We start from the raw sequence: 140,526 nt of genomic DNA on the forward strand, positions 1-140,526 counted from the left end.
CCCTACTAAACTAGTGGTTCTCAAATATTTTCTGCCATACCCTCTCCTTAATTAAAACATTGTTAAGAAGCTGACAATATGTATTAATGTATCTGTCAATCAAATTGCTCCAATGTAATTCCAAGGCTATTAAATATCTTCATTACTTAACGCAGGGGTCGGCAACCAAAAATGTTGAAAGAGCCATATTGGACCAAAAATACAAAAAACAAATCCGTCTGGAGCCGCAAAAAATGAAAAGCCAAATATAAGTCTTATAATGAAGGCAACACATGACGTAAGTGTCTATATTAGCTATAATAGCCTACTACCAAAATGACTATGTGCTGCAGGCTGAAGCAAATGTTCGTTGACAGAATGTTGAAATGTAATATTTATTCTACACATTTTTTTCAACTTTAAAAACCATTAGTAAATCAGAGGGTAATTAGAAGGTGAGATAACTTCTGGAAATTACTTTCTTTTAATGGCCAAAAGGTACAGATGTTTGGAACAACACGGCACACACACAACTATCTGAAATGCAGCCAATATTACATACAGATAATGTGCCATGAGACATGCAAAACTAAATGATATTCAAAGGGATACAAGTAAAGAAAATTAAATGAGCTCAAATATACCTATAAACGAGGCATAATGATGCAATATGTACATACAGCTAGCCTAAATATGTCCGGTTAGCACTTTAAGTCAATAACATCAAAGCGCACCTTTGTGCATTCACTCACAGCATAAAACTTTTGGTGGACAAAAGACAAAGAAGGAGTGGAAGATTTTCATATAATCAAAATATATTTTTCCCCATCTTTTTCCATTTTTAATCCTTTTTCAAAAATTCTCCAGGGAGACACTAGGGCGGCGCTAAAGAGCCGCATGCTACTCGAGAGCCGTGAGTTGATGATCCCCGAAATCCTGGTCAGCCTGTTGATTAATTCAAGCACTGCTGTCACCTTGGGGGAGTCTTGCATATTGTTCAAGTATGATTAAATACAGGCACTCTCCCTGCCTCTCATGCCCCCAAGTAATTACCATGCCAAACATTACTAATATTTATGTTTTCATATATTTTAACTGACTAAAATACTGTCTTCCACTTTACTACTGCAACGTCTTCACGACTTGCTACTCTGTATTATTGTGAATTGCTTCTTTTATCCATATTCATTGAAATATAATCTTCCTCATTACTTTCATGTTTTTTTTTTTATTATATTAAGTTCAATATGTCTGACTTTTTTTTCTTTATTTTTTGTTTGTTTGTGTGTTTTATTTGAAGTGGAGAGATAATGATCCACTATAAAAATTGGAGAAAAAAAAAATCAAGAGCATTGTCATTTTTATCAATGTTGATGCTCAAAGCATAAATGCTATCGTTTGCATTTGTTCAGCTTACTCTCTTTATTGCTTTAGCTGACCCTTTGTTTTGGAGACTGCGGTGCAAATCTTTTCAAGTCCACAATAACAGGACACAGGACATGCAGGAAAGATGACAAGTGTGTCAAAACATACTTTTTCAAATGTTGGCGGTATCATTAAAGCAAAGGTTGCTGAAAAATACCCAAAACATGTGAGTCCATACAAGGGAGGAGAAACCCAAGCTATGTACCAAATGTGAAATGTGTATGTAGAAGATCCTCCATATTTGACTGGATGATATAGAACAGGGGTTCCAAACTCATTTTAGATCGGGGGCCACATGGATAAATATCATGGCCCGATAACTTAGAAATAGAGTCAACTTCAGATTGTTTTAAAAAAATGTGTCGTTTTTGTTTTTTACACTTACCTGTTGCGGTTAATTGTATTCTATCTTTATTTGTCGTTATTTATAGTTTCGGAATAAATTATGTGATAATGTTCATCAGTCATTGGTGTTAATTTTCAATCTGTCAAGATAAAAAAAAAATCTCAAAATCAAATTACAGGAAGTTATTTAGGTTGTTTGCTAATTTTCCTCGACTGGTGCACTAACATCATGTGGTTTATTTTTTTTAACATATGTAGCATCATCTAAAAAGATACAAATAATTGCTATTGCGACATCTAGTGCACACATTTAGAATTTAGTTTATTTTATAAAAAACTTTTTGGCCCCTTTTTAGACTTTCCGAATGCATCCTGCGGGCTAGATTAAACCTGTTTGTGAGCCTAATACGGCTCACAGGCCTTACGTTTGACACCCCTGATATAGAAGATATATTTTCTAACATCCTTTATAGTGAGTCTAATTTGAGTTTGTTCAAATAATCTGCAGACAGGATAATGGCCCTGAAGGAGGTATCTCTGCACTGTATAAAGCAGATCTGAATAGCTGTCATCATACTCTTTGAGGTCCACATGAAAGTAAGGACAAATGCATACTTTTCATTTTAGAAGGTAATGTCTAACCCAGAACAAAAATATGCATAGAAAGTCACCCAGAGCAAATATAATGGAAAATACACAGACATGAATATACACATATCAGCCCTTTTTATTAATGGCGCGTGAAGTGTTTGTGAAACAGAGGTAATTAGTCTTGCCTACTTTTATTCCCGCTTTGCTACTAATATGGTACATGATAAATTATCATAATAGCTGACACAATGTCCTGAATCCAAATATAGTGGCCATCATGTGTTCATACCTTTAAAAACAGTTTTAGAAAAGCCAACTGAAAAACCCTACTTTTTAGCCTTTGCTTTGAACTTTTATGAAGGCAAGTCCAACTGTGCCTTTGGAGATGGAGACTTTGAGATCTCCCAGATTGCTTTAACATAACATTCCATGCACAAAACATTTCTATGAGTCAGCTTTTAGCTCAGATAATTTAATCCTTGGAATCCTCGTGCACTAAGAGAGTTTGCATAAACGTTTTTAATGTTTTCGTCGCTCTGGCGCCCTCATCAGTAAGATTAAAACATAGCACCATTTCGAGCACTTGCTGTGTGTTTTCTGACAAGTATTTCTGCAAATTAGAGTAAAAAAAAAAAAGTGCATGAACAGCACTGAGCTTGATTATCCAGAATTAACTGAATATATGCTACAATTTATATGTGTCCCTCATTTATCGCTGTTGATTGGTTCCCAACATGACCGCTATAAATAATATAATTATAAATCAAACATGTTTGAAACATACTAAATATACTTAGTTTTTTTTGTTGTTTTTACATTAAATAACACACTTTTGTCACCTTTTAGTCATTTTAATTCCAATTTAGTAATGATGCCTGAGGCTGAGCCAATCAGTGCCCACAATACTCAACATCATGCTCTGATTGGTTTGGTCTCCTCTCGTGGTCAATTATATTATTGTATTGATATTATTAGTTTATTTAGTAATGTTTTTGCTTGAAAATGCTTAATTTATTATGAACACTTTTCAATATAAAAAACCCCAAACCAGTGAAGTTGGCCCATTGTGTAAATGTTAAATAAAAACAGAATACAATGATTTGCAAAGCCTTTTTAACCTATATTCAATTTAATAGACTGCAAAGACAAGATACTTAACGTTTAAACTGTAAAACTAAATTTTTTGCCAATATTAGCTCATTTGGAATTTGATGCCTGCACCATGTTTCAAAAAAGCTGGCACAAGTGGCAAAAAAGACTGAGAAAGTTGAGGAATGCTCATCAAACACTTATTTGGAACATCCCACAAGTGAACAGGCTAATGGGGAACAGGTGGGTGCCATGATTGGGTATAAAAGCAGCTTCCATGAAATACTCAGTCATTCAAAAACAAGGACAGGGCGAGGGTCACCACTTTGTGAACAAATGCGTGAGCAAATTGTCCAACAGTTTAAGAACATTTCTCAATGAGCTATTGCAAAGAATTTAGGGATTTCACCATCTGCGGTCCGTTATAACAAATGTTTTGCTGCCATTAAATTCTAAGTTAATGATTATTTGCAAAAAAAAAGTTTCTCAGTTCGAACATTAAATATCTTGTCTTTGCAGTCTATTCAATTTAATACAAGTTGAAAAGGATTTGCATATAACGTGCCAACTTCACTGGTTTTGGGTTTTGTACGTATCCCCCCAAAAATCTGCGACCTTGTGAAGGAGCAATAATTGAAGCGCGATGTGGGATGACTGGAAAAGGAAAATCCCCAAAATAGACAGTGGAGATGTTCATCGTAATTAAAACGGCCTGTAATCCATCCATCTATCCATTTCCCTCCGCTTATTCCTTTTGGGGTCGCTGGTGCCTACCTCAGCTACAATCGGGCGGAAGGCGGTGTACACCCTGGACAAGTCGCCATCTCATCGCAGGGCCAACACAGATAGACAGACAACATTCACACTCACATTCACACATTAGGGGCCATTTACCATATTTTTCGGACAATAAGTCGCAGTTTTTTTCATAGTTTGGTGCGACTTATACTCAGGAGTGACTTTTTTGTGAAATTATTAACACATTACCGTAAAATATCAAATATTATTTAGCTCATTCACATTAGAGATTAGACGTATAAGATTTCATGGGATTTAGCGATTAGGAGAGACAGATTGTTTGGTAAACGTATAGCATGTTCTATATGTTATGGTTATTTGAATGACTCTTACCATAATATGTTACGTAAACATAGCAGGCACGTTCTCAGTTGGTTATTTATGCGTCATATAACGTACACTTATTCAGCCTGTTGTTCACTATTCCTTATTCATTTTAAATTGCCTTTCAAATGTCTATTCTTGGTGTTGGGTTTTATCAAATAAATTTCCCCAAAAAATGCGACTTATACTCCAGTGCGACTTATATATATGCTTTTTTCCTTCTTTATTATGCATTTTCGGCAGGTGCGACTTATACTCCGAAAAATACGGTAGTGTTGCCAATCAACCTATCATTGTAATAAATATTTTTTAGTCAAAAGTGTGTGAATGTGAGTGTGAATGTTGTCTGTCTATCTGTGTTGGCCCTGCGATGAGGTGGCGACTTGTCCAGGGTGTACCCTGCCTTCCGCCCGATTGTAGCTGAGATAGGCACCAGCGCCCCCCGCGACCCCGAAAGGGAATAAGCGGTAGAAAATGGATGGATGGATGGAAAAAAAAAGAATAATTTCTGATCCAAGTGCAAATAAATAAATATAGGAAATAACAATTCATAAAACATGCATTTAGAAAAGATTGGCTTTTTTCTTCATGTCGTTACGTTTCCAAAGTGGAAGTCTGTCAAATTCTTGTTTCGCCATGCCAAAGATTTCAAAGAAGGAGTCAGGAGACAGGTGACGCTGAAAAGAAATACCAGAAAAAAGCAATAAGCATACAGTATATTGGATAAATTAGGGGTACCGTATTTCCTTGAATTGCCGCAGGGCATAAAGTATGCGCCTGCCTTCATTTACTGCCGGGTCAAACTCGCTTCCCAAAATAATTAGCGCATGCTTAGTATTACCGCCTGGTCAAACGCGTGACGTCACGAGTGACACTTCCCCTGTCATCATTTTCAAAATGGAAGAGGCTGATTTCAATACTGGTAATTTGAAATCGCAGAAAGGGAAGAAGATTAAGAGCTATTCAGTAGGATTTAAGGTCCAAGCTTACATCACACTCAATTTTTTACTGCATACCTTTGGTAAGTGCCGGAGTGAGAAGAGGTTTTAAAATAATTAGCGCATGTTTACTTTTACCGCATGCCTTCGGTAAGCACAGAAGTGAGAAGAGGTTTTAAATTAATTAACGCCCTGGCGGCAATTCAAGGAAATACGGTATGTCATTTTACCTCAAGTCTTGTTCTGTCAACCTCTCTTGGAAGCTTCACACGCCCCCTGCTGGTAACCGTGAGCATCTCATATGGATACACCTTAACAAACCAAAATACTGTGTTAAAGCCCATACATGTACTGTATATTTGATGCATGCATGGTTAGTAATTGCAAAAAAAAAAAGGCTCCTGGATTAGAGAAAAATACTTGCTTTTGGCTCCAGCAAGTTAGGCAATGACACTCCTCTGTCTATTCGTGCAAATGGATGTGGGCTCTCATGGAGCAGCTACAGACACAAGCAAGCAGGGTTAATGCTAACATTGCACGAGCAACACAGTCATTAACAGTGTAGAATGCACGCTTAAGCCGGATGCAGTCAGAATATGCATTCATACTGAATGGAGCACACTGATCCTCTCACATACCTTGAAATCTACAGGAAAAAGAGAATACAAAACACTTACTTGCAAGGTCATTAAAGTCAGGAATATAATTATTTCAAAATAGAAAATAAAGGCATTATCATGCATACCCCTAAATGTGTCACCGCTGCTTGCTGATTGTGGCTGAACACAAGGAAATGTTGATGTCATTTTGGTAAATCCTGTAAATTAACGCTTCGAGAGGACATTCACTTACCGGATTGAGGCCATTGCAGCCATATCCAGGCAAAGAGGATGTATGGGAGGAATTTGGATCTGTGTCAAAGTCAGATTGCAGATAGATTAATTCAGAGTTACATTTGCAAAATACAGAATTCATATGTATTGCTGACATTTTAAAAATGTTCATTTGTTTGTTTAGATTCCCCATTAAAGTTAAAGTACCAATGATTGTCATACACACACTTGGTGTGGTGAAATTTGTCCTCTGCATTTGACCCGTCCCCTTGATCGCCCCCTGGGAAGTGAGGGAAGCAGTGGGCAGCAGCGGTGCCGCGCCCGGGAATCATTTATAGTGATTTAACCCCCAATTCCAACCCTTGATGCTGAGTGCCAAGCAGGGAGGCAATGGGTCCCATTTTTTTATAGTCTTTGGTCTGAACTCACAACCTAGCTTCTGCATTACCATCTGCTAAGTCTTCCTGGGGTCCAACATTTCAAAAATTGATACATGTACACTAATAGACACACTCATACATGAAAAATACAACACAATGACAGTCTTTATGCTCGTATGGATCACACAATGGCCATGAAAATATATTTGCACGTAATCCAGTTAGAAAATAAAAATAAAACAAAAGAACAAGAACATTATTTAAATTTTTAAGTAGATATATAAAGTCGTAATCTTTTACAAAAAGTTACGACATTTTTTCCCATAAGAAATTGAGGAAGCAAATTCCAACCTGCCATTGCTCTCCAGTGCAACTCTCCTGCAATAAAATTGTGCGAAAGAGTTATTAAAAAGCGACTTTCTGTCGACTGACGCATGGAATGTTGATTCATATTTATTTTTAAAAATGGCAGTTTGCTGCAGAGCCTTATTGGCTTTTTTGTTGTAATGGTTTTCCATAACAACATTAACTGGTCCTACACTTTACAGTTAACCAAGCCAGCCAATTAATTTGCATAACACTCGTCCTAAGTGGGCAACACTAGCAGTAACTTGCACTTTGCTTAAATTCATTTCTGTGGTATATGACCAAATAACAGAACAATAGTATAAAAGTGACAAAACTAAAGATTCATCTTTTGAATTTTCATGACACTCTTGGGTATGCATTTTTGGAGTGCTTTATTAGTTCTATACATTTCAGCAACATGGCATTTATTATTTCGACTGTTCCAATTTAACATATTGCCAACATTGACAACAAAGAGCTTTACCTCAGAAACCTGTTCAATGACAGAACCTTACTCTTTAATCTTCAACTCAAGTGAGCCAAGTTAAATGACATGACTTAAATAAATAAAATCCTGTGCATTTAAAATCAAAATTTTTATAAAAACTGCAGCTAAACTCCAACATGCGTGTGTACTTTCTTACTATAAACCAAGCACAGCAATTGTAAAGGATTTACAAAACTTTATAAGACTGTCAGTAACGAGAGGGTGAAAGGTTGTCAAACGTTCAGTCATTTCCGCAAATAAAATTTGATAAGTTCATGCCGGAAAAACATGAATAATGCCGCAGATTTGTGTCAGAAAATTAATTATTGGAGTACCTTGCTGTTTGTAAATTGGAGGCCTTTTGTACATGTCGAAACCTTGATCTGCAGACAGAAAACAACATGGAATAAGCAATAATTACATATTGCATCTTTTGGGGGAAAATACAAAAGTAATATAAAAAAATAAAGATTCAAATATTGACCAGTTTATTATTACTGACCACTTGATAATACCAGTTGTAGATGAAGCAAAATCTCTTATTTAATGGCCATATGTATGTTTTAAAATATAAATCAACTGTGTACAAAATGTACATATTAGGATAAAAGAAAATTGCAGGGATAAAAACAGGATTTCCCTAACTTCCTTACAAGAACCAAAAGGTATCAAAATTGACCTAAATACAAGACAGTAATTTTCCCTATAAAATCTCTCAAAAACTGGGTTGTCCTTTATGATGCTAATGTTTACCATAGGGGCAGAGTCAACAAACAACTGTCAAGAATTAAATGAAATTGACAGTTGACAGGCAAAACATGAGTGGTGCTTAGGGCCCCACGATCTGTAAGGGGCCCCGTTTTACATAAAGAAAAGCATTTAAAATGTCGATTAATGAATGACAGGGCAATTCATATAAAATGTTACTGCAAACATGTTCCTAGCCCCTTCCTGCTTCACCATTGATAAGAATTAGGGCTGTCAAGCGATAATGCGTTATCCATAATTTCCTTTAATGGCGCAAATTTTTTTGATGCGCGATTAAAGTGCACGTGTCCTGTCTGACCCTGGGTCTATTCTGTAGTGTGGGAAACTGTATCTGCGCTCAGTTACTGTTGAGCCATGAGCGGGGTAAAAATAAAAAGCAGAAATGGACAAAGAAAAGGGTACATTTTGGAAAGCCCAGGTCCAAAGCCATGGCAAATGAGCCATAACCATTATCACGACAGCAAATGCCAGCAGGAGCGCTTTCATTCAGAGAGGTGGAGATTCACTTTTGCTTTTAGATTACAATTTACTGCATTGATAACATAAAATATATATTCTTACTGTAACCTCTTTAACAAAATGGAATACAAGCTCAGCAGAAATGTAAGATGGAAGGCAGGAAGTCGAGAGGCATTTTCTATTTCTGTCTGTCGTCAAAACATTTCAAAACACTGTTTCTCAAACCAGTCATACACTTCCGGCCTTAAAATAAAAGCGCTATGCGTCACATCGGGGTCTAACAACACTAAACAAAATGAAAAATTTCTTACATTACAATCATGCTTTGAATGTCAAATATGTTTTGTAATACAATAGAATAGAAAGTACATTATTTTTTATTTTTTTTTATGTCCATCCATCCATCCATTTTCTACCACTTGTCCCTCTCAGGGTGGCATGGGGGTGCTGGAGCCTATCCCAGCAGCAGTTGGGCAGAAGGTGAAGTACACCCTGGACAAGTCGCCACCTCATCATAATCTGTGATATTTCTACCTACATAAATGCTAACACATCAATTGAGAAATATGGGGGTGGGAGGATTTTTTTGGCAGGCCGAAATATTGTCTATATTATTTTATAACATGTCCTGGTTGATAATCTCAAAATAAAAGAATGTTTAGCAGGCTGGATATTACACTTTCTTAAGAAATTGTCATGCAATGATTATGAATACCATTAACTTGTACAAAATGGAATGTACAGAATATCAGAAGCATTTATTCAGGTACAAATATTCTAGATAACATCACCAGACATCTTCTAAAAACAAACCATGATTGTAGCAATCCATGGAAGTGTAACTCCTCACCTCTGAATGCAAGTGCTCCTACAGCAGGAGTTTAAATTCTGTTGGGGATACACCAACACATTGCAGGTATTTGTTTTATTGTCAATAAAAGCGTTATGTCAATTTTGTGTTGGTCTATTTAAAAGAGCATGTTTAATAAACACATTTTTAACTCATAGTTTTAAAAATTTGAATATTATCCGTGGTATAGCTCGGTTGGTAGAGCGGCCGTGCCAGCAACATGAGGGTTGCATGTTCGATCCCCGCTTCTGCCATCCTAGTCACTGCTGTTGTGTCCTTGGGCAAGACACTTTACCCACCTGCTCCAGGGGCACCCACACTGGTTTAAATGTAAAAATTAAATATTGGGTTTCACTATGTAATGCGCTTTGAGTTACTTTGAGAAAAGCGCAATATAAATATAATTCACTTCACTTCACATCAATCCAGGATTAATTTCAAGTTAACTATGAACAATATATGGTTAATCATGATACAATTTTAATCTTTTGACAGTCGTAGTAAGAATAAAACGGCACCATTCTCTAGTGGTTTACAGTTTTAGCGCTGGGCTGGTATTTTTGACATTCATGGATCGAATATTATGTTCAATTAGTTATTTTACACTAAAAACATACATTTCTGAACAATGTATTTTGAATGTATTTGGTGGTACAAAACATGCATCAAATTAAACTCAAGTTTGACTAAAAAAAAAGTATAAAAGTTGTTTGACAAATAAAAAAGTGTGAACATTTTCTGTAATGGGGGACTTCAAAATACAATTCTCCTTAGAGTCTGACCCTCAGTTTGGGAAAGATTGAAGTAGAAAGGTGAAAAAAGGGGATAGCAGAGGCTTGCCTGCCTTACCTTTGTTGTCAGGGTGATGGGAAGAGAGGGAGAGCAAGGTGTCGTTGACAGAAAATAAAGGGCCTATTTGTTATTCCAGGAAAAAAGTGAAGGGAGGTAGTGGAGTATGTAGAAGAGAAGGCGGTAAAATAGAGAACAGTTGAGTCACAGGTGAGCAGAGGGGACAGTACGGACCAAAAGAACCTTGGCTCTTCTTACCGGGCCGGTGGAAGTGCTGAGGGGATCTGGTGGGCGTGTAGCTGTGATGACTGTACGACTGAACACCGAACGATCCGTGACTTGCCGACTTGGGAATGCTTTTTCTCATCTCAAAGCTCTCCTTGACAAATACAAAGAGGTAACAAATGAAAGATGAGCCCACAGATTATTCTTGGAACACACAGACCACCCTAAATATATTTACCTCTGTGGTCTCTGATACATTTGCTGGAGACTAGAAAGAAAAGATCGCCGATTAGGATATTTTCAAAAGGGTTCATCTTGTAACACTTTTTGTTTCGAATTAACTCATCAGTTTTCTCCTTATCGCTGTGACAACTTTGGTTCTTTTGCAGCAATATACTTGATACATTTTCTTTTCCATTTTTAGTGCCCCTGAATGACTTTTCCACATTGAACAACATTACCTGTGCAGAGCTCTGTCTGTCCTGAGGCTGTGTGGTGCCTTTGCTGTCCGAGCTGAGGACGTCACTCTTATAGGACATCATATCAGGATGCTCTATGTCATAAATAGCCTTGACTCTGGGAATTGCTGCTAAGTCTCTGTAATCAATGATCTCATCATCTACTTTAGCCTGGGAGTGGGACAGCGAGGGGTGGGGGAAGGAGAGAGAGGAAGGGAGAGGATGAGGACAAAGGAGGATTGAGAAGAGGAGCAGAATTATGGGTTACGTCAGGTGAAAGGTCAAAGGCTGGTACTGCACTAAAATCCCACAATGCCAGGTTGGTCAATGGGGGTTTAGGTGAGGTGAAAGCTCATTCAATGACAGACACTGTACAACCGTTTTTATGGCTCAAAACACAATTTTGTTTGTGGTCCCATTTCAGTCTTTTTTAATACTTGTGTAAACACACTAGTGACTATAGGGCTGAATGCAGAATAATGAGTATTGTAATATGTATTTCTGGTCTTGTCATCCTCGTCCGGACCGAAGGGTGACACGGCAGAGTGGCTGGATCAAAAGAGACATCGGAGAAGCTGTACTGAACTAAAAGTTGCTTTATTACAAGCCAGCGTCCTTATGGGTCAAAATGAGGCACTCCTAACTTGGATTTTGATTGATTGATTGATACTTTTATTAGTAGATTGCACAGTTCAGTACATATTCCGTACAATTGACCACTAAATGGTAACACCCGAATAAGTTTTTCAACTTGTTTAAGTCGGGGTCCACGTTAATCAATTCATGGTAGGAGAAGCCAAACCATAAGTTTTATATTCTTCCTTTCTGCGTCTGGGTGTGTGCTAACTCAGGACAGCCCACCCTGACCATAAAGGAGATGTTCTTGTGTAAGTCTCTGGGAAAAACAACCGATTTAGGTCATATCTTGGACTCTGGCATTAAGCTAAACATGTAGTCTCTTCTCACGGATAGGGCCATCACCAATGTTTATTGCCTTTTCTTCCGCAGGATCTAATCCAATCCACACACAAATGTCAATACTAAAAGGTCCGTATGTTGTTTTGTGCCCAAACTGAAATACCTACCATTTAAATGGTGATTTGCTTTGTCAAAGATGAATATAAACATTAACCATATGCAGAACCTAATATGAGTTAATTGAATCACTTCAATTGCAATAGAGTCGTCTTCGCCACATTGCGCTTCCAGGTCTGAGGCTTGTAAAAGTGACTATTAGTGTTGTGTTGTTCGCGAACGATTCGTTCGAACGAACTAATCTTCTGAGTGAACGTACTGAACTGAATCATTTCATGAACTGATTCGTTCCTTTCTCATTCAGTTGAGCTCCGCCGCGACCATGCCGGTATGAGTGCAACCTGCGCGAATCACGTGAATCACGTTCGCGAACGTACTGACACAGGGAACTGACTGTGTCGCGAAGGATGACGTCACATTGAGGATCTCGTTCAGTCAGTGTCGTTCATTGGGTGCTGAGGGCTTGTGTCTTTCACGAACTGACACACAGCGAGATCTGCCGCTGGGGAAGCTGTTACTGACTGACTCATGATTCGCCGACCTGCACACATTTCTTTATTCTATTTTTCATATCGTGTTTATTATATACCGCTTTTAGAGTGATCATAATTGTTTAAAAAAATAAAAATAACCCACATTGGATGTGATATAAAGAGTGATTTTTATTACATTTTTAATACATGTATGTTTTGTTTGAAACATTACATGTTAAAATAATAAAATGTGGGGGCAGCATAGCTCGGTTGGTAGAGTGGCCGTGCCAGCAACTTGAGGGTTGCAGGTTCGATTCCCGCTTGTGCCATCCTAGTCACTGCCGTTGTGTCCTTGGGCAAGACACTTTACCCACCTGCTCCCAGTGCCACCCACACTGGTTTAAATGTAACTTAGATATTGGGTGTCACTATGTAAAGCGTTTTGAGTCACTTGAGAAAAGCGCTATATAAATATAATTCACTTCACTTCACTAATGTGAAAAAAGAAAACTTAAATTTTAGAATCGTTTTTTCTAGCTTGTCAAATGCACTATGATTTGTTAAAATAAATGTAATGTAATAATGTAGAAAATAATTGCATTTCAAACACATCTAAGTATATATTTCAATTTTGTTCTCGAGTCAAATGTTAAAATGTAAAAAATAATAATACCATTTGTAAATTCGTATGTATTTTTTACCACTTTTTTATTTTTATTTTATTTTCAGATCCATTTTAAAATGTCATGGACACCTCATGGAGAGGACACAAAAAAAAGAAGCTAAAAAAAAGAAAATAATATTTGTAGCAAATTTTAAAATAAATTGTTATTTTGTCAGATTCACACAAACCGAGATCTGCCGCTGGGGAAGCTGTTACTGACTGACTCATGATTCGCCGACCTGCACACAGAACTGCTGCTGCAGAAGTGATTCGGTGAACGAATCGATTTAAGAAACTGATTCTAGTGATTCAGTACAGTCAAAAGAACTGCCGATCCCATCACTAGTGACTCTGTGGGTGATATTTCATGTCTAGAGAGGTTTACTAATTCTAAAACTATATTTAAAAGATTTAAAAAAAAATGTTTATGCTCTAGCTCTAAAAATATTCCATTAACAAATAATTTGTACTCTGTGGAAATGTATTTACCACAGCCAGCAAACCAATTAACAGCGATAAACAGAGGTTTACTGTGAATCAAGGGTCTTCAGGGAAGGAGCAGGGAGCCCCTTTTAAAATTGTGATTGTGTTTTAAATTTGAACTTGTCCTAAAGATAGCTTGTTATTGTGCAATATTATACTAAGATACTCAAACAATACAGAATAATGCTGCAAAGAGCTCACTGACAACTGGCGTGTTAATTGCTGGCTGGAGACTAGCACTTTAATCATTTGCTGGCAACTGGTGCAAAAATTTCTGGTTACCAACTAGCACGCTAATCACTAGCTGGCAACCACACGCTAATTGCTAGCTGATAACTAGCAAACAAATTGTTAGCTGGCAATTAGATCACGAATCACTGGCTATCTTAAATGCTAACATGAATACAATAATATGATTATTCATGCTTTGGACTGGACTCTCGCGGTTGTGTTGGATCCACTATGGATTGAACTTTCACAGTATCATGTTAGACCCGCTCGACATCCATTGCTTTCGGTCCTCTAGAGGGGAAGGGGTTGCCCACATATGTGGTCCTCTCCAAGCTTCTCATAGTCATCATTGTCACCGACGTTCCACTGGGTGTGAGTTTTCCTTGCCCTTATGTGGGCCTACCGAGGATGTCGTAGTGGTTTGTGTTATGGTTTGTGCAGCCCTTTGAGACACTAGCGATTTAGGGCTATATAAGTAAACATTGATTGATTGATGTTTTTACAGTGGTTAGGGTGGCCGTGCCACTGTCAATTCTAAAAACACTACCAAGTATTGGGTTAGAGAAATTGCAGCGGGAATATTAAAAAATATATTTTAAAACATTTCCTTCGCCGGGTGGCGGGGCTCTCCCTTAGAAATAGGATGAGAAGCTCTGCCATCCGGGAGGAGCTCAAAGTAAAGCCGCTGCTCCTCCACATCGAGAAGAGCCAGATGAGGTGGTTCGGGCATCTGGTCAGGATGCTACCCGAACACCTTCCTAGGGAAGTGTTTAGGGCACGTCCAACCGGTAGGAGGCCACGGGGAAGACCCAGGACACATTGGGAAGACTATGTCTCCCGGCTGGCCTGGGAACACTTCAGGATCCCACGGGAAGAGCTGGTCGAAGTGGCTGGGGAGAGGAAGGTCTGGGCTTCCCTGCTTAGGCTGCTGCCCCCGCGACCCGACCTTGGATAAGCGGAAGAATATGGATGGATGGATATTTTAAAAAGTCTAATCAACCAAAGAATTCACTGACCCCTTGTTAAAGACCTCTGCTGTACATTAAGATTGACAACCAGAAGTAGATTTGGCTGTAAGAGCCTCAGTGTGTGCATAAAAGACACAAAAGCATCCATCCATCCATTTTCTACCGCTTGTTCCCTTTTGGGGTCACGGGGGGCGCTGACGCCTATCTCAGCTACAATCGGGCGAAAGGCGCGGTACACCCTGGACAAGTCGCCACCTCATCACAGGGCCAACACAGATAGACAGAGAACATTCACACTCACATTCACACACTAGGGCCAATTTTAGTGTTGCCAATCAACCTATCCCCAGGTGCATGTCTTTGGAAGTGGGAGGAAGCCGGAGTACCCGGAGGGAACCCACGCAGTCACGGGGAGAACATGCAAACCCCACACAGAAAGATCCCGAGCCTGGAATTGAACCCCAGACTACTCAGGAACTTCGTATTGTGAGGCAGACGCACGAACCCCTCTCCCACCGTGAAGCCGACACAAAAGCAGTTCATGTAAAATAGGTTATAGTTCCAAGAGGGACTAAACTGCAGTGAAGCCAATTCAAAACTGCTATAGTGTTTCGGCAAAACTTAAGGAAGTAAAATAAACACTAAAAATGGGCAAAAACTATGAAAAAACTAATGTTTTTTGGACTTAATATATTAAGGGAAATGGTTCAGCTACAATATAAACTTAACTAGTACTGTTGTTTTGGAAATAAGGCCATAAATCTATCATGACGGCTTTCAAAGCGGTGTTAAATTAGCAATTATCTCTACAGGCTTATGAATGATAAAATTCTATACCAAACTAAAATGATTACAAAGGACATGTTGACGCATCGCTGAATAAAAGTTTAGCAGAAACAAAATGTAACCATGAAGCAATTCAGTCCATTATTATGAACAAAGAACAGGCAACACATGTAGAGCACGACGACCATCGTGATGATCAGCGAAAGAAGTGACCAGTCGCCATCACCATGGTTGTAGCGCTACTGTTTATGCCAGGCACTGGCCCTGACAATATCAGCTGATATATTGCCTTGAAGGTCTGATTCAAATAACGTCATGTGACTTACACATATGTTGCGACTGGGGCTTCCAGGTATACAGGAGTCTGGTCTGGAGCAGGAGCTTTCAGATGATGATAGAGTTGACTGAGGAAGAAAATAAATGTTTAACATTAGATGTCTTCTTTGATGAACAGCATCATTGCACACAACAATGAGGTCCTCATGCCAGAAATGTTATTGTGATCACAGCCAAGCATGCTGCAATGCTATAGGCGCACACACTAATGATATCCAAAACAAGCGCTTAATTCAAAATGATGCCATTAAGATAATTAGGCTGAGGAAAGAATTATGTGGTCGTAGAAAATTAAACAGAAAGATTCAGTATTGGATCTCATTGGATAATAAAGGTGTACATAATGCTAATGAATGTATATACTATAAACAGCATGTAGAAATATGCTGATAATGCACATTCACACTTAAACATTAAATCAGGATGAGACCACTTTGATACAGTCTGTACATCAGGAATATTTAACCAAATTGTTTTGGGGGCCACACTTCGTAAAAGCTAAGGACCCTTCAGTATTAGTCTTATTTTGTATATTCCGGAGAACCACCATCCTCTACAATAGACATTTGATTTTTGTCTATTGTATTTGTCAGACTTACAGGAGCGCTATGTTGTTTTTAAGGATTTTCTGCAAAAAAGTTAGTCAAAGATCATCTCTGACAGCACTCCAGTGTCTTTAAGGATCTGCTGCAAAATTGTGAGTCTCCCAAGTTTTTTGAACTGAACTCCCGGGCCACAAGTTGAATTACCCCAATGATGAAAAAAAAAAGAGGACCTAAAACAGAACCACGAGAAACACTCAAGTTGAACATATGACTACTGACTGCATCTGAAGTAAACAAGCTACAGCAACATCTTAGTTACATAAGTCATATTACCAAAAAAATGTGTAACTGCCAAAAAGAGTGGACTTAAAGGGGTGCCTTGAGGAACACCTCAGTTATGTAAATCACAAGTTAAGGACCCCAGTAGTCTGGGTTTGCTTACAAGGTTAAAATGTCAATGCAAGGATCTGCCAATATATTTACAGTTATCCAAGTTCCTCCATACAACAGGAGCAGTCTCGCGTTTTAGGAATTTGCTTAAAGATTGTGTCTCCCAAGTTTTGAACTGAACTCGCCAGTCGGTATGATGTCATTCCAGGGCCTTTTGAAAAGCTCTGTCGTGCATTAAAGATGCTCAAATCAATCAAATATTGCTCAATATACTAAGCTATTGGGACAAAATATCAACATTGTAGCTTTGTGTTTCGATGACAAAGCAATTTAATGTCATATTTAATCTTTTAGTAATTTACTTTTTAGAACGTCCCGAGGACCAATAAAAAAATGACCTGCCAGCCAAAAATGCCTCTTGGTCATACTTTGGACTTCCTTGCCTAAGCCCAGTCCTTCTCAACTAGTAGGGCAGGACCCAATGGGAGGGTGCAGTGTGATGCCAGGGGCCATGTATCATGCTTCAAAACCCTGCAACATGCTCATTGTAGCCATTAATCCTGAATTCCTCTTTTTTATTCATAAAAAAATCAGCACAAATAGTTGTATTATTTTATATTGTGCTGCTGATTTAATGTTGCTGATCAATTGAATTCATTATTGTTTGAGGTTTTGTTTTATTTTATTCTTCAGCGTAAAATGGTTTAAGTCTGTCAAAAAAATGTATAGATTAAATAAGGATTACTTTTTTTTAAATTTTAGGCAAATTGATCCACTTTAAATCTTTTCTGTTACAGACTAAAAAACAATGTAAATAAAGTTATTTTTTTGTTGTAAATTAACCTATATTTCTTTCATCTTTTTTGCTTTGCAGAGGTGTACATATATTAATTTTATAGCCAAATGGTACTATTTATAGTCACAGTGGAGCGTTGGGGATGTGCATGACATCTTTTGTTCTTCTTCGGTGGTGCGTAGGAAAAATAATTGAGAAGCACAGCCTAAATGTATGTGAACTATAACATATGCATTTGATCATGTGACTGTTGAATGAGAGCATATGGGAGATAACTCATCCAGGGCAACTTAGTGTTAAAATGACAATGCTTCTGGATCTCAAACTGTGAGATTACAAACAGCACACATTCGCCCAACAGCATTAACCTTAAGTTCACTCGGGGGGTAAAAGAAATCAAGACAAGGTGCTTTGGCTCTTCTAACCTAAGAGGAAGTAAATTAGACTGCATCAGTGCCCATGTTAGAAGATAAAGATACTTCAATTAGTTTGCACTTACCCTGTAATTGTCATTATTTCTGCTTCTTTCTCTGCAGTGTGGGTGCCACACTGTCGATCCTGTTCAAAATAACAATTTGATGAACTTTACAGACTAAAGTGTTGCATTTATAGCAAATTAAATCGACATATTACCTTGCAGATACAGTTCTTCTCCCTCTGTGAAGGTTTTATCACATCGGCTGCATCTTGCACATTCCGGGTGATAGTGTTTGTCCCCTGCCTTTCAAAAAAAATAATAATAATAATTTTACAAAACACAGTCACTATGCGGACAGATAAGAATGACAATCAATACCCGATAACATTGTTTATGTTCAATAATGCATTTATCGATACAGTACATTTCTTCTCTCACCTCCAGGACTTTGCCCGTTATAAACTTCTGACACGCTTCACATTGCACGCCGAACTGAAGCTGGTAGTCTCTCTCACAATATGGGACACCATCCCTGAAAAACACAACATGCAGCATGAATATGTTACAAATTCAGTTAAACATTGGGCACACCTACACATTTTAAATAATGTACAGGAGTTGTATCAAAAATACAGCATTTTCCAAACTAACAAGAAATGTATGGTATTACTAGTGTACATACATACATTTGCAACTAACAAAACAAGCATATTTTAATAAGACCTTTAAAAAATGGCTGCTTGAGAGTCAAAATTGTAATCATAGTTTATAGGCTGTTGGCATAAATGTTAAAAATATGTATTGTACAATTGTTTTATGTAGTTGTGTAATTTGCAAGGTGATTTTGTGGCAGCGAGTGTCCACAACACTTTTTGCACTTAAACTTTGGAATTTTACATTTTGATATTGTTAATCTGTGTACTATGTTTTGAGTGTCATTGTCTAAATTTCACCATCAACTTGAGGGACTGGAGATGGAAACTAGCCATTGGCTATAATCTGTCAAAAGTGTCATTGTCTAAATTTTAACATCAATTTGAGGGACTGGAGATGGAAACTAGCCATTGGCTATAATCTGTCAAAATGTCATTATTATGTATTCCCCCCTTTTAAATAAACACAATCTTATAGAGAATTACAATATATCCCATCAGGCATTCTTCAGTTATGTCACTATGTTGTTGACCCAAATATAAGACGACCCTCAACATCCCCTCTCTGTTGTATAAGTGGATCAACCTTAGTATTGCCACTATATCACTGGTGTATGTGAGTGACAGGAAAAAAATCAGAAAAGCCCTGACTTGCTTGGGGAGTGCTGCTTTGCATGTACCGGTATAAACAATCTCCCCAGCATTCGTAAAATGCCTGAATTCATGGTGGCGTTTTTAGAAAGTTAGGGATATAGCTGCGCTGTATTGAAACATATTTTTTTTCAATAAAATTGAATAAAGTTGTGATTTTATGAATGTGTTATCAATGTTTTAAGTATTTCTTGTAACCCAAAACTCAAAAAGCACAGGATTTCAACAAAAAAAAGATGTATGGATTTTGTAGTGGTAGACACCAGATGGCAGTAAAATCACATACTGAGAGCTAATTGTCAAATTACTGTACTGATAAGTAAAACATTTATCGATTAGTTTTAATTACAGCAGTGTTTCTCAATTATTTTCTGTTAAAACATTGTTTTTTAGTGCAATGTTTTTCAACCACTGTGCCGTGTCACACTAGTGTGCCGTTAGATATTGTCTGGTGTGCCGTGGGAAAGGATGCAACTTCACCTAATTGGTCCAAATAAATATTTTTTTTGCAAATGATTAATTATAATCTGTGAATACTGGGCCGTTCCTTAGTGTCCGTGCTGTGTAGAACTTGGCTGTAGAACTGTGATCCCAATATGCAGACCACAGCGTTCAGGTAAAAAAAAGTATGTAACGCTTAAGCCAAAAATGAAGAAAAGGAAAAGGCAATAAAGCATAGGGATGGATATGTAAAATGAAAGTAAAACTGAACAGGTAACAAAGTAAACAGAAACAGAATGCTGGACGACAGCAAACACTTGCAACGTGTGGAGCAGAGACGGACGGCGTCCACAAAGTACATTCGTGCATGACATGGCAATCAACAATGTCCCCACAAAGAAGAATAGCAACAACTTCAATAGCCTTGCTTGCTAATGCAAAGCAGGTGCGAGGAATAGCGCTCAAAGGAAGACATAAAATTGCTACAGGAAAACACCAAAATAACAGCACAAGACAAGAACTAAACACTACACACAGGAAAACACCAACAAACTCAAAATAAGGCACGAGGAGGACCTGGTGGAGTTTCATTTTTTAACGTTTTCGGCTGGTGTTGTGGCTCCGGATTTTTAATGAAAAAATGTGCCTTGTCTCAAAAAAGGTTGAAAAACACTGTTTCAGTCTATAACAGTGAAGGTTTAAACTGCAATAATTTGCCTGAAATAAAACAAAAAAGCAATCCTTATTTTCACTTTAAACATTTTTTTGCAGAGTTGAACTATTTAATACTATTTTTTTTATTTTTATACATAAGTTCAATAAATAATAAATTCAGAAGCACAATATATAAACACTTTAACCTACAAAAAATGACAAACAATTTGTGCTGATTTTTTTTTTTTGTTTGATCAAAATGAGGGAGTCAGTATTAATGGCTATGATGAGCATGTTTTGTGGTGCACAGCTTTTGAAGTTGGGTTTGAAGCATGATACTGATAAGGCATGCTCCCCAAGGTCACACGCACCCCTCCTGGCATCCGCATGGCGGCCTGCCTGCCCCGCTATTTGAGAAAAACTGAATTACGGGAAGAAACACCACCAAACGCTTCCTTACCGTCCGCTGTCAGCTCTGTTTTCCAGAAGTGCAGACATTCTCTGTGTATGTTTTACGCTTAAAAAGTGTTTGACAATCTTGAACACTGGACTTGTTTCTCAGAGAGTATTCAGGTCATGATAGTGTGAACTGTCTTGTATTGATATCAATATAATTATTATAAATTGGTATAAAAAAGGGACACATTATTGTATTTACTTGCTGATGTATTCTCCACTGAGCATTCTTTGGCAGATGTTGCACTTGAAGCAGCCAAGGTGCCACTGGCTCCCCAACGCCAACAAAGCCTGGCCGTTCTTGATGTCTCGGCCGCAGCCGTTGCAGTCTGACAATGGACAAAAATATGTTATTTTTGTCATGTCTTGTGTGTAATACGGTTATTGTGGACTTTTTGAATAAAATAAATTATTAAAATACCACAAATGATTTCAATAAAAATCAAATAAACGGACTGCAAATATTGAATTAGCTAAAAAGAAGCAAACAAGGATTCCGAAGCTTCCGCACACAGTGTTCAAAGAAAATATTAATGTGCAAATGTAGATGTGAAAGTGACTTTTTCTTGTCTCGTTCAGTCTTACAGAATTGCCTCTTTAATCCCTGCGGCATTGTATGTACAGTTCCAAGTGAGTCAAGGTCAAACTGAGGTAAGTCTGTAATAAGTCACTATTTTGACATGTTGCCCAGCTTAGAGCATGGGTGTGTGTCAACACAACTAAATATAGTCAAGGAGGGGTGACTTCACGCAAAAATATCAACATGTTTGTGTTCCAGGAAAAAGAGATTATGCCAGATGTGGACTTCAATTTCAATCTAAGCAGAGCATGAACAAAATAATTCAAAAACAAAAAAGGGCAGCCGGCTTTGGTATCACTGCATAATCCTTCTGATACGGATTGAAATATCAATTCATTTTAGAAGGATATTAAATTTGTTATAATACCAACTTCTTGAATTTATGTGACAACATGTGCACAAATACAGTTCAATGTCTGTTCACAATGTTCCCTAAAGGGTGAAAGTAGCTCATGTGACATTACATCCATCCACCCATTTTCTACTGCTTATTCCCTTTTGGGGTCGCGGGGGGCACTGGCGCCTATCTAAGCTGCAATCGGGCGGAAGGCGGGGTACACCCTGGACAAGTCGCCACCTCATCGCAGGGCTAACACGGATAGACATTCACATTCACATTCACACTACATATTTTTGTTTATTAAACTCATACTCTAAAGCAACTTTGTATGAAAAATAATTAGGATAAGCGTCCCGGGTGCCGCTGGGATAGGTTCCAGCACCCCGACGACGACGAGAGGAACAAGCGGTAGAAAAATGGATGGAAGGTTTTGAATTTATAAAAATAAAAAATAAAAAAGATATTACTGATGTTATTATGCAACTCATAAGTGACCTAACTAGAGACTGTAAGAGAATGGTTCTATTTAGAATTCATTATGTGTTACAGGAAGTGAACATATGTGTAGGTGTAAATAAGCTTGGTTTTTCTTACTCCTTTTAGGACAGGTTGTAAACGGAAATGAAAGTATTTGAAATATGTGATGTATCATATCATGCTAAAATCGTATGCATGTTCAAAATAAACTTCCACCAAAATTTTAATACATAGATTTATTTTGCTAAAAAAAAGGACATAAAAACTGGCATATGTAATGATTTAAAACTTTTTTTTTAAATAAATGAATACAAAAAAATAGTGTGTTATAGGTGACAAAATATAATATTAGTTATTAGTATTAAAACTTCAGCTTTTTCTCAGTACATAACATCTTTTTTTTCTTTTTTCTAAACTTTTTACTGTTTTATTTTTTTTCGAGTTGCGGGCCACAAATGGCCACTGGGCCGCACTTTTGACAGTCCTCAAATGTGGGATTTTTAATTATGCAGATGTAAAACATATGTCACCACGGCGACAGCATGACTTGTAAGCATTGCCTTTACAACTGTATTACCAATTGCATTGTAAATGCTACCTGCTTAGAATTGAGAAAAAAATCCAAATAATCGCCCTCTGCTGGCTCATATCAACACTTTTTGAGAGAAAAAAATTCTATTAAAATGTACTTACTGTTAGAATATCTGACTCCAGTAGGGGGAGGCGACAAAGGGCTAACACACCGTTGGCAGATGCAATCTTTCCCACTGAAGGTGACACAATCACCAGCCGGAAATGGTTTTCTGTACGGTGAAAGTACACAATTATAAAAACTTCGACTAGGGTACACTGTATTTATATATACTGTATGTAATTTGTGTATTTATTTTTACTTGCAAATGGTGCACACAAAGCAAGCCGGGTGGTACGTCTTGCCCAAGACGGAAACCACCTCTCCCTCCACAAATCCCCCGCAGCTGTTGCAGAGGGTGCCATGAAGTCTCTGGTAGTCCAGCGGACAGAGAGAGTCTCCGTTCTTCAAGAAGAAGCCGGAGCGCGCCAAGTCGCAGCCACACACTGCACAAATACACATGGAGTGTAACAACAAAGGAATTTGGATCTCCTGGAAACTTTGAAGCCAATAAGCCTCGAATATCAGAATGTTTTGCCTCACTTGAACACAAAGCACACTCCTTCTGTTATATGATAGCACCAAACCCAGTTTTGTCCATCTGAACCCTGCCACAACGAATCCAAATGCCAAGGACAGTTATGTGTTCGTCTATTTCCATCCAGAAAAAACTTGGCATGTGTGTAACCGTTATTTGCAAACATTTCCAAAGCTATTGTTAAAATACGGCAATTAAAGCTCAAGAAATATTTGGTAGTCAAGATTTTACGGCCCACTGAGAAAATCCGCTGTATTATTTGCTCATTCCTCTTTAATTTTAATCTTAATTTTCTTCACCACAAAAGCACACAATTTCAATGATGCACTTTCCTCTTTGTTGATTAAAATCCTGGGAGCATTCATGAGGCATTCCATTTTCTGAAAGTACATATTTATGTTTTTTTATCTTGTGAGGTAAACACAGCGCAAGGGCAACAACACTAGAAGCCTGTCAGGGTTAATTAGGTGAGGACAATGGCCTGCTGGCTAAACATGAGTCGCATGAAGCAGTAACTCCTGTGCATCGTTGTCTGGTAACCGCGAGGGAGGAGGGGAGGGGACGGACATTTTTGCAGTACATGGAATGGCAGCAGTGCATGCTCACTTTAAAGCCACAATATGTAGTAATATTACCGTATATAACAGCTTCAAAACCAATTAGGATGATGCATAAGTTCTAAAAAAGAGGTATACTCTATGATCAAAGTTATTGAAGTGAAGTGAAGTGAATTATATTTATATAGCGCTTTTCTCTAGTGACTCAAAGCACTTTACATAGTGACACCCAATATCTAAGTTACATTTAAACCAGTGTGTGTGGCACTGGGAGCAGGTGGGTAAAGTGTCTTGCCCAAGGACACAACGGCAGTGACTAGGATGGCGGAAGCGGGAATCGAACCTGCAACTCTCAGGTTGCTGGCACGGACACTCTACCAACCGAGCTATACCGCCCCATTGCTCACTCATTTATTGATCTGCAACATTGGTGGACCATCTGAACACATCTCATGTTATTTAGCAAAATGTTGTACATTAAAACAGTTTTTTACGCATGTTCATTCGTCAGCATAGTTTCTACAATTCAAATAACCATCATAATAATTAGTATCATTAATAAATTATTATTTTTTATGAATTAGTATAAATAATGTTTGTTATAATTATTTTTTACTATATAAAGCATACCACTATACTGGTCAATTATAATCATAACAATTATTAATCATTTAAACAATATTAATATCAGTAAATAATTGTGATCATTTGTTTTTGTTTCAAGTTGTAGAATATAATCAAACAAACGGATCAAAGAAAAGTATGTACATATTTATTGTGAAATAAAATTACAAAAATATTTTCCTATAGCATTAGTTTGGTGTTATAACGATAATTACTATAGTTATTGCAAATAATTATAATATAATATCAATTACAATTATAATATAATGTAACATGTAATGGTTATTTTTGTTACATTATACGATCAGCAACTAAATTAACACAAATTATTACAAGTAGTATACATCAAAACAATTAACAAAATACAATAATATTAATATTAATAAACAATTTAAGTTATTTGTTTTATATTTTAAATAGCATAAAATAATCAAACAAATTATTATTATAGTAAAACAAAATTACACTTTATGACAATAAATTGCACTTTACTGTAAAGGGTGACCTGGGACATTTAAAATGATTTAATGCTATTGTTCATGTTACAATGGCTTCTACTTCTTACTTCAACTTACAAGCTTCATTATCATATTGCCCCAAATCTAAAACAATGTCTTATATTCATTGTCTCGAAATAGAAATTCAACTTCAACAGTTGAATGTGTGTGTGTGGGTTTCTTCCTGAAACCCACACACACAAAAGGGTTAATTTTATATTCGGTGTCATCTTATATTGGGGCCAATACAGCATAGAGCAGTGGTTCTCAACCTTTTTTCAGTGATGTACCCCCTGTGAACATTTTTTTAATTCAAGTACCCCCTAATCAGAGCAAAGCCTTTTTGGTTGAAAAAAAGAGATAAAGAAGTAAAATACAGCACTATGTCATCAGTTTCTGATTTATTAAATTGTATAACAGTGCAAAATATTGCTCATGTGTAGTGGTCTTTCTTGAAATATTTGCAAAAAAAAGATGTAAAAATAACTAAAAACTTGTTGAAAACTAAACAAGTGATTCAATTATGAATAAAGATTTCTACACATATAAGTAATCATCAACTTAAAGTGCCCTCTTTGGGGATTGTAATAGAGATCCATCTGGATTCATCAACTTATTTCTAAACATTTCTTCACAAAAAAATACATCTTTAACATCAATATTTATGGAACATGTCCACAAAAAATCTAGCTGTCAACACTGAATATTGCATTGTTGTATTTTTTTTCACAATTTATGAACTTACATCACATTTGTTAAAGTATTATTCAATAAATATATTTATAAAGGATCTTTCAATTGTTGCTATTTTTAGAATATTTTTTGAAACTCTCACGTACCCCTTGGCATACCTTCAAGTACCCCCATTTGAGAACCACTGGCATAGGGCATAGTGTACTATTTACAACCGCTCACAAGTTTTGGGAAGTATATTATGAAAGGTATTCTGACCCTTGCAGGTGAAGCATCTGATGTGGAAGTGACTTGACTGGACTCGCAGCACCTCCCCTTTGCAGACCTCCCCACATTTCATGCATCTGATGACCTTCTTGACTGCAGGGGTATGAGGCTGACGATCGCTCCGGGTGTGAAGCACTGCGGTGGAGGGTGGAACACACTGTAAGTCATGAATCATTCTCTTATCACCATGTCATTATAAAAACTGCTGAGATCCCAGTTATCTGTAAACAAGACACTGATGGATATTCCTGAGCGTGATGTGTGTTCCCAGCAGAGAGTTAGCGCCTCGCTACAGGTCAAGGGCCCGGACCCCTGAGAGGGAAACGTTATGTCACAATGCAGCACGTGGTCCAGGCACATTCTTCTTCATCTATCTCTGTCATGCTAACTGGCAGCCAAAGAGAGTGGACGCTTGTACAATCTAATCACGGGCAACTGGACGGGCCGCGCCTGTGATTGGAAGAGGAGACGCGGGGAAAGAATGTGACACACTGACAATGTGTCCCACTGTGTGTGTGGACCGCTTTTTGAAAAAGGTCCTACTTTCTCGTGTACTGTATGATAACAAAAACTTTTATTTCAGCAGGCATTTTCTTCCTGTTGGACGCATCAGTGCTTACAAAAAATTTGCGTGACTAAGCCTCGTGAAAGCTAATGAAATTGAGGCAAGAACCATCGGTATGTGGCCCCAAATCTGCCCCGCAACAGGGTAGATTTGTCACCATGGTAACAGGCATGTGCATAGAAACAAACAAGATTACCAAACTACGGTAGTCTTTCCAAAGGTTGAATGAAGTCTTTGAAGATATCCTTGGAAGAGAGGCACTGGTCATCGTAATCTTTATGATTATTACCTTAGGCTTTCAACACACTTTGCTTTGGATCTGAGAGGAAACTCATAACATTTTGGTGAAAATCTGGATAAATGTGCAATGTGTTCAATTATTCAAAAGTTCCTAAACGATCACAGCCCTTTAAAATGGTCATAATAGAAATGTACGTATGTATTTTGTTAACATGTTGCAGTGAATTACTATAGACAAATTTATGAAAAAAAAAAATGATTCGAGGATCTTACAAATGTTTATCATTATACGTGTGAGCCAGCAGGCAGCAGACAATGACTTCTCCCCAAATGATCCATCCATCCATCCATTTTCTACCGCTTATTCCCTTTCGGGGTCGCGGGGGGCGCTGGCGCCTATCTCAGCTACAATCGGGCGGAAGGCGGGGTAAATGAGTCAGAGCTTTTTTTTTTTTTTTTCACTTTTGTTTGACTTTTATTCCTGCCACTCACACACCAAAGAATGCATTTCCCCACAAAAATAGTATGCGTTAGACCAGGGGTCACCAAAGCGGTGCCCGCAGGCACCAGGTCGCCCATAAGGACCAGATGAGTCGCCCGCTGGCCTGTTCTAAAAATAGCTCAAATACCAGCACTTACCAGTGAGCTGCCTCTATTTTTTAAATTCTATGTATTTGCTAGCAAGCTGGTCTCGCTTTGCTCAACATTTTTAATTCTAAGAGAGATCTGAAATAGAATTTGAAAATCCAAGAAAATATTTTAAAGACTTGGTCTTCACTTGTTAAAATAAACTAATTTATTTTTTTACTTTGCTTCTTATAACTTTCAGAAAGACAATTTTAGAGAAAAAATACAACCTTAAAAATGATTTTAGGATTTCTAAACACGTATACCTTTTTACCTTTTAAATTGCTTCCTCTTCTTTCCTGACAATTTAAATCAATGTTCAAGTTATATCTTTTATTATTATTGTAAAGAATAATAAATACATTTTAATTTAATTCTTCATTTTAGCTTCTGTTTTTTTGACGAAGAATGTTTGTGAAATATTTCTTCAAACTTATAATTAAAATTTTAAAAAAATATTCTGGCAAATCTAGAAAATCTTTAGAATCAAATTTAAATCTTATTTCAAAGTCTTTTGAATTTCTTTTAAAATTTTTGTTCTGGAAAATCTAGAAGAAATAATAATTTGTCTTTGTTAGAAATATAGCTTGGTCCAATTTGTTATATTCTAACAAAGTGCAGATAGGATTTTAACCTATTTAAAACATTTCATCAAAATTCTAAAATTAATCTTAATCAGGAAAAATTACTAATGATGTTAAATAAATTATTTTTTTTATTTTTTCAAAAAGATTTGAATTAGCTAGTTTTTCTCTTCATTTTTTTGGGTTGAATTTTGAATTTTAAAGAGTTGAAATTGAAGATAAACCATGTTTCAAAATTAAATGTTCATTTTTTTTGTGTTTTTTCCTCTTTTAAACCGTTCAATTAAGTGTTTTTTTCATCATTTATCCTCTACAAAAAACCTTCCGTAAAAGGAAAAAAAATGTTCGACGGAATGACAGACAGAATCACCCATTTTTTTATATATATATAGATATATTTATTAAAGGTAAATTGAGTAAATTGGCTATTTCTGGCAATTTATTTAAGTGTGTATCAAACTGGTATACCCTTCGCATTAATCAGTACCCAAGAAGTAGCTCTTGATTTCAAAAAGGTTGATGACCCCTGCGTTAGACGAATCGTCATACTTGGGGTGGGGAGATATATGCATGCACCCCAGCCTCAAACGAGTCAGAGCTTTTCTTCTTGCCACTCACAAACACCCCAGTAAATGCATTTTACCACGAAAATAGTATACGAGAGACAGATCGTCTTATACTTGGGGTGGAGAATACTTCTCCCCAAACTAGTCAAAGCTTTTCTTCCAGTCATTCACACACACCAGTGACTTTGAGACCCACTCAAAAAAGCAGCTCAAATGTTAACAAGTTAGCAAGTTACACACTCAAAGAGATAACATGCTAATTTTAATATAAAAGTGACCAATAAGGCAGTGCAAGATAAAACTTAGATGCAGCTAAGAAGTATACTTTGCTAAAATACCAAAATCATAATTTAAAAAAAAATCCTGAAAATGTTTTTACTTTTGTTTTAACAATATTTTACATTCAGGGTTGTTTTATATTCCAAAATATATGGAACATTAGTGGGTTTGATATTTTTATGCCTTCAATAAAAGTTCCTCTAAGCTGTATTTGTTTTTAGAATTAGCATTGATGGTAGGATGTAATACTCTCGAATACGCCACAGGTCACCCAACCTTTTGCTTTAAAGTGTATTTAAGAAAATATGGGACACATGTTTGCACAAAGAATAAATAACATAGACACAAGATTACCGGTCTTTCCAGATATTGAAGCTGATCTGCTGTCAAGTATTAGCAAACGTTGATTTTAGAATGACGGCAAATGGACAGAAACCTGAGATGAGCCCTTAATCGTGCATTTGCACGCATAAGCACTTCATTCAGTACATGAGAATCTATATGAAGTAATTTGAAGAAATTATTTAAAAATTATTCTAAGAAAAGGAGGAAAGAAGGGAGGCGGTTATGAGTCACAAAATGATAGTGTTTTTGTGAGGCAAGATGGGAGTACGGAATAACACACAGGAGATTTTTGTGGAATTTATCAGGAAGGCATGTGGAAGGAGGAGGTAGTTTTGGCGGAATGAGAGCATTTTTCCCCTACTTATCACTGCGAGTGAAAGTAGCCTCACTCTGACTAAGTAGTTAAGTCACAAAAGAACATTCATGTGTGCCTTCCCGCGCTCAGGAAACAGAATAATGGAAGGGTTTTTGTTTTGGGTTTTCTTCAATGCAAATGTGAAATTGCTGCTCTATGTTTAACTCTGACAGCTGAGCTTGCACTTTTACACACTTGGCAAACACAGTGTGTATTTTCATGCTTTTGTGTTGATCATTTCTTGGATTTTCTCTCTTAAAAATACTGGATGATACATTTTGGAGTGGAGAACGATAAATTGCTTTTACTCCTTTTTTCCCCTTACTTCCGTAAACGTTGCAGAATTGCATACATCTGGAAATTCCATTTTAGTAGTCCTAGCCTAAATAAATTATTTTTTTTAACAGAATATGACCTAAACTGCATTTTAATAGTTTCTTTACATATGGCAACACCTATAAATGACCCTAAAAGGGAAAATGAAACTTCAGCGAAGCTATGACAACTTGAGAAATATGAAAAAACAAGCCCATTGGACATTACTACAGGAAACAATACACTTAATGTGTCAATAAATGCTAGCAGTTTTCAAGTTTGACACAACTTCTCATTCAACAGCATGAGAACATGTGTCCAAACTTTTGACTGGTACTGTATGTAGGAGCTACACAAAGACAATCACCCACAAAAACACCCACACACACAGGAGAGGGGGGTCTACCTTTCTGTTTCATGCTGGTGCTGTCTCGGTCTTTTGGAGAGGCCAGGATTAAAAGTGCAGTGTATCAGAGCGAGGAGAAGAACAAACTCAACTCCTGCTTCATGATAAAAAGGGGCGGCCCAAACAGGCAGAGGGCAGGAGTGTGTGCGTATACATGCATGAGTGTTCTAAATGAGGACTGTGGGTACAACCAAAACATGACATCATCCACTGACTAGTAACTATGTGTCCTTTTCTTCAGCTTTGCACAAACAGAAATAAATATATTTTACAGATAAAATAAGCTATTTTTTCAAACATTTGAACTCTGTCATGTACCGTAGCTAAAAAGGTAATCAAAATAATAAACCAATCTCAGTATGATGGCGTTCAGCTTTTGTACACTATTGCAAAGTACAACCAAAATAATAAAACTACTGCTAAAATTTAAGAAATGTAAGCATTGTTAGATTAAATATTTAATGTTTTTGCATGCCAAAGTAAATTTACAATACAAAAACACTAGTCCTATATTCAAATGTGAGGTCTTTTTCCTGTTTATTTGTATATGACATGTGTTTAATCTTTGTTCTAGTTGTTGATTCTGGCTTTTGGTGTGACCCCAAAAAGCAGAGACAGCAAGGGGACGTGCAGGAAAAAGGTCATTTTAGTAGGCGTAAAGCAGGAAGACACCGGCTTGGCTGCTGCTGTAGATCAAGTACTTAGGCAAGGAAAATTAAGGAAAGACATAATCACCAAAACGCACACACTACGAACAGTCAATAAACACCCAGTGTCGTAAGAAGGGCGACATTGGATGATAAATCCTCCTGATTAGTGATCAGAGGCAGGCGACTCCCCTAATCACTACTTAAGAGCAGGTGTGGAGATAAGCACTCAGAAGCAAAAGTGAAGTCACTACTCAAAAGCAGGTGTGGAGATAAGCTCTCTGAAGCCAAAAGAGAAGTCCCAGTGAGACGGAGCAAAAACAGAAGCAGAAACCAAAATAAAAGCACTGGATAGGAAAAAACGCTTGAGACAGAAAAAACAACACAAACGTCATGATGGTTCATGACACACGTGTGTGTGTTTTGTATTTTTCGGCACAAACTTGACAAAAATGTGTTTAAAAACAGCAAACTTGGATGAAACTGACCCACAATCTGCACCTTGGTATCAAATGTGGTTTTAATTGAGCCAAAACTTTCAGTAGCTCAAACAAAAGACTGTAAAACAGGTTGTCCTATGCTCAGATTCCACCAAATAATACATGTAAACCCAACAAGCGGCAACAAACGATTTATCCCAAAGCAAATCAGAGCTTTTCTTAATGTCACTCACACAAGTGAACAGGCAAGATACAGCTGCAACCTGCTTAAAAAAAGAGTGGCTCCATGGTTATTGAGAAATCACTTTTTAAGACATTTTTGGGGGGTGGGTTCTATCAGTTGTTGAACACCTGATTTTTCTAAAATTACTCATTTGTCTATAAAAATCTTTCAACTTTATAAGAGAAGTGATCTCATCTTATATTCGGGTCGAAACGATCCAACATGAATTCATCATAGACCTTTTTTTGTTGTAACGTTGAAAAAAACAAGTGAACAATAATGAATATGCAGTAATAATGGGGTGTGTGTAGCGTGTAAGTGTGTGTGTGTGTGTACCTGACACATCCGCAGGTATGGCCGCCAGCTTCTCACACAGAACATAGTCGTTGGGGTTTAGAAAAGGCAGCTGCTCCATCATGCAGTTCTTGGGGATCAGGTAGAGAATCTCAGCTATTTGTCCATCCTCGATGATCGACATGCGCCTGACCGAGTTCTTCCTCTTGACCCGGTCCACAATCACCATGTCGCTGCCGCGGCTGATGCCGCAAATCCTGCCCAGGCTGTTGAGGTTGAGGCGGGTTGACATGCTCATCTCGTCCAGGGGCTCAGCCAAACAGTCCAGGCTGCACAGCCCCTCCAGGCGAGAAACCATAAGCACAGACTCTGAAGATGATGAAGCAGTCAGGTATTAAGTTGCTCTTAAGGCTCTGTCGCCGTGTGTGTGTGGTCCATCGAGCGGCGAAACCTGTAAGCAGATTAAGGTAGGTGTATTTTTAGTGTTTATCTTCACAGTGAACAGAGGATTTTTGCAAGTCTTGCAGGTAAGTGTCTTCCAAGTATGTCACTAGAAAAGATACACAGCCATCTCATTACAGGACAGTGGGGACAACCCTGCAATCTATTTGGAGCTTTTTTCAGCAAGATTACCACAGAACATGGACCGACTACATAATGCATCTCAAAGAAGCTTTGAACGCTCAACTGAAAACATTAACTATGATTGTTTTGTTCTTTTTTGGCAAATGCCTAGCTCAAAAAAGTCAACAACCTGGGCCCCTGAGAGTAGTAACACAAATAATACATTAAACATAAACGTTTAATTATTCACTTGAAGTGATACAGCGTGATGGATGTTGTGTAAACAGCCTGATGAGCAGCCATTAAAAAAACATGGAGAAGTAACCTCTGCATTTTTTGCAGTCTTATGAGTTTCAAACCAGGGGCTTTCAAACTGTGAGGCACTTCTCCTCTCAGGACCACGCTAAGATTTCAGCAGCTTTAGAAAAATTAAGAAAATATTGCTGTCAAACCTCCTAAACTGTTGTCAGTTTTTTTGAAGGAAAACGCAATTGATTTTTAATCCCTATAATGAGAGGGTAACATTAGAAGAGATGAGCAGAAAATTCCTCCAGGGGAGGCCCCAAATGAATTATGTTCTTTCAGTGGAGGCTCACTATGCCATACTTTGAATAGCCCTGGTTTAAACAAACGTCATGGCTCCGCCTAGTGGTTGCTATGTATACAAATAATGGTGAAAATACTGTATAATTACAACATTTAAGCACATACACACTGGAATAATAATAATAATAATAATGACAATATTATCCATCCATTTCCTACCGCTAATTCCCTTTTGGGGTCGCTGGCGCCTATCTCAGCTACAATCGGGCGGAAGGCGGGGTACACCCTGGAAAAGTCGCCACCTCATCGCAGGGCAAACACAGATAGACAGACAACATTCACACACTAGGGCCAATTTAGTGTTGCCAATCAACCTATCCCCAGGTGCATGTCTTTGGAAGTGGGAGGAAGCCGGAGTACCAGGAGGGAACCCACGCATTGACGGGGAGAACATGCAAACTACACACAGAAAGATCCCGAGCCTGGGATTGAACCCAGGACTGCAGGACCTTCGTATTGTGAAGCAGACGCACTAACCCCTCTGCCACCGTGAAGCCTGACAATATTATTATTAATAATAATAATTATGTGCACACATGATAAAAATATATTACTACATACACTACTGTTTTTCCCCTTAATGTGTATGGTCGTCATTTGAATTTGCAAGACACTGTATCTATTGTATAGCTTGCATATGTGCATTCATTCTTAAACTGAAGTACGAGTAGCACTGGGGGCACACAAGTCCCATTTCATATTTGAACCAAATCATACTTCGATAAGATAACAACAATTCACTTGCAAAGCAAAATGTTTATGAAGTGGTAAGGTACTCCAAAAAAAGCTTGAGAAACATTTATATACAGTAAGAGTTACAATGATGCAAATGTAGCTGTTTTTTAAACAATAAAATCCTTGACAATGCCAATAAACAATAAAAATACATCATAAAATAGGTCAGTCAGGGACTTTCAGTTAGTCAGTCATTTAAAAACTTGCTTTTTTCATTAATATTTTCAGTAATATATGCAAATTATTACAATAGGATTACATTTTCTAAGTAAACAAGTACAAATATATTTTAGGATAAATAGCAACAAAAAAATTCTAAAAATACACAGAAGCAACCATATAATTCTGGTTTTCAAATAAAATATCGTTATCAAAAAGGAGGTGAAGAGAAAAGTTGAAACTTGAGAAGTCATGAGTTGAAGGAGTGGGATGGGAGTGATTCATCTCCCTCATCCTCACTTTCCTCTTTGAGTGTCTCTCTGTCAGACTCTCTCTCATACTGTCCTGCTTTTGTTGTCCTCTTGTTCAGTGTCCCACCCTAAACAAAACACACATTATTTAACATTTAAAACAGACAAAGGGAGGTGAGGAATGTGTGACCTGTCTGTGATCGATGATGTTGAGCATTGCTGAGGTGACGATGCAGCCGACGGTATTGGCCAACATGAAGATCATCATCCTCTGCCAGCGCCACAGTGGAATCTTAGCGTCACTAAAGTGCAACAGCAGAGATTTTTGTAACATTGCCAAGCATCGACACGCCGCAGTCCGAATGTTTTCCTACCTGGGCTTGGTGCCTAAAATCTGCCCCACGACAAGGTTGGAGACGCCAACCCCAAACATGTGGACTGAACTAGCGAGGCCCCAAGCTGTGCCGATGGTGGCTTGTGGCACGACGAGAGGGAGAGACGACCACATGCTCACCTGCAAAATTATGTCAATTATAAACTGATTTTCAAATCAATTTATAGTCCTTCCAAGTATTTGGTGAGCTTGTTTGTGATTGTTGCTGTCTAAAAGGCCTGATTTCGTGGAAGCATTTTCAAAAAGTTGTCCCAAAAGTTGCAATATTTTAAGGCTTATTCTTTTCAATAACATTACATCTGCTTGTAATTTTATGAATTTGTCATTTGTGTTTTATGTATTTTTTGTAACCCGTAACTCCAAACAACACATCATTTTTTTTTCACCTTAAAATAAACCTTTTTGAACACTGACAGAAATGTATCAGTCCCTCCAGGATCTCGCGTGTTGTTATTGAGTTGCCGAATTTGCATAAGTTCTTCCAAAAAATAGCCATGCAAAGTGCAGGTGTTTTTGTTGGTTTTTGTTGCGATAAAATTGCATGATAAAGTGAACCTTGTCATAAATTGTTGTGATTTTCCCTCTGGAATTGAAATGTAATTTCCTGAAGAAAAAACAATCAACCGACACATTAAACTTAATGTCTGAGGAAAGCATCTGACCAACATGGCACACAAAAATGTGCAAAAGAGGTGCACACAATATACTGTACACATCCATCCATCAATCCATTTTCAACCGCTTGTCCCGTTCGGGGTCAAATACTTACACAAATACAATATTATACACGTAGGTATATATATATATACACATCTATATAATACATATATACACATACATATACACTTGTATGTGTATGAAACACTGTGGTTAGGTGGCAACTTGTCCAAGGTGTACCCCACCTTCCGCCCGATTGTAGCTGATATAGGCACCAGCGGCCCCCGCGACCTCAAAGGAAATAAACGGTAGGAAATGGATGGATGGATGTATGAGACACACACACAAATATACATTTACATACATAAACATACATACATACATACATATATATATATACATATGTATGTATGTATATTTATGTATGTAAATGTATATTTGTGTGTGTGTCTCATACATCCATATATATATATATATATATACACATCTATATATATATATATATATATATATATATATATATATATATATATATATATATATATATATATATATATATATACTGCGATAAGGTGGCGACTTGTCCAGGGTGTACCCGCTTTCCGCCCGATTGTAGCTGAGATAGGCACTAGCGCCCCCCGCGACCCCAAAGGGAATAAGCGGTAGAAAATGGATGGACTGATATATATATATACCAGTCTATATATGTATATGTATATGTATATGTATATATATATATATATATATATATATGTGTGTGTGTGGGAAAAATCACAAGACTACTTCATCTCTACAGAACTGTTTCATGAGGGGTTCCCTCAATCATCAGGAGATTTTAATGGAAGCATTCACATACAATGGTTTATATAGGGCACAGAGTGGGTGGGTACAGGCAGGCGTAGGGGCGTGGTGATTGGCTCATGTGTTACCTAGAAGGTGTTTCCGTCTGTGGCGGCATGTTGAAATGATTTCACTGCGCTTGTTGAGGGATGATAGATCTGGATGATATATAATAAACAGTTTCTCTTTTAAGCATAGGTTGCATCTTTTATTACCACTGTTGTAAGGTGTGCTGGATGCAAGAATTTGCCATGTTATTGAATATTCAACATTATTGTCTTTGAGGTTCCAAATGTGTTTGCTGAGTTCTGTAGAATTCCGCAAAGTCTGGTTTCTAAAGGAGGCGTTGTGATTATTCCATCTTGTTTTGAACGCTCCTTCGGTTAATCCTACATACGTGTCGGATGTGTTAATGTCCTTGCGTGTTACCTTTGCTTGGTAAACGACTGATGTCTGTAAGCACCCTCCGTTGAGAGGGCAATCAGGTTTCTTGCGACAGTTACATTCCTTATTGGTTTCAGAGTCGTTTAGCCTGGGGGTGGGCATTCCTTTTGCAATTGCTTTGTTGTGGTTTGAAATGATTTGTTGTATGTTATTCATACAGCTGTAGCTCAATTTAATGTTCTTGTTGAATATTTTTCACTCGCCAAGGAGCAGCGAGAACACCAAGAAGCGCATATGCCAAATCTTCAAAGAAAACGGCCTACTGATCACGATTGAAGCCAACAAGCAAACCGTCAACTTCCTTGACGTCACTTTCAACCTGAGAAATAACAGCTACCAACCATTCACGAAACCCAACACAACACTCCAATACGTGCACCACGACAGCAACCACCCACCCACCACCACGAAAAGAATACCTACCGGAATTAATAAAAGGCTATCGATGCTGTCATCTAGCAAAGCTGAATTCGACCAAGCAACCCCTCCGTACCAGAAAGCACTTGATGAAAGCGGATACAACTTCACCCTCACCTATGAACCCACTCCAGGAAACCAACCAAAAAAGAGCAGAAAACGAAACAACATCATCTGGTACAACCCGCCATTCAGCAAAAACGCCTCAACCAACATCGACCACAAGTTCCTCACTCTGATCGACAAACACTTCCCCAAAGGCAACACCCTAAGAAAAATATTCAACAAGAACAACATTAAATTGAGCTACAGCTGTATGAATAACATACAACAAATCATTCCAAACCACAACAAAGCAAATGCAAAAGGACTGCCCACCCCTAGACTAAACGACTCTGAAACCAATATGGAATGTAACTGTCGCAAGAAACCTGATTTCCCTCTCAACGGAGGGTGCTTACAGACATCAATCGTTTACCAAGCAAAGGTAACATGCAAGGACATTAACACATCCGACACGTACGTAGGATTAACCGAAGGAGCGTTCAAAACAAGATGGAATAATCACAACGCCTCCTTTAGAAACCAGACTTTGCGGAATTCTACAGAACTCAGCAAACACATTTGGAACCTCAAAGACAATATGGTTGAATATTCAATAACATGGCAAATTCTTGCATCCAGCACACCTTACAACAGTGGTAATAAAAGATGCAACCTATGCTTAAAAGAGAAACTGTTTATTATATATCATCCAGATCTATCATCCCTCAACAAGCGCAGTGAAATCATTTCAACATGCCGCCACAGACGGAAACACCTCCTAGGTAACACATGAGCCAATCACCAGGCCCCTACGCCTGCCTGTACCCACCCACTCTGTGCCCTATATAAACCATTGTATGTGAATGCTTCCATTAAAATCTCCTGATGATTGAGGGAACCCCTCCTGAAACAGTTCTGTAGAGATGAAGTAGTCTTGTGATTTTTCCCACACCTACATATTGCGCTCTACCACGGTATTGAGCACTATTCTCTGGATAATCTAATCAAGACATTATATATATATATATATATATATATATATATATATACACACACACATTTATACACATATATATATATATGTATATATAGACATGTGTTTGTGTGTATATATATATATATATATATATATATATATATATATATATATATATATATATATATATATGGACATGTGTGTGTGTATATTTAACTTTAACTTTTTTAATGTTCACGAAGTTAAGAGGCTGCACATAATATGCGAGGATTGGTTGAATTTGCGCGACCGTGACAGCCTGGAGGGACTGGATTTGGATATATTTTCATATTTTGCTAATATGGTTGACATCCTATTAGCATAAAGAACTCAATCTCATTACAATATTTTTGTTTTCCAGCTGTGGTACTAGTACCAAAGGTAAAGTAGTGCACGGCCTCCAGATCTGAACAGAAATATAAAATTGTTGTAAAAATAAATAAATGTATGCACCAATGATAAGCATCGTTTACTGAAATATTTATGTTTAACTTACATCATTTGCAACATATTTAAAGTGGTAGCAATAGTAGTTGTAGTAGCGAAGCAAAATACTGTATTTTCTTTTCAGTGTGTACAAAACAGAACTCACAGAAGCACAAGGATAAATGACTCCAAGCCAAATAGTGCAGACAAGAGGAGGGACAAATGTGAAGGCTAGAAGTCCAAACACGGGCAGAGCGAGGATGGCACAGGACATGGCAAAAATCCCACGCAGACCCACGTAATCCTGAAACACACCAGGAACCATATTAAATGTAGTTTATACATTTATTGGCACCAAGAGTCCCAACTTACTATAAGAAAGCCGATGCCAGCAGAGAGGACGAGTGAGCTGTCGTAAACGGCCCCTGCGATGTAAGCAGCCTCCTTGTGAGTGTAACCATTGTATTTATCTTGAATGAACTTACTAGACAGAAAAAAACAGTTTAAAATATATTTTTTTTACTCTTCCAACATCAATTTGTTTGCCTTTATTCTTGTTGCTGCCTACCTGGCATCAGCAACAAAGGAGAAGATTCCATTGTAAAAGAACATGATGGTGAAAACCAGCAGCCAGTATCTTAGCGACAGCAGTTTTACATCCTGAATTCTCTGTAGAAGAGAAGTAAGACTAAAAGTAGGAGACGTTGTTCCAAAAGTAGCCCTAGAAAGGCACCTGAAAGTCACAAACATCTTGCAGCATTGATTTGATGAACGTACACACCAGATTTAATGTCAATTGGACGCACTGGTGGCGCTGTATAAAATATTATAACATTTCATGGGCGCGACTGAGATGGCTTTGCACACACGCAAAATTTGGTGAGTTTTTCCAGTATTATAAACATGTCAAAGAGGCCATTTAATGGTCAAAATAATCATGGTTAACACAAAATACTATAAATATAGTACAGTTGTTCTTTGCCACATCATGCTTCAAAACTTGCGGCTTCACCACATGGCAAAATTTTATTGAGGTTTTTCTTTTTTTTTTCGGAAAGCATAGTCTACAATTTTGGAGGGCCGAAAAGAAGCATTTCCAAGGATAAAATGGCAAATTATAGTAAAATGATCAGTTCTACAGTAGCTTTTTCCACTGTAGGAGACCTAACTAATTAGAGCAAACTGTCAAGTTTGTGGCCACTCATTGGCTCAGCCTCAGGCAGTATTCCTGTACTGCAGTGGTTCTCAAATGGGGGTACGCGTGCCCCTGGGGGTACTTGAAGGTATGCCAAGGGGTACGTGAGATTTTTTTAAAATATTCTAAAAATAGCAACAATTCAAAAATCCTTTAAAAATATATTTATTGAATAATACTTCAACAAAATCAATCAATCAATGTTTACTTATATAGCCCTAAATCACTAGTGTCTCAAAGGGCTGCACAGACCACCACGACATCCTCGGTAGGCCCACATAAGGGCAAGGAAAACTCACACCCAGTGGGACATCGGTGACAATAATGACCCAGTGGGACGTCGGTGACAATGATGACTATGAGAACCTTAGAGAGGAGGAAAGCAATGGATGTCGAGCGGGTCTAACATGATACTGTGAAAGTTCAATCCACAATGGATCCAACACAGTCGCGAGAATGTAAGTTCATAAACTGTAAAAAGAAATGCAACAATGCAATATTAAGTGTTGACAGCTAGATTTTTTGCGGACATGTTCCATAAATATTGATGATAAAGATTTCTTTTTTTGTGAAGAAATGTTAATAATTAAGTTCATGAATCCAGATGGATCTCTATTACAATCCCCAGAGACGGCACTTTAAGTACCCGGGCGGTATAGCTCTGGTGGCCGTGCCAGCAACTTGAGGGTTCCAGGTTCGATCCCCGCTTCTGCCATCCTAGTTAATGCTGTTGTGTCCTTAGGGAAGACACTTTACCCACCTGCTCCCAGTGCCACCCACAGTGGTTTAAATGTAACTTTGATAATGGGGGGTTGCCCACATATGCGATCCTCTCCAAGGTTTCTCATAGACACTGTCACCGACATCCCACTGTGGTGCGTTTTTCCTTGCCTTTATGTGGGCTCTGTACCGAGGATGTCGTTGTGGTTTGTGCAGCCCTTTGAGACACTTGTGATTTAGGGTCATATAAATAAACATCGATAGATTGATTTCACAACGAAAAGTGCTTTAAGTCACTAGAGAAAAGCGCTATGTGTAGAAATCTGTATTTATAATTGAATCACTTGTTTATTTTTTAACAAGTTTTTAGTTATTCTTATATCTTATTTTCCAAATAGTTCAAGAAAGACCACTACAAATGAGCAATATTTGACATAGTGCTGTATTTTGCTTCTTTGTCAGTTTTTTTCAACCAAAAATGCTTTGCTCTGATCAGGGGGTACTTGAATTAAAAAAAATGTTCACAGGGGGTACATCACTGCAAAAAGGTTGAGAACCACTGCTGTACTGGATTAAAAGAGTAAGTAAATGGTGGTATTTCATGTGTAGAGTGCTCTCAAAATGTTTGTTCTTTTTAGAAGGTCATAAATGTTTTTTATGCCCTAACTATTAAAATATTAGATTTATATTTAATTAATGATTTCTACTTTGCAGAAATATGTTTATCGCGGTCATTTCCGGAACTAATTACAGCAATAAACGAGGGACGATTATAGTTCAAAATGGATTGATGTTGGAAAAAGGTTGCATCATTCCCAGGACACAAGAGGTGCAGAACTAGGCAGTAAAACCCCTTCAGAAAAAGGGGTTGAATATTTTATATTTAATTTATATTTTTTTGCAAATAACTATCACAATAAAACTCATTTGTTTGCAAAGTGTTTGTTTATAATTTTTATTTTTTTGTGTGTCGAAATAGTGTCAAAGCGCTTTGAGTAGCTTGAAGGTAGAAAAGGGCTATACAAGTATAACACATTTACCATTTAAATGGATCAAATAGCCAAGTCACTAGGTAAAAGAGAAAAAAGACATTTATTTTATGTGGGGAGACCGAGAGGGACAAGCGGTAAAAAATGGATGGATGGTATACTGTAAATTAGTTATACTTGTATAGCGCTTTGAGTACCTTGAATGTACTCAAAGCGCTTTGATACTAACTCCACATTCACCCATTCACACACTGATGACGGGCGCTAACCACAACCCATCAGGAGCAAGGCTGAAGTGTCTTGCTCAAGGACACAACGGACGTGACTAGGATGGCGAAAATCAGGGATTGAACCCGTAACCCTCATGTTGCTGGTACAAATTTTAAAACAATTACAGAAATTATTTATTTTTAAAGGATTATTTGCGAAATTAACAATTGTTTTTGATAAATACATAATTATCATTCGCCCGCTATGCACACACGAGGATTCACGCTATGCTCTTCTCTCGTGTACCAGCTTAAGGCTCGCATTATTAAGTTAAATTAAAAGTTTAAGTACCAATGATTGTCACTCACACATTAGGTGTGGTGAAACGTGTCCTCTGCATTTGACCCATCCCCTTGATCATCCCCTGTGAGGTGAGGGCAGCAGTGGGTAGCAGTGGGCAGCAGCAGTGGCCGCGCCCGGGAATAATTTTTGGTGAATTAACTCCCAATTCCCTTGACTCTTGATGCTGAGTGCCAAGCAGATAGGTAATGGGGGTTCGAACTCACAACCTACCGATCTCAGGGCGGACACTCTAACCACAAGGCCACCGAGTAGGTTATTAGTCAGTATCCATTGTTGTGTACTTTAGCTTGTTTTCACATCTTACATGGAAGTAGAATTACTTTCATATGATTTTCATAAGAGTGTTGTACCACTTTGCGAGACTCCTCCTGGATGGCACCATCAAGACCCAGCTGCCTCGTTCCCACCTTGTCCAGAGTGCTAACTATGATGGCAGACGTAAAGCCCAACAAACACAAGAAGGCCCCTATGAAAACCAAAAATAATGTGACATAAGCACCTATTCACGGTACTGTTTTATGAGACAGATTCCTCCACTACTTACCCCCCCACAGGGTCCACTGCAAGCCAAACCTTTCTTCAAACCTTTGCGTAAAGAAGAAGTTGAGCACAGATCCCAAGCGAGAGAACGCTAATGTCAGCCCAAAAGCGAAGGCCAGTTCTTTCCCCTTGAACCAGAAGGCAGTGATGCAATTCTGAACGACTACAGAGGATCAAAATAAACATAGCACATATCGCTTTCAGGAAGTGTGGTTTTAACATTACACGCTTACTGCTCAAAGATCCGTTGCCTGATCCGAACAGAAACCGTCCTGTGAGCATGAGTGGCAGCAGGTATGGAGTTCCTCTGAAGTGGGAACCCAGGGCGAACAAAGAGGAACCCGAAACGCACAAGAAAGAGAAGAGGAATACCCCGACTGTGGAAAAAGAGAAATACAAATCTAACCAAATTGTCTAAGAGCACAGCCCGGGCCAAATCAAAAGTGTCCAACCTTGTCCACTGAGGGACGCATCTTGAAATATCAAAGAATTTGGAGGGCCAGATTTCTGTTCTTGTTGTATTTCTAAAATGTGGCGCAGGACAACAAAAAAATAACAGATTTTGGATGCCCTTGCGCTTTACACACCCCTGTCCAAGAATTATTATGCCTCCTAGTAGCTCTGACCAGTATACAGCTTTGCATTATTGTTTTTTCTCACAGATCTCGTCTTGGACATAATAGTAAGAGGTGGGTAGTAAGGCGATTTTACATACAGTACATCGGGAAAATATTCACAGCACTTACCGGTAAATTTTTCCACATTTTGTTATGATACAGCCTTATTCCAAAAGGGTGTGAATAATTTTTTGTCCTCAAAATTCTACAGACAATACTTCATAATGACAATGCGGAATTTTTATTCGCTTTTTTTTTTTAAGTAAAAAAAAAAAAAAATCACATGTACATAAGGATTCACAGCCTTTGCTCAATACTTTGTTGATGCACCCATTCATCTATCCATTTTCTACCGCTTGTCCCTATCGGGTTATGGAGGGGCCTTTGGCAGCAATTGCAGCCTCAAGTCTTTTTGAATACGATCACACAAGCTTGGCACACCTATCTATGCACATATTTACCCATTCCTCTTTGCCCATTCCTTTGTTCAGCACCTCTCAAGCTCCATCAGGTTTGACGGGAAGCATTGTTTTTTATCCAGGATGTATCTGTACATTGCTGCATTTATCGATCCCTCTATCCTGACTAGTCACCCAGTTCCTGCCGCTGAAAAACATCCCCACAGCATGATGCGGCCACCACCATGCTTCACTGTAGAGATGGTGCTGGCCTGGTGATCTACGGATTTGAATAAAAAACTGCACACACAAGGAAACAAAGCAGAAGAACGAGGAAGTTACAGCCATGGCGACGCCGTCTGTAATAGAGTATAGATTATATGTTGTCTGTTGCCATCTCCTGGTGAATGTTGGCTATAGCGTTATGGGGTTACTTTTTGATTGGCCAACGATTTACGTGGTGACGGCAAGTGAGGGAGTCTGTTCTGAAGCCCACAGTAAAGAGACATAACTTTATCACCTCGCCTGGTTATTGACTCCAACCCAATATATTACACCGTCGACGAGCAAAATTAAGAAATAGATGGCAGAACAATGGTTACTCAAATCGTGAAATGTAAGTGTTGTTGTTTTTTTAGTAACCAGCAAGCACAGTACAGTTAGTTGAACAACTGTGTTTTTATTACTGTGTATTTGATAGGTGCCATCTGAAATTGTATTTATATATATATAATTAGATAAATATATATAACTAGAATTCACTGAAAGTCAAGTATTTCATACACACACATTTATATATATATATATATATATATATATATATATATACACAAATACATATATATATATATATATACACATATATATATATACACATATATATATATACACACATATATATATATATATATATATATATACACACACATATATATACATATACACATATATATATATATATACACACATATATATATATATATATATATACACACACATATATATATATACACACACATATATACATATATATATATATATATATATACACATATATATATACAAACATATATATATATATATATATATATATATATATATATATATATATATATATATATATATATGAAATATATATGAAATACTCGATTTGGTGAATTGTAGATGTAAATATACTCTGCCCCTCTTAACCACGCCCCCCCTCCCCAACCACGCCTCCGCCCCACCCCGACCACGCCCCGCACCTCCTGAATTAGGATGTCTTTAGGTTGGCAAGTATGCAAGTATGGATGCTGCAAAGATAATTTGTGCGAAACTGCGCAAAGATAGTTGAGTTAAGCTTGTGGCATCGTATTCAAAAAGACTTTGGGCTGTAATTGCTGCCAAATGTGCATGAACAAAGTATTGAGCAAAGGCTGTAAACACTTACACTATATAAATGTGATATTTGTTTCGTTTCTTAGTTTTAATACATTTGCAAAACGTTTTACATTGTCATTATGAGGTATTTTCTGTAGAATTTTGAGAACAAAAATGAATGCATTCCATTTAGGAATAAGGCTGTAACATAACAAAATGTGGAAAAAAGTGAAGCGCTATAAATACTATCTGGATGCACTGTAACCCTCAGAGTTTTTACAAAGGTTGCTGGGATGACTGATCGATCTTCCCCCAGAACGACGGCCATGACCAGGATTTGACAAATATCAAGGTAAACAAAAATGGTGGTCCAAGAGGAGCTCTGAAAGGCCAAAATCATGGAAGCACCATATAAATAATATTACCATGAGCAACACAATGAACAATCCACTGTTTTAATTACTATTAATTGTATTAAACAATTTCAACATCATCAAAACATAAGTTTGGGTACTTAACTTAAACTCGGACATGGATTTTTCATGACCTTCTGCTTTGAAGCGCATGTCCTAGTCACGCGGGCCACGAATGCTACCGTGAAATTAATTTATCCTAATATTTTTAGTGACAGAGCATGATGTGTCTAGGAATACTTTTGGGCCTAATTGTCATAAGAATGGCTTAGTCATTGAATATTTACATTTCAGATGCGCTTCTTCACACAAAACGCCCCCACCCTGTGGTTAGCGAAGTTCTATGCACAGCAAACCGAACAGGCACCCTCTCTCACACACACACACCAACTATGGTTGCAGTGCAAATACCAATTAAAAACAGCTACTGAAAAAATTAGAAGTTGAGTGAGGGAAGAATGCCTGCACCACTGAACTGATACATTTGGAAGAGAAAGAGATGATAAAATATCGTCCGCTCACAGATGCCACCTGGTGGTTGTTACAGCATACTGCAGCTAGTCCTGGATAATCTCACTCCTAATGCTTCAGTCACATGCAGGATTCTCACAGGAGTGAGGCAAAAATACAACCTTACCTACTCTACTCAGTACTCTTACTTTAGTGTATTTTTTTGGCTACACTACCCACCTTTGCTTCTAAAACAAAAATATGAAAAATTGCATAATGTATCCCTGTACTCAATTAGGTTTTTGTTTTAGTTTTTTTTTAGAAATTAAGTCTGACACAATTTGTAAAATAATATGAAAGCATCTTACAGCGGTTTCCCAATTTGTCAATAAGGAATCCAGCTATGATCACCACTACTGCATTCCTGATGATGAAAAGTAATAAAGCCAAGTTTACGGTTCACACACAGCATTGCGTTCAAGGCGTGTCAATGTCTGCGTGCACTTACGTCCATGCACAGATAGCATAGAGAAGATTGTACTGCTGAGGGGTCATCCCCAAGCCCACCACACAGTCCACCGTGCCATTGATCACTGTCGCATTGGGACATGTCAGGTTCTGAGAGAATGAGGACAACGTGATTAAAGTGTTAAAGGGGAACTGCAAAAAAATTTTTCACAATTCATATGTAAGACAAGAACACATGTTTTTCTTCTTCTTTTATGCATTCAAATTCGTAAAATATGGCAAGTAAAAGGTGGCCAAGAATGCAACTAATGGGAAAAGTCTATTTCACCCATAAAGCCCTCCAAAAATACATCCAAATTGCCAACAATACTCCATCTACAGTGGGGCAAAAAAGTATTTAGTCAGCCACCGATTGTGCAAGTTCTACCACTTAAAATGATGACAGAGGTCTGTAATTTTCCTCATAGGTACACTTCAACTGAGAGAGACAGAATGTGAAAAACAAATACAGGAATCCACATTGTAGGAATTTTAAAGAATTTATTTATAAATTATGGTGGAAAATAAGTATTTGGTCAACCATTCTAAGCTCTCACTAATAGAAGGAGGTTTTGCCTCAAATTCTCATGATACATGGCCCCAAAATGGATACATGGATGATACAGCAGAGGATTGGGAGAATCTCATATGGTTAGATGAAAACAAAATAGAACTTTTTGGAATAAACTCAACTCGTTGTGTTTGGAGGAAGAAGAATACTGAGTTGCATCCCAAGAACACTACACCTACTGTGAAGCATGGGGGTGGAAACATCATGCTTTGGGCTGTTTTTCTGCTAAGGGGACAGGACGATTGATCCGTGTTAAAGAAAGAATGAATAGGGCCATGTATCGTGAGATTTTGAGCCAAAACCTCCTTCCATCAATGAGAGCTTTGAATGGTTGACCAAATACTTATTTTCCACCATAATTTACAAATAAATTATTTAAAATTCCTACAATGTGAATTCCTGGATATGTTTCCCTATTCTGTCTCTCACAGTTGAAGTGTACCTATGATGAATATTACAGACCTCTGTCATCATTTTAAGTGGGAGAACTTGCACAATCGGTGGCTGTACATTTTATGACCTGAATACTAACCAAATATTAGCATTATTGTTATTGAACTATGTTTAGCAGCACTGTGATCACAGAGCGGTAACTCACTCACGCAGCTACAGTATTGAGATACTGAGCTCCTGCAATATCACCTCTGAGTTGGTGGAAGTTAATTGTAGATTATAAATCATGCCTCTCACTTACATAGTAGAATGTTGTTGCCACAAGCCGAGACGTTAGTCCACTGTGACATTCAACTTATACCCGACAATGGCGAGAAAGACACAAAGAGACGCTCGATTGTGGCACTTTTTTTCAAACCTGTTTGAGGATTATCATCAATTTTTCAACTAAACAGGAAGTAATAAACATAGCATCAGTCAGTATCCCAGTAAGAGCAGACATTGTACAGTAAGGGCCCGATTTACAAAGATCTAATTACTCTGCACTAAATTGAGTTTACTCAGTGGCCTAGTGGTTCTTAACCTGGGTTCGATCGAACCCTAGGGGTTCGGTGAGTCGGCCTCAGGGGTTCGGTGGAGCCACCGCCACAGAAGTATAGACACATCCGAATTATCGTGTAAATAAAAACTTCTCCCTGTCGGCGTATTATGGATACCCCCAAACAATGTTCCCTCTAATTTTCCATCTGATTTGCAGGTTTTTTGATTGATTGATTGAAACTTTTATTAGCAGATTGCAAAGGAAGAGAATACATTATATGAAACAGTACAGTTTGCACAGTACAGTACATATTCTGTACAATTGACCACTAAATGGTCACACCCGAATAAGATGTTCAACATGTTTAAGTCGGGGTCCACGTTAATCAATTCATGGTAATGTGTGTAAGGTGTGTAATTTGTTGTGAAATCATGCACTGTGTTGGTTTTGTTCTGTGAACAAGGTGATGTTCATGCACGGTTCATTTTGTGCACCAATAAAAAAAACATAAGTTTTTTTTTAATTTGAAAAAAAAAAACACATTTTATTTTTCACTAAAGAAGGGTTCAGTGAATTCGCATATAGAACTGGTGGGGTTCGGTACCTCCAACAAGGTTAAGAACCACTGGGTTAGAGTGTCCGCCCTGAGATCAGTAGGTTGAGTTCAAGCTATGGCCGAGTCATACCAAAGACTATAAAAATGGGACCCATTACCTCCCTGGTTGGCACTCAGGGTTGGAAGGGTTAGAATTGGGGGTTAAATCACCAAAAATGATTGCTGGATCCGGCCACTGCTGCTCCCAAATGCTCCCTTCACCTTTGAGGGGAGCATTTGGGAGCAGTTGAAGCTGAATTTCCCCCAGGAATCAATAAAGCACTTTCTATCCTATTCTATTCTATTCTAAAGGGGGTCATCAAGGGTGATGGTCGGTCAAATGCAGAGGATAATTTTGCCACAATCATTAGTACTTTAACTTTTACTTTAACTTTAGTGTGCAGTCAATACAATAGTGAGTACTATTAGTGGGTGTGTTGTGTGTGATCTACTAAGACTGCATGTGTAATTGAAAAGTGGCGTAGACCGCCTTATTCAAATAAAGATTTTTTGTATACTATACGAGACATCACCACCAAGACACTTGATAATCTCCTGCGCATTCAAGTTATCATTTGCTGTCTTTTCAAACAAGCAGGGGAGGGACATCTACCACTTTTTATGGGCAGTTTAGAAGCAGTTGTGCGGTGCATCTTTGACACCACTTTCTTTTCCTCTTCTTTTAACCGACCGCTGAAAGTGCATGGGAGGAAGGCTGCACTAATGTTTTCGAGACGTAAAAAATGCAGACTTCAACAAGTTTTTTGTCATATAACATATTGTCCAATTTACTCTCCAAAAAGTGTTCTATTGGCAGCAAAACAGGCCCAAAGCCTAATACTACCACCACCAAGCTTGACGGAAAGAATGGTGTTCCTGGTATTAAAGGCCTCACTTTTTCTCCTCCAAACATATTGCTTGGTATTGTGGCTAAACAGCTCAATTTGGTTTCATTTGACCTGAGCTGATATCCCTAACCTCCTTGTGTTTTTTTTCTAGCCTCCCTGAGGGAAAGAGGATATATATTTTGTTGGACCTTTTCGGTGCTCAGTGTGCCCTGGTCTATCCCCCCGCCAACCACTGAGGATCCTGTTTGGTCTGTGATACATGGTGTGCGCTTCTGCCCCATCAGCTCAATTTTTGTTTCATCTGACCACAGAACTTTCCTCCAGAAAGTCTTGTCTTTGTCATTGTGATGTCAGATGAAACAAAAATTGAGCTGTTTGGCCACAATACCTAGCAATATTTTTGGAGGAGAAAAGGTAAGGCCTTTAATCCCAGGATAACCATTCCTACCATCAGCATGGTGATGGTAGTATTATGCTCTCAGCCTGTTTTGCTGCCAATGGAACAGGTGCTTTACAGAGAGTAAATGAGACAATGAATTCTTCAAGACAACCTCAAATCATCAGCCCATAGGTTGGGTCTTGGGCGCAGTTGGGAGTTCCAACAGGACAATAACCCCAAACACACGTCAAAAGTGGTAAAGGAATAGCTAAATCAGGCTAGAATTAAGGTTGTAAAATGGCCTTCTCAAAGTCCTGACATAAACGTGTGGCCAATGCTGAAGAAACAAGTCCATATCAGAAAACTAACAAATTTAGCTGAACTGCACCAATTTTGTCAAGAGTGGTCAACAATTCAACCAGACGTTTGCCAAAAGCTTGTAGATGGCTACCAAAAGCACCTTATTGCAGTAAAACTTGCCAAGGGACATGTAACCAAATATTAACATTGCTGTATGTATACTTTTGACCCAGCAAATTTGGTCCCATTTTCAGTAGACCCATAATAAATTCATAAAAGAACCAAACTTCATGAATGTTTTTTGTGACCAACAAGTATGTGCTCCAATAACTCTATCACAAAAAAAATAAGAGTTGTAGAAATTTTTGGAAACTCAAGACAGCCATGACATTATGTCCTTCACAAGTGATAAATGATAAATGGGTTGTACTTGTATAGCGCTTTTCTACCTTCAAGGTACTCAAAGCGCTTTGACACTACTTCCACATTTACCCATTCACATTCACACACTGATGGAGGGAGCTGCCATGCAAGGCGCTAACCAGCACCCATCAGGAGCAAGGGTGTAGTGTCTTGCTCAGGACACAACGGACGTGACGAGGTTGGTACTAGGTGGGGATTGAACCAGGGACCCTCGGGTTGCGCACAGCCACTCTCCCACTGCGCCACGCCCTCCCTATGTATGAGTATGTAAACTTTTGACCACTACTGTATATAATGCCGAATTTGTCCCGCTTTATGCGTCAGTGATGCATGGGGCCATATAAATCCCTTTCCTACTGTACTTACATGTATACAAACCATTGAGGGAGGTTTTTGGAGTGCTTTACAGGTGGAATAGCTCTAATCATATTACCTCCATTGTAAGCTGACTCTTACAAGCAATTATTTATTATTTATAATGCATTAAAAAAGAAAGACATATGTGTGCTTGTCTTGCCTAAAGATTGTGAATAATGGGACAAAATCCCCCCCCACCCCAAAAAAAGCAGTTCCACTTTAAAGTAAAGTGGAAACATCCACATACCCCTTGAAACTGATCCTGTAGAACACTGGGGATGTCAAAGCAGAAGTAGGAGCCAAACGACAGCAGGCAGTTGAAGAACAGCACCAAAAAGCGATAGCGTTCTACAAAAAAAAGACACAATTATGGCCTGTGATTTGCTGTAAAATGAAGATAACGTGGAAAACTTTTTTCCTGCCGGAGCAGCTCAGCCAGGATTTAATTTCATAGTCAATGTAGTTCAAGTTCATGCTGACTTTACAACAGAAATGCAGACAAAAAGCATGAACTTTAGCATATATACCCAGTCAGACATTAAACAGGCTAAACATGCTCATCGAGTGATGATGTCATGTCATTGATTGGCCCACTTCTGGAAGAAACATGTCTGGCAGGTGAGTCCACGACAATTCAGTATTAAAAAGACAAAAGTTGTCATACATACCGTTCAAAGCCATGCTAGGAAAATGTACTTAGAACACAATAACTGTTCATTCACATGATTGTGGTGTTTCTGTTTTTCGTGGACATGACGGGATACAATTGTGATGACTGCGTGTCAGCAGTCCGATAAAAACACAAAAAACAAATGTACAAAGCATGTGGATGCAGCGTGACAATGGAGCAGTGCGTGTACAAGTCTGCGCAGGCGGGGCTTGAGCTCACGTGAACTTTTTCAATGATAAAACTTTATTGACAATTCAATTTGTATTGTTTTACTCTCTGTCGATGTGTATCACAAGAAGTGTTATCCCTGGTAAAATAATTTAATGATTTAAATAAACTAAAATATAACGCCAAATTATTTAGGGGGGGCTTAAGAATATTTTAGGGGGGCTCAATATATATATATATATATATATATATATATATATATATATATATATATATATATATATATATATATACATATATATTAAAATACCTAACCTCGATCCTGACCTCATGATAAACTACCAACCGATGTCTCACCTTCCCTTTATTTCGAAAATCCTCTTAAAAATTGTTGCAGAGCAGCTAAATGAACACTTAGCGTCTAACAATCTATGTGAAACCTTTCAATCCAGTTTCAGGGCAAATCACTCTACGGAGACAGCCCTCGCAAAAATGACTAATGATCTATTGCTAACGATGGATTCTGATGCGTCATCCATGTTGCTGCTCCTCGATCTTAGCGCTGCTTTCGATACCGTCAATCATAATATTTTATTAGAGCGTATCAAAACACGAATTGGTATGTCAGACTTAGCCCTGTCTTGGTTTAACTCTTATTTTACTGACAGGATGCAGCGCGTCTCCCATAACAATGTGACCTCGGACTATGTTAAGGTAACGTGTGGAGTTCCCCAGGGTTCGGTCCTTGGCTCTGCACTCTTCAGCATCTACATGCTGCCGCTGGGTGACGTCATACGCAAATACGGTGTAAGCTTTCACTGTTATGCTGTTGACACCCAACTCTACATGCCCCTAAAGCTGACCAACACGTCAGCTGGAGGCGTGTCTTAATGAAATTAAACAATGGATGTCAGCCAACTTTTTGCAACTCAACGCCAAAAAAACAGAAATGCTGATTATCGGTCCTGCTAGACACCGAACTCTATTTAATGATACAACTCTAACATTTGACCACCAAACAATTAAACAAGGCGACTCTGTAAAAAATCTGCGTATTATCTTCGACCCAACTCTCTCCTTTGAGTCACACATTAAAAGCGTTACTAAAATGGCCTTCTTTCATCTCCATAATATCGCTAAAATTCGCTCCATTTTGTCCACTAATGACGCTGAGATCATTATCCATGCGTTTGTTACGTCTCGTCTCGACTACTGTAACGTATTATTTTCGTGTCTCCCTATGTCTAGCATTAAACGATTACAGTTGGTACAAAATGCGGCTGCTAGACTTTTGACAAGAACAAGAAAGATTGATCATATTACGCCTGTACTGGCTCACCTGCACTGGCTTCCTGTGCACTTAAGATGTGACTTTAAGGTTTTACTACTTACGTATAAAATACTACACGGTCTAGCTCCATCCTATCTTGCCGATTGTATTGTACCATATGTCCCGGCAAGAAATCTGCGTTCAAAGGACTCCGGCTTATTAGTGATTCCCAGATCCCAAGAAAAGTCTGCGGGCTATAGAGCGTTTTCTGTTCGGGCTCCAGTACTCTGGAATGCCCTCCCGGTAACAGTTAGAGATGTTACCTCAGTAGAAGCATTTAAGTCTCATCTTAAAACTCATTTGTATACTCTAGCCTTTAAATAGACCCCCTTTTTAGACCAGTTGATCAGCTGTTTCTTTTCTTTTTCTCCTATGTCCCACTCTCCCTTGTGGAGGAGGTCCGGTCCGGTGGCCATGGATGAAGTACTGGCTGTCCAAAATCAGGACCCAGGATGGACCGCTCGTCCAAGTTCGGGAGCAAGGATGGACTGCTCGCCTGTGTATCAGTTGGGGACATCTCTGCGCTGCTGATCCGCCTCCACTTTGGATGGGACTCTCGCTACTATATTGGATCCACTTTGGACTTGATTCTCACAGTTACATTAGATCCACTATGGATTGGACTTTCACAATATCATGTTAGATCCGCTCGACATCCATTGCTTACGGGTCACCCATGGGGGGGGGGGGGTTTAGTTTGCCCACATATGTGTTCCTCTCCAAGGTTTCTCATGGTCATCATGGTCGACGTCCAACTGGGGGGAGTTTTTCCTTGCCCTTATGTGGGCCCTACCATGGATGTCGTTGTGGTTTGTGCAGCCCTTTGAGGCACTTGTGATTTAGGGCTGAATAAGAGTTTAAAATAAATAATCATATAACCTGTCATTATTCACCTAACATACATTCATATATACATATACATATATATACATACTATGGGTGTAGGAAAAAATCGATTTGAATATGAATCGCGATTCGCACGTTGCGCGATTCAGAATCGATTCTCATTTTTTAAAAAATTATTTACTTTTTTTTTTTAAATCAATCCAACAAAACAATACACAGCAATACCATGACAATGCAATCCAATTCCGAAACCAAACCTGACCCAACAACACTTAGAACTGCAATAAACAGAGCAATTGAGGAGACACAAACACGACACAGAACAAACCAAAAGTAGTGAAACAAAAATGAATATTATTAACAACAGTATCAATATTAGTTATAATTTCAGCATAGCAGGGAAATTGACATGATCATTAGACATTTATAAAAAAAATAAAAAAAAACAATAGTGTCACAGTGGCTTACACTTGCATCGCATCTCATAAGCTTGACAGCACACTGTGTACACTATTTTCACAGAGATAAAATAAGTCATATTTTTGGTTTGTTTAATAGTTAAAACAAATTTACATTATTGCAATCAGTTGATAAAACATTGTCCTTTACAATTATAAAAGCTTTTTTTTTTTTTTTTAATCTACTACTCTGCTAGCATGTCAGCAGACTGGGGTAGATCCTTCTGAAATTCTATGTATTGAATGAATACAGAATCCTTTTAAATCGGGAAAAAATCGTTTTTGATTCAAGAACTGTGTTGAATTGGAAAAAAAATCTATTTTGAATCGAATTGTGACCCCAAGATTTAATATTGAATCGAATTGTGAGACACCCAAAGATTCGCAGTCCTAATACATACATATATATACATACATATATATATATATACATATATATACTGTATACATACATACACACACATATATATATATATACATATATATATATATATATATATATATACACATATACATACACACACACACATACATACATGTGTGTGTAGTCAAGTTTTCTGTGGTTTATCCGTTATACAGTCCCCAATACCGGGGTAGAGCGGAATATACATTAAGTCAGGAAAAAACACAAGAGGCTACAATATCATCCCTACAAGCCTGTTTCACAGGTTTCCCTGCTTGTCAGGGGACAGTTTGTGGATTTTATAACATCTCCTGACGAGCAGGGAAACCTCCAAAACAGGCCTATAGGGACGACATAGCCTTTTGTGTTTTTTCCGAGTCAGAAAGTTTGAGGACCCCTGGTTTATTCAGTAGGGATATGTTCTGTTTAGCGCAGTTGTGCAAACAATTCCAAGTAGAAAAGAATGTGTTAGTTACTACTGTTTAAAAGTTTGACACATTGAAATGTTATGAGAAAAACATATATATTGACTGCTATCAACTATGAAGCTATTTTACATAATTATACAAATAAATAGCAAAGGAGAATGAGGAGGTGGTGAGCCCCAAGGTCTACGTCCACAACTTCACCTATGGTCATGAACTTTGGGTTTATGACCCAGAGACAAAATCACGGGTACAAGCGGCCGAATTGAGTTTCCTCCGTAGGGTGGCGGTGCTCTCCCTTAGAAATAGGGTGGGAAGCTCTGTCATCCGGGAGGAGCTCGAAGTAAAGCCGCTACTCCTCCACATCGAGAGGACCCAGATGAGGTGGTTCAGGTATCTGATCAGAATGCCCCCCCCCCCCGCCATCTATGGGATGGATGGATGGATGGATGGACAAATAGTTTAGATATATGTTGTTGTTGTTGGTTTTTTTAGCATTTTTTAACTACTTTGGATTGCTTTTCGCAGGTTTTATAAACAAAAAGGCGAAAAACATAAAATCTGCCCCCAGTCTTCCATTTTTCAACAAATGTCATAGCTCTACCTAGTGGCAAAAGTATATGCTGACATACATAAACACAACAAATTAGTCAGTCTGGATGAATAAAGGCATAAAAGTTTGGTAAAATAATTACGTCGCAAGTTTTTTTAAATAAATGTATTTTTGCAAGAGTTATTGTTTCAAGAAATGTGTACAATACAAAACATTAAGTCTGTTTGTGCCTACAATACATGTGTGTAGTGTCCTATTTGGCCCAAATTATTTGGGCTCCACATGTTATGACAAATCCCTTCTTCAAAGACATATTTAGAACACTGGCCACGGTTTTAAAAAATTGTCTTTAAAAGCCAGATTATTAAAAGAAAGATAAAAATCTCTCTAAAACTGGCTTCACGATTAAAAAAGGCGGTATAGAGAAACTTAAGACAACTTGGGAGAAGTTAGGAGTTGATGGAGTGGGATGGGAGTGCTTCATCCCCCTCATCTTCGCTTTCCTCTTCCTCTTCTTGGTTGAGCGGCTCTCTGTCAGGCTCTCTCTCTGCCTGTCCTGATCGTTTGGTCATCTTGTTCAGCATCCCTCCCTAAACAAAAACATCAGTGCCAAATAGAATACGATTGAAGCAGAAAAAGGTTGGCAGATGTGTGACCTGTCTGTGATCGACCACGTTGAGCAGCACTGAGGTGACGATGCAGCTGACGGTGTTGGCCAACATGAAGATCATCATCTTCTGCCAGCGCCACAATGGAATCTTAGTGTCACTAAAGTAGACGGAAAATTTGAAAAAAAATAAAAAAGTCTGCGAGCGCTTACTGATGACAGATATTTCCTACCTGGATTTTGTGCCTAAAATCTGCCCGACGACCAGATTGGAGATGCCGATCCCAACCATCTGGACGGAGGTAGCAAAGCCCATGGCGGTGCCGATGGTGGCTTGAGGCACTACGAGAGGGATGGAAGGCCACATGCTTGCCTGCGGTACAGCGCAGGAATTCAAAGTACAAACTCCTCTCACAAATTGTGTTCCGAAATAAAAAGGCAAACAATTCCAACTCACGGCAGCAAAGGAGTAGGTAACTCCCAGCCAGATGGTGGAGACCAGAGGGGGGACGAAGGTGAAGGCCAGGAGTCCAAACACGGGCAGCGTGAACACAGCGCAGGCCACGGCGAAAATCCCCCGTAGACCAACATAATCCTGGAACACCACGACTTTGCCTTTTGTGCTTTAAATCAACACTTCGACTGGCGTCAGGAGTCATGACTTACTATGAGGATGCCGACGCTGGCAGAGAGGACAAGGGAGCTGTCGTAAACGGCCCCGGCGATGTAAGCGGCCTCCTTCTGAGTGTAGCCAGTGTATTTATCCTGAATGAACTTACTGGACAGAGAATCACATGATTTACTCATCAAGTCTTAAAAACCACATTTGCTATTTTACTGTTTACTACCTGGCGTCAGCAATGAAGGGGAAGATTCCGTTGTAGAAGAACATGATGGTGAGAACCAGCAGCCAGTATCTCAGCGACAGCAGTTTTACATCCTGGATTTTCTGCGGACAAAAATTCAATACAGGGTGAATAATCACAATGTGGGAAGACGGTTTTACGGAGACTGGAAGAGTGTTTGTACCACTTTGCGGGACTCCTCCTGGATGGCACCATCAAGACCCAGCTGCCTCATTCCCACCTTGTCCAGACTGCTGACTATGATGGCAGACGTGAAACCCAACACACACAAGAGAGCACCTGCAAAACAAATAAAAAAACAAAAAGGTCTGCTATCATGCAAAATGTATTTTTAAGGATGCCTTAACAAAAACATGTTCATAATCACCAAACGTAAAAATAAAAAAAATCCAGAAAAAGGCAGGCTTCGCTACATGTCATAAACAAAGCCTTGCGCTCTGCCAAGTATCTGTCAGCCAGTAACAGCCTGGGAGCTGTAAGTTGTATCATTTTGTTCTTTGTCATTAAAAAGGCTAATGATGTTGTTAGGACCCATAGAAGACAGACTGTTTTAAGTGCATTTTTTGCTCCAGAAAATTATTCTGATTGGACAGTTCTTATAAAATTAATTAATGAGTAATAGGTAGATAACTACTGGTAACTCTATTTGCAATGCCTCCTTTCCATTGCCAGACTGGATATGTTGCCCTGTGTTGGTGTGACGTCGTCTACAGAACTGGAGCCCATTTCCGCGCGTAGAGAGGGTGGGGGGGAGGGGCCTATCTCAGCTACAATCGGCATACAGAATACAATTATTATTTTTCATCACTTATTGCATGTTTTAGTCAACCTGGTCCATTATTATTTTCAAAACGGATATGGTTAACTTTATGACAAACAAAAATATTAAAGAATTGCCATTTTTAGACATCCTTGCTCTTCCACTTTCAACATTTCTTCAATCGTGTTGAGGAAAACATCAGTAGAAGAGGACACAAAATAGAATACTAGCGGCTTACCATCTTTTTCTCTCATTTATTTTTTTCTGCAGGTTGTAACTCAGTCTTTCTCCCCTCGATGGTACTTCTGTTTTTCAGGTTTGTATTTGGCTTGAGTCTATTTTAATTTTTTACATCTGAAATCAGACCGAAACCCTTAAAATGATCGCTAAAAATTACACTCTTTTCGCTTGGTGCGTCCCATTTCGCGTGGAGAGGTCCATACATTCCTCATATTGCCATCATTTGGAAATGTATGCGAGCTGACCCCTTTTTTAGTTGTATTGCTACGACCTGTAACAATGCATCTGACAGACATATTTGCTAAATCCTTCAAATTTTGCGTGAAAAGAACAACCAAAACCCAGACTATACAATATAAAAATTGCCTTCAAAAATGTACTGAACCTTGTTTGAAAATAAGCTTAAAGCCACTACTATTTTGGAGGGAATTTTACCTGTAGACAATAAGTTAAAGTGCATAACTATGAAATAAGTGCCAATGTTGTCAGCATTAGGGGCCCTTTAGTAGAATGTGAGTGTAAAGTTTAACGCACATACTTTAGCTCTTCTAGAGCCGTCTTGTCCCGCTCCGTTACGTTACGGTTCATGATATATTTTATTTATTACATTTCACAAAGTGTACAGTGGGGCAAAAAAGTATTTAGTCAGCCACCGATTGTGCAAGTTCTCCCACTTAAAATGATGACAGAAGTCTGTAATTTTCATCATAGGTACACTTCAACTGTGAGAGACAGAATGTGGGAAAAAAAATCCAGGAATTCACATTGTACCAAAAAGTTCTATTTTGGTTTCATCTGACTACATGCCATTCCCCCAATCCTCTGCTGTATCATCCATGTATCCATTTTGGTGTAAACTCAACTCGTCGTGTTTAAAGGACGAAGTATACTGAGTTGCATCCCAAGAACACCATACCTACTGTGAAGCATGGGGGTGGAAACATCATGCTTTGGGGCTGTTTTTCTGCTAAGGGGACAGGACGATTGATCCGTATTAAGGAAAGAATGAATGGGGCCATGTGTCGTGAGATTTTGAGCCAAAACCTCCTTCCATCAGTGAGAGCTTTGAATGGTTGACCAAATACTTATTTTCCACCATAATTTATAAATAAATTTGTTAAAATTTCTACAATATGAATTAGTGGATTTTTTTTTCACATTCTGTCTCTCACAGTTGAAGTGTACCTATGATGAAAATTACAGACCTCTGTCATAATTTTAAGTGGGAGAACTTGCACAATCGGTGGCTGACTAAATACTTTTTTTCCCCACTGTATATGTAAAAGGGCTACTACATTTTGGACAACACAGTTTGTGGGACCTCCGAGACTTATAAAAAAACTGTTGATAAATAGTCTAATATTGCAGTTTAAGCGCAGACCTCATTTTGACAGATTCTGCCACTACTTACCTCCCCACAGGGTCCACTGCAAGCCAAACCTTTCTTCAAACCTCTGCGTGAAGAAGAAGTTGAGGACGGACCCCAAGCGAGAAAACGCTAAGGTAAGCCCAAAAGCTAAAGCCAGTTCCTTCCCCTTGAACCAAAAGGCAGTGATGCGGTTCTGGACGACTAAACAGGAAGTTGATAACAGAGGAGTTAAACAGTAGTTACTCAGAATGGAGAGTACAGCAGTAAAGTAACGTAAAACACTTACTGGTCAGAGAACCGTTGCCTGATCCGAACAGGAGTCGTCCTGTGAGCATGAGTGGCAGCAGGTAGGGAGTTCCTCTGAAGTGGGAACCCAGGGCGAACATGGAGGAACCCAAGACGCACAGGAAGGAGAAGAGGAACACCCCGACTGTGGAAAAACAGCAAGAGAAATCAAATACAGAAAAAGCAAATTCATAGCAAACCTTGGATATCATAAAAATATGTAAACACTTTGAGTGGTTCAATATGTGTTTTATCTATGGATGTCCTGATTAAGGTTCTATGCTGCCGATTCCAATACCACCATATGTATCAACTGTACATTTTCCAATTTATGTATGGTGAGTGCTATTGGCAGTTTAACAATATCAAAACAATATTTAAACCCCTTCCTTATTCTCCTTTATTACATACATTCCTCGCTCATCCATGCGGAATGGACACTGGCCGAGAGTGGAGTTGGCTGTCTTGGTTGCTTTGTTGGGTCTGCTTCTGTCTCTGGCCATGCTCCCTCCTCCTCAGCGGACAATGGCGTGGAACACCGCAGAGGCCACCACAGTGTATATGTTTATTTTACTTTTTATTCATAGCTGTATGTAGAAGTGTCTGGTATATCTGCTGCTTTAATGTCTTTAATGTCCTCTGTGTTCTTTGATGTTTGATGTTTCCCTCTTACACAAATGTAAGAGGGATGTTTACTATGGCTATGAGTTGTTTTTTTCCCTTGGCCTCAGTCTGCACCCCCTCTCCAGGGCCCAGGCTAAGACCGATTTTTTTTAAATTTTATTTTAATCTTCTATTCTTTTCTCCCCCCCTTGTTTACCTGTATGTCATCTTTTTTGTAAGGGGCTCTGGAAGCCGGCAGACCCGTCAGCGATCCTGTTCTGTCTCCTTGTAATGTTTGTCTGATCTTGAATGGGATTGTGCTGAAAATTGTAATTTTCCTGAAGGAACTCTCCTGAAGGAATAAATAAAGTACTATCTAATCTAATCTAATCTTATCTACATGTTTTGAGCACTTGCCATGATTAACCTAGTTCTCAAATGACAATGATACTTTTTTATACTAAGAAATACATGGAGGTGATTGTTATTTGCTGAGGGGGAGTGGCTCCACACTGTGCTGCTAACCGCGTCAGCCGGAGCACTAAAAAGAAATAATGTCAGCCAGAGGGGATTGGCGAATGTGATTGGCTTTAAAAAGGCATTCACAATGGCAATCACATACTTTGTGGTTGACCAATCAGCACATTCCTGGTATTATTTGATATAGAGTTAAAAAAAAGACAGAAATTGACATTTATTTCAAGAGTTTTAACAAGCAAATTGCTCTGGTGATCCCGTGATTCACCTGCCCAGTGGCCTAGTGGTTAGAGTGTCCGCCCTGAGATGGGTAGTTTGTGAGTTTAAACCCCGGCCGAGTAACACTAAAGACTATAAAAATGGGACCCATTACCTCCCTACTTGGCACTCAGTATCAAGGGTTGAAATTGGGGGTTAAATCCCCAAAAATAATTCCCCGGCACGGCTAGCGCTACTGCTCACTGCTTCCCTTACCTCCTGGGGGGTGATCAAGGGTGATGGGTCAAATGCAGAGAATAATTTTGCCACACCTTGTGTGTGTGTGTGTGACAATCATTGGTACTTTAACTTTAAGGCTCCAAAAGTATTTGTACACTTCTTCTGCACCGGTTTGTTATGTTAAAATTAACAAGCATGACAAAAAAAATGTAAGCACAACCCCATTTTGTACTGTGAGATTAAAATGGCCTTACAGCGGTTGCCCAATTTGTCAATCAGGAAGCCAGCTAGGATCACCACCACCGCATTCCTGGTGATGAGAGAAACATGATTAGTTTAACACGCTTGAACACAATTTACATAACAGTGCGAGCACTCACGTCCACGCATAGATAGCATAGAGAAGATTGTACTGCTGAGGGGTCATCCCCAAGCCCACCACACAGTCCACTGTCCCATTGATCACCGTCGCATTGGGACATGTCAGGTTCTATCAGAGGAGGCAACGCAGTAATTAGTGTTATCATTTGATTATATAAATTGAATATATAAAGGGAAAATATCCAAATCCATTTCTATTCTTCATAAAATAAGACATGCTGAATAACAAATGTCTGCATATGTTATATTATTCTTTTATTTTTCCATATCTAACTTAGGCAAGGCAAGGCAGCTTTATTTGTAGAGCACTTTTAAGACACAAGGCAGACTCAAAGTGCTTCACAGACAACAAAGTGAGATGAAATAAAATAAAAGCAAAATTAAAATGCAGACAATAAAAATAAAAACAGTGCGGACGTTAAAAGTTAAAAGACTAAAAGATTTAGCTGAAAGCTAAGGTGAACATAAAAGTTTTCAGTTTAGTTTTAAAAGTAGTCAGAGTTGGGGAAAGTCCGACACCTTCAGGAAGTTTATTCCAGCTATTTGTTGCATAGTGACTGAATGATGCTCTCCCTTCATTTGAATTTACTCTGGGAACCGCTAACAGATTGGTCTTAGAAGATCTTAGTGATCTAGAGGGCTTATATAGCGGGAACATATCAGTGATGTACTTCTGCCCGAGACCATGCAGTGATTTATATGTGAGCAGGAGGATTTTGAAATCAATTCTCTGATGTACAGGGAGCCAATGTAAGGATTTAAGAATTGGTGTAATGTGCTCAAATTTTTGGTCTTTGTTAGAACTCTAACAGCAGTTTTCTGAACAAGCTGCAGCTGCCTGACAGTTTTTTTGGGAAGACCTGGAAGGAGACCATTTCAATAGTGTAGCCTACTCGTAATAAAGGCATGTACAAGTTTTTCTAAGTATTGTGCTGACATGAGCCCTCTAAGTCTTGTTACATTTTTGAGGTGATAGTAGGCCGATTTTGTTACTGATTTGATATGACTGTCGAAATGTAAATCAGAATCTAAAATAACCCCAAGATTTCTGGCTTTATTTGAGTTTTTCAGGTACAGTGATTGAAGGTGTTGGATGACTTTAAACCTTTCTTTTTTAGCACCAAAAACAATCATCTTAGTTTTATCTTCATTTAGTTGTAGGAAATTTTGGCACATCCAGTGTTTGACTTGCTCAATGCACTGGCACAGAAGATCTATGGGGCGATAGTCATTTGGTGATAGCGCTACATAGATTTGGGTGTCATCGGCATAGCAATGATGGTCAATGTTATTATTTTGCATGATTTATCCTAGTGGGAGCATATAGATGTTAAATAAAGTTGGCCCCAAGATTGAACTTTGGGGTGTGTTGAAGTTTGGGGAAATGTTTAAAAAACAAACAAACCCAATAATTAAACTTAAAAAAAAAAGGAAATTAGAATAATACACAAAATGTGCTACTATGAAACAACCAATCCTTTATTCATAAGTTCTAATGTGTTAAAGTGTTCAGATATTGTGTTTTAAAAAAAACAATGGAAATTATGTTTCGAGTAAAGAACAACAGCCTTATTACAGCTTGTATTATTTGGTTATTTAAATTAAAAGGAGAAAACTATAGTTTACGGGGGATATTGATTTTTGAAATATATAAAATAAAAATGCATATAAAATACAAATGTATTTCAGTTTTCGGAGTTAAATGGTGGAGCAAGCTCATTGACAAAGACATGTTAAGGTTTAAGAAAGCCTTGAAAGGTGATATAAAGAAAAATTATGAAATATAGCAAAGATTACTTTCATCCCATTGTTTTTTTTCAACGTTGATGTTCCAGGCAATTTAATTTTCAGTTAATGTACTGGATAGACAAATATACGCCTTGGCTTTAGCCTATTCCTTTTTTCGGTCATTATTTTTCTTTCTGTGTGTGTACGTGTATGATTGTTAATACGTATCATCTGTGCTGTTAGATTGATCCCACAAAACGGTTGATTATATCACCAAAATAAACTAATTTCATTCATTCATTTGATCACATTCATAATTTATTGGACCTTTGCCATACTAACCCCTTGAAACTGATCCTGCAGAACACTGGGGATGTCAAAGCAGAAGTAGGAGCCAAACGTCAGCAGGCAGTTGAAGAACAGAACCAAAAAGCGATAATAACCTGCAAAATGTCAACATGGAGATTTCTGTATTAGCAATACAGTCACTGTCAAACACATTCATGGTACATTGATTCACTAACATAATGATTTTGTTTCTTAAAGGCCTACTGAAACCCACTACTACAGACCACGCAGTCTGATAGTTCATATATTAATGATGAAATATTAACATTGCAACACATGCAAATAAGGCCTTTTTAGTTTACTAAATTACAATTTTAAATTTCCCGCGAGTTTCTTGTTGAAAACGTCGCGGAATGATGACGCGTACGCGTGACGTCATGGACTGTAAGGAAATATTAGCGCTGCACCAAACACGGCTAAAAGTAGTCTCTGTTCATGGCGTAATTACACAGTATTTTGGACATCTGTGTTGCAAATTTGTTGATTTAATAATGGAGACTATAAATAACAATGCTGTTGGTGGAAAGCGGTGGATTGCAGCTGTCTTTAGCACCGAGACACAGCCGGTGTTTCTTTGTTTGTTGTGAAGCGGAGCGGTCAAGCGAACATGTTTCTCTACGTCAACCAGCATGTTTTTGGATGGGGAAATTGTGATATATATCTTACCGGAGACATCAATGGATTATTCGTCGTCCTGCAGCAGCTGTCATGTCAAAAAAGGCAGCTGTGAGCTTGGCTCCTCGGCTTCTCTCTGAGACACTGCGTGTTCACCGCAGCCATCCGACCTCGAGGTATGTCTTTACAATCTTTAAAATCTCACTAAAACACTATTAAAACAATAAGCAGATAAGGGATCTTCCAGAATTATCCTAGTAAGTGTGTCTAAAAACATCTGAATCGCTCACAATGCAATCGCCTTTTTTTTTTTAACTTTATTTTTTTTTCCTAGTCCTTCGCTATCAATATCCTCAGCCACAAATCTTTCATCCTCGCTCAAATTAATGGGGAAATTGTCGTTTTCTACGTCCGAATAGCTCTTTTTGTTGGAGGCTCCCTTTATAAACAATGTGAGGATGTGAGGAGCCCTCACACAGGTGACGTCATCGTCTGCGACTTCCGGTACAGGCAAGGCTTTTTTATTACCGACCATAAGTTGCAAACTTTATCGTCGATGTTCTCTACTAAATCCTTTCAGCAAAAATATGATCAAGTATGACACATAGAATTGACCTGCTATCACCGTTTGAATAAGAAAATCTCATTTCAGTAGGCCTCTAAGCATGTATTTCAGAATCAGAATAGTTTTTTTTAATATATTATTATTTAGATCTGAAATAATGACTGACTTGATCAGATATATGTTGGCATCACAAAAGAAATTAGGCAACATTGCATTGATTAATTGAGACTTTTATTAGTACATTATACAGTACAGTACATATTCCCTACAACTGACCACTAAATGGTAACACCCCAATTCGTTTTTCAACTTGTTTAAGGCGGGGTCCATGTTAATCAATTCATGGTAGAGTGTTTATTACTACTATTAATATTATTATTATTATTATTATTATTATTGAGGATTTATTACTTAACGAACAAAATGTTGCCATTCAGTCATTTTGGTCAATTTTATAGCCGCTTAATCTGCTAACCTAACCATTGTCGTGAGACAATTCTAAAGGAAAAGCGAGGAATTCGCTAATATCACAAAGCAGAATGGAGTTTTGTGGATAAAAACGTTAACAAATTGGAAAAATGTTGCTTGTGGAGCTATAAAGCTCGTCGAAGTCTAAGTTGAGTGTAACAAACGTACCTTTCTCTGCGGGTTGTGCCATGTTGACGAATGCTTGAAGAAAAGTCAACACATTTGGTTTTGTTTACATGCGGAAAAGCTATATTAGCATGGGAGTTTAATAAAGAAAAAACACAAATCTGTCAAGTATGTGGATGGATATTTTGTACTAACATGGCTGCGCAGCACTTTTATAAATCTGTTAAAAACCGCGCAGGCGCAAACATGGGTGTTTCGGTCACGCGCTACCTTTTTCTCTTTGCCGAACTTTATTGACAATTTGTAATTGTTTTAACACAATTATGCCTTTTTTAGAAAAGTATCGCAATATGAGTGGATTACCATTTGATAGTTGGATTATATAAATTTGTTGGTATAATTTTTGATATTATTAAATGTTTTTATGCTGGTTTGTACGCTTGTGAAGCTGAACTATCCATTAAGTAAGACTACTTATTATGTTGAAGGGTGCAGGAAATATAAGATTTCCTTCATCCGGTTCATTCTCAAGCATGGGTGTGTACTGTGTAAATATGTGTTTAGTTGCTAAAGTTAAATTGTATATTGATCACAAATGCAAATCAATGAAGGAGATTTAAAAAAAAAATAATCACAGATTTTGGACCCTCACCGCACACCGTCACCGGATAATGCTGCGTTCAGGGACAAGTGGTTGCACACTGATGTTGCACACACGTTACTGGGAAGTGTTTGGACGATGTGAAACGGGTAAAAAATGACCACTTTGCCAAATCCTAAAATATGGGAAATATCAGATTCTGATAACGAAGGCGACGAAGGGGCTCGAGGCGATTTAAAAGTTAGCAGTTGTGTAAAGTTCGCTTTAGCTCCGCCGCGATCTGACGGCTGTGAGCGGCCGAGTCCGTCCAAAAAACGGCGCTCCCGGGAGGAGCTGGAGGCGGACAAGGAGAAAGCAAGGGAAAGGAAGGAGGCTAGAGAGAAGAAGCGAGCTGCTAAAGTGCTAGAAAGGGAGGAGAAGAGGAAGGAACTGCAGAAGAGGAAAGAAGCTGCAGAATATGTCAACAGTTTGAAGCCAGAAAATTTCCTTAAGCGTTTGACCATCTGCATAGATCCAGGTATGATGCCTTCAGGTGCTGACAGAAAGTTGGCATTGTTGATTTAAACTACCGTATTTCCTTGAATTGCCGCCTGGGCGCTAATTAATTTAAAACCTCTTCTCACTCCTGCACTTACCAAAGGCATGCGGTAAAAGTAAGCACGCGCTAATTATTTTAAAACCTCTTCTCACTCTGGCACTTACCAAAGGCATGCAGTAAAAATTTGAGTGTGATGTAAGCTTGGACCTTAAATCCTACTGAATATCTTTTAATCTTCTTCCCTTTATGTGATTTCAAATTACCGGTATTGAAATCAGCCTCCTCCATTTTGAAAATGATGATGACAGGGGAAGTGTAACTCGTGACGTCACGAGTTTGACCAGGCGGTAATACTAAGCATGCGCTAATTATTTTGGGAAGCGAGTTTGACCCGGCAGTAATTCAAGGCAGGCACATACTATATGCCCTGCGGCAATTCAAGGAAATACGGTATCTTTCTTTTCAGTTGTTCTGCAGCAAGAAGGCTCTGACATTCTGCTAGCCACCTTGTCGTCAAATGAGTGGAAATACAGAATTGAACAACAGCAACTTCCTAACAGCATCACCTGGACCAGGGATTTACATCAGGTGAGTTTATCTCATTTGTGCTTACATTGCATTTATGCATTTAATTACACCTTAATGTAAAATATAACATTTTAAATCTTCAATAAATATTTTTTTCCCACACACTACCGGTCAGATGTATTGCAACCTTTCATATACAGCAATACAAGTTTTATGTAGTTAAGCATGGTTTCTGGGCTAGTTATGATTTAAGTTAGGAGAAAAAATTTGAGTTACAAGCATTAGTTGGCGTAGCGAATGTCACAGTGAACCCCGTAAGAGCCCACCAAAACATCTGGTCTTACTCGCTAGCATTAACTTACAGCTATGTTTTCCAACCATGGGAAGGAAGGGAATTAGTGTTGAATACAGTGATGACAAGAAGAAGAGGATAATATTTATTGAATTAAAGAAAGAAATCATCAAAATCATGATCGAGTGTGTTTGGTCGAACGTGTCACCGCTAATCTGCACCAGACTGAAACATAATGATTCTAACGCCAGCCAAGAATGTTAAAAATAATATTCAAACGACAGACATTTATCCATGAAAATATGGATAAGCTGCTGATGGTGTGTTTGACTGCAAATCAGCTGCAAGGAGATCTTATGAAAGTCCACTCTCCAAGGTAAATCTGTACATTATTATTATTAAATTACTTCAAAAAACACTGTAGTTGTTAGAAGTGAATTGTTTTATTTTTTATTTAAAAGTGTGTTTTTTTAAGGAGCATGTTTCATGTTAAAATTGTGCTGTTTTTCAATTAAATTCATTTCAATAAGAGACGTTGACTTGAGATACAAGTGTTGTGAGTTAAGAGCTTCGTCATAGAACCAAACAAACTCGTAAGTTGAGGTACTACTGGACATACCTATATCTCACTGGTACTTCAAATATAACCATCATTTTGATACTGAATATCCACAGCTGTCAATGTTATTACTGTGAGGCCGCAAGTATTTGGACAGTGACAGTTTTTTTTAATTTTTTTTTATTTTGCCTTTCACAGTAAACACCACCACAAATAATTAGAAATAAATCAGCATGCAAATGAAGTGGACACTTTGGCTTGAATTCAAGAACTGTGAATATAAATAAACATACCCAAACACACTGACAAAGCTTAACCTATTGTTACTACAACAATCTACAATGTTTTTTAGAGTTGGTCTCTCTTTCTTTCCCTCCATTTATCTGCTTTCGTTTGTATTTGAAGTTGTGATTACATATATTTATTGTTGCATTTGAACAACTGTATTGTTAATAGAGGTAATTATTGTTATTATTCATTATCAGTAGTGCTATTTCTATTTTGGCATTTGTATTGCTCCATTTGTAGTGCAATAATGTTTATTGTCATTACTGTATTATTTGTTTCACTAACTGCTTTTTTGCTATCACTTTTCCTATCATATTTGTACATATCATATTAATATCATCATACACAATCTCAACACCATCATGTTCACCTATTTTTTTCATGTTATTTTTAAAATCTATAATTTGCTGATGTTGTTGTTATTGTTGTCGTCTATCTTATCCCCCTCTTTTCCCCACAATTTCACCCTCTTTCTTTCTCCTCCTGCTCTGGCCCGGCTGCACCAAATAATAATATAAATCCATTTAATAAAGTCAATTACAACACTTCTATTTTGCAAAGTAAATCTGTACAGCCGATATGGGCATCTACATCAACTATATGATTTGCTTGAGTTTCTGGACAGGACAAAAAAAATAAATAGATACATAAACATTTTAATATCATCATACACAATCTCAACACCATCATGTTCACCTATTTTTTTCATGTTATTTTTAAAATCTATAATTGTCGAATGACTACTGTCCTTTCTGTCAAAAATATTTCACGTAATTTATAATTCTATGCTTAAAACTCACTCCGTTACTAAAATGGGCCAATGTTGCCATGGCAACCTAGTCCAAACAAAAAAGTGGCCTCACCCGTTTTGAGTTGTTCAATGTGTGCATTATCAGATTTAGAGTGGGGAGTGAGAGAAGAGAGGAATTTATTTTGAGCGATTTATAACATGCAAATTGCTGAAATGGTCGCTTTTATGAGCAAGTGTGTTCTCCGTAGGGTGAGGATGGCGGTGGAACGGTGGAGGAGGACCAGGTGGTGCAGGTGTTTGGTGCAACAGAGTTCTTGGACATGCTTGTCTCTGTGAAAAGAGTAAGTTGCCTTTAAAAATGGTATTTTGTTGACTATCACATTTAATGTTTCAATATTGTGCATGACAGATGATTGACAGTAAAGGGGAGAATTCCACTCCATGTCAGGATGCTGCCAAGGTGGTTTCTCTCTTAGTAACAGACGCTCGGTCCAGTTCCAAGTGGGTGTGTCTACCAGTGGAGATGTCACGTGTGTAATTGAATAATTTAATCATTGTGTATTGCATTCAGCAGGAGGCGTGGTTATGAAACAGTACAGTCCAAATATGGCGGGGAGAATGTGGATGTCGAAGAGGTGAGTGCACTGTAGCGCCGTGTTTTTCAACCTTTTTTGAGCCGAGGCATATTTTTTGCGTTGAAAAATTGCGGAGGCCCACCACCAGCAGAAATCATTAAAAAACGAAACTCGGTTGACAATAAAAAGTCGTTGTTGCAATTGTTGGATATGACTTAAAACCATAATTAAGCATGCATCAATATAGCTCTTGTCTCAAAGTAGGTGTATTGTTACATCACGCCCAGACCTTTTTTTGACTTTTTTGCTGTTTTCCTGTGTGTAGTGTTTTAGTTCTTGTCTTGCGTTCCTATTTTGGTGGAATATTCTCTTTTTTTGGTATTTTCCTGTAGCAGCTTCATGTCTTCCTTTGAGCAATATTTCCCGCATCTACTTTGTTTTATCAAGAATATTTCAGTTGTTTTTATCCTTCTTTGTGGCGACATTGTTGATTGTCATGTCACGTTCAGATGTACTTTGTGGACGCCATCTTTACGCCAAAGTAAGTCTTTGCTGTCGTCCAGCATTCTGTTTTTGTTTACATTGTTGCCATTTCAGTTTTGTTTTGCATGGCCTTCCCTAAACTTCAATGCCTTTTCTTAGTGGCACTCGCCTTTTGTTTATTTTTCGTTTAAGTATTAGACACCTTTTTACCTGCACTCTGCCTCCCACTGTTTCCGACATCTACAAAGCAATTAGCTACCGGTTGCCAACTACTGATATGGAAGAGTATTACATGGTTACTCTGCCGAGATCTCGACAGCACCGACACTCAACAACACATCATTTGCAGACTATAATTACTGTTTTGCAAAAAAATTTTTTAAACCCAAATAGGTGAAATTACATAATCTCCCACTGCACACCAGATTATATCTCACTGCACAGTGGTTGAAAAACACTGCTGTAGCGGCTACTGCTCAATGCTTAAATCCTCTAAAAGTCTTCCTATGGTCTCTGTCCAGGTTCTGGTGTACCTGCAGTTGTACAAGAACGTGTCCGTGGTCTTCCTGGACGGCTGGCAGGAGGTCACCGATCACATCTGTGCCGTCACCAAGTCCTTGTCCAAGCGGCCGTCAAAGTACGCGTCTCCCGCGGTCGAATCGTCCCGTTTCGCTGCGAGATGTCACCTTTTCCCCGTCTCGCCAGGTTGCTCTCGGAGAAAGTGGAGCTGCCGTTCTGTGTGGACGGCTCCTGGGCCAGCGGGGCCCGCGTAGAGAAGGACGGCTCCGGGTTGAAACACGTGTGGCGCAAACAGATCCAACAGCTGAACAGAGTGAGTCCGGCTGTGGCGTCTTGTGTGAGCGCCGCCTACCCGTCGCCTCAACTGCTTCTGCAGGTACATCCGCAACCCACCGAGTCTTTAAAGCTGTCTTGTATACTTTTATCTCGTAAAAACTATATGGACATAATAAACATATCATACATTCTTGTGAGAATTAAATAGAGAGGTATTACTGTATGGACCTCAAGGGGTCGGCAACCCGTGGCTCGGGAGCCGCATGCGGCTCTTTGACCACTCTGTGGCTCAGCCGCATACTTGCCGACCGCCCGGAGAAGTCCGGTAGATTTCCAATTTTAATGTCTCTATCAGAAATCTCCCGGGTAAACATTTTTCGATTTTCACCCAGACATCAACTTTGACGGCGGGCCGTGGTGACAATGCCTCTTAACACCCTTTCTACATGTCATCGCGCCAGGATTTTCACTATGCTATCTGCGTGCCGACCGTCCGGTCACATTTTGGATGCAACCTCTATCTGAACGCATACGCAACTGCAAAGCATACTTGTTCAACAGCCATACAGGTCACACTGAGGGTTGTGATATAAACAACTTTAACACTCTTACTAATATGCGCCACACTGAACCCACACCAAACAAGACTGACAATCACATTTCAGAACATCCGCACTATAACAACATAAACACGACAGAACAAATACCCAGAATCCCATGTATCTTTACTCTTCCAGGCTCCATTATACACGCAGCTACCACCAACCCAACCCCGCCCACCTCAACCGACACACGGAGGGCTGGGGTGGAGGGTTGGGTTGGTGGTAGCTGGGCAGTATTATTTCCTTATAAATTTCAAAAGAGTTATGTGGCTCACATTGTTTTCTTTACTTTGTGAAACGGGTCAAAAGGGCTCTTTGAGTGGTAAAGGTTGCTGACCCCGGATATAAGACAACCCCCTTTTTTTTCTTCAATTGTTTTAAAAATAAATGTTTTCTAAAGTATAACTAAACAGTTTTACATAAAGAGAAGTATAACCGTATGAATATAGGACGACAACTTTTTCATGGCCCGCTTTTGCAAATAGGTATAAAATTTTAAGACAAAATCAACAGTATTCCAAAGAAAGGGATGTTATTACAGTGCTGCCCTGAATATAAGACAATGTTGACTGTAAGACAGCTCCTGTTTTTCATGACCGGTTTTTGACGAATTACTTAAAAATTAAATCGACCGTATTACACAGAGAAAAGGTATTATCGTAGTCCCAATATAAGACAACTACTTTTTTTCTTGAGCTGTTTTTGGGAAATTATCTTTAAAAGACAAAATCAACAGTATCACACAGAGAGCGGTATTACATCGATCTGAATACAAGACAATCACCTATTTTTGTTGAATTTAAAAAAAAAAAAATGTTTTCCAAAGTAGGAAACAGTATCACATAAAGAGAAGTATAACTGTATTGATCGGACTGTAAGACCGCACTGAAAATAGGATGACAACTTTTTCATGACTCGCTTTTGCAAATATGTATATAATTTTAGGACAAAATGAACAGTATTCCAAAAAAAGGGATGTATTACAGTACTGCCCCGAATATAAGACAGTGTTGAGTGTAAGACAACATCTGCTTTTCGGGAAATTATCTCTTAAAAAAGAAATCGACAGTATTACACAGAGAAAAGTATTATCATATCAGTCCGAATATAAGACAACCACTTTTTTTTTTTATCTGTTTTTGGAAAATCATCTTTAAAAGACAAAATCAGCAGTATCACACAGAGAGCGGTATTATATCGATCCAAATATAAGAAAATCCCCTTTTTTTAAAAATTGTTTTAAAAATAAGTGTTTTCCCAAAATATAAATAAACAGTATCACATAAAGAGAAGTGTAACCGTATTGACCAGACCGTAAGACCACACGGAATATAGGATGACAACTTTTTCATGATCCGCTTTTGCAAATATGTACATAATTTTAAGACAAAATAAACAGTATTCCAAAGAAAGGGATGTATTACCGTACTGCCCCGAATATAAGACAGTGTTGAATGTTAAGACAACTCCTGTTTTTCGGGAAATCATCTCTTGAAAATGAAATAGACAGTGTTACACAGAGAAAGGTATTATCATATCAATACGAAAATAAGACAACTCATGTTTTATATGATTGGATTTAGGGAAATTCCATCCATCCATCCATCCATTTTCTACCGCTTATTCCCTTTTGGGGTCGCGGGGGGCGCTGGCGCCTATCTCAGCTACAATCGGGCGGAAGGCGGGGTACACCCTGGACAAGTCGCCACCTCATCGCAGGGCCAACACAGATAGACAGACAACATTCTCACTCACATTCACACACTAGGGCCAATTTAGTGTTGCCAATCAACCTATCCCCAGGTGCATGTCTTTGGAGCTGGGAGGAAGCCGGAGTACCCGGAGGGAACCCATTAATTAGGGAAATTACCACTTAAAAATGAAGTCGACAGTATTACACAGAGAGCGGTATTATCATATCAATCCGAATTTAAGACAACCTCTGTTTTTCATTACATGGTTTTGGAATTTGTATTTTTAAGACAAAATCAACGGTATTACACAGAGGTCGTAGTATTACCGCACAGAGAAAAATAAAAGACAACCCCTATATTTTAAGATAAAATCAACAGGATTACGCAGAGAGGTATTCTATCAATCCAAATGTAGCACAACTACTCTTTTATGACCTGCTTTTACGAAATGATCCTTCAAATACAAACTCAACATTACTACACACAGGTTAATGTATCGATCCAAATATAAGACAGACACTATTTCCTGAAATATGTGCTTTTCGTCAGGGTATTGCACAGAGAGGGAAGTATTACCATACTCACCCAAATGTAAGACAACATGGATTGTAAGACACCTATGTTTTAAAACAAAATCAGCAGTAATAATGATTTAATAGACAACTGTATTACACAGAGATTACTTGTCGTATTGAACTAAATATAAGACGAGCTCTCTTTTGCAAAACCGTTTTTTTGTTTTTTTTCAGAAAAATTGTTTTTAAAGTTCAAATAATAGTATTACGCAAGGAGAGGGGTTACCGATTACCCTCTTTCAAGACCTGTTTCTGCAAAAATATTTGTCATTGATAAAATCTACAGTATAGCATCACACTATTGATTTGAATATAAGACAACCACTCGTTTTCACAACTTGTTTTTGGAACACTATATATTATGTACTTTACGTAATAACAGTGTTACACTAAAAGAGGTATTACCATATTGACGGACGGAATATAAGACGCTGAATAAGATGACACTTTTTCACAACCTGTTTTTTGTTTTTTTACAGTCAACAGTAGTCCCCAAAAAGATATTTCCATTTTAAACCAAATATAAGACATCTCCGTTCTAAAACCTGTATTTGAAAAAAAAACCTTTTGGAAATAAAAATAGTATTTCACAAAGAAAGGGATTACCGTGTTAAATATATTTTTTAAAGTAATAACACTGTTATACTGTATTGTCGACCGGAGTATAAGACCACTCTCCATGTTTTTTTTATAGGCAACATTACACAGGAAGATGTATTACTGTACTGACCCAAATATAAAACAATGCTGACTGATGATAGACATAGGCCCTATTTTTCATTGCTTTTGTGTAAAAAATATTTAAGTAAAAAGAAAGTATCGTATCTGTAATGATTTGAATATAAGACGACCTCAGATGTTTTTTGTTAAAAAAAAAAAAAATCTCATTGTGCATATGTCCTGAGTAAAATATTCAAAGCCATGACACAAACGTGAATTGTTTAGTGACTTCCTGTGTTGTGTTGCAGGCGTACAAAGCCTCCAGCTCGGAGGAGGACAAAAAGAAGCTGCTGGCCGATCTGGTAATAAAGGGCGAGGGAAAAGACCGGCGGATCGGACCGGAGATATCTGCCAGACTTTATCGCTGCTTCACTACTCAGAACCCTGAGCTGGTCCTGGACTAATTGGAAACTCTGCTCTCTTACGGCTGCTGAACGTCAAAGTGGATTATTTGGCGCTAATCTAAATGTACACCCAGATCATGTGACCAGGAAGTCTAACAATCATGAATGAATACATGTGTAGCAGAGCTTGTCTTTAGGCTTTTATTTTCTAGGATTGCCTGAGTAACAAAGTTGATAAACTTGGCAGATACAAAAAGTATAGTATCAAAAAGCTTTTGTGTTTCTTAGTTTTTGGTCTAATCTGTCAAGTATGTCTTATCTGTACAATTATTACAAAACATGAAGATGTGGCCGAGCTATAAGCGTATTGACCCGGATATAAGACGTTCTATTCCCTAAGAAAAAATCTTTAAAAAACGCTGCAAATCCGCCGGCGGCCTCAAACGCCTTCTTTCTCCAAGAAAGTGAGCTTTTCTTCCGGTCACATTTTTTTCCTTAAAAATATTTTTTGGGTCGTCTTATATTCGGGTCAAACCGGTAGGTAGTATTTGACATTGCAAGTTCAGACGTGCCATAAACATAAAACTGACCATCTTATTTCCAACAAGAATTGCAGAGTTTAAAATGTGCAGTTCTTGTAGGTCTTGAGTTTTATAGTCATACCAAAGACTATAAAAATGGGACCCATTACCTCCTTGCTTGACACTCAGCATCAAGGGTTGGAATTGGGGCTTAAATCATCAAAATGATTCCCAGGCACAGCCACCGCTGCTGCTCACTGCTCCCCTCACCTCACTTCCCAGGGTGATGGGTCAAATGCAGAGGATAATTTCACCACACCTAGTGTGTGTGAGACAATCGTTGGGACTTTCACTTTATGTCCAGCGGCATCGTTTGCTCTGGTAATCTTCTGGCTCAGAGCCGCAGCTGTCGTAGTCGCAGCTAGGGGGCGTCGGAGGGCAGCGACAAGTACAAGAGGACGTAGAACAGGGACACGGCTGCAGGGTGGCGTCAGGCAGCGGACTGGTGCGGGCCCTGGGAGGGGGGCGTGTGTCATCGCTGTGTTGCTCAGAAGCTTCCGTGCTGCTGCAGCTGGTGCTCGTGACGGTGTTGGAGATGGAGAAGACCCAGCCGAGCTGCGAGCGCAGGAGGGTGCACATCCCCGGCGGTAGCTCCAGAGCAGCTGCTATGTCAGGGCAGGCAGGGAGCATTTGGCGAAGCCGCGTGCAGCAGAGGTACTGCAAGGAGGTGGGCGTGTAACAGGCGCGGATCACCTTCATGCTGCTCTTGGCTGCCGTGGAGCACACCATGGGGTACAACTTCTTTTTTTGCAGCCTGGTGGCAGCCACACCTGTGCACACGTGCCAGCCAAGAATGTTAAATTATCGAAATGCGGTACATTTATCAAATAAAGTATGAAAAAGCTGCAGATGTAGTGTTGGACAGAAAAACACAAACACCTCATTTCAATGCATTTTCTTTATTTCATGACTATTTACATTGTCACTGAAGGCATCAAAACTATGACACCTGTGAAGTGAAAATCCTTTCAGGTGCCTCTTGAAGCTCAGTGAGAAAATGCCAAGAGTGCAAAGCAGTAATCCGAGCAAAGGGTGGCTATTTTAAAGAAACTAGAATATAAAAAAAGTTTTCAGTTATTTCAAATATTTTGTAAGTACATAACTCCACATGTGTTCATTCATAGTTTTGATGGCTTCAGTAACAATCTACAATGTAAATAGTCATGAAAATAAAGAAAACGCGTTGAAGGAGAAGGTGTGTCCATACTTGCCAACCCTCCCGGATTTTCCGGGAGCCTCCCGGAATTCAGCGCCTCGCCCGAAAACCTCCCGGAAGAAATTTTCTCCCGAAAATCTCCTGAAATTCAGCAGGAGCTGATTATAGCAGGAACCCCCTCCCCCACGCAGCTCAAACATGTGCAGTTTGAAGCTTGAAAAGGAGGATTGCAGGCGGATCTGACGGCATTTAAAGTTATCTTTAAAAACGACTGCTAATCCTCCTCCTTTTCGGCCGGACGACCGCGGAGAATTAAAGTAGGAACACTCCGGAGGCAGAAGTTCATTAAGAGGAGCGGACTCACCGGCTGTCAGCCATGTTTCCGTCACACAGAGGAAGTCAAGTCCGCGGGAAGTGAAGAAATCCTTCAGGATAAACGTTTTGTTTTGTTTGTCAAAGATCTTGCGTTCACAAGACCGAACCTGACGGGGGCCAACACGTCCAAGGGCGCAGCTAATCCAGATGGAGCCTGACACACAGCCCGCAGGTGGCGGGGGAGAGGAGCCACGAGGCGGGAAAGGAAGGCAGGAATCCGGCCAGGTGAAAAAGCTGACATGGACGTCGAAAAACCAACGTCGAAGTTGATCATATCAGTGGGAAAGGGGCAAACGTCCAACAGTGTTTGGCGGTCATACTCAAGCAGTGAGCTGACAGAGACGAAATTAGACGTAAAACAACATAAAAAGGAACAGAGCTGACAGCGAGAGACGGCAGGGCAAAGCACATACTGGCGCCATCTTCTGGAAACTCAGAAGTGACATTACTCATATAGTGAAAGGTAAGTGTGTGTTTTTTTTAGTAACCAGCAAGCACAGTACAGTTAGTAGAACAACTGTTTTTTTTTACTGTGTATTTGATAAGTGCCGTCTGAAATTCAACTATTTTATTTATATATATGATAAAATAAATATATATATAGCTAGAATTCACTGAAAGTTAAGTATTTCATATGTATATAACTGTGTGTGTATATATATGAAATACTCGAGTTAGTGAATTGGCTGTAAATATACACCCCTCCCCTCTTAACCACGCCCCCAACCCCAACCACGTCTCCGCCCCATCCCCAACCACGTACCCCACCCTCCACCTCCCGAAATCGGAGGTCTCAAGGTTGGCAAGTATAGGTGTGTCCAAACTTTTGGCCTGTACTGTATGTAAAAAATGTAACACTTTTTGCACCATCTTGCTGCTGTAACAATATTCCTGAAATAAGGGTCGATAAAGTCTAATTTGAAAAAGTCCTCTGGAAGACCACTCACCTATGCATCGTCGATTCTTGTAGAAGGTCAAAGTACCGTGCCAGGTGTCCAGGTGCATTCCAATGATGGAGCCTTGGCCGAACTGCGAGGAGAACTTGGTTTTGTCCCCTTTGTGCTGAAAGAGACCTTTAAAGAAAACAGAATCTTGCAGAAGGCTGCAAACATCTACGCAAGCATGCCAGCACTTTACGGTACAAAACCAGTGAAGTCGGCATGTTGTATAATTCGTAAATAAAAACAGAATACAATGATTTGCAGATCCTTTTCAACTTATAATCGATTTAATAGACTGCAAAGACAAGATATTTAATGTTTGAACTGAGAAACATTTTTTTTTTTGCAAATCATTAATTCAAAATTTAATGGCAGCAACACATTTCAAAAAAGTTGGTACATGGGAATTTTTACCACTGTGTTACATGGCCTTTCCTTTTAACAACACTCAGTAAACGTTTAGGAACTTAGAAGACCAATTATTTAAGCTTTTCAGGTGGAATTCTTTCCTATTCCTACTTGATGATTGAGTTGTTCAACAGTCCGTGGTCTCCGTTGTGGTATTTTAGGCTTCATGTTACACCACACATTTTCAATGGTAGACAGATCTGGACTACAGGCAGGCCAGTCTAGTACCCGCACTCTTTTACTATGAAGCCACGCTGTTGTAACGTGCAGAATATGGCGTGGCATTGTATTGTTGAAATAAGCAGGGGCGTCCGTGATAACGTTGCTTGGATGGCAACATATGTTGTTCCAAAACCTGTATGTACCTTTCAGCATTAATGGTGCCTTCACAGATGTGTAAGTTACCCATGCATTGGGCACTAATACACCCCCATACCATCACAGATGCTGGCTTTTGAACTATGCGGCTTAAACAATCCGGATGGTTCTTTTCCTCTTTGGTCCAGAGGACATAACATCCACAGTTGCCAAAAACAATTTTAAATGTGGACTCGTAAGACCACAGAACTCTTTTCCACTTTGCAGCAGTCTATCTTGGATGAGCCCATGCCCAGCGAAGCCGGCGGCGTTTCTGGGTGTTGATAAATGGCTTTCACTTTGCACAGGGGAGACAGGGCCTTCTCTGTGGTCGGCCCTAAGCTCTGGAACACTCTGCCGCTCCATGTTCAAACTGCTTCCACAGTGGAGTGTTTTAAGTCTCGTCTTAAGACCCACTTTTATTCTTTGGCTTTTAACACTACGTGAGTTGTGTGGTCCTCTGTCCTCTGTTGTCCTCTGTGTTTTTTATACACTTTTATTTTTATTTTACTGTTTTAATTGATTTTACCCTTTAAAATAGTTTTTAATCATATTTGTTTTTATATTGTTTTTATTGGTTTTATTTTTATTCATTTTTTGTTTTATTCAGTCATTGGTGGAGCATAATATTGTTTTTAACATGGCTGTGCAGCACTTTGGAAACGTTATTGTTGTTTGAATGTGCTATATAAATAAAGTGGATTGGATTGCATAGTAGAGTTTTAATTTGCACTTACAAATGTAGCGACCAACTGAAGTTACTGACAGTGGTTTCCTGAAGTGTTCCTGAGTCTATGTGGTGAAATCCTTTACACACTGATGTCGCTTTTTGATGCAGTACCACCTGAGGGATCGAAGGTACGTAATATAATCGCTTACGTGCAGTAATTTCGGGATCTTCAGAACCTTTTAATAATACTACAGACCTTAGATGGTGAAATCCCTATATTCCTTGCAATAGCTGGTTGAGAAATGTTGTCCTTAAACTGTTCGACAATTTGGTCATGCATTTATTCACAAAGTTGTGACCCCGTCTTGGTGAATGACTGAGCATTTCATGGAAGCTGCTTTTATACCCAATCTGTTCACCCATCGGATGTTCCAAATAAATGTTTGATGAGCATTCCTCAACTTTCTCAGTCTTTTTTGCCAATTGTGCCAGCTTTTTGGAAAAATGTAACAGGCATCAAATTCCAAACGAGCTAATATTTGCAAAAAAGAAAGTTTTCCAGTTTGAACATTAAGTTTCTTGTCTTTGCAGTCTATTCAATTGAATATATGTTGAAAAGGATTTGCAAATCATTGTAATCTGTTTTATTTACGATTTACACAACGTGCCAACTTCACTGGTTTTGGGTTTTGTAGATGTAGGATCCTCACCTGTGTAGGAGAGCCCCCAGCTGTCCTCATCGTGACCCAGCAGGCTTCCAAAGTTATATTTGAATTTCTCCAGGTTGACCTCGGATGTTCCTACTCCCACCATCTGTGCGAACAATGCAAAATCAGACGCGAAAAAAGCCGCCGTATTGTTTGCAATGGCCGCCTCATCTATACCATGTCCGTTCCATAGACGGGGGACGTCATCTTGACTTCCCAAAAGTGTTGCCCGTCGCTCAGCTCCCTGGTGCCTCGGATGGCGGCGGTGCCGCAGCTGTAGTCCGAGTGGAAACTCACCTTCCTGTCGTCGCAGCTGAGGAAGGCGCCTGACGACTTGACGTTGCCGTCCCACACCCAATGGAAGCCTGAGAGCCACATGTTTGTTATTTAGGGCAGTCCACTGAGACCGGGTCACTCGTGCTCTTCTGACCGTGGTCCTCCTCGCCGCACAGGCATTCTGTGGTGATGCCCGAGCCTGGGTTCAGCTCCTCTTCTTGGACGCACTGGCAGAAGGACTCCCCGACCACCGGCACCAGGCTGGGCGGGACCTCCGCCGCCTGCTCCGCCGTCGCCGCCTCAGGGAGAGTCTGGGAGCACGTCAGCTGATCCACCTCAGACTTGACGCAGAATAAAAGTGTAACCATGATCCAGAGAAAGCTGGACAAAAATACTTTTCTCACTCCTCGAGACCATAGGTTAGGATATTTTGGAGGTGTTCTCTTATTGGTTGAGAGTAGTGATGGGTTGATGAGGTGTCATGAAGCGTTCCGACACATTGCAAAACTGTATTGATACTGTGTCACTAAATACTGACATCTGCTGGACATTAAAAATCCCTACAGGCAACCTATGGACCGACTCAATTGACACTGATTTTATGGCCTAGTACAGTGGTTCTCAAATGGGGGTACACGTACCCCTGGGGATACTTGAAGGTATGCAAAGGGCTACGTGAGATGTTTTTTAAATATTCTAAAAATAGCAACAATTCAAAAATACTTTATAAATATATTTATTGAATAATACTTCAACAAAATATGAATGTAAGTTCGTAAACTGTGAAAAAATAAATACAACAATGCAATTTTCAGTGTCGACAGCTAGATTTTTTGTGGACATGTGCCATAAATATTGATGTTAAAGATTTCTTTTTTTGTGTAGGTATGGTGTTCTTGGGATGCAACTCAGTATTCTTCTTCCTCCAAACACAACGAGTTGAGTTTATACCAAAATGGATACATGGATGATACAGCAGAGGATTGGGAGAATGTCATGTGGTCAGATGAAACCAAATTAGAACTTTTTGGTATAAACTCAACTCGTCGTGTTTGGAGGAAGAAGAATACTGAGTTGCATCCCAAGAACACCATAACTACTGTGAAGCACGGGGGTGGAAACATCATGCTTTGGGGCTGTTTTTCTGCTAAGGGGGCAGGACGATAGATCCGTGTTAAGGAAAGAATGAATGAGGCCATGTATCGTGAGATTTTGAGCCAAAACCTCCTTCCATCAGTGAGAGCTTTGAATGGTTGACCAAATACTTATTTTCCACCATAATTTATAAAGAAATTCTTTAAAATTCCTACAATGTGAATTCTTGGATTTTTTTTTCCCATTCTGTCTCTCACAGTTGAAGTGTACCTATGATGAAAATTACAGACCTCTGTCATCATTTTAAGTGGGAGAACTTGCACAATCGGTGGCTGACTAAATACTTTTTTGCCCCACAGTAGTTTCTCCTTTAATGAACCTCAACTACACCGTGTCGGCAGCACTCATGTAGCCCCAGACTAGACAATAATGACTAGGAATGTCCCCATACAACTTTTTCACATCTGATACCACACCGGTATTGGCGCCTTGAGTGTTGGCCGACACCGATGCGAATCCGATACGGTATCAGCACGGATCATAGCACATACTTTTATTATTTAATAGAGTGGAATGTTAGAAAAGGTTTGATCAAGTGGAATTACTTAAAAGGTAGGTATGAAAAACATTAACCTAATGACAGATCTATGCTTTTGAATTAAAGTGTAGCCACAATAATTCATGACGTTAAGCTCATGGTGGAGGAAGTTAAATGATGCGGACACGTTTGTGACTGGATACTTTCAAATACACTTCTTTCTCCCTTGGAGACTTTGGATGTGTAGGTAATATGCAACTGTAATTTGATACTTGTTTATATTGAAAAATGGTGTTTGACACTGCAATATCGTTCAATTCAGCACACTCTTTACGTATGTCTGGCTTGTGTGCTATTGTTTACTTAGCTGTGGTGTAGCGCCAAGTAGCCTATAGCCTACCATGTTTACCTTTAGTCAACGACTTGGCTAAATAAAATACAAGACCAAACGTGCTGCAGGACTACTTGTATAAGAACTTAACTCTGAGATTTTACATGCAAGCCAATATCATTCAATACTTGTTTTTAGCTGACATCGGATCTATAATAATATTAATAATAAAAATAATATTCTATTGGTATAGCGCTTTTATGTATACTCAAAGACGCTTTACAGGATAAAAAAACTAAAATATAAAACAGTTCAAAGTAATAATATAAAATACAGGAAATATAAAAGAAGTACATTGTAAAATACATAATAATACAGGACAATTACAAGACGGGACATTACAGTTGGCGCATGTTCAGTGCATGTTCAATCAATATAGAAGCTATACACCAGGGATATTAAACTACATTTTTCTAGGGGCCACATTTTTTTAGAAAACTAATGACAGTGGCCCCAAACTTCTCCCTTCACTATTATTCTTACTTTTCATTTTGTTATAATGACTGTTAAGGCTATAGCACTGTATTGGATCATGCTTGCTCTTGTTTTTTTTTTTTTTTGCATATTTGAAATAAAAATATATCAATCAAAAAATAAATAAATAAAATAAAATAAAAAGTATTCTACGTAGTAGACATTGTTTTGGTATGTTTCTTTAGCCAGAGTTACATATTTCAGCAAAAAATGTGTCTTGTTAGTCCTCTGCAGTGAAATGGGGTTCCCGAACCTGATTTTTATACTATTTACACCAAACTTGGATTTAATTTAATTAATATTTTGGACCTAATTGAAAGTAATTTTGGATGCAACACATTTTTTTGTACATAAATCCGCAAACATTTCAGCCACAACTCACACTGGTGATAGAACCCAAGCAAGCAGCTTAGTCATGTGACGTTTCAATGTTTATCAATCAATGTTTATTTATATAGCCCTAAATCACAAGAGTCTCAAAGGGCTGCACAAGCCACAACGACATCTGCGGTTCAGTGCCCACATAAGGGCAAGGAAAAACTCACAACCCAGTGGGACGTTGATGAGAATGACTGTGAGAAAGCTTGGAGAGGACCGCAAATGTGGGTAACCCCTCCCCTCCTCCTCTATGGGAGACCGGATGCAATGGACGTCCAGTGGGTCTGACATAATATTGTGAAAGTCCAGTCCATAGTAATAGCAACTTATAGGATTATAGGATGTAATAGCAAATAACATTTGCTATTACATCCTAAACAGTGATGGCGCTGGAGGTAAAATTCCTCATGAAGCGCCTTGTTATTTGTTAAATTTACATTTTTTGAGTGTGTAATGTTACAGTGATCAAAAAATATTAACTAAAACGGCGGCCTTGTTTTTAATGAATATTTAGGTCTACTACGCTACTGTATTTTAAGGTTGTTCATTATGGTGGTACTTTGGGAAAAAAAAGTCTGAGAACCAATGCTCTAAAGAAGTGGTCCCCAACCTTTTTGTATCCACGGACCGGTCAACGCTTAATAATTTGTCCCGGCGGGGAGGGTGTCCTTTTTTTTTTTTTTCTTTCTTTGTCATGAAAAAGGGACGTTTTTGTCATGAAAAAGGGAGGTTTTTGTGGTTGGTGCACTAATTGTAAGTGTATATTGTGTTTTTTATGTTGATTTAATAAAAAATAAAAAAATAAAAAATATATATATATTTTTTTTCCATAAAAATTAATAAAAAAATCTTCTGCGTGTTGGGGACCACTGCTCTAAAGTATAAAAACACGACTGTCCCCGCAGAAAATAGTGCAGTGAAAATGGTATTGATGTCGGTAGTTTGCAGAACAATTTCCTCGGACGTACATCACATGTTTACAGTTACCTGTACACTATTCAAACGAAAAAGGAGTACGAGGAAGCGGATCTTTTTTTAATCCTGCCTCTTTCCTCCGTGTTGCAGTTAGTGCTGGTTTGGTGCCTTCCCGTGTTCAACATGTACCAGTTATTTTAATAGTAAAAGGATAAAGATGCCTAACCGTTGAGACCTTATTCAGTGATGAATAATAAATAGATAAATAAAGGAGTGTGGTTTACATGATTATAATATTTGCTCGGTAAAAAATGCTAAATTAGTACAGAATTTGTAAAAATATTAGCCTCAATAAATACTGAAAAAATAGAAGAGGAATTAGTAAATCCTGTAGTATAACTATAATAATGAATTTTAAAAAAGTATTATAGTATTGATAAAATGGACACAGACTATAAAGTAAATCAATGTTTTTCAACCTTTTTTGAGCCAATGCCCATTTTTTGTGTTGAAAAAATTCGGAGGCACACCCCCAGCAGAAGTCATTAAAAAATGAAACTCCGTTGACAGTAAAAGCTGTCACAATTGTTGGATATGACTTTAAACCATAACCAAGCATGCAACACAATAGCTCTTGTCTCAAAGTAGGTGTACTGTCACATCACGCCATGACTTATTTTGAGTTTTTTGCTGTTTTCCTGTGTGTAGTATTTTAGTTCTTGTCTTGCGCTTCTATTTTAGTGGCTTTTTCACTTTTTTGGGTATTTTCCTGTAGCAGCATCATGTCTTCCTTTGAGCGATGTTTCCCGCATCTACTTTGTTTTAGCAATCAAGAATATTTCAGTTGTTTTTATCCTTCTTTGTGGGGACATTGTCGATTGTCATGTCACTTTCGGATGTACATTGGGGACGCCGTCTTTTCTCCACAGTAAGTCTTTGCTGTACTCCAGCATTCTGTTTTTGTTGACTTTGTAACCAGTTCAGTTTTAGTTTTGTTCTGCATAGCCTTCCCTAAGCTTCAATGCCTTTTCTACAGGGCACTCACCTTTTGTTTATTTTTGGTTTAAGCATAAGACACCTTTCTGACACCTTTCTGCATTTACAAAGTAATTAGCTACCTGGTGCAACCTACTGACATGGAAGAGTATTACACCGTTACGCTGCCGAGCTCTAGACAGCACCGACACTCAACAACAGCAACACATTATTTGCAGACTATAATTACTGGTTTGCAAAAAATGTTTTTAAGCCAAATATGTGAAATTAGATAATCTCCCACGCCACACCAGACTGTATCTCACGGCACAGTGGTTAAAAAAACACTGCAGCAAACAGATGAAATAGAGAATGGTCAATAAGATACGGATACAGCATGTGAGGGGTGTACTCACTTTTGCAGGATAGGAGCAGAAGGGATCGGTTGTTGTTGTTTGTTTTATGTTGCCACTAGAGCGTGCCGTCTCTCAAATTGTTGGAAGGAAATTTACAGAAATAAGTATCAGAGCTCAGCTACCTCATCTTCTCCAGAATAAGACCACAACTTGTGGCGAGGACTTTTTGTCGTGTTTTTCATGACAAATTGTAAATATAATCATCTCGTCAGTATTTGTTTTAAGTTTTACAACAAAACTATTGTTCCCCTAAAAAGTGGTTCTCAAACTTTTTTCACCTCAGAAAATTCTTGGCTCTCCAATTACCACCATAATGGGCAACATTGAAATAGAGTAGCATAGTAGGCCTAAGTAATCATAAAAAACGAGGCCGCCGTTTTGTTTAACGACAGTGACGTGCAGTCAGGGGCCTCACCTGCCGTCATGGAAAGAAAAAATATCAAAAGGAAAAAAATGCATTATATTTTTATATGTATACAGTGATTATACTATAAAGTTATTCTCCATTTAACTTCACCAGTTTTACATTCTTTTTTATTCAAAATTGCTTAATTTTCACATTTGCCGTTCAAATACTGAGAATTACTTGCGGTGAGTCACAGCCAGCTGAGCCTCACCGTGGATTCCGCAATGACTCGGCTAACTGCTGGCTGCTGTTCAGTGAGGCCGTATTGCTATATGAATGATATACATTTCCATAGTTTAGTTAGCTGAGGTATATAATGTACAGTGTATTTTGTCAACAACTGTATGTGTGTAACGTATCTCTTGTGCTGGGCAATCATAAAACTGCTGCGAAAACATACAATGTGAGGCACCTGTTCTCCGGCCTCCTGGTGGTAGAGGGCGTTAGTGATCCCAGAGATCATTCTTGCACTATTCAGCTAGGCCGAAGCCGGTATGTTTTAAAGTTGTCGTTTGCCTGCATATCGTAAAAACAACCGTCCAACATTTTACAACTAATTATAAACTTATAGGAGTCGACCATCAGGGCTGAGTTGCGACAAAAGAGTGTGTCAATGTTGAGATATTAAGCCGAGTTGGTAAGTGAATTTGTTTGCTAATAGTAGCCACTAGCCGTACCCATGTATTTTCTATGGGCGGTTAGCATCGGGTTTTAATCCCGTTTCCTCCAATGTTTCTGATCCGATTGAATTTATATTTATGTGGAGTCTTTATTTTGGGCACCTAAATATGGTGACGGAGTATTGTGGCGTTTTAAGGCCATCTGCATTTTTTATGCTACAGTAAAGACAATGAATGAACACGGCCGCTGGAGCGCGGTTACACCTGTCATAGGGACAACACTGTGTTACACCTGTCATAGTGACAACACTGTGTTACACCTGTCATAGTGACAACACTGTGTTACACCTGTCATAGTGACAACACTGTGTTACACCTGTCATAGGGACAACACTGTGTTACACCTGTCATAGTGACAACACTGTGTTACACCTGTCATAGTGACAACACTGTGTTACACCTGTCATAGGGACAACACTGTGTTACACCTGTCATAGTGACAACACTGTGTTACACCTGTCATAGGGACAACACTGTGTTACACCTGTCATAGGGACAACACTGTGTTACACCTGTCATAGTGACAACACTGTGTTACACCTGTCATAGTGACAACACTGTGTTACACCTGTCATAGTGACAACACTGTGTTACACCTGTCATAGTGACAACACTGTGTTACACCTGTCATAGTGACAACACTGTGTTACACCTGTCATAGTGACAACACTGTGTTACACCTGTCATAGTGACAACACTGTGTTACACCTGTCATAGTGACAACACTGTGTTACACCTGTCATAGTGACAACACTGTGATACATCCCTCATAGTGACAACACTGTGTTACACCTGTCATAGTGACAACACCGTGATACATCCCTCATAGTGACAACACTGTGTTACACTTCTCATAGTGACAACACTGTGTTACACCTGTCATAGTGACAACACTGTGTACTGTCGTGTTTGTTATTTTCTACATACATGTGATTATTTAATATTGTTAATGTTAGCAGTGTTATCGCTAAAAATGATAATAAAAAGTCCAATTTATTTATACTATACTATACTAGCTAAAGTACCTGCTACATTAAGTTAAAGTACCAATGATTGTCACACACACATTAGGTGTGGTGAAATTTGTCCTCTGCATTTTACCCATCCCCTTATTCACCTCCTGGGAGGTGAGGGCAGCAGTGAGCACCAGGGCCGGGAATAATTTTTGGTGATTCAACCCCCAATTCCAACCCTTGATGCTGAGTGCCAAGCAGGGAAGAATGCTGGTATGAGCCTGTAAACATAACCTGTTAACTGCTGCCAATCAAATGGTGAATAAGATACTCTATAGGGTTCATATGTCTATAAATCTGACTGTTATGAAGTCAGTGCCTCACCAGCCATGAACCTCACCGCACATCACTGTTTAACAAGTATATTTAAGATTTTTGGCCAGTGTAACATTACACAGTTTGAACAGTAACACTGTGTATCAATATTTAATTGATTATTTGGCATACCACTCAATGAAAAAGTTTGAGAAGTATAGTAGGCTGGACTAAACATGTGTTCCTTGCTCATTTAGTCTGCAGACGCATTAAGTAATGCATTCCTCAATTAGTCAATACAATACAATGGGGACGGCATAGCACGGTTGGGAGAGTGGCTGTGCTGGCAATCTGAGGGGTTCCTGGTTCGGTCCACATCTTCTACCAACCGAACCTAGTCATGTCCGTTGTGTCCTTGAGCAAGACACTTCACCCTTGCTCCTGATGGGGTCTGGTTAGCGCCTTGCATGGCAGCTCCCGTCACCGGTGTGTGAATGCGTGTGTGAATGGAATAATGTGGAAATAGTGTCAAAGCGCTTTGAGTACTTTATAGGTAGAAAAGTGCTATACAAGAACAGAATAACCCATTTACCAATTTAGGAGTTTTCCTTTTAAAATAACATCGTGACAACTGACCCCATCACTTCTTTGTCATAATGGGTTGGAAAATGAGTGGGATAAACATTCCAAGCTTTAATTTCATGCAGGAATGACTAATGAAAGACGCTTGGATGATCAGCAATTCTCACTATAAACTAAAAAGTGTGACAACCTACCGCGTGTTGTGCAAATAATGCCTTGTGTTGGTTGGTCTACCTGCGTTGTTGTCCGGCTTTCCCGGTCGTCCCCTCCGCATGTCGTCGTCATAACCGCCAAGGAATCCGTCCCGCGCCGCATTTCAGTCCAGGCCAAATGTCGAGCCCGGCCGCTGCGTCCTCTCCTCAGCATGGAAGCTCTGAGTAACCAGCAGTCCATGAAGGCACCTCACGACCAACTTCCTCTGTTTTATTCTCATTGTTGTATTGTTCTTTATCCTGAATCAACTGTATGGATTTTTTCCCCCTTTACGTTTACACAGCATGTGTGAGGGGGAGCACCATGTGTCCGGGCAGGTCTATTTCTACCTCCCCCATATGTCACATTTGGCAGCAGGACGCGTGCGTATTTGTGCAACCTCTAAAGGCAACCTTATGCTTTTGCTACTGGGGCAAGATGTCTGCTGGTGCGAGTGCACATGTGCAGGAATGAGGTCAAACGTGCATGAGCAGCCATACTTTTAACTCTTTATTTTAACTCTATGTTTGCATTTTGCTATACATGCAATACATGCATGTCTTGCTCGGAGAGCAGCTGGTGGCTGCTTTGCTTAACAGGTGCAGAAGATAATTGCCAACAATTCAGATTAGTTAGTCTGGAGCCAGTTTCCCTTTAAGTGGGTTTTGGCCTAAATACTCTAAATGCATCATCTGGACAGCTGACTCGTGAGCAGGGAATATGAGCGAGGTAAATAAGATAATTGAAAATAGTATAATAAATGACTTTAAATAACCAAACCAAATGTGTATGCTAAGCACATGTTGCACTGCATTGCATTATATATGAGACTAATGGCTGGTTGGCTTGATCTGCATTTTAAAATAGCTTTTAAAATATTTAAAAGCAGTCCTACCTCACTGAAGTCTTCTTGTCGCCTGTCTTGCAGTGACTCATCTGACTCTCAGGGTGTCTCTACTGTGACAGCTGCTCTTTACACTTAGGTGGCCCACTTCTCAAGCTCTGCATGTAAACATTACTTGGCCACGCCTCCGCCTTCACCTCATTGGATAACACCAAAGGGGCGGAGAGGTTGCGTTTGAGGGACTCGCTTCCATCGGTGCACACGACTGCAATATTTCGGTTAGCTTAAACTAGATTTTTAATAAATAAACTAGATGAGGCAATTCATGAAGGAATTGCGTGTGAATGCGCCAATGGTGAAGTTGAACTTCTTTTTTTTTAAAGAATTGTTGAGTAGAGCAGACAATTCCTGAACAGGCTGAATATTTTGAAGTTGGAACAGTTTGAATCTGATGAAAAATGTGGGTGTTGTGGAACTTTGAAGAACGTCCTATTCATTTCAATGGGAATTCCCCCCGAATTTGGGGATTTCGGGAATTTTTTTTTGAAAATGGTATTACAAACTTGAATGGTCTAAATCAGTGGTTCTCAGATCGGGGTACGTGTACCCCTGGGGGAAGGGGCGCCGCTAGGGATTTTGCGCCCCATGGAAAGAATCTTTACAGGGCCCCAACACATAATTTCATTTAATTTCATCATCATTAGAGAAGAGTGGATCGTGAGATCGACAGGCGGATCGGTGCGGCGTCTTCAGTAATGCGGACGTTGTACCGATCCGTTGTGGTGAAGAAGGAGCTGAGCAGGAAGGCAAAGCTCTCAATCTAAGTTCCCATCCTCACCTACGGTCATGAGCTTTGGGTCATGACCGAAAGGATAAGATCACGGGTACAAGCGGCCGAAATGAGTTTCCTCCGCCGTTGGCGGGGCTCTCCCTTAGAGATAGGGTGAGAAGCTCTGTCATCCGGGAGGAACTCAAAGTAAAGCCGCTGCTCCTTCACATCGAGAGGAGCCAGATGAGGTGGTTCGGGCATCTGGTCAGGATGCCACCCGAACGCCTCCCTAGGGAGGTGTTTAGGGCACGTCCAACCGGTAGGAGGCCACGGGGAAGACCCAGGACACGTTGGGAAGACTATGTCTCCCGGCTGGCCTGGGAACGCCTCGGGATCCCCCGGGAAGAGCTAGACGAAGTGGCTGGGGAGAGGGAAGTCTGGGTTTCCCTGCTTAGGCTGTTGCCCCTGCGACCCGACCTCGGATAAGCGGAAGAAGATGGATGGATGGATGGATCATTAGGGGCCTCACTGGGCACCCCTCCATCATGGGCCCCTAGACTACGTCTCCTTTACCCCCCCCCCCCCCCCCCTTTTGGCGCCCCTGCCTGGGGGTACCTGAAGGTATGCCAAGGGGTACGTGAGAGTTTTTTTTTAAATATTTTAAAAATAAAAAAACAATTAAAAAATCCTTTATAAATATATTTCAATCCATGGGGTATTGAATAATACTTCAACAAAATATGAATGTAAGTTCATAATCTGTGAAAATAAATGCAACAATGCAATATTCAGTGTTGACAGCTAGATTTTTTTGTGGACATGTTCCATAAATATTGATGTTAAAGATTTATTTTTTTGTGAAGAAATGTTTAGAAGTAAGTTCATGAATCCAGATGGATCTCTATTACAATCCCCAAAGAGGGCACTTTAAGTTGATGATTACTTCTATGTGTAGAAATCTGTATTTATAATTGAATCACTTGTTTATTTTTCAACAAGTGTTTTGAGTTATTTTACTATCTGTTTTTCCCAAATACTTCAAGAAAGACCACTGCAAATGAGCAATATTTTGCACTGTTATACAATTTAATAAATCAGAAACTGATGACATAGTGCTGTATTTTACTTCTTTATCTCTTTTTTTCCAACCAAAAATGCTTTGCTCTGATTAGGGGGTACTTGAACTAAAAAAATGTTCACAGGGGGTACATCACTGAAAAAAGGTTGAGAACCACTGATCTAAATGTTGAAGTAATAACATGTCAAATTGAGAAATAGTTTGAATTTGAGTGTGGATGTTGTCTGTGTATCTGTGTTGGCCCTGTGATGAGGTGGTGACAATTCTGCCCGATTGGGGCTGAGATAGGCTCCATTTTATTTAATCCGACCCCTTTTCTTTTACATAACAGTTGCTAAAACTTTTGTTCACTTCCGGTTCTCAATGTATTTACAATATACTCCATAAGTAATCACAATAAAAATAAATAAATAAATAATTGGTGAAGTAAGTTTTGTTCCATACGATGAGATAAGTAAGATTATTTTGAGAATGAAGGAATGAATGGGTGAATAAAATCACAATGTTTATCATGGTTCTTCTTTTTTGTACTTTGTAAACACTTCCAGTTTGAAGAGTTTCTTGAAGTGGATCATATTAGTACATTGTTTGATTGCTTTGCTTAATCCATACCATAATTTAATTCCACATACTGATATACTGAAGGTCTTAAGTTTTGTACGTGCGTACAAATGTTTTAAATTACATTTTTCTCTAAGATTATATTTCTCCTCTTTCGTTGAGAAGAATTGTTGTATATTCTTGGGAAGCAGGTTAAAGTTTGCTTTGTGTATAATTTGAGCTGTTTGCAAATTCACTATGTCGCGAAATCTCAGTATCTTTGATTTAATAAATAAAGGGTTTCTATGTTCTCTATATCCAACATTATGTATTATTCTAACTGATCTTTTTTGTAACACTGTTAGGGAATGAAGTGTACTTTTGTAATTATTTCCCCATATTTCTGCACAATAACTCAGATATGGTAACACTAGTGAGCAGTAGAGAATATAAAGTGATTTTTGGTCTGGAACATATTGGCTTTATTCATTATTGACGTGATTCTTGCTACTTTATTTTGTATATTTTTACATGAGATTTCCAGTTCAATTCATCATCAATCATTATACCTAGAAATTTGGTTTCACTTACTCTTTCAATTTCTATTCCGTCTATTTGTATTTGACTTTCTTTTCTACTGTTACCAAATAGCATTATTTTAGTTTTACCAAAGACATGCACCTGGGGATAGGTTGATTGGCAACACTTAATTGGCCCTAGTGTGTGAATGTGAGTGTGAATGTTGTCTGTCTATCTGTGTTCGCCCTGCGATGAGGTGGCGACTTGTCCAGGGTGTACCCCGCCTTCCGCCCGATTGTAGCTGAGATAGGCGCCAGCGCCCCCCACGACCCCAAAAGGGAATAAGCGGTAGAAATGGATGGATGGATGGATTCAATGATAGTCTGTTTTTCCAGTCATCCATCCATCTATCTTCTACCGCTTATTCCCTTTTTTGGGGTAGCTGGCGCCTATCTCAGCTACAATCGGGCCAAAGGCGGTGTACATCCTGGACAAGTCGCCACCTTATCGCAGTAGTCTGTTTTTGTCAAACCATTTTTTTAAATGTATTCATTTCTTCTGGTATTATTTGTATTATCCTCTGTGTGTTCTCTCCTGAACAAAACGCTGTTGTATCATCCTTGGACTTAGTCTGGACCCCTCCTGAGGGTCTAGCCTTAGACTGATATTTTTTTACTCCCCCTCCTCTCACCCTTTTCTCACCTTTTTAAGGAGCGCCGTAAAAATGCCTGATCCGTTGGCGATCCTGTCTTGGCTCCCTGTAACGTATGTTTGCGCTTTGTGGGACTGTGCCAAAAATGTAATTTTCAGTTCTTATGTGTCTTGTGCATGTTAAGAATTGACAATAAATAATCTTGAATTGAACTCCAGCTTTGGAACATTCACACGCAATTTCTTCAGGGTCCTTCTTGCCGTTTTCATTTAAAATACGAGCATCTTCAGAGCACATGAACGCATCATAAGGCACTCTCTCATTGGTGGAGTTGGCGTTGCCTGCGCCATGTGATTGGCCGAGACAGGCGACCATTTACGGAAGTATTCGGCTCCTACTATAATGCGCATGGATGCAGTTTAATTGTCAAAATACCAGTTATGGAACAAAACAATGGTAAGTTGCTAATTAACATATTGATTTGTGTAAATATGTTGTGTTCCAGTACATGAAAATAAGACGCATAACTTATAGCGTGTACAACAGTAAGTTAATAAACTGGGCTGTGTTAGCAAACAGTAAGAGGAAACGTGTTTAATGATATATTCCTGTCGACCCAGCGGATAAAATTAGCGTCATTTGCTGTGACACACTTCCACAAGGACTCTAAATAAACTTCAACCTACTTTTGTGGAATTTGTGGTGTCCGGTGACAAAACGTGACGCAGCTGACGTGACGGTGGTGCTTCACTGCCTTCTTCAAACATTAAAACCGGGGCGTCAAACTGCTTTTATAGTGAGGACCCCGCTCTAGTTATGGCTGCTCTATAAAAATAAATGTATCATAGCCTCGTTTGCATAGGCAATTGTGTTTATGAACATCTACCAACAGTTTGTTGGATAACCTCTTTTGAAATTGTAAGACATGCTTGACAACCATGAGACCTCCGATTTCGGGAGGTGGGAGGTGTGGTCGGGTGCAGAGGCGTGGTTGGGGCGGGGGCGAGGTTAAGAGGAGAGTATATTTACAGCCAATTCACCAACTCGAGTATTTTATTTATTTATATATATATATATATATATATATATATATATATATATATATATATAGATTCTTGCATCCAGCACACCTTACAACAGTGGTAATAAAAGTTGCAACCTATGCTTAAAAGAGAAACTGTTTGTTATATATCATCCAGACCTGTCATCCCCCAACAAGCGCAGTGAAATCATTTCAACATGCCGCCACAGACGGAAACACTTCCTAGGTAACACATGAGCCGGTAACACATGAGCCAATCACCACGCCCCTACGCCTGCCTGTACCCACCCACTCTGTGCCCTATATAAACCATTGTATGTGAATGCTTCCTTTAAAATCTCCTGATGATTGAGGGAACCCCTCATGAAACAGTTCTGTAGAGATGAAGTAGTCTTGTGATTTTTCCCACACCTACATATTGTGCTCTACCACGGTATCGAGCACTATTCTCTGGACCCGCTCGACATCCATTGCTTTCCTCCTCTCCAAGGTTCTCATAGTCATCATTGTCACCGACGTCCCACTGGGTCATTATTTTCACCGATGTCCCACTGGGTGTGAGTTTTCCTTGCCCTTATGTGGGCCTACCGAGGATGTCGTAGTGGTTTGTGCAGCCCTTTGAGGCACTAGTGATTTAGGGCTATATAAGTAAACATTGATTGATTGATTGATTGATAATCCAATCAAGACATATATACATATATACATATATATATATATATATATATATATATATATATATATATGTATGTGTATGAAATACTTAACTTTCAGTGAATTCTACCTATATATATTTATTTTATTATATATATATAAATAAAAGAAATAGTTGAATTTCAGACGGCACCTATCAAATACACAGTAATAAAAACACAGTTGTTCAACTAACTGTACTGTGCTTGCTGGTTACTAAAAAAACAACAACAAAACTTACCTTTCACTATTTAAATAACATCACTTCCTAGTTTCCAGAAGATGGCGCCAGTATGTGCTTTGCCCTGCCGTCTCTCGCTGTCAGCTCTGTTCAGTTTTGTGTTGTTTGCGTCTATTTTCGTCTCTGTCAGCTCACTGCTTGAGTATGACCGCCAAACACTGTTGGATCTTTGCCCTTTTCCCACTGATATGATCAACTTCGACGTTGGTTTTTCGACATCCCAGTCAGCTTTTTCACCTGGCCGGATTCCTCCCTTCCTTTCCCACCTCGTGGCTCCTCTCCCCCGCCACCTGTGAGCTGTGTGTCAGGCCCCATCTGGATTAGCTTCGCCCTTGGACGTGCTGGCCCCCGCCAGGTTTGGTCTTGTGAACGCAAGATCTTTGACAAACAAAACAAAACGTTTATCCTAAAGGATTTCTTCACTTCCCGCGGACTTGACTTCCTCTGTGTGACGGAAACATGGCTGAGAGTCGGTGAGTCCGCCCCTGTTAATGAACTTCTGCCTCCGGAGTGTTCCTACTTTAATTCTCCGCGGTCGTCCAGCCGAAAATGATGATTCCAAATTTTCGAGAATCGATCATTTTTTTCGACCATCCATCCATCCGTCCATTTTTTACCGCTTATTCCCTTTGGGGTCGCTGGTGCCTATCTCAGCTACAATCGGGTGGAAGGCGGCGTACACCCTGGACAAGTCGCCACCTCATCGCAGGGCCAACACAGATAGACAGACGACATTTACACTCACATTCACACACTAAGGCCAATTTTTTCTTTAGTGTTGCCAATCAACCTATCCCCAGGTGCATGTCTTTGGAAGTGGGAGGAAGCCGGAGTACCCGGAGGGAACCCACGCAGTCACGGGGAGAACATGCAAACTCCACACAGAAAGATCCCGAGCCCGGGATTGAACCCAGGAATACTCAGGACCTTCGTATTGTGAGGCAGACGCACTAACCCCTCTTCCACTGTGAAGACAATTATGCTTTTATTAAATAATCTTTTTTTTTGTCATTTAATTTTTATTGACATCAGCATCAAACATTCTTATCCATTACATCATATTTGCATACATCAAATATCTGTTGACTGCCCTAAATGTCAAAATATTTAGACAATAAATAGATAAAAACAGCTGGAAAACAAAACAAAGTAATAATAATATTTACAGATAAATCAATTAAGTAAATAAAAAATAAATACAATACAACAATATAAACAGATAATAATAATTTCCCAAAAATATATAGACCTAATCTTCTTTTTTTTTTAAACAGTACAATCACTAATTCGAGAAAAATAAAATCAGGCTTATGGGGGCGTGACAAAATTTACCTAGTTTTCCCAGTATAAAGCAATTTCTCCAATTTATAATGAATTAAAGCAATTATCTTCTCCATTTGATATATTTCCATTGTGATTTCCATCAATATGTGAGTGTGAATGTTGTCTGTCTATCTGTGTTGGCCCTGCGATGAGGTGGCGACTTGTCCAGAGTGTACCCCACCTTCCGCCTGAATGCAGCTGAGATAGGCTCCAGCACCCCCTGCTACCTCAAGAGGAACAAGCAGTAGAAAATGGATGGATGCTTCAAAGTTGGTCTCTCTTGGGATATCCATTTCCTAGTAATGTTCTTTTTACAATAATCCTTTTTTGGATTAAAAACATTTAATAAATATTATTGATACTGTTGTTTAGATAATTTAGTTTTTCCTTTTTTTAGTATGACATTTTAATGTTTTCCCAAAAGCTTTTTAAATTTGTACCGAGTATTTTGAAGCTCGGATGGGGTTGAAGTTCAGTTTGCTCTATTTTGTTCAAATGGATTAACATTCTGGAATTTTTGTAAATAAAAAAAGATTAGAAATGTTTTTTTAAAAAGACTTTTTGAACATAATCATATGTCAGCAGCCAAGAGGAGCTTTTGTTTCGAAAAGGTTTGAGTAAAATGTATATATCAAATAATATATTACAAGAAATGTGTTAAATCGAATCAACATCCTAAGAATCGGAATCGAATCCTAAGTTCCCCACCTCTAATATAATTGCAGTATTTTTTTTCTGTCAAAATTAAAATAAAAAATACATTCAGCTAGAAAGTACTTTAATACAGCACATTATTTTGAGCCTTTTGCAGGCCACATCTGGCCCCCGGGCCTTGCGTTTGATACATGCGCATTAAAACATATTATTAATGATGCAAATAATTATAAAGACACAACCTGTCTTTATCTTCCAGATGGCAGCCTGGCCCAAGTGCAGCACATCGTCTTGGTTCTGTCAGGAAAAGGAGGCGTGGGGAAGAGCACCATAACCTGTGAGCTGGCTCTTGCCCTGAGGCATGCTGGGAAAAAGGCCTGTAATAGTTCATTATTTCACTCCAGGTGGTAACTAGCCATTCAATAACAACAAACATCTCAACTTCACAGGTTGGCATCCTAGACGTGGATTTGTGCGGCCCCAGTATTCCACGCATGCTGAGCGTGGGTCGACCCGATGTGCACCAGTGTGACACGGGGTGGGTGCCGGTCTACGCCGATGCGGAGAAAAACCTCGCCCTCATGTCCATTGGCTTCCTATTGGATGACCCGGATGAAGCTGTGGTGTGGAGAGGCCCCAAGAAAACAGGTATCTACAGGTATGGATATGATGGCTAATAGAACTGTACCTAATCCTAGTCTTTTGCCTCTTTAGCTATGATTGGCCAGTTTGTGTCAGATGTGGCATGGGGCGAGCTGGACGTGCTGCTGGTGGATACGCCACCGGGGACTTCTGATGAACATTTGGCCATCTTGGAGAACATTAAGAAGCACAAGCAAGTGGATGGAGCTGTTTTGGTCACCACACCACAGGTACACAGCGCATCTTACATGGCATCTTCTGACATTATCACTAGTTTACACTGCAGGCTTAAAGGCCTACTGAAACGAGATTTTCTTATTTAAACGGGGATAGCAGGTCCATTCTATGTGTCATACTTGATCGTTTCGCGATATTGCCATATTTTTGCTGAAAGGATTTAGTAGAGAACATCCACGATAAAGTTCGCAACTTTCAGTGCTAAGAGAAAAGCCCTGCCTCTACCAGAAGTCACAGACGATGACGTCACATGTTGATGGCTCCTCACATATTCACATTTTTTTTAATGGGAGCTTCCAACAAAAACAGTTATTTGGACCAAGAAAACGACATGTTCCCCATTAATTTGAGCGAGGATGAAAGATTCATGTTTGGGGATATTGATAGCGATGGACTAGAGAAAAAAAACCAAACGCGATTGCATTGGGAAGGATTCTGATGTTTTAAGACACATTTACTAGGATAATTATGGGAAACCCCTTATCTTTCTATTGTGTTGCTAGTGTTTTAGTGAGTTTAACAGTGCCTGATAGTCGGAGGTGTGTGTCCACGGGTGTCTTGACGCGCAGTGTCTCAGGGAAGTTGATGGCAGCTTTATGGGCGCCACAAGCTCAGCTGATATCTGGTAGGAAGCGACTTTTTACCACAATCTTCTCACCGAAACCTGCTGGTTGACATTTGATCACATGTTCGCTGTGATCCATAGTAAAGTTTCACCTCCGTGAATTTTAAACAAGGAATCACCGTGTGTTTGTGTGGCTAAAGGCTAAAGCTTCCCAACTCCATCTTTGTACTTTGACTTCTCCAATATTAATTGAACAAATTGCAAAGGATTCAGCAACACAGATGTCCAAAATACTGTGTAATTATGCCATTAAAGCAGACGACTTTTAGCTGTGTGTGTGCGCAGCGCTCATGTTCCCTAACGGCCCGTGACGTCAAGCGTACACGTCATATTTACGCGACGTTTTCAAGCAAAAACTCCCGGGAAATAAAAAATTGCAATTTAGTAAACTAAAAAGGCCGTATTGGCATGTGTTGCAATGTTAATATTTCATCATTGATATATAAACTATCAGACTGCGTGGTGGGTAGTAGTGGGTTTCAGTAGGCCTTTAAAGTGGCGACATTTCTTCCTATACTGCAAGTAAAATGTGATCCGTATCACAATTTGGCCTCGCCGTCACTTGCATGCGCTCCTCAATAAAGTAAAAACAAAGGAAGTTGACTGGATTCTGTAAATGAACAAGGAAGTCGCTACTACTACTTCCACAAAATAAAAGTTGCCACCATTGATATAGTCGCCACACCTAAAATTGTTTTTTTTTTTAATGTGAAAAGCAATTAAAGAAATGTAATGTATGCATGGATATATATAGTTGGATATATTTTGGAGGGTTCTAATCTTTTTATGGCTGTTAAGTAAAGGAAGCACGGACATCAGCGTGGATCAACCTTGGCTTTATTTTTCAACTCACATGCAAGCAAATGCGGCACAGCGTCAATTCTGGTCCTACAACTATCGCAATTTCTTCTGAATCAAAATATATATTCCTATATTACCTGTAGCATATTTGGTCAGGATGCCACCCGAACACCTCCCTAGGGAGGTATTTAGGGCACATCCGACTGGTAGGAGGCCATGGGGAAGACCCAGAACAGGTTGGGTAGACTATGTCTCCCGGCTGGCCTAGGAACGCCTCGGCATCCCCCGGGAAGAGCTGGACCAAGTGGCAGGGGAGAGGAAAGTCTGGGCTTTCCTGCTTAGGCTGCTGCCCCCGCGACCCAAACTTGGATAAGTGGAAGAAGATGGATGGACATGTAACATATTATTTGCGCACTTTTGGTCTTTACCCCCGCATAAGAATGACGTAGCTTGCCCAAAGCTGACTAAAAAGTCACAAATGGGTCTGAAGTTTGAAGAGATCGGATAACAAATTGGATCCAGACTACTTTCTGATGTGGTGTGAATCAGATGCAAACAGATCAGATTTGAAGCATTTTTTGGAGCGTTTTGACTGGCATAAAAAAGTTGCTCTGTTTTTCTTGTGGGGAAAAAAATTCAATTTGGTGTGCTGTGTAAAGGGGGCCCATTTTGTCTTACAGGCAGTTTCAACGGGGGATGTGAGACGAGAGGTTACTTTCTGCAAGAAAACAGGAGTGCGGGTCCTCGGCATCATAGAGAACATGAGCGGCTTTGTTTGCCCGCATTGCTCTGTGAGTTAGCTGTTGTAGTTCTTTGACAGAGCATATATTTTTTTTATCTATTTGTTTTTCTTCTTCTTTTTAGGAATGCAGCAATATTTTCTCCAAAGGTGGTGGTGAGGAGTTGGCCAAACTCACAGGCTCAGTTTTCCTTGGTGAGATGTAATGTCAGCTTCCAGCCACTAGGTGTCACTACTCCTTATTAGCCACACTTTTACAGTGCAGCAGTTCTTTAATATTTTTTGTTGTGCCCTCTCTCCACACAACTACTAATAGTATCATTTGCCTATAAAATGGATTATAAGTACACCTCTGCAAAACATTAAATAAAAATATAAATCAATTTACAAATAACTTTAAGATTTAAAATTCATCGATTTGCCTGAAATTCCCCCAGAATATCCTTTTTTTTTAAACTACAAACATTTTTGACCCACTAAAAACAATTTGATACTGACTAATTGAATTAAATAAACTCAATAAAAATTCAAATTGATCAGCATCATTAATCAGGAGCACAATATATAAAACACTTTAACCTACAAAACAAAAATAAAACAATTTGTGCTAACTTTTATTCATCAAAAAGAAGTCGGTATTAATGGCTACAAGAACGTTTTGTAGTGCACATCTTTTTAAAGTGGGGTTTGAAGCATGACACTGATAACACATCCCGAGGGCCACATGCGCCCCTCCAGGTGGGCCTGCTCCAGAATTGAAGGACTGCAGGGCAGCAACAACTTGGAAATGTATAAAAATACATATATATGTTTATGTCTGATGCTCCGGAAGACCAGTATTTATGATTTTAAGTACAAAAGAAATATTTTAATTATATGACGCTGTAAGAAATTAGCATCACCGTACTTGTTTTAAGTCATCACTATGCCATCCAGGTGCCGTGCCCTTGGACCCGAAGCTCAGCACCTGCATAGAGGAAGGCATAGACTTCCTAAAGTCATTCCCGGACAGCGCCACCTTCAGTGCCATTAGCAGCATTACGCAGACTCTCCTCAGCAGCCTGCAGGCTGCCTAAGCAGGCGTCGCTCAACACTGCATTAATGATTGATGTACCGCGACTACTGTGAAGATATGTCAATCTTAACTGTCTTGCTCTCCAATAAATGTACAATTCATTTATGTATTCTGTTGTAGAATTAAAAGGACACATGTAATTACTGCAAAGTAAAAATATAACTTTAGGTACCAGAGACAAATGCCATTGAAAAACTTACAATATTCAATATAGAAATTTGATTACATTTTATATTTTTTTATATATATTTTATTTCATTTTCAAAAGAGCTATTATGTCTGTATATAGTTTTGCTACCAAGAAACATTCTAATTGAACAGGTGTAGCTACAGTGCTTAAGGTGAGAATCACTGCTGTGTGAAATCTAACACATCCTACAATTATGTGGAACAATTGTACTCTACAATTGTCGAACCTGAACAAGAACACAAAAGGAAATATTTAACAAGCTTTGACTGTTGGGAAGCCACGCAAATCTAAGTTGGATTCTTTAATTTGCTTGTGGACACATGAGGATAATAGCAGTGGGCAGTACAGGATTGTAATGACAATTGAACAGCTCCAAATGATCCAAACTGTTTTATGGGGGAGAGTAAACTGGAAAACATTTCATTTAACCCTTCAGCTTTACATCCAATAATAGTAAGGAAACACTCAAATCCATGCAAGACAGCTGGAATGTAAGGAATAGAAGATGGAGTCAGGAGAGAGCACTGAAGGGGAGATGCAATGTTTGGAAAATACGCTTGTGAGACTGGGCACATACCCCTTTAATGCAAACAGCAGTACTACAGCAACACACACAAGTTTGGAGAATGTTTGCATCATGATTTTGAATACAGCTACACACACCTGCCACCCAGACAGTGACACACTAAAAGGCATTTGTAATGATTTGAAGCAATTACATCCAGAATAATTCCAACCACTTAGCACAAGTAACCCACAGTGCAGAAAATCTATCTAGTTATATATATATATATATATATATATATATATATATATATATATATATATATATATATATATCCTGGGAAGTTAAAGACTTAATGCATTTCAACAATTTAATGGACATTTTTTTATAAATAAAATCAGTGGCGGAAAAAAAAAAAAAAGGTCCATACATTTGTACAAATAGATCCTCAAGATTTATGCAACTCCCAGTTTGGAGGAGAATAGCTGCACGGCCCTTTGGTCAGCTCTATAAGACAGAGCTGCCGCAGTCAGCCTCGAGGCCCCAAATAAGTGGTGTGGGGGGAAAGGAATCTTTATCATACAACTATTTTGAAACAAACTTGCGCGCACACACACACACAGAACAGACAAATCACTACATTGCGCATTTACAAGTTAACTATCAAATTTGTACATATTGAGACCCTATCAGGGGACATTTTCATTTAGTCCCTCCCAACATCTTCTCTTCTTCCAACTAGTGTTGCAGACATTTTACAATTTTTTCTCCCCCCCCCACACACACACACACAGACACACAATTTACACTTTTTATTCCCCGACAGCGACACGTCAAGAACAGATCTTGTAGTGGAGATGTTGGGGCTGGAATTATTTCGTGGACAGAATGAGGGCGACGATGAGCCCGTAGAGACCCAAGACTTCAGCGAAAATCAAGATGAGGATCATGCCCACAAAAAGCCGCGGCTGCTGAGCCGTGCCCCTGACGCCCGCATCACCCACTATGCCGATGGCAAAGCCAGCCGCCAGCCCGCTGAGGCCCACGCTCAACCCGGCTCCCAAGTGGAGGAAGCTCCTTGAAGAGAAACAAGATATGCAGGAGGTCAAATCAGCCATTTTGAGATTTAGCAGTAACAGTAATATTGAGGGGACGGGTTGTGGGGTTAAACGGAATGACTGCCACAAAACTAACAAATTCCTAATACAATATAGAGCGTTCTGAAACATTTGAAATATGTATAAACATTCATCCAAAATTCGATTCATAACATATGCAGTATGTCATTCTGCTGGTAAGTTATTTACTGTAAATGCTCTTCTTATAGCCGGGGCATTCATTACCTGAGCTAAGAGGACGAGGGGTTTATTGGAAGCCGGCGATAATTGGACTGATGCTGTTATTTCCTAAAGTTGGAAAATCATTGCTTCTATTCTCAACATTAATAATGGTTTACCATGCTCTAACTAAAATGATTCCAATACAAATGGCTAATCAGAATTTATGTGACAACATATATATGACAACATATGCCTTATACCCGTTTTTAATATACAGAAGCTGGAGGAACATTATTTCAAGTCATGTAGGGTGATTAAAACATGTTGGGAAGAGATACAGTATGTAATTGAAGGAGATACTTCTTTAAAAAAAAAAGCTAAATAAAATCACACTGGATCAAAATTTTTTTTCTGTTGGGATTATATCCAGATAAGCATAAATATAGCAAAAAAATAACAAACATAACTTGGTATAGTGACTGCAAAAAATGTTTTGCATTGATAGCAAAAGTCTGGCCACAAACCTATAATTAGGCAATGGATGTATCAAAAGTTAGTGCTACCTTCGGCAAGAATAACATATATTTTAAAGAACATATTGCTTAGGCGTCTGATTTTTTCTCCTCATTTTCTTTGGTTTATCCTGGGTCAAATCAAAAAAATGTTTTAACTAGAACTATTTGTTAAATGAGAAGTTTTCTTGTGTTTGTGTTTATTTTGTCTTGTTTTTTTGTTGATGTGCTACAAAAATTGTAAAAAAAATAAATCTAAACATTGATGGGCAAAAATTGTTTAGAGTGCATGAGAAAGTTATCTTGGAGCAACAGAAGCAATGTTGTAATAGCAGTTAGGAGCAAACTGGTCGTCAGCATTATTACTATGGTTGAGGAGTTGATTCAAATATTGGCAGCACTACTCAAAGGTGTGTTACACTTGCACTGTTATAACAGTTTTTTTTTTAAATTTTGTCTATCATCCACAATCTTTATGTGAGACAAGGGCACGTGTTTTTGTTTATGTATTCTAGATAAATGCTAGCAAGAGTCAGCTATCAATGGAGGTAATGGGATTTGCTAAATTCTACTTATAGAGCGCTCTAAAACCCTCCATCAATGTTTTTTATAGGTGGGTTGAAAAGGCAATTCCAGGTTTTAGGCAATGGTCAAAGCTCCATTAGGCTACTGTTTATTTATCTGAATCAGCGCAAATTTGGGCATATTTTGAAAGGTTTAGAGCGGGGGTCTCAAACTCAATTTACCTGGGGGCCACTGGATGCAGAAACTGCGTGAGGCTGGGCCGCGAGAAAAGATTTCTTAAAAAATCTAACATGCACTTTTTAATAAATTCACCTTCTATGAATGGCTTTCCCGCCCTAGCAACATACTTCCCAACCATCACGATTTTTCCGGGAGACTCCTGAATTTCAATGCACCTCCCGACAATCTACCGGTGCAAACATTTTCCCGAATTTGTCCAAATTTTCACCCGGCTGACATTATTAAGGGCTGCCGTGACTGCACTGCCTTTAACGTCCTCTACAACAGTGGTTCTCAACCTTTTTTCAGTGACGTACCCCCTGTGAACATTTTTTTAATTCATGTACCCCCTAATCAGAGCAAAGCATTTTTGGTTGAAAAAAAGAGATGAAGTAAAATACAGCACTATGTCATCACTTTCTGATTTATTAAATTGTATAACACTGCAAAATATTGCTCATTTATAGTGGTCTTTCTTTAATTATTTGGAAAAAAATATATAAATATAACAAAAACCTTGTTGAAAAATAAACAAGTAATTCAATTATAAATAAAGATTTCTATACATAGAAGTAATCATCAACTTAAAGTGCCCTCTTTGGGGATTGTAATAGAGATCCATCTGGATTCATGAACTTAATTCTAAACATTTCTTCACAAAAAAATAAATCTTTAACATCAATATTTATGGAACATGTCCACAAAAAATCCAGCTGTCAACACTGAAAATTGCATTGTTCCATTTATTTTCACAGTTTATGAACTTACATGCATATTTTGTAGAAGTATTATCCAATAAAAATATTTAATAAGTATTTATGTATCGCTGCTAATTTTCAGAATATTTTTAATTATACATAATGGTCCCTTGGCATACCTTGACGTACCCACAGTAAGAAAGCTACTGCTCTACAGCATGTCATCACGCTCCTTCTACATCACACAACCAAAGCGGCAACTGTGTATTATGCTGTGTGAGAATTGTGCAGAACAATGCTAGCTGCTGCAAGACGTACTTGTTCAACAGCCATACAGGTTACACTGAGGGTGGCCGTATAAACAACTTTAACACTGTTACAAATATGCGCCACACTTTGAACCCACACCAAACAAGAATAACAAACATTTTGGGAGAACATTTGCACCCTAACACAACTTAAACACAAGAGAACAAATACCCAGAACACCTTGCAGCCCTAACTCTCCCAGACTACAATATACACAACCTCAACCGACACAAGTAGGGAGGGTGGGGTATTTGGGTATTTGTTCTCGTGTTTATGTAGTATTACGGTGCGGATGTTTTCCTGAAATGTGTTTGTCATTCTTGTTTGGTGTGGGTTCACAGTCTGGCACATATTTGTAACAGTGTTAAAGTGTTTTTTAGGGCCACCCTCAGTGTGACTTGTGTAACTGTTGATCAAATATGTCTTGCCGTTGCACACGCGCGTTCTGTACGGCCAGAAGCAACATATAACTGCGCTTGCATGCTGTCTGTACAGGATGAAGAGGGCGCTAAAAGCAGTGCCATTATGGCATCCCCTGACTAATGTGGATTGGGTAAAAATCGGCAGGGAATTGAGAGAACGGATGCCCTGAAATTCAGGGGACTCCCGGGAAAATTGGGAACGTTGGCAGGCATGACACTGTCAAACGCCGTTCATATTAAACTCGCGTGCCGCACCAACGTTGAATTGTCATATCTAAGTGCGGGCCGCAAAATTACATCTCGTGGGCCGCAATTGGGCCGCGTGTTTGAGACCCCTGGTTTAGAGGCAGATATAAAAGTGGTCATGAAAAAATATCTAAAATGGGATGGAGTGAATTTTTACACTCTTATGAAAAACATTTTTTACAGATTTAAAATCATTTATCATCACCAAGAGGTTACTGCTACCTCACTTCAATTGACACGTGTGGTATTTACAAAAGAGAAGATTGGAGGCACATCATGTTTCACAACTGGAGGTCCACAAATTAAGCATTAATCCATGAAAGACAAAGGTGTATTTATAAGTAACATTTGGCATAACGATTGCTGGCTGAGCTGCTCTGATCGTGACGCTAATGAGAAAAATGATTCGTTTGTTTGCAGTTGAATTCCTACTACAAATATAAGTCTCATCTACAATTCATGTCTGCAGTTTTTTTTTAATGGTTTGAAGTTCATATTTTGTCTCATTATTTAGCTATAATAGTCCCTGTAGTTCAGGAATGTTTGCCAGCGATATCAAGATTCAGTATATGAATGAGCCCACGGTAGATTTATTAACCTACTTTATCAAAACTAATAAGGATATTTTTTTGATGCTAGCAAATATCACCAAGGACGCTATAATGTGGTCATCTGTGTCGAATAAAGCACTTGTTTTTCCTGCACGACAGCAAGTAAGCTTTAAGCTTTAAGTTTCTGTTATGAAAATCGACAACAAAAATACGGGGTATTGGACCAACAATCACAATATTTATTATTAAGACTTAACATGACGTTAGTTGATTTGCACAATCAGGTCTATCTAGTTATATTTAGGCATAGCAACCACAAAATAACAAACTAATGCAATCTGTTGTCACTTATGTTTAATTCTACTATCAAACACTAATATAGTAGAGAAGAAACTTGATTGCATCACAGAAAGTTTCTCAAACAAATATTTTACAAAGTGATTTTTATTTTTATTAAGGATCCCCATTAGCTGGTTGCCACAACAACTCACTAGTCTTCCTGGAGTCCACAAACTCAATACAATTACAAGTAAAAACATAATTATAACTACACAAATACAAAGTGATCGCTGTAGACGCGACCATGGTCCGATTGTATTCCACAAGATGATGAAAGTGATATTTTTAAGAGCCATTTCCTTCGACACACTTTCGTTCTTTCCTGACTTTTTTACCGTTATGACCCACTTCTTTCGGGACTCTGTAAAGGTTATTTCCAAACTCTCTATTTGAACGACTGGAACACCCAAGAACAGAACAGCAATGCAGCATTTTCTGATTAAACTCTACACTCTGACTTGTTTGATGCTACGCTCAACCTGCTTGACCATAGTGTGAATTAGGCCGCGAAGAAGAAAAACAAATGCAATCCTAATATGTAATATTTATATATTTTGCTCATTTAAAGCATACAGCGGTGCATTCATTTCACGGATGCATCACAACGTTTGCTTTTTCCTTAAACAACACTTCTGCTCATGACAGATTTCATGTGAGAAAACGGCAGCAAGTAGCAGTATTGCCAAGTGCTAAACAAGAAATAAAAACTTCAAACATAATAAAACAAGCACTTACTGAACAACGTGTGCTCTGACTGGGATGTCGACTGATGCAATGTTCAATTCCTTTACGTTTAGATAAAATAAGTTATCATATTCCTCACATGTATACAAAAAAAGGTGGGCGCAAACAGGCGTCTTTTCGTCTCTCACCATCTTTAGGTCTAAGTTTAATGTCGAAGTTGAACAAATTCTTGGTTTATAGCAACAACTTTGTAGTATAAAAGTGAAAGGCAATGCATTAGCTAATTGTCTCAATATGTCAATATTGCAGCATAAGCTTATTACCCCTCTATGATCACGGTAGCGCTATAAATAGTTCCTTAACGTTATCGCTTATAATAACAATATAGCCAATACTTGGTTAATGTTTAGGTCACGACATGTAAATGGCGTATTGTTGGCAGTTTTTAGATGTTTTAGGACAGTTTTATGAGCACAATCGATGACTCCCATTAGCTTCATTGTTAGCCACCTTATAATCAGAATGCATAAAAAAAAGACACACATGTGTATTCTTGTCTTACATAGGGACTGTAAATGATAAGAAACCTTGTGCAAAGCTATTGGTGAGCTTTTTTATTCCATTATTTACAGACCAGACATAAAATTACACATTTACCTCATGTATGCTTTTTATACAAAAATGAACACATTTACTGGTTTTAAAGGGGAACTGCACTTTTAAAAGGGCTTCTTTTGGAATTTTGATTAACATTCACAACCCCCTATGTAAGACAAGAACACGTGTGTAGAGTGCCCTATAGGTGGAATAGAGCAAATATTACCTCCATTGTTTGTTAAAACGTTTTTTTTTAACGTTGATTTTTTTTTTTAATCTTAAACATGTGTTCTTGTCTTGCATAAGGATTGTGAATGATAGGCAAAATTTAAAAAAAAATTGAGTTCCCCTGTAACAATACAAGGGTAACCCAAATGTGCAACCAATATCTTAATGCGCACAGAAAGGAGCTGAATGCTGACCAGTAATAATAGCACCATCTTGTGGTGTTATCAAAAACACAAAGCAGCTGGCGACTCCTATGGTCTTTCTAGGTGGTGAATTGAATTAAGGTGTTGAGCATTTTCAATAGTATCCAGTGTACGATGTGTGTTTTGTGTGACAGGAGTACTCACTTGTAGAGTGTGACCTGCTCGTTAATGTTGTTCGCAATCAGCACTGCTACAACGAGGCCATAGATGGCGATGATACCCGCCATGACCACTGGGATGATGGACTTCATGATGAGCTCTGGCCTCATCACGGACATGGCGGCGATGCCTGTGCCGCTCTTGGCCGTGCCGTACGCTGCTCCCAAGGCTGCCAGAGAGAGAGGCAGAAAAACAGCAATGAGAAACAAACAGTTTCAATTCCCCTCAAAATGTTTGTCATGAAGACATCTTGGACATTTTTCACCGCATCAGTCTACGTCTCGTTTCCTCCATCGAGTTTACTGTCAAAACTTAACGGACTACAGTGTACTATATGATGTGAAGAATCGACTTGACAAAGATGAACTAGCAAAGTGCCACAAAAATACACATGCATGGATAAGCGACACAATTTTGTCATGAAATGGTGCCACAGTGTCAGAGCAGCGCTACAACAAAACCAAAATCATCTTTTTAATGCAAGAAAGGAAGCAAACATGTTTATATTTACTAACGCAGGCTGCATCATTTGCTTGGCAAGTGTACAAAAGAAGGTGGTAGGCGGTTTCCTCTTAATTTTATCTGAAAGGCCCCCAGAGACGTCTTAGGGAAGCAGCCCCAGGCTTGCTGTTGCCGGTTAACTCGTTTATTGGGACATCGTGCTGAGAGCAATCTTGGACGTGTAGCAGAGTCGATGCTAAGATTAGCAATGAAGCTTTCCAACAAATGACGCACATTAAGGCTGCCAACCTATAAAATGTATGATTAAATTGATGTCGTCGGTAAAAGGCTGTCCATTTAGAAATGAGTATGACTGGCCAATAATAGGAATATTGCCAAACAGTTCCCGGAGGTACCCTTTTTTTAAACAGAGGTACCACGATCATAACCTTGAACCAGAAGAATAGTCGATACATTCATTATAATCCTGCAAAGTGATAAATTACCTCGAAAATCCCTGCCACTCATTACTTCTAAGTATGTGTGTGCATGACAAGAGACAACGCTTAGTCCTTAAACAAAACATTTGTTCGCGGTCTATGAAATGTGTCACGTCTGGCAGCTCCTGCAGTGGTGTGCAACTACAACCTCTGGATTTTTAATCCTAATCCCTTCAGATCAGGCTAAGAGCTTTTACATTTTTTACTCCGTGGCAATGATTTGCTATGTGGGAAGCCCCTGTGACGTCACGGCACGGGTGAAGCCTGGAGCTACACAGGCGGCCGGCTGTAGATTGGTCGGTAGTGCAGAGGCGGTTGAAAACAGGGAAACACTGGTCCAAATGTAAGAATCGGTAGTAAAAAAAAAATCATTGTGCTTTTAACGGTGTGCTGCCGACTGTGCAGCGATTAGGCTGCAACATTTGAGTCACACTGAATGCTTGCGTCTGACGCGATTTCAATCTGCTGCCACATGCATATTTTGTTTTAAAAAAATAAAATATTGATGCTGCACATCTTTGATGGAATTGTCAAATAGCTAAATAACTGATCGCCAAGACTGTTGATTGTGGGTATTTGACCGCATCATGAAACCAGTGAAAAGAAATGGAGTGCAGGTTTCGGCTGCAACCAGCAGAGGCGCTGTTGATTCAGCCTCAACGAGTTAGGAGTTAAGCAGATATGTCTCTCTCTCTCTCTGTGTCTGTGTGTGTGTGCCATTGACTAAATCAGTGGTTCTTAAAATTTTTCACAAAATACCCCCTCAGAAAACACTTGGCTCTCCAAGAACCACCATAATGACCAACATTATAATACAGTAGTGTAGAAGGCTTAAAAATTCATTAAAAACTAGGCAGAGGTTTTCTTCAACGAGTATATTGAATTTTTTGGCCACTGTAACATTACACATGGTTTGAACAGTAACGCTGTTTAAATATAGGAAAATAAAACACTGAACTTTATTGAATGGGCATCTACCACAACACAGAAAGTATCTATTACATTAGCTGTGGTTGTATTGTGAGATTAGCTTGACATCAAAAGATTGTTTTGTTCCAAAGAAAATTTGAGATTTAGGGACTGAAACTATTCCCAGCTGTTCTAAAAGTCATGACACCAAAGTGAGAATAAACACAACACAACCTTATAATAAATCTAAGTGTAATAAAAACAAATATAAAACAAGCATTATTAAGTGTTACACATCAATGTCAATAAACTTGAAAACTTTGCTATCATTGATAAATGGGCATTTTTGTGTGCATTTGTTTGCTTCATATTAAGAGGGTTCACTCGTTGCTCTCAGCACCTGACCGCGTTTATTAAAAAGCAGAATTAAATGGAGTGAATCGTCTTGTCAGCCATTCGCAATCTTTGTCTCTGAGGGAGGAGGTAGGTTAGCAACACACACACGCACGTAAAAGTGAGAAGCACCGCAAGGTAATTAAAATTAAGAGGGAAAGAAAGTTGATGGCAAAGCCAAATGTGGGAATATTTTGGCTTTAAAGTGAGCAAGATGAGCACAGTTTGTTGGAAAATTATAAAAACAAAAACAACTCCCCTCCGTTTTCCCAAATGGCGGAAAAACATCACTTCAAGATGTCCACTATTTATTGAAGTCCATTTGTTGCTAAAAGATTGAGAGTCAAATTTATTTGTACTGTTTGTTTACTTATTTAAGATAATAAAAGTTGGCATCTCAATTACAATGGTAAAAATCCATCCATCCATTTTTCTACAACTTATTCCCTATGGGGTCGCTGGTGCGTATCTCAGCTACAATCAGGCGGAAGGCGGGGTACACCCTGGGGAAGTCGCCACCTCATCGCAGGGCCAAACAATGGTAAAAATACTAATTCAAAATCAATGTTTATTGCATCGAAATACATAGCGGGATAATAATTATATACTATGATTACATTTGTGCTTTATTTGATCTCAAAATGACACTGACAATGTTGCAATAATTTGGCGTTGGGCTGGGCGATACATTGAGTTTGCAAAATATATCGATATATTTTTAAACAAGATATGAATTAAGAACATATCCTAATGTCGATATAATTTATTTCACTTTAAAATATCGATATAATTTATTTCACTTTAAAATGACCAACCTTGTTTCCCCCCCGCTCGCCTCCATGGGATACTAAACACCTGCCCTTCCTCCTTCCAAGACGTACTCGCACGTATAAGGACATGTTTACTATGATGTGTCATGATTGGTTTAGATTAGGCCATTCAAAGGCAACATAGTGCGTGCCATCGAACCAGGAAAGGAAATCACAACAGACATTCCAAATGACGACAAGAGAGTTGTAGAAAAGAGGGAATTTTAGAGAGTGATTTATATATTTTTTTTAAACTAGTGGAAGATGGCAGATGGATTCTCTCCCTTAGGTTTTTCTTTCAGCAATGTAGACGACGTCCAGGAAACCCACTATGCGGCTATTTAGCACATTTGGACAAATGTATGCGTCTGGGTAATACATTAATTTGAGTTGTTTACCATGTAAACCCAAATCATAACTGAAAGAGGTGGAATACACATTCAGGAACACACATGATTGTGGCAGATGAGATGACTTTTGCTACAGTATAGCCTGTCTAAATGCTATATTTCATTTTCATTGGTGTTTAACAAAAAGACAGTAGCGGACATTTTGTTAATTATTTTTACTCTTTATATTTCAACATTGAATAGTTGAATCATTTTGAAAGAAACAGCAAGATCATAGTCGCACAATTAAGTCAAGTCACTTACTTGGCACTGACCACAGACGTGGGTCTAGTAGAACCACAGAACCGCATGCGTGTTACAGTCCATTACACCGTCGACTTGGAATTAAAAAGTGCCTGTCTGCAAATGTATTTTTTATCTGAGTTTGATACATTTTGTATTATTTGCACAGCTATGTTATTTAGTTTAAGTAGAAATATTTTTTTATTTCATTTATCTTATGCAATTCCGTGCTACTCAGTTTCTTTTCTGTGCTGTTAATACCCATCTTGACTAACTGGGTTAATAAAAGTGCCACTGACGGTTTACAGTACAGTTGTCATTCACTTCAATTTCAGAAAATTTCGATAAAAAATTAATATCTTTATATAAATATTTTTACCGGAAAGTACCGTATTTCCTTGAATTTCCGCCGGGGCTCTAATTAATTTAAAGCCTCTTCTCACTCCTGCTCTTACCAGAGGCATGCGGTAAAAGTAAGAATGCGCTAATTATTCTGAAACCTCTTCTCACTTAACGGCACTTACCAAAGGTATGCAGTAAAAATTAGCGTGTCATGTAAGCTTGGACCTTAAATCCTACTGAATAGCTCTTAATCTTCTTCCCTTTAAGCGATTTCAAATTACCGGTATTGAAATCAGCCTCTTCCATTTTGAAAATGATGACAGGGGAAGTGTCACTCATGACATCACAAGTTTGACCAGGCGGTAATACTAAGCATGCGCTAAATATTTTGCGAAGCGAGTTTGACCCGGCAGTAATTCAAGGCAGGCGCATACTATATGCCCTGCGGCAATTCAAGGAAATACGGTATATCGAGATTTATATCGAATATAGAGTTTAAGTGAATTGATTAACGTGGAAACCGACGTAAACAAGTTGAAAAACTTATTCGGGTGTTACCATTTAGTGGTCAATTGTACGGAATATGTACCGTACTGCGCAATGTACGAATGAAAGTCTCAAAGTAAAAATACATTGAGATATACCCTTTTGTCCATATCAGCCCTAACTTGGCGGACAATACATCACCCAGCAAAATGTACTATCTACTAGGGCTGGGCGATATATATATATATATATATATATATATATATATATATATATATATATATATATATATATATATATATATATATATATATATATATATATATATATATATATATTGTAATATTCGAGTAGACGTTCTCACGCAGCTGCAGGCATTAACACTCTCCTCGCTCTTTCCTGTCTCCCCACAGACAAGCAGGCGCACATTCATACGTCACCTACTGTCACGTCATTGGTATACGCCCTCACCCAGCGGAGAGGTCGCGGCGTGGCTAATGTTAGCTGTGATGCTAGCGGGTTGTCGCGGAGAAAGAAGGTGTGAATCTCGTAACAAATGAAAGAAGAATTAATTCCAAAGAAAAACAGAGAGGGGTCCATCGTCTGGCGGTGGTTCGGCTTCAAGCAGTAATATGTCGAACAGATAACTTTAAATTTGTCATGTGTGGGGCACAAGCGTTGCTACCAGAAGTAACATTACTGCTAATATGTAGCATCATTTGAAAAGTCACCCGCTAATAACTTTAATAAATACAGTTTTGGTAAATTGACTTAGCGCATTTCCTTTAATTGCCGCAGGGCATGCGCCGGCCTTGAATTACTGCCGGGTCAAACTCGCTTCCCAATATAATTAGCGCATGCTTAGTATTACCGCCTGGTCAAACTCATGACACTTCCCCTGTCATCATTTTCAAAATGGAGGAGGCTGATTTCAATACCGGTAATTTGAAATCGAATAAAGGGAAGAAGATTAAGAGCTATTCAGTAGGATTTAAGGTCTAAGCTTACATCACACTCAAATTTTTACTGCATACCTTTGGTAAGTGCCGGAGTGAGAAGAGGTTTTAAAATTAGCGCATGCTTACTTTTACCGCATGCCTTTGGTAAGCGCAGGAGTGAGAAGGGGTCTTAAATTAATCAGCGCCCCGGCGGCAATTCAAGGAAATACGGTGGTTGTGATTTCCTTCTCTGCATGAAAGTTTAAAAGTAGCATATATTAGTGCAGTATGAACAAGAATGTTTTAATGTAGACACATAGAATCATCATACTGCTGTGATTATATGCATCAAGTGTTCATTCAAGGCTAAGGCAAAATATCGTAATATATACTGTATATTCCGATATGGCCTAAAAATATCACGGTATTAAAAAAAGGCAGTATCGCACAGCCCTACTATCTACCCAAGCCTATCAAATATGTAAAGTATGTGCATTAAAATGGAAACTTCACAAGACACGTCAGATGGTTACTCCTAGTCAGAAGGCATGTCATGTGACGATCATGTGACCAAGTGTCATCCCTTTCAACAATAAGGAAGTCACTCATTGAAATTGATTTACAAATGGTTTCCTAAAGACAAGGTTACGTCCAAATATGGAATTAAATTTAATGGCAGGTTACATTAAAAAGTAAACGGGGGGGGGGGGGGGGGGGCAATGCGTAAAAACTGTGTCAAATAAATAAATAACACCACATAACTGCTTGTTAGCTTCATTACATCACAGGCCGTGTTGCAATAACCGCAATGAAGCCTGAAGGCCTTAATTTTTTTTGGTTTACTTGTCTAGCTACATCCAATCAATGCAAAAAGACAATGATAAATACATCATAAAGCACATTAATTCATGTGACGTAATCGAGCTAACCCGACACCTTTAACACAATGACTATAACCAGGTTAACAATGACGATGCAAGCGCGACCAAATAAACCATCGTTTGGACCATCGTCCAAATAAGCCAAATGCAGTTTATTTGTTTTAAAACGACGTCAACTACAGAAAGTAAAAAAAATGGCGTTTGCAACAAGGTGACATTTACGAGCTAGCTTAGAGGGAAGAGCTCGCCGTTAGCGTGCCGAATGACGGATGAAACACAAATATAGACTCGTCGCCATCTTTGAGAGAAAAAAAAGATAACATTAATTAGTGGAAGATGAATAGAGACTGATAGTTACCGCTGAACACCATGGCAGCGGAGGCGCCCATCACCGCGAAGAACGGGGAGTATTCGGGACTTGCGGCCGACATTCTTCCTCACGCACGAAGATTAATAAATACTTGTATAAAAATATAAACTACGAATAGGTCAATAGCGTCGACTAAATGGGGTAACCCGTAAAGTGGGAATGCGAGGACACGAAGGAAGCTGTGGCTAACTAAACTAGCATCTGAGTGGACGTGCGATAGAGTCACGACTCGGCGATAAATACCCGGCACAAAATGGCGACGGGGGAAAAAAAATCACCTGACTAGCCTGGAACATACCAAGTCTCCTCCTAAAGAGGGTACGCTTGGCTAAACATCCACGTTCCATCCACTATTCTACACAACACGCGCTTTACATTTCACATGTAATTGATTTTTTCGCCTGCTTTGGGTGAACATATACGTTGTTTGTGTGCTTAATTTCCCGAAGCCTCCCCCTTCTTTGAGGAGTCCACTTGGTACGGTCCGCTGCGGGCTTCCTTTTTTGATGGAGGGTTCATAGATTTAACGCCTTTACTGACAAAACATGATCAAGTCCATTCAATTGGTAGTTTAAAAAACACATAAATATGTATACACACCGCCGAAGTAAACAGTATGATATTAGAACGGATGTAAGGTTAAGTGCATGTGTCGGCTGGGTTAGGCTCCAGCATCCAGCTCACGCCATGACCATAACAAGGACAAAATGGATGGATGGGTGGATAGATGGATGGACATTTTGCACCACTGCTCGACTGTGCATTTACATCGAGCTGTGACATGCTGCAAGGCGGGCCACAAGAGTGAGAGAATTGAAGGCAGCGTGTGCACGGATGGAGGGGAGGGGGCGAGTGCAGAGAATCCCCCCTTCTCAAACACCAAGTAGCAGGCCAGGGAGAGGAAAAAAAAAAAAAAAGCACCATCTCATCTTCCTCAATCCATCCCTCCATCCTTCCTCCTCTGCAGTCCAGTCATCACTAGGAATCCCCCAACCCCCTCTTTTGAAGTGACACATGATGCCATTTCTACACCTATGGCAGTGGTTCTCAACCTTTTTTCAGTGATGTACCCCCTGAGAATTTTTTTTTTAATTCAAGTACCCCCTAATCAGAGCAAAGCATTTTTGTTAAAAAAAAAAGACATAAAGAAGTAAAATACAGCACTATGTCATCAGTTTCTGATTTATTAAAGTATATAACAGTGCAAAATATTGTTCATTTGTAGTGGTCTTTCTTGAAGGATTTGGGGGAAAAAAGATATAAAAATAACAAAAAACTTGTTGAAAAATAAACAAGTGATTCAATTATAAATATGGATTTCTACACATAGAAGTAATCAACTTAAAGTGCCCTCTTTGGGGATTGTAATAGAGATCCATCTGGATTCATGAACTTAATTCTAAACATTTCTTCACAAAAAAGGAAATCTTTAACATCAATATTTATGGAACATGTCCGCAAAAAATCTAGCTGTCAACACTGAGTATTGCATTGTTGCATTTATTTCCACAGTTTATGAACTTACATTCAGATTTTGGTGAAGTATTAGTCAATAAATATTTTTATAAAGGATTTTTGAATTGTTGCTATTTTTAGAATATTTTTTCAAAATCTCACGTACCCCTTGGCGTACCTTCAAGTACACCCAGGGGTACGCGTACCCCCATTTGAGAACCACGGACCTATGGCATATTGGGCCTCTGTACAGAATTGCATTGCAAGGTTCATTCAATATTTGGTTATGATGATCATGCACACAACATTTGTTTGTGCAAATAGTCCTTGTTAAGAGAAGCTGTTTGCAGCCAAATGTGACAAATTCTCGCCAGGCCAGTGAGGTAAAAGCATTGCTCTAAATCAGTGGTTCTTAACCTGGGTTCGATCGAACCCTCAGGGTTCGGTGAGTCGGCCTCAGGGGTTCGGCAGAGCCTTCGCCACACCCGACTCATCGTGTAAATAAAAACTTCTCTTACTATAGATACCCCTAAACAATGTTTCCTCTAATTTTCCATCAGATTTACAGGCGTGTAATTTGTTGTGAGTTCAAGCACTGTGTTGGTTTTGTTCTTTGAACAAGGTGATGTTCATGCACGGTTTATTTTGTGCACCTGTAAAAAAAAACATATAACCTTGTCTTATATTTGAAAAAAATATTTTATTTTTCACTAAAGAAGGGTTCGGTGAATGCTTATAATAAAAGTGGTGGGGTTCGGTACCTCCAACAAGGTTAAGAAACATTGCTCTAAATGCAGCGTAGTCTTGTTTTTTTGTGTAAAACTCTGGATTGTCTCCTGTCTCCTCTATAAGCCCTTGTTTACTAACATAAAGGGGCTGGGGACTGGGGGCTGGTGGAGAATGGACTCAGTATTGGTTCAGACATAAGCATCTTACTGAGTGTGGTCTTCTAGAGATGCACCAACCAGACCAACACTCCAAGCAAGGAGGCTAAATATAGAAGTGCATGTGTGATTAGCTGAATCCTGAATGAACGGCACAGCCTTGGCAGGCCGGAGTCAATGCCACTTATCGTACAGAGGGAATTACTACGGCACTTTGTCGGATGCTTGCAGGCTGCAAATGAAGAGGATCTTTTAACAATGATTTAAATGGATGCGTTAACTCTCTTGTCTTATACATGAAAATTATAATCAGACACATTTAAAAAAAAAAATGGACTGATTTAATAAATAAAAACTATTTGATTTAACATGTAAACTGATTTAATAATTAAAATAATTTAGTAATATATATTGAAATATTTGTATATATTTTTTCATTTGTTAATGATTTGTAATTGTGTCAAAAATACTTTAAAAAGATGCTGTATTTTCATCATCGTCATCCAGTTTGGCATATTCAATGTATTTTTTGCCTTAAGCGTTTACAAATGTTACAAATAAAACATCAATACTACAGTAGTATTGACCACTTACCATCATAGCTCACTCTTCAGTATCAGACTCACTGATTGGTTCCTTCCTTAAGCAGCATTATTATATTTATTTTTAATTTGTGAACACTTGTAGTTTGGATTAAAGTGTAAATGGACTATCTGGGTGTGTAGATATCTTGAGGGCTTCCATAATGTTCATAAACGTACTTAAAAGGTAGTTAACAGTGTTGTTAATGCTCTAACTATGAACATATTTAATTTATAATGAAGTATTTCTACATTGTGGAAATTAATATATACAGTCATGCTCAATACTAATTATCGATAAAATTTCTACATTGTGACAAAAAAAAAATCCTTCCTTTTGCTGTATTGAACCCCCCACCTCCCAAAAAATGTCAGGGATGTAAACATATGTAAAAAAGAATTTAATAATGAAATAAAATATGATCATAAAGCTGTGTCTGTATATAGAGGAAAAAGCAAAAACCGATATTTTTTTAAACAATATTTCCTTTTTTATAAGATACTGTCAATATGCTTTATATATTTTCAAAATGTAAATATTTATACATAACAATTAATATAATTTTAATGTATTTTGCCACTTTTGTGACATACACCGCCCCTCAAAACGTCGCGTGTAAAAAATTCCAGTCATGCAATTCAAAGTCAGAAGCTTCCCCAAAGACAACAAAAATAGACAAACCTATGTGACTAATATTTTCCCCTGATGTCCATTTATTCTGTTTAAAAAGTGTATTAAAACAAGAAAGTATTTAGATTGTATATTGTTTAAAAAAAAACTATATAGTAATGGTAAAGGAAAAATGAGCTGAAACAAACACAAAGATGAGGATCAGAGGGTTAGATTCCTAGTCAGCTGACTTCAAAAGGCATCTGGCATACTTCTGTAAGTCTCAAGACGTGATCTTGGGAAAAAAACAATTAAGTGAGCCAAGAAGACAAGACAGCTTGAATCTGTACATTCACATGGAATTTACACCTGTGATGTTTTAATTGCCAATTAATCATACAGATGAATATGAAAAGGTTGTGTGAGAACAATTTGCCACCAGTTTGGAAACTTTTTTTAAACTCATAACGGACGGAAAGTGATAAGATACGTCACATTGTTTGTTAACCAAAAACACACTTCACAAATTATACAAAAAAGCGCAAATGAGGCTTGCTAGTTAGCTGTCAGTCAATTGACAACTTTGGCATGAACAAAGTGCAAAATTGCAACGCTCCATTTCACTACATTATTTTCACAAGCACACATCACATATATGAATTTAAAGGGCATAGGTATATGAACCACAAAGTGACAAACTTTTAGCTGACTTGGAAGAAGATATTAATGCAACATCATAACAATATCTGATATTTAGGACCGTAGTGGTTGTTTTACTCACAATAACACTGTGCACCTGAATGTACCACAGCTGACAAAACTGTACACTCACCCTGGAAAAACAACATACATGTACAAAAAACATACATTTTTTTTAATGATGAAATGAGGTTAACAAATAACATCTTGTATTCATTTGCAGGACGGTTTCAGGTATGTTTTGTAAAACACATTTCCGGACTTAGGTTATGTTTGAGTAAGTGCTAATCGCTTTGTGAAGTGCATGCCTTTAAGTGGCCATGGTGTCCTGGAAGCCCCATGCTTCCAGCAGGGACACCTGGAAGCTCTCGGCGCACAGGGGCGGGTTGTCGAACGTGGTGCACCGACCAGTGCGCCCGTGGTTCAGCTCCGAGTCAATGTACAGAGCGTTGCCTTCGCCGCCACCTGATCGGCGATAAGAGGGCACACTTTAAGATTAGTTGGGCTGTGAATCTTTAGGCAACACACGATTAGATTAAGAATCGTTTGATTCAAAACGGGTCTAGATTTAAAATCAATACTTATTTTAAAAATAAAATTGTGTGCCAGTTCTATGATTCCATTGAATAGATAAACAGCTATGATATATTTCTATATAACTTAAAATAAAACAGATTTTGTTTAGTAAAATTCTACCTGAACCCATTTAATAAAGTCAAATAAAAATAAGGCAACAAGAGAAGTGTCCCACACTGTACAGCAGATATGGCCAACTACATCAACAATATGACTTGCCTGAGTGGTTGGACAGGACAGATAAACATATACACAGTCGTGGTCAAACGTTTACATACACAAGTTGTGAAGGACATACTGTCATAGCTGTCTTGAGTTTCCAATCATTTCTACAACTTTTATTTTTTTTTGTCATAGAGTGATTGGAGCAGATATTTGTTGGTCACATAAAACATTCATGAAGTTTTTTTGTTTTAATGAATTTATTATGGGTCTACCGAAAATGTGACCAAATCTGCTGGGTCAAAAGTATACATACAGCACTCTTAATATTTGGTTACATGTCCCTTGGCAAGTTTCTCTGCAATAAGGCGCTTCTGGTTGAATTTTTGACCATTCCTCTTGACAAAATTGGTGCAGTTCAACTGAATTTTTTTGTTTTCTTCAGCCATTCTAAAACCTTAATTCTAGCCTGATTTAGCCATTCCTTTATATATATATTTTTTTCTCTGTACTTGTATAGCGCTTTTCTATGTTCAAGGTACTCAAAGCGCTTTGACATTACTTCCACATTTACCCATTCACACACTGATGGAGGGAGCTGCCATGCAAGGCGCCAACAGCACCCATCGGGAGCAAGGGTGAAGTGTCTTGCTCAGGACACAACGGACGTGACGAGGTTGGTACTAGGTGGGATTTGAACCGGGGACCCTCGGGTTGCGCACGGCCACTCTCCCACTGCGCCACCCCGTCCCTATTACTTATAACTTTCCTCCAGAAGGTCTTATCTTTGTCCATGTGATGTCGGATGAAACAAAAATTGAGCTGTTTGGCCACAACACCTAGCAATATGTTTGGAGGAGAAAAGGTGAGGCCTTTAATCCCAGAAACACCATTCCTACCGTCAAGCATGGTAGTGGTAGTATCATGCTCCGGGCCTGTTTTGCAGCCAATGGAACTGGTGCTTTATAGAGAGTAAATGGGACAATGAATAAGGAGGATTACCTGCAAATTCTTCAGGACAACCTAAAATCATCAACCCGGAGGTTGGGTTTTGGGTGCAGTTTGGTGTTCCAACAGGACAATGACCCCAAACACACATCAAAAGTGGTAAAGGAATGGCTAAATCAGGCTAGAATTAACGTTTTAAAATGACTTTCCCAAAGTGTTTATTTAAATGTGTGGACAATGCTGAAGAAACAAGTCCATGTCAGAAAACCAACACATTTAGCTGAACTACACCAATTTTGTCAAAAGAAGAGGTCAAAAATTCAACCAGAAGCTTGTGGATGGCTACCATAAGCACCTTATTGCAGTGAAATTTGCCAAGGGACATGTAACCAAATATTAACATTGTTGTATGTATACTTTTGACCCAGCAGATTTGGTCACATTTTCGGTAGACCCATAAAAAAGAACCAAACTTTATGAATGTTTTTTTGTGACTAACAAGTATGTGCTCCAATCCCTCAATCACAAAAAAATAAAGAGTTGTAGAAATTATTGGAAATTCAAGACAGCCATGACATTATGCCCTTTACAAGTGTAAGTAAACTTTTGACCACGACTGTATATATATTTTTAATTAAAAAAAAAAGATTAAGAATTGTTACAAACAAGAATCGTGATTCATTCAAAAATCTATTTTTTATCTTTTAAACCCCTAGTAGAGTGTTGCGTTTTTAAGTGGCTTCTCCTTTCTCCTTCACTCACCTACAATGATGGAGTCAAAGTTCCCCGCCATGAACATGGAAGTATTCTTTGAGTTGAGGTTAAAGTGGCGGGCGGACAGGAAAGGTGACAGCTCGCCAAGCGGCTTCTCTGGCTGCGGCAAGATATTGCTGTCCGAATTTTGCCCCTCGGAGGTGCCCGTGCCCTCTTGGCTCTGATTTTTGACGGCGGAGGCTAACTCGGGATGGCGGATCACCACCCACTCATAGCGCTCCATCTCTGGCTTCAGCTAGCAACAAAGGGGAAGGCTTCAGTAACAGCAATCACTCATAGAACATGTCATAAACCCACATAGTGTGACATGATAAACAAACATGGATTCTAACACAGCTCGTGTGCAGAGAGCTCAAAAGAGAGTGCGTGTAAATAATTCACACACATGGCATCTGAGAGATAATATTTTCTATTTAGAGTACGTAAAAGTTTGAAATGCACTACAACAAAAACAGATAAAACTAATAAATAGTTTTTTTCAAGCTGGGAAATACAGGACATCATAGTAAATATGATTCACCAAATTTGAGGCCAATGATAAGTCATTGTGCTATGTAAGGCAATAGCATCCTCTACTGGCAATAATCAGGCATTGCAAAAAAAGCCTCTTCCTCATACAGGGTGGCAAAAACTACAATCTTTAAGATAAAGAAAATATGTTTTGGCTCGTGAGTTAGGATAACATTTTTTTTTTGATGGATGTTTTTTTTACCATAATCGGTGGAAAATGGATGAATGGATATTTAAATACAATGAATAGAAAATGGATGGATGGATAGTATTAATATCACACTATATTCAATACATCGATGTATATAAATGCATTTGTATTGTTGGATAAAAAAATAATATAAATATATTAAAATTAAAATAATCATTGCGGTTTCAATCAAAACTAAAGAAAATACCCTTTTATTGCACAGCCAAAACTATAATCTTTAAGCAAAATAAACTTTTTTGGCTTGTGAGTAAAGAAAAAAAAATTATATTGTATATACTATTTTAATATTATTACTCATCTTTATTCAATCATTTTTGTAGTCCTTTTAGATTTGTATTATTATTTTTTAAATATTTTTCTACTATCAAATTAAAAAACAATACTAATTATAAATAGCGATTGTAGTTTGAATAAAAACTCAAAATAACTCACTCTAAAGACGAAGCACTCCCCTGTGCCGAAGAAACTTAGTTTATTGCCACCTCGCTTTCGTTCTTCCCAATCTGTCGACAGGAAGGCTCCACATACCTAAGGCCAAAAGAGCGGAACCATCATTATTTCTGCAGCGTTTCTAACCATTTTTGCAAAGCCCAAGTTCTTTTATTTGCTTGCTTACATCGCCATCTATGGTTCGGATGAGCAGCAGAGTGGGCTCGTAGCCTTCGCAGTGCGAGTAGAACCTGAGTGAAGATGTCACAGTCGATATTCACATGTAATTCAAGGCAGTATGAAAATGCAAAAGGAGTGATGAAAAATAGTGCACCTGTTCAGGCTGCAGCCGTGTGTGGAGGTGGTGAAGAGGAGCTGAGGTTGGCACAGAGCGAAGCGCTCGGGGATCCACGACCAGATGTCTCGCATCTCCTTGGCGCTGACTATCTCTGAGGAGAAGGTCTCTGGGTTGAGTGCCAGCTGCACATTATTCCTGATGTTGCAGGAAGGAATATATAGCATCTCACCAAGGGACAATAGACTACCAGAATATACTTTGGAGTAGTCAGTGTACAGCAGTATGGATTTGCTACCCACTGTAAATGAGTCAACACAGCCATCATTGTCAAAATAGCTGGCAACACAAGTGAGCATTATGATAATTGTATCTTGGTAACAGTCATACGTGATGGGATGGGGCTGCATGAGTGCACTGCAGCACTGCAGTTCATTGAGATCAATGCACAAGGCCAAGAAGATCAAGCACCTTGCCAAAAAAGCGGAAGATAATGGAGTGACAAAATATGCCTCCTCCAGACCTGACCCACTTAGTACTAGGAGGACGGGGAAGGAGTGCAAAGTGTCTAACATCCAAAATCTCCACCAGGTATGTCATCATGGAGAAACGGAAGAGGATGAATTTCAGGAATGATGCAGTGCGAGATGGTTCGCACAATGAATATCGGCAGTCTTATGCCTCATTTTCAGTGCTTAGTACATATTTCCTGTTATTACAAGCTGCACAAGGACTACTCTAAAGCACAGTACATCCCCACCTATTTGTGGTTCAGCAGTCACCACCAACGCATATACACAAGTTTTCTTTTCATCACTTTAAACTCTAAATAATTAGATTTACTTATCTGCAGGGAGCAAAAGAGAGTGCTGCAGCTATAAATATAGCAGAGGGCGCTGACTCAAGTCAATTGACTCAACATTTTCTATCAGGAAGACACTTTGAGTGATGATGTGTACCTCATGTTTTGCGGGTACAATACAATATATAGTAATTGTTTAATGTGTATAGCTACATTTAAAAAGTATTTATTGAGAGTCATACTATAGGGTTTAGAGCACAGCTGTCAAACTCAAAGGCCTGGGGCCAGACCTTATGTGTATGGTCCACACATTATCTCATGTGATCCGGCACATAATTTATTTGGCCCATTATGTCATTTCAATGTAGTCTGACACATTATTTAACGTGGCCCATCATGTCATTTACATGTAGCCTGGCCCATTATTTAATGTGGCCCATCATGTCATTTTATGTGGTCCGGTACATTACTTATCGTGGCCCATCATGTAATTTATATGTAGCCTGGGACATTACTTAATGTGGATCATCATGTCATTTATATGTAGCCTGGCACATTACTTAATGTGGCTCATCATGTCATTTTATGTGTTCCGGCACATTTTTTTACGTGGCCTTTGTTATTTATATGTAGCCTGGCACATTACTTAATGTGGCCCATCATGTCGTTAATATGTAGCCCGGCACATTATTTAAAGTGGCCCATCATGTCATTTATTTGTAGCCTGGCACATTACTTAACGCGGTCCATCATATCATTCATATGTTGCCTGGCACGTTACTTAACGTGGCCCATCATGTCATTTTATGTGGTCCGGCACATTACTTATTGTGGCCCATCATGTCATTTATATGTAGCCTGGGACATTACTTAATGTGGCCCACTGTCATTTATATGTGGTGCAGCTAGGGCTGGGCGATATAACGATAAATCGCAGGTTAGCCTCTGTGCGATATAGAAAATGACTATATCGTAATATTCGATTATATGTTCTCACGCAGTTGCTTTTAGCTGCGGGCATTACACAACAGGCGTTTCTCACCCCTTCTTGTGTCTCCTTCTCAAAGAGACGGAAAACAAGCCCGCCTTCTTACATACGTCACATACTGTCGCGCGTCTAGCGTCTTACACTTTCGCCAAGCAAAGAGGTAGCAGCATGGCTAACGTTAGCTGAGATGTCGTATAAGCAGAGCGGAGAGGAGGTTGTGACATTACAAGAGAGAGAAGGTGCGAAACTGATCACAAATGGAGGAAGAACAATAAATGCCCAAAATAAAGAGCATGGGATCCATCATCTGGTGGTTTGGCTTTAAGAGGGAAGATATTCAGCAGACAACAGCAATATGCAAAGTATGCAACAGAAGTGTTACTATACAAAGGTAGCAACACTATTAATTTGTTCTTTCATTCAAAAAGTCACCCGTGAGAGAATGAAGAGTATTTAATAAATACAGTTTTGGTCAATTGACTTAGTTGTGATTTCTCTCTCTGCATGAAATTTTAAAAGTAGCATATATTAATGCAGTAGGAAGAAGAATGTTTTAATGTAGACACATAGAATCATCATACTGGTGTGATTATATGCATCAAATGTTCATTCAAGGCCAAGGCAAAATATCGTGATATATATCGTATATCGCAATATGGCATAAAAATATTGCGATATTAATAAAAGCCAATATCGCCCAGCCCTAGGTGCAGCACACTTTCACGTGGCCCAACATGTCATTTACAGGTTATGTGGTCTGGCACACTATTTCAAGTGGCCCGCCACGTCTATTTATCTGACCCGCCACATCTATTTATCTGACCCGCCACGTCTTTTTATGTGATTTGGCACATCATTTCATGTGGCCTGCCATATAATTTTATGTGGTTCAGCACACTGTTTCATTTATTTTATGTGGCCCAGTAGATTAATTTATGTGGCTTGCCACCCCATTTTATGTGGTTCACCACATGATTTGTGGTGGTATGGTACTTTCTTTTATGTGGCTACCACATCCCTTTATGTGGCCTGTGAAAGGACAGAAATAATAAAGCATTTTTTTGCTAAATGTATTTGTTAATTCATTTTTGCTCGAAAAATTTATGCATGCAGTTGCATATGTTCTATACTTGCATATTTAATGATCATGCAACAATAAATTCCAGGCATTTGTTTTGTTATCCAAAATAAATACTTAAATATCTGCATGATGCTTTGACTTATGATTTTAAAGAGTTCTCCATTAATCAAAAAATATCTGAAAAATATAGATCAAAAACAGTTGCCTATGCAAAACAGGACTATTTTACGTTTGAATACATATTTTTGCGATTACAGGCAGCCTTTTGAGGGCAGCCATAATTGCGACATGGCTGTCAATGAATACAAGTTCGACAGCTCTGGTTTAAACTATCGAAAATAGGTATTTTCGTAGGCTTTTATTTGGGGCCCCCATTATCCGTGGCTTTTCGGCATTTGTGGAGGGTTATGGAACGTAAGCCCAGCAAAGCGATCTACTATACGTGTATCCTGTAAGGGAAGACCATGCAACAGACAATGAATACAGATGGTAGAAGAGAGGATAGAACCCACCTAATGCTGAACCAAAAGGGGAAAGGAGTGAAGATGAGATGCATGCAAGGAGGCACAAACCACATAAAGATGAAAGAAAATGTGAGTGAGTGAAACAGAACAAATATGAAAGTAAAAAATTGGAGAGCACCTCTTCTGCTTGACAGTGATGCCTTTTTGCTGCAGGGACTTTTCATTGGTGAGCTGCAGCAGAGTGATTTCTTTGCGACTCAACAGACGAATGGAGAAGGCTTTCTCCAGGAGTTTATCAGGCGTGACGACGGAAGCGATTCCTTTGATAAATGCCTGAATGTCCGACCTGACTTTGCTGGAATCCTGCTGCTGGTTCGCCGGCCCTGCCGCCGCCGCCTTGTGCTTACGGTAGAACTTGAGTAACGCGATGGCCACACGGTACAGAATCTTGTAGCCCTCCACCATGTAGACATCCAACACACGGACCATGTGGCTGAAGGGCAGATCGCCGATCACCCAGCGCTGCCAGTCCGAGTACACCTCCAGCACGTCTTGCGCCGTGGCCACAATGAGCTTGTGAGCCGGCGCGCAGTACTTGTTGGCCAGGTCCCCGAAGGTCATGCACCCCGACTCGTAGGCTAGGAAGGTCTGATCAAGGAGCCGCTTGCCTGGCTCGTTGCACGCCAGCATGCGGCTCACGTGCTCAAAACACTGAGCTTCGTCAGCGCTGAAGTGCAGGAGCAAGGACGTGATGGCCGGAAGGGACGGGCAGTAGGAAATGTCGGGAAACTGGCCAGCCAAACAATTAATTATGCTGTGGGCGGAGCCTACTGCGTCTGCTTTCAGACAGTAGCGAGGCACGGGGGCCCCATCCACAAACTCCGGCAGCGGGATGTTGGAGGACGGTGTTTTAGTGGCGGCGCTTCCCATCAGGTCTCGATAGACCTCAGCATCCGGCGTCACCGTGCGACAGGGGATGCTTTTGATCAACTGCTGGTACACCTGCGCCCGGAGTTTATGATTCTTAGCCCAGTATCCCTGGCGAGCCATCTGCTTGAACTCTCTCAGGTCCTTGCAGTCCACCTTGGTTGGACCGCCGCTTTTCACCAGATCTCCCATCTGGTTCCAGTCCACAAAGGTGCCATAGTCCTCTTCAGCCATGGTGGGAAACTGTGACGCTGGGATTGAAGGTGTTAATGAACTCCTCCTATTTTACATAGCAGCCCATGGCAGCCACTGGACTGAAACAGGGGGTGAAAGGGAGGAATTAGCACAAACATATAGTCTTGCGATATAGCAGCATGCCTAATACAGCATGCAATGGTAAATATTTACTTCCTTGTTGCTCCAAAACATTATCCCATTCTTTAACTAAATTCTCATGTCTACATCTTTGATGCTGTACTAAAGCTTGTCACATGGTTCGAGGCATGGGAGCAAAAGGCATGTCCAAAGATCAATGGCAATATACTGAAAATAACCTTCAGGTTTATTCGTTAACGCTGCTCGTTTAATTTAATCTGTTGCATTTGAACTACTTACACAGAACCTTTTGCACATTCAAATGTTGAGTTGAGTTTGAGTTTATTTCGAACACGCAAGCATACAACATGATACATCACAATTTCCAGTTTCTCTTTTCAACATGTTCGAAAAGGAGTAGGAAGAAGCAGAGCTTATTCAATCCTACCCCTTTTCTTTTACATAACAGTTGCTAAAACTTTTGTACACTTCCTGTTCTCAATGTATCTACAATATACTCCATAAGTAATCACAATAAAAATAAATAAATACATAAGTGGTGAAGTAAGTTTTGTACGTGCGTACAAATGTTTTAAAAAACATTTTTCTCTAAGATTATATTTCTCCTCTTTTGTTGAGAAGAATTGTTGTATATTCTTGGGAAGCAGGTTATACTTTGCTTTGTACCAAAAAGATGAAAATTACTTTTTTCCTGTATCATACTATTTTTTTGTTTGTTTCAACCAGACTAATTTGATGTGCAGCCACAGCCAGCATACAATTCAATTAAACAATAGGACCCACTCTATGTTGCTAAGGAAAATGCCTGCACATGATTCCAAACAGTCACTAAACATTATATGTCAAGTCCAAGGACTGATCCAGATGAAGGGTTTTGAATTGCATGCTGTTAACAATATTATGGAAACACAATCTTGAGTCAATGTCAAGTAGTAGCTGCATATTATAGTACAATACAAATAAAAGCAGATCTTGCCCCAAGTGGAGGAGTTTCAGTACCTCATAGTCTTGTTTACGAGTGAGGGAAGAGTGGATTGTGAGATCGACAGGCGGATTGATGCGGCGTCTTCAGTAATGCGGACGCTGTATCGATCCGTTGTGGTGAAGAAGGAGCTGAGCCGGAAGGCAAAGCTGTCAATTTACCGGTCGATCTACGTTCCCATCCTCACCTATGGTCATGAGCTTTGGGTTATAACCGAAAGGACAAGATCACGGTTAAAAGTGGCCGAAATGAGTTTCCTCCGCCGGGTGGCGGGGCTCTCCCTTAGAGATAGGGCGAGAAGCTCTGCCATCCAGGAGGAGCTCAGCGTAAAGCCGCTATGCCTCCATATCGAGAGGAGCCAGATGAGGTTGTTCGGGCATCTGGTCAGGATGCCACCCGGACACCTCCCTAGGGAGGTGTTTAGGGCACGTCCAACTGGCAGGAGGCCACGGTGAAGACCCAGAACACGTTGGGAAGACTATGTCTCCCGGCTGGCCAGGGAATGCCTCGAAATCCCCCGAGAGCAGCTGGACATAGTGGCTGGGGAGAGTAAAGTCTGGGCTTCTCTGCTTAGGCTGCTGCCCCCGCAACCAGACCTCGGATAAGCAGAAGAAAATGGATGCATGGAATATTTGTGGAATATAGTTCACTGATAAGTTTCACAATAAAATTGCAAAGAAATTTCAAATTTAAGAGTTTACAGTATAATAAATCAATTTATTTTTCACTTGGTTGCATGTGTTGGAGTGCAAAAAATATCAGGATTTAATAAAAATTGACGTCATCAAATTTGACTATTGCTTTTCCGTTCAATATTGCCGAGTTAGCATTAGCTCGCCGCCGCTGTCAGTGCAATACAGAACCTGAAACAATACCAGCCGTACTCTCACAACTCACGACAACTCGCACACAAAAAGCGACAAACTGTCCAAATCAAATAAATATTCTGAAATAATTTCAATTTAAAAAACGAGGTAGATAACGCTGGCTAGCATACATGCTAACCTACCTCCACATTATTTTGCAGGGCGAAGCTATCCCGTCTGAATTTGGGAGGAAGCGACATTTGCACATCTCGCTGCCGGTGTCAGGAATAAGCCAAAGTGCTTATTTATGACACCGAATGTCGGTGAGAATGTGTTAAATCGGTATCACTAATGCTGATGTTGCCCCTACCTGGATGCATGAAATGTCTTGAGACGTGAAGCGACATTCATTCACGAGAAGCACTCGCGCATGCGCACTTGCTCCAAAGCACACCAACAGACTGATTAAATTTGGAAACAAATATTTTAAATGACCCCCTTGAGGTACATATTAATATTTACTATCAGAATATAAGAGAAGGAAAGTTTTATTTTAATATAAGGATGCATAAAACATATTGACTTGTTTACCTCCAGTGGTGGAAGCAGGACAGGAAGAACCCTAACAAACCTGTCTTTGTGCTGTGGTCAAAGCCATCACCAAGACACATGACACTTATTACAGATGATTACATTGTGGAAGCCTCGTTTGCCTTTTGCAACCGGCTTGTGTGCACCCAAGCAGTTACTCGCTTGCACATTTTAAAACGTTTTGCACCCAAATAATATCCTTTGCGATGGACAGTGCAATGTGCATGCATTTGGGGTTTGTTAGTGATTGTGAAACAATTGAAGTAAAATGCAGAAGTAGGTATGTGTCAGCAGGAGAGTGTGTGTGTGTGTGTTTGTTTGTGTGCGTGTGTGTGTGTGTGAGAGAGTGCAGGAGAGAGAGAGAGAAACAAACAGATGGGTCTAAAGCCAGTAAGCCTTTAGGGCCTAGCTTATGCAGGTTTATGCTCATCAAATCTTTCACTCCCACACATTGCGTGACATCACCGCGTCTTACCACAATTTCATGTAGTAGTGCACAAACACAAACACTTTGTTATTGAAATATTTGGAGTGCCTTGTCCAATAAAGGACTTTTTTCCTACACATTTTCCTCACTAGAAAACCCCCAAGCTCAAAATCTTCATCCCATTTGACTTAAAGAAATCGGTGCTCTCTGCCAATCCGAGTTCAGCGTACTTAATGGTGCTTACATCCAGGAAAAGAAGGTGAGCTATAATGGATCAGTGTGACCTTTGCAATTATCTCATGTGGTATATAGTTTTTAGATTTGATAGATTTCTAAAAGACCAATTGCAAAACAAATGCCTGACAGGAGCGCTCTCTGGTCAAAGATCCTCTAAATCACTGGAGCACTCTGCTGTTTTTTAGGACCTATTGCCAACATAAAAGTCAAAGATCCTCTAAATCAGTGGTTTTTAACCTTGTTGGACGTACTTAACCCCACCAGTTTCACATGCGCATTCACCAAACCCTTCTTTAGTGAAAAATTTATATTTTTTTCAAATTCAAGAAAGAGTCATATTTTTTTTACTGGTGCACAAAATGAACCGTACATGAACATCACCTCGTTCAAAGAACAAAACCAACACAGTGCATGACCTCACAACAAATTACACACTTTACACACATTACCATGAATTGATTGATGTGGACCCCGACTTAAACAAGTTGAAAAAATTATTCGGGTGTGACCATTTAGTGGTCAATTGTACGGAATATGTACTGTACTGTGCAAACTGTACTGTTTCATATAATGTATTCTCTTCCTTTGCAATCTGCTAGTAAAAGTTTCAATCGATCAATAAAACAACCTGCAAATCAGATGGAAAATTAAAGGGAACATTGTTTGTGTGTATCCCTAATACGGAAATAGGGAGAAGTTTTTTTTTTACATGATAAGTCAGATGTGTCTTTACATCCGTGGCGGAGGCTGCGCCGAACCCCTGAGGCCGACTCACCGAACCCCTAGGGTTCGATCGAAGCCAGGTTAAGAAACACTGCTCTAAATTAAAGTTAAAGTTAAAGTACCAATGATTGTAACACACACACAAGGTGTGGCAAAATTATTCTCTGCATTTGACCCATTACCCTTGATCACCCCCTGGGAGGTGAGGGGAGCAGTGAGCAGCAGCAGTGGCCGCGCCCAGGATTAATATTTTTCATATTTTTTCTAAAGCCAGTAAGCCTTTAAGGCCTAACTTATGCAAGTTTATGCTCATCAAATCTTTCACCCTGCGTCTTCCCACCATTTAATGTAGTAGTGCACGAACACAAACCCTTTGTTATTGAAATATTTGGAGTGCCTTGTCCAATAAAGGACTTTTTTCCTACAAGTGTTCCCCACTAGAAAACCCCCAAGCTCAAAATCTTCATCCCATTTAAAGAAATCGGTGCTCTCTGCCAATCCGAGTTCAGCGTATTTTATGGTGCTTACATCCATGTAAAGAAGGTGAGCCATAATAGATCAGTGTGACCTTTGCAATTATCTCAAGTGGTATATATTTTTTAGATTTGATAAATTTCTAAAAGACCAATTGCAAAACAAATAGTTTAAGATCCTTTATATACAGCGTGACAGGAGCGCTCTCTGGTCAAAGATCCTCTAAATGACGGGAGCATTCTGCTGTTTTTAAGGACTCATTGCAAACATAATAGTCAAAGATCCTCTAAATCAAAGTTAAAGTTAAAGTACCAATGATTGTCTCACACACACACGAGGTGTGGCAAAATCATTCTCTGCATTTGACCCATTAGCCTTGATCAACCCCCGGGAGGTGAGGGGAGCAGTGAGCAGCAGCGGTGGCCGCGCCCAGGAATCATATTTGGTGATTTAACACACAATTCCAACCCTTGATGCTGAGTGTTAAGCAGGGAAATAATGGGTCCCATTTTTATAGTCTTGACAGGAGCACTCTGCTGTTTTAAAAGACCTATTGCGAAAATAATAGTCAAAAATCCTCTAAATGACGGGAGCGCTCAGCTGTTTTTGAGGACCTATTGCAAAAATAATAGTCGAAGATCCTCTGTATATGACAGGAGCACTCTGTAGTCAAATATCCTCTTTACAATAGGAGTGGTTTGCTGTTTTTAAGGAGCTATTGAAAAAACTAGTCAAATATATGACAGAAGCGCTCCTATCTATATGATAGGAGCGCTGTGCTGTTTTTGAGGACCTTTTGAAAAAAGAATAGTCAAAGGTCATCTATGACAGGAGCACTCTCCAGTCAAAGATTGTCAATATAATGGGAGCTATATGCTGTTTTAAGGAGGTGTTACAAAAATTTCAGTCAAAGATCTTTTAAATGGCAGGAGCACTCTCTTGTCAAAGCTTGCCTATTTGACCAGAGAACTCTCTGGTGAAAGATCGATAGTTTATATGAGAGGACCGATGTGCTGTTTTTAAGGACCAACAGCAAAAATAATTGTAAAGATCCTCTATATAACAGCAACAGTCTGCTGTTTTTTAAGGACCTACTACAAAAATGATAGTTAAAGACAATCAATATGACAGGAGCGCTGTGCTGCTTTTAAGTACATACTGCAAAAAACATATTCAAAGATCCTCTATATGACGGCAGCATTCTGCTGTTTTTTAAGGACTTATTGCAAGAACTTTAGTCAAAGGTCCTCCTTATAAACAGGAAAAGCTATGCCGTTTTTTAAGGACATTTTGCAAAAATAAAGATACTCTACATTACTGAAGCGCTCTGATGTTTTTAAGTACCTACTACAAAAATTATGATCAAAGATCCTCTATTTGAGGGCAGCATTCTGCTGTTTTTAAAGGACCTATAGCAAAAACTCTAGTCAAAGATACTCTTTACAACAGGAAAGTTTTGCCGTATTTTTAAGGATATTTGGCAAAAATAAAGATACTCTACATTACTGAAAAGCTCTGCTGTTTTTAATGACCTACTACAACATTGACAGTAAAAGATAATCGATATGACGGGAGTGCTTTGATTTTTTTCAAAGTGCCTACTGCAAAAATGATTGTTAAAGATCCTGTATATGACAGAAGGGATTTGCTGTTTTTAAGAATACACTGCTTTAACTGTAATCAAATATATTCGATGTGACATGAGAGCTCTGCTGTTTTTAGCCATAAATTGTATTGTGTTGTATTCTATTGCATTGTATTGTATTCTACTCTATAGAACTGCATTGCATTATATTGTATTTTATTTGTCATATTGTATTATTTTGAATTGTAATATATTGTATTGTACTTTATTCTAATCTATTGCAATTAATCACAAATTATTTAGCCCTCAATCAAAAGTGCCTCAAAGGGTTTCACAAACCTAGACGACATCCTCTGATCTGGACCCACATCCGGGCAAAGAAAATTGCATTATAATGGATTGTATTATAATGTACAGTACTTTATTCTATTTGCGGCAAAACTAATTCTTGGCACTACAAAGCTGTAAAGTCCTGCTTAGCGATGAACTTGGGCTATTGTTCATAAAAGTCATATTATTGTATATGACATCACACTTTACAGAGTGCATCTTAAAATAAGCTACATCATTATTTCACACACACATCATATTTTAGGTTTCAATTGGCAGCTTTTTACAGTACACCCTGTCATTATGGCGCCCTCTGTAGGAACCTTATAGTATGCCGGGGTTATACTATGATGCCAATACTTTGGAGGGACACTAGATGCACAACTTAATAAAATTGCTTATGGTCTGAATAAATGTGTATTCAATTTATTGTGGGAATTATTGTTTTGTTGAACAGTTTTTCTCTACAGCAATTTATATCCACTTGTAAATGCAAATCTTTACGTAAAAAAACAATACTCTCCAGCACATAACAAATCACACATTTTTTTACTTGAATTCATTTAGTATTTTTTCTTCTCACCAGCTATTTGTGATACATTCTATGCAACTAGAAATATGGGTTAACATGCTGTGTTATTTTTATTTATACTTATTTTTATTACATTGTTAGTTGTATGAACTAATAAATTATATTACATTATTATTTTTCTGCAACTATTTCTAATTTTGCTATTATGTTATCTTAGGGCGCATAGTGCAGGAACAGGGGGTAGTGCATGTGCCTCACAATACAAAAGTCCTGGGTTCGATCCCCAGGCTCGGGGTCTTTCTGTATGGAGTTTGCATGTTGTCCCCGAGACTGCGTGGGTTCTCTCCGGGTACTCCGGCTTCCTCCCACCTCTAAAGACATGCACCTGGGGATAAGTTAATCAGCAACACTAAATTGGCCCTGGTGTGAATGTGAGTTAGAATGTTGTCTATCTGCACACAAAAAAAATGTTGGGTTAAAAAATAACCCAATTTTAACCCAACTTCTGGTTCAGAAAAGGACGAACCCCTTATTTGAGTTATTTTAACAGAATTTTTTCAACCCAACTTTTGCGTTGAATTATTTAACCAAAAAGTCGAGGTATGATAACTCAATGTTGGGTTATTCCCAACCAAAATATTGGGCTGAATTATTTAACCCAAACGTTGAGTAATGTTAACTCAATATTGGTTGATTCATAACTCAACTATTGGGTTTAAATTGAACACAAAAGCCGAGTTATGCTCACTACAATGTTGGGTTATTCCCAACCCAACTATTGGGTTGCGCAATATAGCGCGCCATGATCCAATAGTTGGTTAAAATTAAACTTTACAGCTGGTTTGTGCTACTCCTTCCCAACTACTTATCAACAATATTTTTTTTCCATTAAAATATACTCAAAAGCAAGATATGTGTGACATTTTTTTTTTTTACAATAATTGCCTTGTATGGTCATAGTAGTCCTATATAGCATGCTCAAATATTTCATGTACATAAGATGTGTGATTGTAAATAATGTCAATGAGATTAATCCATAATAAAATTTTCTTCAAGAAAAAAAACTTTTTTAAATAAAAAAACAAAACAACCCATCCATCCATCCATTTCCTACCGCTTTTTCCCTTCGGGGTCGCTGGAGCCTATGTCAACATTTGACCCAAAAATGCGTTACTCATTGAAAAACAACCCAACATTGGTTCATCATTTTGAAAACCCAGAAATTGAGTTAAAATAAATACCCTTGTAACCCAAAAAATGGGTTATAACTCAGCATTTTTAGAGTGTGTGTTGGCCCTGCAAAGAGAAGGCAACTTATCCAGGGTGGACACCACCTTCCACCCGAATGCAGCTGGGATAGGCTCCTGTTTCCCCCGCAACCCTGATAGGCCCAAGCGGTAGAAATTAGATGGATGTTATCTTAACTATATTTTATACATACATATATACAAACACTATTACCAACAGTATTTGGCCACCCATCCAAATGATCAGAAGCAGGTTTCCTAATCACTAGGCCCGGCCACAGGTGTATAAAATCAAGCACTTTGGCATGGAGACTGTTTCTACAAACATTTGTGAAAGAATGGGCCGCTCTCAGGAGCTCATTGATTTCAAGTGTGGAACTGTCATAGGATGCCACCTCTCCCGTCCAAAGGCAAAACCCAGTAACTCAATTTTGGTCAAAACTGAGCTGATAATTTTGGAGTTCCTAGATGATATGCTTTACATTAGTGTATGCGATATTGTAATTTGTTCCGTAAGTAAGCTGTAACGCGCATGGCAGGACCTAGCAACTACCACATAACCGCGTAGATACAACAGAAAAACCTAGTATCTCAAGGGACCAATCGGAGCTTCTTTGCCAGTCGCCTTATTGTCTTTAATGAGACATTTGCACGAATGGGGGCCGACGGTCAACCTGATTATGTGATATTATGGCACGAAGGGATATTTGGAAGATTGGCCCAGGACGTTGCAAGCACCTTCATTAAATGTATTGTTCTTGATTCTTCCCCTTGCATACTCTTTTGGGCAGATAACTGTGGAGGTCAAAATAAAAACTGGACGCTGTACACGGCTCTTGCCCAATGTGCAAACGCAGAATGCGGGGCCCACCCGAGATTGTAATAACATATCTGGAGAAAGGGCACACGTTCATGAGAGCAGATTCAATCCATGGCTCTATCGGCACGAAAATGAAAGCTCAAGAAAACATCTATACGTTTGATGACTTTGTAGATCTTTGTAAGACAGCATCAAGATAGATTGGTTTTCCTTTGTTTTCTCAAAATCAGCTAGAAGTGAGTTACTAGGGTTTGCCTTTGGACGGGAGACCTGTGCACATACTTGCCAACCCTCCCGGATTTTCCGTGAGACTCCCGAAATTCAGCGCCCCTGGCGTAAACCTCCCGGGACAAATTTTCTCCCGAAAATCTCCCAAAATGCAGTCTGTTTTCACGCCCACTTTCCCACAGTATAAAGAGCGTGTCTGCCCAATGACGTTATAACTATAGAATGATCAAGGGCGAGTTCTTGGTTTCTTTTGTGGGTTTATTGTTAGGCAGTTTCATTAAAGTCCTCCCGCCCGGTAATGACACACGACAACAGCAGTCATATTTTTGTCTACCGTAAAGCAGTTCGTCTGCCGTAAGCTCCAATGTTGTGAACTTGTGACACTCTTAAACAGGACAATACTGCCATCTACTGTACATAGAATAGAATAGAATGTAGAATAGAATGTACTTTATTTAATTCGGCTTCACGGTGGCAGAGGGGTTAGTGCGTCTGCCTCACAATACGAAGGTCCTGCAGTCCTGGGTTCAAATCCAGGCTCGGGATCTTTCTGTGTGGAGTTTGCATGTTCTCCCCGTGAATGCGTGGGTTCCCTCCGGGTACTCCGGCTTCCTCCCACTTCCAAAGAAATGCACCTGGGGATAGGTTGATTGGCAACACTAAATTGGCCCCAGTGTGTGAATGTGAGTGTGAATGTTGTCTGTCTATCTGTGTTGGCCCTGCGATGAGGTGGCGACTTGTCCAGGGTGTACCCCGCCTTCCGCCCGATTGTAGCTGAGATAGGCGCCAGCGCCCCCCGCGACCCCAAAAGGGAATAAGCGGTAGAAAATGGATGGATGGATTTATTTAATTCAGCACCAGAGTTCGCTCACAATAAACAATGGTAATAAAAAAATAATATAATATATCATATATATAATATATAAATAATATAAATATATTCTACATATATTCTACATTTAAGTGCAGTCAAGGAACATATGCATTATACAGTCTGATGGCTGTCGGTATGAAGGACCTCCTGTGTCGTTCCGTGTTACATTTTGGGAGTCTGAGCCTTCCACTGAAGGTGCTCATTCTCTCCGCAAGGTCCGAGAGTAGTGGGTGGGAGGTATTGTCCATAATGGCTAGGAGTTTTGCTAGACTTCTTCTCTGCCAGAGATTCTAGCTGTGGTTAGAAAAATAGTGACAGAGAATAGAACAAAGATGGACATCTCAACCCTTAACTCAACAATGAGTAGATGAGTGTTATGTGTGTATAAATGTGTAAATAAATGAACACTGAAATTCAAGTATCTCTTATATATATATATGTATATATATATATATAAAAATAATAAAATAAATATATATATATATAGCTAGAATTCACTGAAAGTATTATATATATATATATATAATACTTGACTTTCAGTGAATTCTAGCTAAATGTACATATATATATAAATAATAAAATGAATATATATATATATATAGCTAGAATTCACTGAAAGTCAAGTATTATATATATATATATATATATATATATATATATATATATATATATGACTCTTAACCACGCCCCCAACCACACTCCGCGCTTCACCCCCGACCACGCCTTCCCACTCCCCACCCCCCACCTCCCGAAATCGGAGGTCTCTAGGTTGGCAAGTATGCCTGTGCAAAAAATCCAGTAATGGAATTTCCTCGCTCCTAAATATTCAACTGTCGGCTTTATTATAAGAAAATGAAAGAGTTTGGGAACAACAGCAACTTGGTCACAAAGTGGTAGGCCACGTAAACTGACAGCGAGGGTTCAGCGGATGCTGAAGCGCATAATGCAAAGAGGTCGCCGACTTTCTGCACAGTCAGTTGCTACAGGGCTCTAAACCTCATGTGACCTTCCAATTATTCCACATACAGTACACAGAAAGCTTCAAGAAATGGGTTTCCATCACCAAGTCCAATGCAAATCGTTGGATGCAGTAGTGTAAAGCATGTCCCCACTGGACTCTAGAGAAGTGGAGACGGCTTCTCTGGAGTGATGAATCCCGCTTTTCCATTTGTCAATCTGATGGACGAGTATGGGTTTGGAGGTTGCCAGGAGAACGGTACATTTCGGACTGCATTGTGCTGAGTGTGAAATTTGGTGGAGGAGGAATTATGGTGTGGGGTGGTTTTTCAGGAGTTGGGTTTGGTCCCTTAGTTCCAGTGAAAGGAACTTTGAATGCTCCAGGATACCAAAACATTTTGGACAATTCCAAGCTCCCAATCTTATGGGGAACAGTTTGGAGCGGGCCCCTTCCTCTTCCAACATGACTGTGCACCAGTGCACAAAGAAAGGTCCATAAATAAATACATGGATGACAGAGTCTGGTGTGGATGAACTTGACTGGCCTGCACAGAGTCCTGACCTGAACCTGATAGAACACCTTTGGGATGACATAGGACGGAGACTGAGAGCCAGGCCTTCTCGATCAACCTCAGTGTGTGACCTCACCAATGCGCTTTTGGAAGAATGGTGGAAATGTTCCTATAAACACACTCTGCAACCTTGTGGACAGCCCTCCCAGAAGAGTTGAAGCTGTGATAGCTGCAAAAGGTGGACCGACATCATATTGAACCCTGCGGGTTAGGAATGGGATGGCACTTCAAGTTCATATGTGAGTCAAGGCAGGTGGCCAAATACATTTGGCAATATAGTGTATGTATATAAAATAACATAATAGCAAAATATTATGTCCAACATTAATATGTATAAATATGTATAAATATGTATATATATATATATATATATATATATATGTATATATATATATGTATATATATACACACACATATATAAATATATGTATATACATATATTTATATATACATATATCTATACGATATATAACATATTTGCATTACTTCTCTTATATGTATACCAGTTATTCGTATAATTTCCTAGCTATAATAAAGACATCTGTGCCTGTATGCAGCATGGGAAATTTGAAATCAGCACGATAGCATCACTTCACAGCGCATGCAGGCTTTCGTCTGTCTTGCTGGGGTGAAAGAAACATTGTCGCCCTATAGCGTGGGTTCCATTGTGCCGTGAATGGACCGCAACGCCACAGTGGGTATTGTCTTTCTTTTCAAGGGGAGTCAGGTTACCATGGTGACCACAGGATGCCCACCCAATGGGTCGCTAGACAGAGAAAAGGCCACAGCCATTGAAGGAGGGAAAGAGAGCGAAAGCGGACAAAAAAGGAGTTTT

The 140,526-nt window shown here is 39.0% G+C and overlaps 8 protein-coding genes across 20 annotated transcripts; 2 read left to right on the forward strand and 6 right to left on the reverse strand.

Annotated features, from left to right (window-relative positions):
* Nucleotides 1-2,452: 2,452 nt before the first annotated feature.
* On the reverse strand, nt 2,453-33,919 carry LOC133558145 (actin-binding LIM protein 1-like). 7 transcript variants are annotated; one of them, XM_061909306.1, is made up of 21 exons: nt 32,199-33,919; nt 26,262-26,405; nt 23,357-23,540; nt 23,157-23,266; nt 21,269-21,395; nt 18,650-18,743; nt 18,427-18,514; nt 18,293-18,351; nt 16,053-16,130; nt 11,090-11,257; nt 10,867-10,896; nt 10,662-10,782; nt 10,464-10,526; nt 7,873-7,920; nt 6,342-6,400; nt 6,235-6,268; nt 6,128-6,135; nt 5,914-5,988; nt 5,720-5,800; nt 5,042-5,228; nt 2,453-4,869 (listed from the first exon to the last, which is right to left on the reverse strand). In XM_061909306.1, the coding sequence occupies exons 1-20, from the start codon at nt 32,512-32,514 to the stop codon at nt 5,115-5,117; spliced, it is 2,001 nt and encodes a 666-aa protein (XP_061765290.1). In that variant the 5' UTR covers nt 32,515-33,919; the 3' UTR covers nt 2,453-4,869; nt 5,042-5,114. The 7 variants fall into 7 exon arrangements, with proteins under 7 accessions (XP_061765290.1, XP_061765286.1, XP_061765284.1 ...); XM_061909302.1 differs by lacking the exons at nt 2,453-4,869; nt 5,042-5,228; nt 5,720-5,800 and adding an exon at nt 18,162-18,218 and having other exon boundaries at nt 5,915-6,135; XM_061909300.1 differs by lacking the exons at nt 2,453-4,869; nt 5,042-5,228; nt 5,720-5,800 and adding an exon at nt 18,162-18,218 and having other exon boundaries at nt 5,915-6,268.
* Nucleotides 33,920-34,062: 143 nt separating this feature from the next.
* On the reverse strand, nt 34,063-51,730 carry LOC133558147 (major facilitator superfamily domain-containing protein 1-like). Of its 2 annotated transcripts, XM_061909308.1 has the most exons (13): nt 51,546-51,730; nt 51,125-51,225; nt 46,472-46,581; nt 46,332-46,387; nt 42,960-43,103; nt 42,731-42,889; nt 42,537-42,652; nt 39,278-39,378; nt 39,082-39,193; nt 38,876-39,013; nt 34,846-34,985; nt 34,662-34,773; nt 34,063-34,599 (listed from the first exon to the last, which is right to left on the reverse strand). In XM_061909308.1, the coding sequence occupies exons 1-13, from the start codon at nt 51,556-51,558 to the stop codon at nt 34,471-34,473; spliced, it is 1,431 nt and encodes a 476-aa protein (XP_061765292.1). In that variant the 5' UTR covers nt 51,559-51,730; the 3' UTR covers nt 34,063-34,470. The 2 variants fall into 2 exon arrangements, with proteins under 2 accessions (XP_061765292.1, XP_061765293.1); XM_061909309.1 differs by lacking the exons at nt 46,332-46,387; nt 51,546-51,730.
* A 4,007-nt stretch (nt 51,731-55,737) lies between these two features.
* On the reverse strand, nt 55,738-65,853 carry LOC133558146 (major facilitator superfamily domain-containing protein 1-like). The gene is made up of 13 exons (XM_061909307.1): nt 65,649-65,853; nt 63,827-63,927; nt 61,756-61,865; nt 61,630-61,685; nt 59,859-60,002; nt 59,615-59,773; nt 57,367-57,482; nt 57,186-57,286; nt 57,004-57,115; nt 56,795-56,932; nt 56,571-56,710; nt 56,387-56,498; nt 55,738-56,320 (listed from the first exon to the last, which is right to left on the reverse strand). The coding sequence occupies exons 1-13, from the start codon at nt 65,668-65,670 to the stop codon at nt 56,180-56,182; spliced, it is 1,452 nt and encodes a 483-aa protein (XP_061765291.1). The 5' UTR covers nt 65,671-65,853; the 3' UTR covers nt 55,738-56,179.
* Nucleotides 65,854-66,138: 285 nt separating this feature from the next.
* LOC133558150 (crossover junction endonuclease EME1) lies at nt 66,139-75,136 on the forward strand. 3 transcript variants are annotated; one of them, XM_061909314.1, is made up of 8 exons: nt 66,139-66,356; nt 67,212-67,333; nt 69,412-69,504; nt 69,573-69,664; nt 69,735-69,798; nt 70,743-70,858; nt 70,927-71,116; nt 74,856-75,136. In XM_061909314.1, exons 1-8 carry the CDS (start codon nt 66,278-66,280, stop codon nt 75,009-75,011), a joined length of 912 nt encoding a protein of 303 aa, XP_061765298.1. In that variant the 5' UTR covers nt 66,139-66,277; the 3' UTR covers nt 75,012-75,136. The 3 variants fall into 3 exon arrangements, with proteins under 3 accessions (XP_061765298.1, XP_061765296.1, XP_061765297.1); XM_061909312.1 differs by having other exon boundaries at nt 66,259-66,724; XM_061909313.1 differs by having other exon boundaries at nt 66,261-66,724; nt 69,738-69,798.
* A 2-nt stretch (nt 75,137-75,138) lies between these two features.
* LOC133558149 (SPRY domain-containing SOCS box protein 3-like) lies at nt 75,139-94,014 on the reverse strand. Of its 2 annotated transcripts, none has more exons than XM_061909311.1 (7): nt 93,821-94,014; nt 88,775-88,913; nt 80,577-80,763; nt 80,324-80,511; nt 80,150-80,252; nt 78,011-78,136; nt 75,139-76,302 (listed from the first exon to the last, which is right to left on the reverse strand). In XM_061909311.1, the coding sequence occupies exons 2-7, from the start codon at nt 88,904-88,906 to the stop codon at nt 75,827-75,829; spliced, it is 1,212 nt and encodes a 403-aa protein (XP_061765295.1). In that variant the 5' UTR covers nt 88,907-88,913; nt 93,821-94,014; the 3' UTR covers nt 75,139-75,826. The 2 variants fall into 2 exon arrangements, with proteins under 2 accessions (XP_061765295.1, XP_061765294.1); XM_061909310.1 differs by lacking the exon at nt 93,821-94,014 and adding an exon at nt 89,628-89,782.
* Nucleotides 93,425-101,311, forward strand: nubp2 (nucleotide binding protein 2 (MinD homolog, E. coli)). Its single transcript, XM_061909315.1, has 7 exons — nt 93,425-93,590; nt 97,347-97,462; nt 97,537-97,735; nt 97,802-97,959; nt 100,073-100,183; nt 100,257-100,326; nt 101,068-101,311. The coding sequence occupies exons 1-7, from the start codon at nt 93,575-93,577 to the stop codon at nt 101,205-101,207; spliced, it is 810 nt and encodes a 269-aa protein (XP_061765299.1). The 5' UTR covers nt 93,425-93,574; the 3' UTR covers nt 101,208-101,311.
* A 373-nt stretch (nt 101,312-101,684) lies between these two features.
* Nucleotides 101,685-115,839, reverse strand: atp6v0cb (ATPase H+ transporting V0 subunit cb). Its single transcript, XM_061909316.1, has 3 exons — nt 115,563-115,839; nt 108,859-109,042; nt 101,685-102,978 (listed from the first exon to the last, which is right to left on the reverse strand). The coding sequence occupies exons 1-3, from the start codon at nt 115,633-115,635 to the stop codon at nt 102,774-102,776; spliced, it is 462 nt and encodes a 153-aa protein (XP_061765300.1). The 5' UTR covers nt 115,636-115,839; the 3' UTR covers nt 101,685-102,773.
* Nucleotides 115,840-119,442: 3,603 nt separating this feature from the next.
* tbc1d24 (TBC1 domain family, member 24) lies at nt 119,443-130,616 on the reverse strand. 3 transcript variants are annotated; one of them, XM_061909297.1, is made up of 7 exons: nt 130,465-130,616; nt 127,222-128,284; nt 123,748-123,906; nt 123,601-123,664; nt 123,417-123,512; nt 122,252-122,498; nt 119,443-120,268 (listed from the first exon to the last, which is right to left on the reverse strand). In XM_061909297.1, exons 2-7 carry the CDS (start codon nt 128,202-128,204, stop codon nt 120,114-120,116), a joined length of 1,704 nt encoding a protein of 567 aa, XP_061765281.1. In that variant the 5' UTR covers nt 128,205-128,284; nt 130,465-130,616; the 3' UTR covers nt 119,443-120,113. The 3 variants fall into 3 exon arrangements, with proteins under 3 accessions (XP_061765281.1, XP_061765283.1, XP_061765282.1); XM_061909299.1 differs by having other exon boundaries at nt 127,222-128,279; nt 130,465-130,533; XM_061909298.1 differs by lacking the exon at nt 130,465-130,616 and adding an exon at nt 130,298-130,458.
* Between the last annotated feature and the right edge of the window lie 9,910 nt (nt 130,617-140,526).

This window comes from Nerophis ophidion, linkage group LG08 (assembly GCF_033978795.1).
Source record: "Nerophis ophidion isolate RoL-2023_Sa linkage group LG08, RoL_Noph_v1.0, whole genome shotgun sequence".
Classification (NCBI taxonomy): domain Eukaryota; kingdom Metazoa; phylum Chordata; class Actinopteri; order Syngnathiformes; family Syngnathidae; genus Nerophis; species Nerophis ophidion.

Coding starts and splice junctions, on each gene's coding strand:
- LOC133558150 (XM_061909312.1), top strand. CDS start 66,364: ATGACCACTTTGCCAAATCCTAAAATATGGGAAATATCAGATTCTGAT. Junction 69,665..69,734: donor GACGCTCGGTCCAGTTCCAA/GTGGGTGTGTCT, acceptor TATTGCATTCAG/CAGGAGGCGTGGTTATGAAA. Junction 71,117..74,855: donor CGCCTCAACTGCTTCTGCAG/GTACATCCGCAA, acceptor GTTGTGTTGCAG/GCGTACAAAGCCTCCAGCTC.
- tbc1d24 (XM_061909297.1), bottom strand. CDS start 128,204: ATGGCTGAAGAGGACTATGGCACCTTTGTGGACTGGAACCAGATGGGA. Junction 123,907..127,221: donor ATCACTGTCAAGCAGAAGAG/GTGCTCTCCAAT, acceptor CTGCAACATCAG/GAATAATGTGCAGCTGGCAC. Junction 123,665..123,747: donor CACGGCTGCAGCCTGAACAG/GTGCACTATTTT, acceptor ATCTTCACTCAG/GTTCTACTCGCACTGCGAAG.
- LOC133558145 (XM_061909306.1), bottom strand. CDS start 32,514: ATGGTTTCTCGCCTGGAGGGGCTGTGCAGCCTGGACTGTTTGGCTGAG. Junction 18,515..18,649: donor TAACGGGCAAAGTCCTGGAG/GTGAGAGAAGAA, acceptor TTTTTTTGAAAG/GCAGGGGACAAACACTATCA. Junction 10,783..10,866: donor ATGTATCAGAGACCACAGAG/GTAAATATATTT, acceptor GTATTTGTCAAG/GAGAGCTTTGAGATGAGAAA.
- atp6v0cb (XM_061909316.1), bottom strand. CDS start 115,635: ATGTCGGCCGCAAGTCCCGAATACTCCCCGTTCTTCGCGGTGATGGGC. Junction 109,043..115,562: donor CGCTGCCATGGTGTTCAGCG/GTAACTATCAGT, acceptor TCTCTCTGGCAG/CCTTGGGAGCAGCGTACGGC. Junction 102,979..108,858: donor GAGCAGGTCACACTCTACAA/GTGAGTACTCCT, acceptor TTTCTCTTCAAG/GAGCTTCCTCCACTTGGGAG.
- LOC133558147 (XM_061909308.1), bottom strand. Junction 43,104..46,331: donor TGACAAATTGGGAAACCGCT/GTAAGATGCTTT, acceptor CTTTTTCCACAG/TCGGGGTATTCCTCTTCTCT. Junction 42,890..42,959: donor AGGCAACGGATCTTTGAGCA/GTAAGCGTGTAA, acceptor GATCCTCTGTAG/TCGTTCAGAATTGCATCACT.
- nubp2 (XM_061909315.1), top strand. Junction 97,736..97,801: donor GAGAGGCCCCAAGAAAACAG/GTATCTACAGGT, acceptor TTGCCTCTTTAG/CTATGATTGGCCAGTTTGTG. Junction 100,327..101,067: donor CACAGGCTCAGTTTTCCTTG/GTGAGATGTAAT, acceptor TATGCCATCCAG/GTGCCGTGCCCTTGGACCCG.
- LOC133558149 (XM_061909310.1), bottom strand. CDS start 89,668: ATGAGTCACTGCAAGACAGGCGACAAGAAGACTTCAGTGAG. Junction 80,764..88,774: donor AAAGCCGGACAACAACGCAG/GTAGACCAACCA, acceptor TTCTGCGTCAAG/TCTGAGGTGGATCAGCTGAC. Junction 76,303..78,010: donor CAAGAATCGACGATGCATAG/GTGAGTGGTCTT, acceptor ACGTGTGCACAG/GTGTGGCTGCCACCAGGCTG.
- LOC133558146 (XM_061909307.1), bottom strand. CDS start 65,670: ATGGCACAACCCGCAGAGAAAG. Junction 57,287..57,366: donor AGGAGGAGTCCCGCAAAGTG/GTACAAACACTC, acceptor TTTTGTCCGCAG/AAAATCCAGGATGTAAAACT. Junction 56,499..56,570: donor ATTTTAGGCACAAAATCCAG/GTAGGAAATATC, acceptor CGTCTACTTTAG/TGACACTAAGATTCCATTGT.